The following is a 144179-nucleotide window of genomic DNA, read 5'->3' on the forward strand; positions in this document are numbered from 1 at the left end:
TTTTTGACTGGTAGTGTATGGGAGTTTTTGCGAAATTGACACGTTTCCATTGGGCATATTTTCAATTCGCAATTTGAAGTATAATGGAAAGTGTGGCTTGTGTGGAAAGTGTGGCTTGTGTTACGTGACTTTTAAACACGTTTTTTTTTTTATTCAACTTCACTGGGCTGACCCCAAACTTTTGAAAATTAAAATACACATGCATACATACATACATAGATAAAAACAATCATACATAACACACAACATTTCTGCCAATCTAATGTTAATCTTGAGTACCTAGAGTGGTGCAGACATCACTTTGTAGGCCAAAACGCAGGAGCGAGTTAGCATTTTAGCACTTCCGGTTCCCACGTCCCAAAGTCAATGGGGATACCTGACAATTACATAACACTGAGTGTCTAGAAGGCACTCAGCACTACAAGCTGACCTGAGTAAAGGATCGCGCCCTTACCCTTCTGCAACATCCCTTAAATACTAAGACAGAAACCTCTTTCTAATGTAATGAGTTCACAATGGGAATTTGCATTAATCAAGTCCTGTAGACTTGTAATTTACACCTGACAGACAATGGAAAATTACTGCTGCACAACACTGTCCTTGATAACACTGAAATGAGGACATTTCCTTATCACACAGCATAATATTCAACATTAATATAAAATGATCGGCAATAAGTAAATGAACATTCCATTTGAAGGAACGAGTAAATATACAGCGAGCGAGAGATCAAGTAAAGAGATAAAGTAGAACCACAGTTTTTTTGCTCACAGACACACATGTTTTTATTCATTCAAATGAGATCCAGTGTCATGTCATTACAGCAACACAAACCGACTCTTTAAAATAGAAACTGGAAACCGTTTTAAAAATTTGCCCTGTCGATGTGATCCAGGTGCACCTGTGATGTGCTCTTTTTCTTCATCATCAGAACGTACTCGGCAAACTCCCGAATGGCTCCGTGGCCGGCGTGTTTCTGACTGGTGTATTTAGCCGCAATGAGACCTGCCACAGGTGTGTCACACGGGACGCCATTCAGCCCCACCTGGGATAGGATCTCTACGTCTTCAGCTTCTGAACCTGTGAGGGAAAACATCACAGACTGCTCAATAAAAATTTGGTTCATTTACACCCTTTGTTTGGACATTCAAGTGTAAAACATTGCGAAATGCTCTAGATTGAAGCTCTACCTGACAGCCTATGATGCATAGATTAATCAAATCTAAATTATTAATTAATAAAGTGCTCCACTTTATTTTAGTAATTTTACATGTAAAAAGCATAGTTAACCCATACAATACAAGGCAGGGTAAAACCTTTATGCATTTGGCAGACGCTTTTATCCAAAGCGACTTACAGTGCCCTTATTACAGGGACAATCCCACTGGAGCAACGTGGAGTAAAGTGCCTTGGTCAAGGACACACTGGTGGTAACCGCTGGGATCGAAACCAGCAACCTTCTGCATATCAGTTCCATGGTTTAACCCACTGGACCACCAACTCCACGGATTATAAAATGGATTTAATAAATAAATATTGTTTGTTTTGCCCCCATTTTTCATGAGCTGAACTCAAAGATCCAAGACTTTTTCTATGTACACAAAAGGCCTATTTCTCTCAAATATTGTTCACAAATCTGTCTGAATCTGTGTTAGTGAGCACTTCTCCTTTGCCGAGATAATTCATCCGCCTCACAAGTGTGGCATATCAAGATGCTGATTAGACAGCTTGATTATTGTACAGGTGTGCCTTAGGCTGGCCACAATAAAAGGACACTCTAAAATGAGCAGTTTTACTGTATTTGCGGGGTTGAAAACAAGCCAGTATCTGGTGTGACCACTTACCTCACACCTTATATCCACAATGTTGATATCAGCAAACCGCTCACCCACACAACACTATACACACCGTCTGCCATCTACCCTCTGCCCTGTACAGTGAAAACTGGGATTCATCCGTGAGAAACACCTCTCCAAAGAGCCAGATGCCATCGAATGTGAGCATTTGCCCACTCAAGTTGGTTACGGCAACGAACTGTGCAGCATTCCACAGGCCACAATCAACAACCTGATCAACTCTATGCGAAGGAAATGTGTTGCACTGCGTGAGGCAAATGGTGGTCGTACCAGATATTTACTTTTTTTTGGACCCCCGGCCACATTTTAGAGTGGACTTTTATTGTGGCCAGCCTAAAGGCCCGGGTATACTTCGGCCGTCCACGTTCGTGCACCGCCCGCATGACGTCATTTTCGTCACTCGGAGGGCTCGTGGCCGGCCGCACACCCCGTCCGCGCCAGCCCAAATTTTCCCGGTCCGCGTGCAACAGCGCATGCGCCAGCAGTACAGAAGAGTCCACTAGGTGGCAATACGCACAGTATTGAGCACAGTGTTCAGCCATCGAAGAAGAGTGTGCAAAGACCGGTTTAAAAACAACACACTTGAAAAAAAGAGAGAATTTTTGATTCTTCAGTGTTTCTTCCAAACTATGTTGCAATGGTGGATGCACTACAATTCTTCTCCGATCATGCCCAGCGAATGTCCCGTTGATGACAGGACTCAGTGCTGCCTTCCGATGTCTGGTAGAGCATAGACATTTTTTTACTGCGCATGTGTCGAACGCGATCATCTGCGCGCATCCGTTGTCGTGTGTAGTATACTTTGAAAGACGCGCGGACAGGACTGCGCGCTTGACGCGTCCGGGCGCGGTAAGTGAAGTATACCCGGGCCTTAAGGCACACCTGTGCAATAATCATGCTTCTTGATATGCCGGATTATCTCGACAAAGGAGAAGTGCTCACTAACACAGATTTGTGAACAATATTTGAGAGAAATAGGCCTTTTGTGTACATCTTAGATCTTTTTCTTCATCATGAAAATGGGGGCAAAAACAAAAGTGTTGTGTTTATAATTTTTGTATATATTGTGTATATATACGTATATATATACGTATATATATACGTATATATATATACGTATATATATACGTATATATATACATATATATATATGTATATATATATATATATATATATATATATATATATATATATATATATATATATATATATATATATATATATATATATATATATATATATATATATATATATATATATATATATATATATATATATATACATACTACCAGTCAAAAGTTTGGAAACTGTACTACTTTGAAAGAAGTCTCTTCTGCTCACCAAGGCTGCATTTATGTTATTAAAAATACAAAAAAAGCTGTAATATTGTGAAATATTATTAAAATGTAATATAAGGCAAGGCAAGTTTATTTGTATAGCACATTTCAAACACAATGGCAATTCAAAGTGCTTTACATAAGAAATAAGAATACCATGTGTAAGAATAAAAAATAAAAACAAGGATAATTAAAACAGTTGTAAAGATAATTTAAAAGATAAAAATAAAATGGTGACAGATGCAGAAGAAATAGAAATATACAGTTGTAAAGAGAACTAAAAAGAATCAAATGAAAACAACAATGAAAAAAGGAAACTAAAACAGTAAATAAAAGAATAAAAAGATGATGCATAGATAAGATAAGGTGCAATCAGTCGGACGTACAGTGGCACAGCTCATTCAGTAAATGCACAGCTAAACAGATGTGTTTTGAGTCTATATTTAAAAGTGGCTACTGTTGGAGCACATCTGATCTGTTCTGGAAGCTACGGCTGGCATAATAGCTAAAAGCAGACTCTCCTTGCTTTGAGTGAACCCTTGGTATTTCTAACTGACTTGATCCTGATGATCTGAGTGATCTGTTGGGTTTGTATTTAATCAGCATATCTATAGTGTATTTAGGTCCTAGGTCACTGAGTGATTCATAAACAAGTAATAGTACTTTAAAATCGATCCTAAATGTAACTGGAAGCCAGTGTAAAGACCTGAGGTCTGGCGTGATATGGTCATATTTTCTGGTTTTGCTCATTCTGTATGAGCTGCAGCAGTCTAATGGTCTTTTTGGGAAGGCCGGTGAGAAGACCATTACAATAGTCCACCCTACTAGTGATAAAAGCATGAACGAGTTTCTCTAAGTCTTGCCTGGAAACAAAGCATCTAATTCTTGCAATAGTTTTCAGATGATTGTATGCTGATTTGGTTATTGCTTTGACAGGACTACTGAAACTCAGGTCTGACTCTGATTAGATCTTTAGCCTCAAGATATGTGTTCACCATGAGAATTTCACCTTTGCTTACAAATGTAGTGATTCCAGTTTTGTTTAACTGAAGGAAGTTTTGGGCAATCCAACATTTGCATAGAGAGAGGACCATTCCAGAAAGCCCAACCCAATTTTCTTGCCTGTCAAGAAATATGTTGTCGAATGTAGTGTTGAATGCAGCACTGAGGTCGAGTAGTACCAGAATTGATGTTTTGCCTGTATCTGTATTGAGGCGAATATCATCTATTATCTTTATGAGCGCTGTCTCTGTGTTTTGTGGTCAGAAACCGGATTGAAAATTGGCAAAAGTATCCGTTTGAGCTCAAGAATTTGTTCAGCTGACTGAAAACAACTTTTTCACTGATCTTGCCTATGAAGGAGAGATTTGAGATTGGTCTGTAGTTGCTCAATATGGAGTTATCCAGATTTCTCTTTTTCAGGAGAGGCTTAACTACTGCGATTTTAAGGGAGTTTGGAAAAGTCCCAGAATGAAGTGAGGAGTTTTATATATAACTATAAGAGTTTTACATATAACTGATTTTATATATATATATTAGGGCTGTCAAAAGATTAATCGCGATTAATCGCATCCAAAATAAAAGTTTGTGTTTACATAATATATGTGTGTGTACTCTGTTAATTATTATTTATATATAAATACACACACAAGCATGTATATATTTAAGAAAAAAATATTATTTTATATATAAAACATTTATATTTATATTTATTATAGATTATATAAATATATATACAGTATATACATGCAAATATTTCTTAAATATATACATGAATGTGTGTGTATTTATATATAAATAATAATTAACAGAGTACACACACATATATTATGTAAACACAAACTTTTATTTTGGATGCTATTAATCGCGATTTTAATGATAACTTCAATTCATGAATTTTGCAACATCATCACCATTATTTAACTGAATCAACACTGAACTGAGCTGAATATGACACTATTAGCGGAATTTGAATTTGTCTCATATTTGATGATAATATGCATGATTGATTCTGTTACTTTCCTGTTTATTACTTTGAAAACAATCTGTATTATACAAAGTGATATTTAAATAAGGGTGACTTGACTGGTTTAGCTGGATTTTTTAACATGACTCGCTCACCCATGAATGCCACCTCATCCCACCGCAGTTTCTTCTCTCTCATCAGCTGCTCCACCTCAAGCCCCTGCTGCTCTCCAATCCTGAGGCCACATCCGGCCTGCTGGGCGACTTTCTCCAGGAGACCCCTGGACAGGGGCTCATTCACGCTGGATATGAGGATCACCTGTTGAAAGTTATGAAACAGATGATGCTACATTGAAAAAAAAATAATAATAAATTCCACAAGCTGAGATACAGTGCCCTCCACTAACATTGGCACCCTTGGTAAATATGAGCAAAGGCAGCTATGAAAATAAATCTGCTTCGTTTATCCTTTTGAGCTTTCATTCAAAAAATTCACAAAATTCTAACCTTTCATTGAAGTAAAACTGTTGAAGCCCCTGACCTGAACCCTATGAGTGAATGAGTGGGCTGAACTGAAGAGAAGAAGCACCAACATGGATCTGGGAGACTGAAGGATCTGGAGAGATTCTGTACGGAGGAATGCTCTCTTATCTCCAAACTCATCAGGCATTATAGGAGAAGACTCAGAGCTGTTATCTTGGGGAAAGGAGGTTGCAATAATTGGGTGCCAATAATTGTGGCCAACGTGAACTAGAGAAAAACATTTCTTTCATAATGTGAGTTTCCTCCCACTTTCAATTGTTTTACTTCAATGAAAGGTAAAAGTTTTGTGCAATTTTTTTGTGAATGAATGAACGATTTATTTTCACAGCCGCCTTTGCTCATATTTACCAAGGGCTGCAAATATTAGTGGAGGGCACTGTAGATCAACCTCAATAGAGCACATACGTTTTTTATGCAATTTTTTTTATGTATTTACATCTTGGTGTTTCCATTCAGTGTTTTTTATGCCAAATCCCATAATTAGCATAAAAAAATCACAGGTACAAATAGGTGGATGGAAACATAGCTACTGTACATTATAAGAGGACTGCTTGTTTCCGCATCCAAAATCTGTACATTTAACAGTATTTTAATGTAAACTTACACTTAAAATATCCTGTTATATCCTTTACAGTTTTTTACTGTAGTAAAGGAACTTGCCATTTATAAATGATCAGGTGTTTACTGTAGTTTCTTTACAGTATTTTACTGTTACTTTTTTTTTTACACTGTACAGGTACTATGCCCCATTATTTGTACTACACAACTTTACCTCTATATCTTCTCTCTGCAGCATCTGTATGCCTGCCACATCTCGAGCATTGATGGCCACAAGGTCCTCCCCCGAAACCGACGTGTATATCCGACCGTTCGTCAAACAGCCAGACACTTTACACAGAAACAGCCTGACCGCCGCTTTCTCCTCTCGGCCGAAGTAGCCAAACCTGCACAAAAAGGCTGCGTTTATATTTTCATTATTGTGTTTTGTCCGACCTCAGTGTTTGTTGAAATACCACACCTCAGAACTCTCTGCTCAGCGATGGGCCAGTCAATGTCCACGTCGATATCAACGCTGTGCTCAGCCAGCATTTCATAGTAGGCGATCTTGTCCAACTAAAAAATAAATCAAATAATAATAATAAATCAATGGACAAGCATTTTTTTGCAAACTGTTAATATTATGCACTGTTTATTTTTCAGTTTTTTTTTTCTTCATTTGGATTCTTTTGTATTTCAGCTTAACGTTAACCTCTGAAAAAAGATTTAAAAATAAATAAATAACTGTAAATGTCATAAGTGGTGTACCAGATGAAACTGGACTTAAAGGTGTCATGAACTGGCTTTTTAAAAAAATTTATACTGTTGTCTGAGGTCAACTTATGAGGTTTGCTTGGTTTTTACATTCAAAAACATCATAATGAATAAGCTATTTTCTACCCTGGTTTTGAGCCTCTCTCCTGGAACACTATAGGTTTTGATGGGCGTGCCACACTGAAGACTTGGAAGTAAACGCCCACCGCTATGATTGGATAAGATTTGCATATTTAATGAGCTTCTGCTCCCTTGTCAGTACATGTGGGAATTGTTTTGCAAGCGTGTGGGGAAACGGCCACCGGAATCCGCCCACAGGGCTCGCAAAATGTCTTTATCAAACAAACACAAAGATGTATCTCACATCCACCCGCGATTCATTGGAATGTTATTTTTTTATTACTTGGCCCGCCCGATCGGTGGATATAACCGCGAAGCGTACACACATACACGCACGCGCATGTCAAGTCAAGAGAGTGAACAACACACATCAAGAACGTAATGTTATTTCACTATTTATGATAGCCCGTCGGCAGGCCGGGCTTACATTTTGGTAGCCCGTCTGAAAAACACTTAGCCCCGGGACATTGGGCTTTGCGAGCCCTGGCCCATACATGTCCGAGTCTGATCCCGAATCAAAAAGTTATGTTCAGTTAGACACTTAATCAATACGATCTGTAACAATGCAATACGATCACATATAAAAAACATGTTTTACTCACATTAGTGTTGCTTCATTCATTTATGTAATCTCATCCTGTCTGCAAATCCAGTCTCGTTTACAAACGAATCCGTGGTGAAATGAAGGAACAGACACGCAAGCTGTCTTCCCCACGTGAGCTGGATATTCATTAAAAATAAAGTTCATCCATGCATTCATAGTATTAGAATCTGAATGAAGATTTTGCGGTATGTTTATTGCTTCGAAATTTGATCTGGTTTTGCTCTATGTAGGCCTATATCATCTCAGGCACGAGTCAGTGGACGGGGCTACAGAATTAGGCGTTGTTCTTTTTCTGTTGAGGCGGCGTTTCACCACACAATGACGTCAAGGTGGGACATATTCTGAGATCGATCGTTTGCTGGGCCTGGTGTCAATAAAAGCTTTTCTTTGACTAACAAGGAAGTTTTCAGCTCTGAAACTTACAGGATATTCTTATATTACCATGACCTTTTATATATCAAAAGGTCAGGGGAAAGTTGATTTCTCAATTCATGACCCTTTAAAAAAAACTAAATGTGTAACACAATATAGAGTCAATTTTATATTATAATATTTTTATAACATAATAACTGTTTTTCCATGACTGAGAAGTTCAGGTTTGTCCATATTTTGATAATGACCCACCTGTTTAAGGCCGTTTTCCAGGGCTTTTCTCTTACTAAAATAGAAAGAGCCATTTTCATAGAGTTCCCCAGGCCAGTCTTGGCGTCGAGGTCTGTGCGCCACATCGATGTTCAGAGGAGTCGGATTCTTACCCGCTAATTAGGCAGAGGTGAAAGATTTGTGAACTTCATGAATTTCAGATTTAGCTCCTGGCCTGGCATCTAAACTATTTAGACTGTCACTAAACATCAAAAAAAAATTACAGTTGTTTCCTTGTGAGATGTTTTCGAGATACCTTTCCCATGAACCTCGTTCCACCGGAACTGGTGTCTGCGCACCACTGAAAACACGTAGTCACAACCGTCTTCGGTGATCATCTGCAGGGCTTCTCTGATATGATGAGGGTGCAGGCATGGAGACGTCGCCTGAATATGACAGACGATGTCCACCTCTAAAACACAGACAGCGAATACAATAAAGCTGGAGGATCATAAATGGTTTTTGATAAAGGCAAACCCTTAAATATGTTACATCTTTTAATTGTTTGTAATTATATATATATATATATATATATATATATATATATATATATATATATATATATATATATATATATATATATATAATACATGCTTACAGTCAAACCAAAATTTATTGAGACACCATCAACATTTTCTCACATTATCACAGTTTATAGTTTAGAAAATGTTAATAAAATGACAAGAACTCAGAGCAAATTCATCTTGATAATGATTACAATCAACCAATCAGCTGTTCAATTACAGTACACAATTAAATAATACCAAATTAGGTCAACCAATGACCAACCAATGCTTCATTTTGTTCAGTTCAAAGTCCAATTTTTTAAATCAATTTTAGTCACTGTATGAAGACTTGTTGGGTATAATGTCACAGTTGACTTTATTTTGCTATCCTCACTTACATAAATGAACTATAGTGTCCTGCACTAGTAAACAATTATATCATGTGTCCGAATAATTTTTGGATAAATCTATATTTAACTTGAGTAATTTATACATTCTGTAAAAGTTTAAAGGCTTCATACACCTCTTTTACTATTTTACATGTTGTGTTATAGGAACTAAATTAGCAAAGGTTACTATTTATTTATTTCCAATAACAACACAGTGGCTGAGTCATCTTCCTCCAGCACATGCTTATATCTAAATATGTTACTTTAAAAGTAAATCCTCGTTGTTCTTGGGGCATCTTTACCCGTCATCAGGCATGTCAGTAAGTTAGTAAGATCATTAATAAAATGAAAGTCGCGTGATGATGAAGGTCTGTCTCACCGGGTCTCAGTCGGATGAACTCCTGGATGGTCTCCAGAGAGCTGGAAAAGTCGTTGGAAACTTCAGGACTGCGGCGATGAACTTTCGCGCCCCAGGCTTTAGCGACCCGTTCAATTTCATCGTGATCTGTGGAAACCCACACGCTGCCACACACAGTAACATCAGTCACAGTTAGTAAAAATAACTCATTTTACTAACAAAACACAAAGCAAGACTAAAACGCTATTTTCATCTTTGTTAAAAGACAGGCTATATTTAATGCGCGTAGGGGAGCGCGGGGAACAACCCCGATTTAAAATGAGACAAATCTGATATTAGCTATTATAATCTTCTATCTGTTCTTTAAGAGTTGAGATAGTTCTTTAATGCTGATCTAACCAGCAAAAGACACAAGCCGGGTTTAAATCCCAGTTGTGCAGGTGGGGCATTGTCACAATGAGCCCCTATTAGAATTACGCTATTATATTCTATAGTTTTATGAATTATTTTGAGAAACCATGAGAAAAAGGTGAATAATGACTGAGAGTCAATGTTCAGAAATTATTATTTATTATTATGTTTTTTAACTATGCTGTAGTCTATAGCTGTAGCGATGTGTTAGTTGTCAAACTCAAAAATGTGTGCCATTATTTTATTTTAAAAAGTTAATAATTGTATTTTATTGACAAAATATTTCCGTTTGTCTTGGATATGTTTTTATTATATCGGATACAAGCTGTCATTTGGTCATGTTACAATGTACCCTTCACGTGTTACCCCACCTATGGGGCATGTGTCACATTTCACTACCATTCTTTCGGGGTAAATCAAGAAAAAAGTATACATTGTATTAATAAAACAAAACCACATAATTGTACTAGACTGTAGACAGTGAAATGAATGTGAAAAAATAAATACTCTGAACCCCAAGTGGATTTACACAAACAAGTCAAAAAGCGTTAGGTTGTGCCCCGCTCTCCCCTATAGGCTATAAATGTCACTTTTTCTTTAGGCAAATTTAAGAATGCCTTCATACAAATAATGAAAAGTCTAATGAACACTTAAAAAAGCATATTAAAACAATAATAAAAAAAAAGATCAAATGTAGTTGCCTGTCAACGACTCCTGAATCCAAGGCAGCTCTCAGAACCCATCCGATGAGAGGAACACCGGCCAGATTCTTGATGTTCTTCAGAGGGATTCCCTTACTGCCACCCCGAGCCAGAACCAGAGCCGCCCGGTGAGGGAGTCCAGCGCACCTGTTGCTCTCCATCGCCGCAGAAACGTCAAGGTGCGGTTTGGACAAACTTTTATGATAATAATTGTATTTATTCGTTATATTATTCTTAGTTTGCTAGACTTAACTGCATATGTTTACGGACCAGAGTCGTTTCACTGGGTTTCCTCTGTGACAAATGGATCATCATCATCAGTATCTGACAGATGATCATCACAATCACTCACAACCGGTGCTACTTTTACACCTCTCGTATCACTCCGCGTTCTCTGGCTTCAGGCTGCAGACCTGAAGCAGGCAAATATACCAAATACTCCTCGCTGTTGTTCCTGACGCGGCCAGTAAGGGGATATACGGCGAAATAACATCATTAAATCGAGGTTATACCGTTATATTGTTCATAGACGTTGACTAATTGCGTGGTTTTTGTGAATTTAAATATAGACGTTGCATTAATATATCAGAGACAGTGTAATCAGGCGCTAAAGAGAATACCTAAAGTAAGTTGCTTGGGCTCCTTTAAAACCCTAAGTGACTAAAATAAGTCTAAATTTGGTTGGTTCCAATTGCTTTTAATAGGTAAAATACTCTCATTAGCCCCTGATTACAATTCCTACAAAATCATGTTATGAAAAACGCTGTTTCAACTACGTGACCATTTGTCTGTATTAGTTACTAGCATAGCATACAGATAAGCGATTAGCCTGATGGCTTAGTTTATACACACATTTGCTCTTACCCTACATATTCTCAATCCTCTTTTATGTAATTATGTGGTAAAGTGTCTGTCAAATGTCCAATTTTATTATGCACTAATGTGTTTCGTACGCATTATATAGTAAGCTATGTGTATTTTAAATTAACATTGTATATAGTACTTCATTAACTGACAGTTTAGGGAGACCCAATTTCAAGGCAGGACCAGATTTGTCATGACACCATTAGCTACAACTGCTGGTTTTATTTTATTTGAAAGAAAATAAAGACATTGTTGAACTGATTATTTTACTTATTTTAGTGCCAATACACTGACACGATTTAAATTAAACATACATTAAATCCGGTATGTCTAACTGCCTACATTTCTATAACTATATTTCATAGCCAAGTTTATTAAGCCTTCATACAAAAATGTGTGGTATTGGGGGGAATAACACACTGGGAAATTCGCTCCTTTTGAACAGGACACCACAAACAGATGCTGCGTCCCAATTCGCATACTATCCGTACTAAATAGTATTCGAAAAAATAATTCGTATGTCCCAAATCGTAGTATGTTGAAAAGAGTATTCCAAAGATTCCCAAATGGTCTACTATTTCCGGTCAGAATTCGAAGTGCAGATCGATGCGCACTCTAACGGCTGAGCCCACAACCCATTGCGAGAACTACAAACGCGGATAAAAAGTGTTAAAAAAAACTACAAACATGACGGTTATGCGAGTCTGACGGCTAAGTAGAGAGGATGAGATAAAGGGGCTTGAGTGAGCAATTATCAGTATTTAACCTGACGAAAAGATAGTTATTCAATGTTAGCCACATTTCACCTGCAGCAGCATTGTGAACTTTTGTAATGATACGTTTGGCCATTTACTTTGCAAACTCATGAGAGGAGTCTCTGCATTAAAGACCCACGAGTGGCAGATCAACGTGCTACTACATTTCTCTCCGATACGGTAGGAAATAAATTTGAATGTGGAGGATTTTAACTGTTACGATGATTGACAGGGCAGTTTACGGTGACGGGACTAAGCAACTGAGTCCGTTAAAGATGACGAAGAAGTATGTCCCAAAGCTTGCATACTTTTCTGCTACACACTCAAAAGTATGTACTTTTTCTTCACAAAAAGAGTACATACTTTTAGGACGTAGTATTAGTAGGCGAAGTGAAGATGCTGAAGCAGTCACGTGGTTTCAGCGAAGCATCGGACGTTATAGGTCACATGATTTTTGCAAAATAAGTAAAGTTCTAACTGAATTATTTTTCAGCTCTTTAAGCTACTGCTGTGCGTTTCATATTTAATTATTCTTAAGTACTCAAAAAAACTCAAAACGTTCCCTTTCAATTAATTCTTATTGATCTATTTTTCACCATTTAATCAGTCTCCGTGAAGACCGTCAAAAATTGCCAGAGCCGACTATATTTCAAGTCGTCTCGGCGGGGTATTGGGTAAAGTTTTCAATTAGCAATAATCGCGCCTCGGATAAACCTCATAGGCTACGATACTGCCACTGCGCAAAGCTAAAGATTAAATGAAATACGGTGAGTAGTACGTCAAACATGCCACACTTTACACAGACGGTAACCAAATGACATCTCACAACAAGCTAACCAAACGAAAGGCGACGATGACACCAATCCAGATATCAATCGAGTGGTGCGTCTAAAATGTGTCAATAAACAAAAAATAGCATTTTACACAATATTTTTGCTTACTTTCGCGTTGCATCATGGGAATGCAGTGACGTAGGAGAGACGTAAAATGGCCACATTTAGTTTCAGAGCAATAATAAGCAACCGCACGTCCGATGGTATCAGTGGGCCTGCTTATCCACACAAGTAATACCAGAACACAATCCAAAATATGACATAAGAGAACTATAAATCCTAATTTAAGAGCAAAAATGCATGGTGACATCACCGCCACGTAAGCGTCACACTGTTGTAGTGCATTTAACCACCGCTAGATGTCAGCAACAGCTCAATTATCAGATCTGAGTGACAACCATAGAGCTGTATACTTAGATGCCTCATTCAACCGCTCCAGACACGTCGACGCGCCGCCATTTTGGAACGGGCAACACTTCAGATGCTGTCATCATTCACATTTAAAAAAAAAAACACGAAAACAAAAACAAAACTACACTGCGCAGCCTCTGTAAAACCTATATCCTAATAACCTTTCACAGACGAGAATGTGTTTTTAAAGCCTATGTATTAACTCAATATTACAGGTTTTTAACTACAGTTACTTTTTAATGTCGTGTTAGCTAACGCGTTCTTCATGTATTTCTTTTTATTTTTTTATTTTTTTTATTAATGCAAAAAGATACAGAGATGACATGTTTATAATACACAAGTTTGTGATACAATAAACAAAATACAAAATGTATCAATAATATGTTCAATATCATCAGAATATAAAACAAATTATTTAAAGATTAAGGTAAAAGAAGAAGAAGAAAAGGAAAGATAGAAAAAAAAGAACATAAGAACATGAGGGTAAGATAATTATACATCTCTTGGGTTATACAGATTAAAGTCATTACAAATTGACATCGTTTTACTTGCTTTCTTATTTACAGAGGATGAAATAGTGTTAAGATATATTTTACATTCTTTCAAAAAGACAAAAAATTGGTTTGTTGTTGGTGAATTTACATTTGTGGATATAAAATTTACAAAGAAAATATATTACATTTATAACAAAGTAAGCATTGCTTTTAGTAGAGTCACAATAGTGACCGAAAATAATGTCTTTAAGAGTTATGGATATGCCTTGCTGGATATTATCATTAATAAAAGCCTCAATATTTCTCCAAAGTTGTTTAGTATAATAACATGACCAAAATAAATGATGAACAGTTTCTGTGTGGACTTGACAAAATGAACAACTAGTATCAATATTAGTTTTAAATTTCTTCATGAAATGTTTAACAGGGTAAAATGTATTTATTATTTTGAAAGACACTTCTTTTACTTTATTAGTGAGAAAGTATTTTTGTTGCAAGGACCAAATCTTTTTCCAATTTAAATTTATAAATAAATTATTCCAATACGAAATTGCAGGAGATGCAGAGATGATATTCTCAAGAAAAAGGGATCTAACTTTATAATTTCTATCTTTTTTTCCCCAGAAAAACACATTTTACCTATAGGAGTTTCTGTTGGTTGAGGAACAGTAATAGTCGTAGGAGGAGAGCGATTGCTATTTTTTAAGAGCATACTAATTCCTGATGGTATCGCTCCCATAACTATGGCAAATTCTTTAGGGGTAACTGGCAAGTTATATTCGGAAAGAAATTCAGTATAGGACATTAATAAACCTTGATTATTAAACAACTGATTTACTAAAAGCAAACCATTTTTGAACCACTTATCAAAAAATAACATTCTATTTTTGTATAAAATATTTAGATTGTTCCAAATAAAACATTTATGGGGGGTAAAATTATGCGTTCTTCATGTATAGACCCTTTTCACCGACGGTGATGATGACGCATTTTAACGGTCATCAATATCGTAAATCCTGCAACGTTTTTTGTTTTTTCATAAAAAAAAAAAAAAAAATATATATATATATATATATATATATATATATATATATATATATATATATATATATATATATATATATATATATGTGTGTGTGTGTGTGTGTGTGTGTGTGTGTGTGTGTGTGTGTGTGTGTGTGTGTGTGTGTGTGTGTGTGTGTGTGTGTGTGTGTGTGAGTGTGTGTGTGTGTGTGTGTGTGTGTGTGTGTGTGTGTGTACATTTATAACACTAATACTTTGTATTTTATTACTTTTGCATCAAATTACAATAAAAAAGTTACCGCTGCTGTGAGGGTGTTTAGTAATAGCGTCAATGGGTCTTTTCACTGCCGTTATCAATCTCACTCGATTTTTCCCTCTTTTTGAAAGTTTTGAAATCACTACTGTGGCGTTTTTCTTTTGCTATGTGAGCAATTTGCACACAAAAAAAATATTTAATGTATTCTCTCATTCACAGCTATATATAACCCAACTATGACGACTTCCGCTCCGAGAAACCCGGAAATGTGAAAAGGGTATATGGCAATAATGTTTGGATTACACAAAAACACGTAACATTTGTTTGTTAATTACAGGGCTTCGTGGTTCACACACACACACACACACACACACACGCACACGCACGCACACACACACACACACACACACACACACACACACACACACACACACACACACACACACACATATGCTGACAACCATCAACACACAGCAAAGTACAAACACTCCACAGTAAATGCATAATCAGGAAGTTACAATACAGAATTATTGTATAGTTTACTACTTTTATATTACTGTGTATAAAATGGATAGGTTGTTCATTGTGGCTTGATGTTTTTGCTGACAGGGTTCAGTGAGTGTGTGACTGATGGTGTGAGGAAGTCAGCACTTTGACTGACAGGATGAAGTCTTCATGATCAGCAGAACGGTCAGTCATGAGGAGGATCTGCAGCTCACGCTGACCTACATCTAAAGCATTCGTGTTTGCATTCTTTAAACTCATTAATCATTCGGATATGAACATTCTCAAACCTATTTTACGAAATGCATTCTATAGTTTTTAGGGCTGATGAATGTAGGACACATCTGTCTTTGATTTATTGTTGTGCAGTTTCTCTATCCACAATGTTTCTCATGGATGTCATCGCACACGTACTGTTCTAGAAATCTCTTTTTTGAGTTTCTGTTATATAGCTTTATCTATATATTTATTTATTTTTTACCAATATCTCCTCTGTATGGGTCCAGGATGGAGCGTCTCATATGAGAGCAGCCTGAGGGCCCTGTCATCCCTCCTTTGAGTTGGATCCGGATCTCAGGGCTGGAAATAGATGAGACAGATGGCAGAGTGATGGCACTGGATCAGGCTGAGCGGCCGGGCCGGGCCGCACCCACGCCGTACCCGCTGCACCGTGAAATCGCTGGGGGTTTTGCACCAAGCCCACACGAGAGCTCTTGCTTTCAATGAGAGAAATATCTGCTGGTCTGAAGGATAAAAATGTCATGTAACATCTCCACCGTCTCACAGCTCCACAGCAAGTTACTTACTTTTAAAAGATACAGATTAATGTTAAAAATAATTCAAATAAAAAAATATAACAGTATAAATATTATAGAGCAATAGCGAAAGTGACGTGTGGCGAACCATACTTGGAATTTGTGCTCTGCATTTAACCCATCCAGGTGCACACACACAGTAGTGAACACACACCCAGAGCTGTGGGCAGCCATGCTCACCCCCCACCAACAATTCCTGCCGGACCTGAGACTCCAACCCACTACCTTCGGTAACTTAGAAATATTATAAAAAGTAAAATAATATTTTAGAGCATTATACTGAATTATAGAGCAAATGTTATTGATATTTTACAATAAATATAACAATTCCTGCCGGACCTGAGACTCCAACCCACAACCTTCGGTAACTAAGAAATATTATAAAAAGTAAAATAATATTTTAGAGCATTATACTTAATTATAGAGCAAATGTTATTGATATTTTACAATAAATATAACAATTCCTGCCGGACCTGAGACTCCAACCCACAACCTTCGGTAACTAAGAAATATTATAAAAAGTAAAATAATATTTTAGAGCATTATACTGAATTATAGAGCAAATGTTATTGATATTTTACAATAAATATAATTCCTGCCGGACCTTAGACTCCAACCCACAACCTTCGGTAACTTAGAAATATTATAAAAAGTAAAATAATATTTTCGAGCATTATACTGAATTATAGAGCAAATGTTATTAATATTTTACAATAAATATAACAATTATATTATTTAAAAAAAATAGTATTAATATATATATAAATGTTTGTGTGCTTGTGTGTGTGTGTGTGCGCGCAACTTAATACTATACTATAATTTTTTATAGAGCCATTATATTGGACTATAGAGGAAGAATAATTAAATTAAGAATAATAAAGATTATTATTATTATTATTTATATTCTAAAATACATATTAAATAAAAAAAATTAAAGAAATAAAGATACTTATAATTAAGTTTATTATTATTATTATTATTTTATTAATATATTACATTGATATTATAAAATAAATGGAAATATGATAATACCACAAAATATAAGTAACTAATATGAATTATTATTAATGTTACATATTGGCATTATAAAATAAATAGAAATATAACCATACCACAAAATATAAGTAACTAATATGAATTTATTATTAATATGTTACACATTGATATTGTAAAATAAATGGAAATATGATAATACCACAACATATCAGTAACTAATATGAATTATTATTAATGTTACATATTGATACTATAAAATAAATAGAAATCTAACCATACCACAAAATATTAACTAATATGATAAAATAAAGGTATTCGAGAAAAAAGTTACTTTTAATTAAGTTTTATTATTATGATTATAATTATTATTGGTATTACCAATAAGTTATTATTATTTATATTATTAAAAATAAAAATAAAATATAATTGTATTATAAATAATTATTATTAAGTTACTTTTTTAATAGAATAAAACAAAAACTTTTTTTATTGCATAATAGAGCAAAAGTCAATTATCATCATCATTATTATTAATAAATATGATAAAATAAATATAAAATAAGAAATAGAGAAATAAAGGTAGTATTTTTTATTATTACATTACTTATGGGTATTATAAAAACAAATTCTAATTATTTTATAAAATATTATTATTATTATTTTGTTACTTTAAGCAGCTGAAATGCAGCAAAAATGCATGAGAACTGAAAGAAACGGCAATCACAGAGATCAAAGCCCATAAGGTATTAGACTGTGGATGGTGAAAATGAAGATGCATTTGTGCTCTTTGATCAACGTGATGACAACAACCTACTTGTCTATGAGTCTGTGTGTCTGCCAACTCAGTGAAGTTGGTATCATCAAGAAAAAACACTGACATTTCCGTTTCGGCTTCCCAAACACAGGTTATATATGTACGAGTCGGCGTGAAGTCTTGCATTAGATCTGGGTGAATAAGGAACCAGAATTGAATCGGGTTGAGTGGAGGACTGACTATCATGTCACATCATCTCTCACTTCACTGAGTCATAAAACTACACAACTCTCAAACACAACGCAGGACAAACAAATCCAACAGATGCAAAGTGTGACGCATGAATGGAGCTGATCTCAAAGCACACAGGTGGGCATACCTGAGCAACACAATTAGCACATGCAGCTGGTCAAAAGCAGGATCACACACACACACATATGTTGTGTTTTTTGGGGACTTTCCAGACATAATGATTTTTATACTGTACAATATTCTATCCCCTTACACTAACCCACCCCTAAACCTACCCATAACAGAAAAACACCACTTTGATTTAGAAGCTGTTTTCCTCATGGGGACCAAAAAATGTCCGTCTGGATATTGCCGTCTTAGTGGGGACATTTTGTCCCCATAACTTAGGGTTTACCTGAGCCACACACACACAGACTATGTGGAACTTGTCTGTCACATAAACTGCTATGGGATACAGCAAAAACCACTGTGTAAACTGCAGGAATAGACCGTAGTCAGGTAAATAGGCGCCATATTGAATTTACCGTGGATGAAAACTAGGCTGCGAGGGATAGATGTACAGTCATTACAATCACTCGCACTGTATAAAGGTCCTAGTGTTTTTTTACATTGTATATAGTATAGCTAGTTATTTTCAGGATGGTACTTTGACAATACAATGTGTTTGGATATGTACCAATCTCTGTTGAAAACCCTCTTAGGACTCGTTCACACAGAATTGTTTTTGCTTTGAAAAATGTGAGACGTGGGGAGTGGAATGGGGAAAAAAAACGCAAGATTCAAAGTCCCTTTAATACAAGTCATTTCACGTGGCGGCCATCTTAGAAACACCTCTCGGGCATGCAAGTGCAACTCCTATCTCCTTGAATGGGCAAACATCAAATTCTCCAAAACTGTTTGCCAAGCGTACGATTAAATTTCATATTTGAAGTCACCAATAAATTTAATCGCAAGCTTGGCGAACAGTTTTGGAGAATTTGATGTTTCCCCATTCAAAGAGATTGCATGCCCGAGAGGCCTTTTTTAAGATGGCCGCCGAATGAAATGACTTTTTCATAGCCCCCGATCAGACAGAATGCATTTTTCAGTTTGATTTAAAAACGCGAGGTGCACCACACTGCCTTTTTTTGGTTGAATTTTTCTTAATTTAGGAAAGAGCAGTGCGCTGTGGTATTTTTATGTTGCTAGGCAACCACCCAATCAGCTGTCCTGTCAGTCTAATCAAGGTAACAGTCCCCACAACGAAAGACCCGCCTCTCCATTCATTCGATTGGACAATGGAAAAGAAAAACCGTGAATGATGTCAATGAGTTGATTTTTTTTCAACTTCGGGCGCTCAAAGCTCTCCTGCTAAAACGCGAGGTGTGCGAGGTGAAGTGCAAAACGGCCACTGCCAATAGAAAACCATTTAAAAAAGGCGTCTCTCACAGCAAAAAAAACATGTTCTGTCTAATCTGGGCCTTAAAGGGACTTTGTTTTAACTTGAGCGCCGCGTTTTTAGAATGTCGTGTCATTCGCGAGACGCTGCAAAAGACACGATCGCAATAGTTATACACGTCTGTCTAGCGCATGTTTACATAGAAAAACAATGGAAAAGTACCGCATTGGAATGGAAAAATGCATTCTGTGTTAACGGCCCCTTAAACTAGCCAGTTCTGGTCCGACTGGTCTGGTTGTAGAGGACTTTTGGGCACTTTTCAGCCTGTCAGGTTGGGGGACCATCTTGGGAAACCATGACTTTAGACTGGATTAAAGGATTTTTGTTCAATTCAAAATGAAAATTTCCTGATAATTTACTTACCCCCATCTAATCCAAGATGTTCATGTCTTCCTTTCTTCAGTCGAAAAGAAATAAAGTTTTTTGAGGAAAACATTCCAGATTTTTTCTCCACATCATTGACTTCAATGGCAACCAACGGGTTGAAGGGCTTCAAAGGGCTCTGCGCGATCCGAGACGAGGAACGGGGTCTTTTTTAGCGAAACCATCGGTTATAAAAAATAAAAAAAAAGATATACTTTCAACCATGGGCGTCGGAAGCAAAAAAAATGTGGGTGGGTCCTCTCAGAAAATATTTACTGGAGTAGATGCCATTTACATTAAGTAAATATACCACCTTGTTTACTAAACGTCTGGTTAGGCAAGACGGAAAACACTGAATCATTTAGAGTGGCAATAGTGTAGGGGAAAGTTTTGACGCAAATCAACCCGCGGTTAGAATCTGCCTTTTGCCGAACTCGCTGTACTGCCTTGTCCCATCACATATCAGATCGGAAAGGCATTTATTTTCAATAAAAATAAAGAAAATATTAGAAAAGTGGAAATAAAGCGTCTAACGTGTTTGTTTAATAATAAGTGTTTATCGGTTAGGGGTAGGTGAACAGACATGCGCTGAATTAGAGATGATACAAGTGAGTGGGTCCAATATCATTGGTCGTAAAAAGTGGGTGGGTCTTGCCCCACCCACATACAATGGATCCGACGCCCATGCTTTCAACCTAAATTGCTCATCTTGCGCTGCTCTGTGGCGCGCCATGGATTGCGTAATCACGTCGGAAAGGTCGTGCTAGACGTAGGCGGTCGCACAGAGCACTTTGAAGCCCTTCGAAGCCCTTTGAAACTGCATTGATTTGGACCTTCAACCCGGTTGGTTGCCATAGTAGCATAGTTGCCAAGTCCGCGTGACGCGCAAACTTTGGGCTTCTTTTTTGGGCAAGTCGCGTTAAAAAATCACATGTCGTGGGTTGCGTTTTTTAGCCTTTATTTAAAAAAGTGTGGTTGCTTGTTAGGAAAATATGACAAGAAACTTTGTTTCTTTACATTTATGGTCGCTGTTTTGTCCAATACATGACACTGTCTTCTCACAGCCAATAGCCAATCAGTGCAATAATACAAGTGCTGTAGTAATTTGTCCTCATACGCCTCCTTCTCCCCCTCATTGAAGATAAATCGTGTTCAACGTGCAGGCATGTGACGTAATGCACGTAATGATAGTTAGTAGACGTAAATAGACGTATACATTTTCACAAACAATGCCACCAGCAGAGATGTACAGAGATGGAGAGGAAACAAGGAGGAGAGGAACCTAATTTCATTTTCTAAATATTTTTATAATGTATTTATCGTTACAGGCTATAATAAATAAAAAGTATACTAATAATAACAGTAGAACTACTGGTATGGTTTGAATTTATTTTATTATAAATATGTGACTATATCCCTTAGTGCTTACCTGCTTCCCATTGTGCATACTGTCCATCCTAAATTGTATGTGACATTAGTAATTTTCAATACTATTTAGGGCAGATTGTATATGCACATTGAGATGCAGGGCTTGTCTTTTTCACGGTTTGTAGTGTGTGTGTGTGTGTGTGTGTGTGTGTGTTCACTACTCACTGCTCCTAATATGTGTGCACTAACTCCGACTATGGGTTACCATAATAGGCCTTCACGCCACACAACATGTAAATAGGATGTAAAAATATTGGTGATATTTTGTCACTTATTCAGCAGTAGGCTAGCTGGAGCCGTTTACCTCCAGTCTTTGTGCTAAGCTAAGCTAGTGGTGGGTACGTCAGACAGTTATGGCAGACACGGAGATGAAAATGGTATGTATGGACTTATCTAACTCGATAATACTATGAATACGTTACGGTGAATAAGCTAAAGTCCCAAAAAGTCGGCATAAGTGTTTCTTTTTAGCAGTATATATACTTTTAGCTTCCATTGTAATACCGTGGTATTCTCTAAAGTCTCTCGAAGTACAGTTCTTTGACGTATTTTTTATTATTATTATTATTTTTTTAGAAGATAACATTTTAGCTCGACATAAATCTGTGGAGCTTGTTGTGGCGGGAAATAGTTAATTAGGCAACAGTCAAAAAGTCTGTCCAGCGCATTGAGAGAGAAAAATGTAAAAGCACAGATGTCTGTTTAACGACCTATTCAGAATTTCGTTTTGTACACAACTCGACTCTCTGAACAGCAGAGGTGTGCGATGAATCAGATGGGGCGCTTTAGTGAAATGTGTGTCTAAAATAAGCCGCCTTAGAATGTGTGATGAGTTTTTCTCAACTCCGCGATCTCACGCTATGCCACCTATCCGCGTGCAAGAGCCTCCATCTGCCACACAATCTTTTTCCACCGGCCCGGGAAGCCACCTTACTGGGACGATTTACAGGCGCCAAGATCCTTCACTTGAACACATGAGTCTGAAGCTTCGTAGAGGGGAACATTTTAGACGCTGGAAAACTCAGCTGTCAGGGAAGTAGCCTAAATCATTATGAATCAGGCTATGAAAACGGGATCGGCAGTAAGGCCGTATTGACTTTCTGTCTCAAGGTCTGAAAGAGGATGGATGAGGAATTCACATCTTTTATGGGTAGTTAAATTTAACCAAGGCCTTTTTTCTGCTTTAGGACACACGGAGAGTGTTGCCAGTAGAGGGCTCTCTAGCGGCGTCGAGCGCGCGCACGTAAACAGACCCTGAAACAGACAGATGGAAGCGATACTTTATTGATCCCTGAAGGGAAATTCGGTGCAAAACGGCAGCAACATCAAATAAAGTGTGCATAAATACACAACTTTCAACAAACAGCACTAAACATTACATAGAGTGCAGCCAATCGTGTCATATTGAAGTCTCACGCTATCCAGCGCTGTCATTAATGGCTCAAAATCAACTTAATTTCAAATAGAAACTGAGCTGAGGGCTATGCCTTAATATAAATTATTATAAAATATTCTATATGCAATTTTCCCAAATGAAATGCTTTGTCCTCCAATGTAAACACTTACAAAACAGTACCATGATACTAGGCTAAATGCGTTGGTTATTTAAATAGGCCTTATTATGTTCACACACAGAGAAAAGGGCTGTCAAAATTGTACCTTTAGGGGTATACAACAACTTGTCGCTGGGGCAGTACCCTTAAAAGGACATCTTTGTACCCTTTTTACCACAAAAAGGTTCATATTAGGTACGTATTTGTACTCTAAGGTACTAATATGCACCTTTTAGGAGTAAAAAAGGTACAAAGAGTAAGGGTACTCCCCCAGCGACAAGCTGTTGTACCCCTAAAGGTAAAATTTTGACACCCCTTTTCTCTGCGTGTACCATGGTATTTACATGGTGCTGCAAAAATACTTTGGTATTAGCATGATCTTCTTCTTTTCCTTTCAGCTATTCCCTTCAGCTATGCCCTATCCCCTGCATCCTCTTCTCTCAGACCGACTACCTTCATGTCCTCCTTCACTACATCCATAAACCTCCTCTTTGGTCTTCCTCTCGACCTCCTACCTGGCAGCTCTAACCTCAGCATTATTTTACCAATATACAGGTAAAAATAAATAAAAATGTGGTAATTTTTGTGTGAGCTACAGCTTTATTTCGAAGAGAGATTGATGTAGTTTAGAAATGTATTGTTGGGTTTAACCTCTGACTTAAATATTTTAGTCACAGCGTCATGATCTGCTGTTCTGCAAAACTGTGTTGTTTAACAATCCAGTCACACTTTAAAAATAATCCAGTCGCACATGTGTCTGTCTGCTCTGGCCTGTTACTCATCACTCACATGGTTTCCAGTGAAGGCCGTTTCTCTGCACGGATCTCATTATCCAATCTCTCTCTTTTTCATTTCCTTATCTTGCTATCCGTGACTCTTCTCCCTGTCTCTCGCTCTCTCTCTCTCTCTCTCGCTCTCTCACACACACACACACACACACACACACACACACACACACACACACACACACACACACACACACACACACACACACACACACACACACACACACACACACACACACACACACACACACACACACACACACACACACACACACACACACACACACACACACACACACACACACACACACACACACTTCCATCTTGTGTACAGCTGCCTCAGCTGTAAGTCTGACTCAGGGCCGCCACTCTTGATTCATCCCATGAGTCTTTGGGGCAGTGCCCGCTCTCTTCTCAGACATGCACATTTGCATAACCATAAATCACTCACGAAAAGTGACACTCGGTAAACAATGAGGCTCTGGATCTCGGCCTCTCTCTTTCTTTCAGGATAGCTACAGGTTTCAATTAAAATAAAGAGATGAATCTTACAACACATGACTTAGACAGGACATGTCTAAATCATATTTAACCCTCAAAATCAAAAGAAAGACATATAAAATGATATTTGCGCAAAGAAAATAAAACCTATTTTAGGGCCATTAAAGGGATAATTCACCCACCCCCCCCCCAAAAAAAAATTTATGTCATGTGCTGTATGAATGTATTTCTTCTGCTGAACACAAAAGAAGATATTTTGAAGAATATGGGTAACCAAAGCAGTTGACTTCCATAATATGAAAAAAAAAAAAAATACTGTGGAGGTCAATGGGGCCCATCAACAAACATTCTTCAAAATAAAAATAAAACATTTGTACAGGTTTGGAACAACTTGAGGGTGAGTAAATGATGACAGAATTAAAATTTTAGGGTGAACTATCCCTTTAAGATATTCTCCATTATTTTCATGACAATTAAGCATATCTCTCCAACCTTTTTTATAATGCAAAGCAATTTCTACATTCACTGTAATAGTAATTATATTATTTGTTTAATGAATATAATATTAATGTAAAATATGGTCATATTTTATATTTATTTTTTGCATTATTATGCACATTCTTCCTCCCATTCTCATTACCGTTATGCAAATACATATTATCTGTGATATTAATTATATTATTTGTTTAAATAACATTATAATATTAATGTAAAATATAATGTCATATTTTATATAATTTCTTTTGCATTGTGATATTATTTTCATGACAATTAAGCATATCCTACCTCCTATTGTCATTACTGTAATGCAAAGAAGTCTCATTCACTGTAATAGTAATTATATTATTTGTTTAAATAATATTATGATATTAATATAAAATATAAAGTCATATTTTATATAAATTGTTTTTGCATTGTGATATTATTTTCATGACAATTAAGCACATCCTACCTCCCATTGTCATTACTGTAATGCAAATAAATCTCATTCTCTTCAATAGGAATTATATTATATTATTTAAATAATATTAAAATATGAATGTACTATAAATTAATATTTTATTTTTTTGCATTGACATTATTTTCATGACAATTAAGCACATCCTTCCTCCCATTGTCATTACCGTAATGCAAAGAAGTCTCATTCACTGTACTAGTAATTCTATTATTTGTTTAAATAATATTATAATATTAATGTAAAATATAGTCATATTTTATATTTATTTTTTGCATTATTATGCACATCCTTCCTACCATTCTCATTACCGCAATGCAAATAAATATCATTATCTGTGATATTGATTATATTATTTGTTTAAATAACATTATAATATTAATGTAAAATATAAAGTCATATTTTATATAATATTTTTTTGCATTGTGATATTATTTTCATGACAATTAACTAAGCACATCCTACCTCCCATTGTCATTACCGTAATGCAAATAAATATAATTCTCTGTAATTGGAATTATATTATTTAAATAATAATAATATATGAATGTACTATAAATGTAAAATAAATTGAGAAACCTTCCTCCCATTCTCATTACCGTAATGCAAAGAAATCTCATTCTCTGAAATATGAATTAGTAGTTATATAAATTAAATGATTATATTATATTATATTATATTATATTATATTATATTATATTATATTATATTATATTATATTATATTATATTATATTATATTATATTATACATGTAAATATTTCAAATGTTATGCTTAAATAGTTAAAAAAAAATAATAATAAAAACTTAAAATAAAACATTCAGACAGATTATGGTAGTGAGCATTGGGGCTTAATTTTTAGGAAAAGAAACCAAAGTTTTTAATGCTCCTAAACTAGGCTTCATTTTCTGTTATGCAAGATGTCAATTATATGTGGAAGATGATTTTGTGCATGTGCACATGGAAAATGACGTCCGGGTGGATATCCAGTGCATGTAACAACCTGTTCGGAGTCTCTTGGGCCCTGCTCAAGAATGCATTTAGAAACAGCTTTCAAATTTACAGCCCCATACAATAGAATCCCATATAGAGATCCGGGTTTGACACCGCGTGTTTGATTGAACACTTCATATTTTGCTTCCCCACACAGAGCAACAGAAATAGGATAATTTATTGTACGACCCCTGACAGGAATAAACTACACCGCGTCCCACTGCAGGAGATGGATGTGACTGTGCTTCACTTTCACAGGTGACTTGAACTGTTGACAGATGATACACACAATAGAGTTTGATCTGTCATGAGAGTGGAAGTTGCTTGAGTTCAGCTGAATGCTGACGGTGATGCATAAATGTTAAAACCATATATAAAAACACAAATAGAGCTAATTAAGGTATCAGGAGGTATTATCATGCCATGGTACTTAAAACATGGTATTGAACGATTACCATAGTTATATCCATATTAAAGTGGATGTCTAATGCCATTTCATGCATTCTGACTTACTGTTAAAGAGTTGATTCTCATGCTAAACATGGCCAAAATTTCACAAAACGAGTTGGATGTATGACAGAATATTTCTGTGCCAAATACACAGATTTCGAATACGTTTCGTAAAGTTTTAGAGTATGGCCCTGTATGATGTCACAAAGGGCGTAATTCCTTGTATGGGCACATCAACCAGAGCGAGAGCAGGAGCGCGTCAACGAGCTTCGTTCGGGTTACAGAAGCCGCCGACAGGGCTGCCATTTTGTTTTTAGACCACGAAATCAACAATGTCACTAAAGAAGTGTGTTTTTCTAGACGCGCCCTAGCGGCAGCAAATCTAATCTAGTCTAGCAACTCTCCGTTGGCTTGCGAGCTGGAAAAACCAAACTCTAATCAGGCCAATCACATCGTGTATAGAGTCGGTGGGCGGGCTTAACATAATGACGGCAGAGTTGCAGCAGTTCCATGTGCAAAAAAGAACCTGGCGAACAGCGGTCTTTCGAATCGGCTTTGGCCGCGACTCTGGAAGACTTGTTGTTAAGCTTTTCTTTGAGGAAAGAACAAAGAACAGCACTGAAGTCATTCTTAAGAAAGGAAGATGCGTTCAGAGTTTTGCCGACTGGATACGGCGAAAGTTTAATCTATCAACTAGCTCCGCTTCACCTTCTTCTTTGCTCTGGTTGGTTGTAGCGCTATCCTATTGCGAGCAGAGGGAATTTGAAAGACAACCGTTTATCCCGCCCCTCGGATTGAGCCCTGCCAATGGTGAGTTCCCAGACCCAACATCTTGATGTGGGTCTGGCTTGTCAGGCTAGTGTTTTTGTTTGTGTGGGAAAGATAGTCTTGTTCAGCTTTCCAAATAACAGTGTTAAGGAAACAGTGGATGTAGTTTGTTTTTCCAGAGCAGCAATTGAGTTCTGCAAGTGTGTTTGTTGTTCCCGGTCATGAGTGGAGACCACAGGCGGTGAGTGAAAGTGCATCAAATGTGTGTGTTTTGTTGGCAATCGGCACTTAAGTGCATATAATGTCAACAACATGAATGCATAGTGAGTCGAAAGTTATCCAGGGATAATGCCATGATGTATTTTGTGTGTGTGTGTGTGTGTGCTCTTTAGCCCCGCCCCCACTGCACGCCTCCACGAGCTCGGCTGTTTTCGGAAAGAATCTGTACAGCGTATCTGTCGTTTATAAATATGATCAAACTAAAGACTCTTCAGAGATATGAAGGATGCAATACTACTCTATAGGAACTCGAGACTAACATGAGACTGGCAGAAAGTGTGTGTGTTATGTACCCTTTAATCACCTACCATAGTATTTTGACCATGTAAAGTACTATCATAAACCTCTCCGCATATATGTAGCCCTATATACTTCAAATATGGTGGTACACATTAAGAAAATGCATGTATTATGTCCAAAACATCATATTACAATGCTGAGTTGAAACCAAATTTGGGTTGAAAATTGACAAATTTGGCCATTTTAACCCAGCAGTTGGGTTAAATATTTGCCCAACGTGCTGGGCAGTTTTATTTAACCCAACTATTGTTTAAAAATTACAATATGGCTGGCTTAAAATTTCCAACATACTTTGGGTTCGTTTTAAGCAAAGTAATACAGTAAATCTAAACAATAGTTGAGTTAAATAAAACAACCCAGCAGGTTGGGCAAACATTTAACCCAACTGCTGGTTGTTTTTTTAACCCAGCATTTTTACCATGTGTACCATGCCCCGAAACACTTTTTTATAAGTGCCAGACCAGAGCATTAAAAGTAATCATTGGTTTGGAAAATCTGCCATTTTCACTAATCTACACTAGATTAAAAAGAAAGCATTTAAGATCGAGCTCTCTCTTCCATCAGGTCTCCGCTTGTTCTGTGGTTTAAAGCTCTCAGCGCGGGGAAGGGGAGGAGACACACACACACACACACACACACACACACATCAGCTCCGTCCTCCGTTCGCGAGTAACCGGGCAGGAGGAGGCGAGCGCGATCAGACCTCCAGGTGTGTGTAGATGTATGTGTGTGCTCCAGTCACACCTGGATGCATCATGTGATCAGATACCTGGGCGTGGAGCTAGCGTTCAGTGTGTTATTCAGTAACGGGGATCACGGAACCGAAGATCTGTGTCTCTCCGCGCATGAGTGACATGTGAACTTTCCGTGCACCGGGAATCTATTCCTCTCAATCTTAAGGGAATCCGTGTGTCTGGACGCTGCAACTACTGTACTACCAAGGTAAATAAGTCTGTATTTGTGTGTCTGACGCGGGATATTTTGCGTTGCACATTCCAAAAGATCGTAGTTTACGGTTGTGTTTGGTCTCAGACGGGACGCACACCCCGGACTGACTGCCCGAGACGCATGTTGCATGTGAGATGATGTACCGATGTGTTGTCATAGGCGTTTTAATATTCATTCCTTGAAACTAGAGTGCATTTTTTGTTCTTATTACTTTTCCTTTAATTATTAATAGGTCAATTTCTACCCCACTAGTAAGCTTTCAATACACAGTAGTAATATGTAGTTCTGTAGTAATATGTAGACAGTAGTTTCAATAGTAATATGCAGTGTAGCTACCTTTCCTGTCTGTCATTTTCGCGCGCAATCAAGATCGGTTATGCCACCTTCACGTGCTATTGGAAATATTTCCGACTTCTGAAGTCGTGATTACGGGCTTGTCACATTCAAAATTTGACTTGAGAGGGCGTTCATGTCCAATTTTTGAAGTAGGAAACTGGTATTTACGATAATTCCAATCGCACGTGAAGGCAACATTAGTTTCGCGCGATGTCTTGTTGTGGCGCTCAGGCGATAACTGTCAAACTATCTTGAACACATTTTTGTTTTTATATCTATATTAAAGTGATTAGTAATATGACACATAGTAGCCTAGTTTAGTTGGTTTGTCGATAAAATGACAACGGAAACTGCTCGTTTGTCATACTGTTGCTATAGAAACATCAAGTGAAAGTGACAACACTTAAACGGTTGAAAATGTTGTTAAAACGTATTCGTACTTATATCACAATGAAAACATACTTTAAAGAGCCTCAACCTTTTGTTTAGACTTATTTTGAGGGGTTCAGACAAACCAAACGCCCATAATTCGCACCCTACTAGTATGTTATGTATTAATTTAATAGTTTATTGACTAGCATCATTATTAGTCTCTTTGCTACTACTCACTAACTTCCATTGTTGCTAGTAGTTTTTGACATTTTTTCTGAACTAGTAATGTTAGCTTTAAAATCTGTCTTTATTTCTCAGTAGTTGCCATGTCCATTTCTTAAATGATTGTGTTTAGTGTCCTGAATAAGTCTTGTTTGGTTGCTGTTTTTGAGAGAACCATCCATTTGGCAAAAATTAGTTAGCACTTGTGTCACTTCCAAAACAACCCATTATTGTAGCCTATGGGTTGACTTATCCCCCCCAAAAAATATTTTTTAGTGAAATTGAATAAAATATTACGCCAAATGGCAATTTTATGTCTCATTTGCCATTTAATTATTTATGCTATAAACCCATATGGGTCGACTACTAGTTATGACCTTGATTTGTCTTAATGGATGGATTAATATTTAATGGGTCCGATCTGGCTAATAGTTTCTTAGTCTTTGCTCCGCTCTTCTAAGTTCGCAGTGTTGTGATTTAAAACCACTAGTCATGTATCAGGTTTCTGTGGTAAAAGGTTAGATTGTGCTTTGTTTAACAGCAGAGGACTGTGTTCGCGCGTGTGCTCGTGTACAGTGCGCGAGTACAACAGGTCCGGAGACAAGCTCTCTGTGTGTCTTTAACTGTGTAAATCCTGCTGTTTGTCTCGGCACACTGGCTCCTTTCAGCCGGAGCTCTGAAGTTGTGCGTCTCACACATTGTACTGCCTTGTTGTGCCTCTAAATTGCGTCTCTATTGGGCGCTCCTGTATTTCTATGCCGAGCTCTACAGTGAAAGGGCGGAGACATCTCGGGGGGATTATCCTCATTAAATGGCTTTAAACAAACGAGCCAGATTAGCCGGGATCGTTCTCCATGTGGGGGCAACAGAGCTGAGGGTGGGTGTGGTGTGGTGAAAAGAACAACCCCAGCAGCAAGAGGCAGCGTCTTCATAAATACACACCATCTGCGCTCACACACACATACACACACCACGTAGTCGGCGTGAAATCAGGTCCTGCTCCTGCCTACAGCGCTCGGGCTTATCTGCCGTCCTGCGAGCGTTTAGAATAGAGCGACTGTCCCTTATCTGAGCCGCGAAACGCATGATGAATGTCCTCTCTGCACGGAGCTGAATGATTTCATTCACCTTCCGAATGTCCCTGTGTTTTACACTCAGAAATCATCTATTACCCACAATCACCTGCAGGGCTGTCAGCGAAAGCACTTGGCTGGAGCACTTGGGTTTATCAAAAGCTAAATAAAGAAGTAGCATTTGTCTGACGTTAGCCCGCAGGATAGCAGAATGGTGATGTTCAATGTTGTGCATTCACCTTTTCTCTGTGGCAGCACCCATGACTTCCTCTATTCAGACAAAGGGGCCTGTTTTTCCACCAACAACGACTTATTCAGAATATCTTGCCAAAGAAGAAATGTCACAACCCCCCCCCCCCCATGTTGCCAGCTTGTGTCTGAGCGTATTTGATTGGTCATTTTTGTCGCCTTTAACATGTCAGACTGCTCTGCACTTAAAGTAATACATGTTGATATTGGAGATTCTTGGATGATTTTCCTGGTACCAGCAGTGTGTTGAGTCTGGCTGCTCGAAAATGGCTTTTCACACTGATATTCTGAAATAGTTTGGCAAGTGTTTCTAAACCCAGTCCCGATGATTCAGTCCAGAGACTGACGTTGAAGCCTCCACTTTAGATTCTTCTCATAGTTTTCAATTTAACAGTGCATGCTCTAATAATTAGGTAAAGTAGATGTGATGGAATTAACTGCATCTCTTCCAGGTTCCAGGCTGAGTTTTTGTTCTTTCCGACTGCCGCAAGTGACGGGCATGTTTTGGAATGCTTTGTTTCTGTTTTGGTCGTGCATTTTGGTAGCCCCGCCCACAGTGAAATGTCTATTAGACCACTCCCACTCCATATTTAAATGTGAATACACCAATCAGGCATAACATTATGAACTAATATTGTGTTGGTTCCCTTTTGCTGTGAAAACAGCCCTGTCCCGTCAAGGCATGGACTCCACTAGACCCCTGAAGGTGTGCTGTGGTTAGGGGTGTGCAATATCGTCTGCGATAATATCGTAATTGTTGTTTTAACGATGTGCGATCTGACATTATCGAGTATATCCCTCACACACACCCAGAGATGCACGATATTATCGGCACGACATCGGAATCGCCGATAAACGCTTAAAATATAAAAATCGGCATCGGCCGATATGAAAAAATTATGCCGATATGCCTTGCCGATATGATAATGAGTTGATATGAGCCTGCAATACCTCTCATGTGCAAGGAGTGCTATAGCGATAAGATCATGTCAGCCGTGTGGCCATTCTTGAAGTGAAAACAAGCAAATACATTGCCTGTATTGCGATTTATATTGACATCATTAATCAACATCATTATATTGAATTTGTGAATCAACAGGATTGCCAGGTTTTCACAACAAAACTAGCCCAAAATAAGCACAAACGCGTCTCCCCACTCTCTAGCGCGCGCAGCAGCCTCCACAGCAGCAGAAGCTCCTCCAGGTCCTAGTGCCCGCCCGGTTGAATTTTATATAGCCTATTTAGTGGGAGCGCTGTTGTTGCAGTAATAAAATGAAGTAGAATACGCAAATAAATTGTAAAAAACTTGTAAATTAAATACTTTTATATACAGTTTATTAATCTGTAATAAAATTGTATGAAATGGATGATAAAAAAATAATCCAAGGAGCACTAAAATAATTCTATTTTTTTATTTATTTGAAGCTAAAGACAGCATCAACTGATGCCACGCCACCCCCACTTCATGTGCACAAACATTACATCCAAAAATAAAATATTTAGGTTACAACTGCATCTGTCTGGGGTGAAAAATCACTGACTTTATTATTGTTATTTTTAGAGAAAATATACTCTTATTATAAAAATAACTTTATTAACATTTATTTATCTTTAACAAGTATACTTTAAGTAAGGAGACCTCAGAAATCTGAAACCAGAATGAAAAAGGTGGTTTCCAAACAAAATAAACATATATCGGTATCAATATCGGCATCGGCCAAAATTAGTTGAAAAATATTGGCATATCGGATATCGGCAAAAATCCAATATCGTGCATCCCTACACACTACGTGATGTAGTTTTGTTGATTAGACTGGTGCGGGTGCACATTAGAGTACACGCTTTCACTGCGTGCTATATTTATATCATATAATATAGTTAATAAGATATCACACAAAGATTGCAGTTTTTCAAATGTGATATTGATTTTATTAAGAGTTAATATTAAGTGACTTACAGTTTAGACCTCCATATTGCCTGTTTTTGCTCTATTTAGCCACCGCCACTGCATCACACAGCACTGTATCTGCGTAAACACAGCAGTGTTTTCATACTGAATGAATCTGCTTTTTGAACGAATCAATTGAATCAGGGATTCAATGACTAATATAGATTAAGATATTCAAATGCTTTGTTCCTTGAATGAATTAGCTGTTTGAATAATCTCAATGACTCACTTGTTAAATGTGACTTGCTGCCACCTACTGGCGGTTTTAATTTCACAGTTAAAGTATCTTTTCATGTTTTAAATAATTTAAAATATCAATATTATTCAACATTTTATGTTTTAAACATCTAAACATTATTTATGCATAACTGCAGGTTATTAATTTGTCACTAGGCCTGTCGCGAATCTCGCGATAGTCAATAAATCAATTAATCGCACGATAAAAAAAAATTAGCTTGATAATTTTTCCGGCCGTGATAATTTCCACTTGCATGCTTGTTTGTTTTCCACGTCTCTCTCTCTCTCTATCACTCTCGCTGACTGTGCGTGCGCCTCGTCCGTTTGGGGAGGTGTTTATACTCTGACAGATTCGCCTGGAACTCGTGCTTCTTCGGTTGCGGAGCCGCGCGCAAAGTTACAAAATTTGACGTGTACACCGCCAAGCAAAATGGGGTCTCGCGCACTCAATGTGCACTACCGCCCGCTCCGCGTTGACGCCATTTTTGCCGCGCGCACCCTCGCGCTCGTGCGGACGCGTCAAGTTTAAACAAGGCTAAAAGCTACACTGAAGTTGGCAGTTTGATAAATGCAAGTTAATTCTTCAGCTTAATCTGTGTGTGCTAAAAAGGCACATATGTTCCTGTAGAGATAGCAATACATATTCTCCTTTTTTTGCCAACAAAATGAAAAGCATGTCATCAATGTCTTCTCTCTTGCTGTATCAAAATCTCACCTAGCTTTCCTCAGAGATGGTCCCAATAATGTGCTTAAAGTTCAGTCAAATTCAGTTAGTGCATGATTACAAGATATAACAATTTTTTTAATACTGTATCCTAAATTGTAGATAATTAAGCTATATATTATATGCTGAAGTAAATTTCTTGAGTGTTAACGATTAAAAGAAAAAACAACAACAAGAACCGTACAGAACCGAAAACCGAGACCCTAAAACCGTGATATGAACCGTGCCAGCCCTAATTAATATGCACCTAAAACACAATCATCCGTTGCAGTTTTTATCCATTTTATTTATTGTTTTTGGTATTTATTCAAGTACTTTATTCATTTTTTGTTAACAGACTGAGAGTCCATTGCTTTTATTCTTTTTGGTTGTTTTGTTCATTTATTGTGGATATTTAAAATGTTATCCGTTTTCAGCGTTAAATAGTCTTTAGAAATAAAAGTTTATTGATCTTTGAAAATGTGTACCTGCATTATTATGCCATTATCATTATTTTAGATGAAAATGCTCTCAGAACGACAATATTATCGTTTATCGCAATAATTTCTTGGCCAATTTATCGTACAGCAAAGTTTGTTATCGTGACAGGCCTATTTGTCACTTCTGAGCTGTGTAAATGATCAAACCGTAAACAGTCTGTGTAAATGATCTAAATGCCACTTCAGATGCAGCTTCTGTGTTTCCTACACTGCAAAAATTGATTTTGTTGATACTTATTTAATTTGATTGGTAACAGCCCTATTGTGTCTTATTATAATATTTTTTTATTAAATTTATGAAATTGACACAAAAGATGTAAAAAAATAAATGTATCAAGGTAAAGATGATTTCTGTCACTTCTGTGAACTGACCACCACACAGAATATGAAGAATATCATAAACTTTAGGAGTCAGCTGACCATGGCAATCCTAAACCTGCCAAAGTACTAGCACAATAACAAACTCAGCAAAATCTATCGTTATCGAGAAAATCCCAGAAAATATCGAGATTTCTTTTTTTGTCAATATCGCTCACCCCTAGCTGTGGTATCTGGCACCAAGATGTTAGCAGCAGATCGTTTAAGTCCTGTAAGTTGCGAGGTGGGGCCTCCATGGATCGGACTTGTTTGTTCAGCACATCCCACAGATGCTCGATTGGATTGAGATCTGGGGAATTTGGAGGCCAAGTCAACACCTCAAACTCATTGTTGTGCTCCTCAAACCATTCCTGAAGCATTTGTGCTTTGTGTCAGGAGCATTATCTGCTGAAAGAGCCACAGCCACCAGGGAATACCGTTTCCATGAAAGGGTGAACATGGTCTCATCAATGCTTAGGTAGGTGGTACATGTCAAAGTAACATCCACATGGATGGAGGACCCAAGGTTTCCCAGCAGAACATTGCCCAAAGCATCACTGCCTCCGCCGGCTTGCCTTCTTCCCATAGTGCACCTGGTGCCATGTGTTCTGCAGGTAAGCCACGCACACACACCCGGCCATCCACGTGATGTAAAAGAAAACATGATCAATCAGACCAGGCCACCTTCTTCCATTGCTCTGTGGTCCAGTTCTGATGCTCACGTGCCACTGTTGGCTCTTTCGGCGGTGGACAGGGGTCAGCATGGGCACCCTGACTGGTCTTCGGCTATGCCGCCCCATAGACAACAAACTGTGATGCTCTGTGTATTCTCACACCTTTGTATCAGAACCAGCATTAACTTCTTGAGCAATTTGAGTTCCAGTAGCTCGTCTGTTTGATCAGACCACACGGGCCAGCCTTCGCTCCCCACGTGCATCAATGAGCCTCGGCCGCCCATGACCCTGTCGCCGGTTCTCCACTGTTCCTTCCTTGGAGCACTTTTGATAGAGACTGACCACTGCAGACCGGGAACACCCCACAAGAGCTGCAGTTTTGGAGATGCTCTGACCCAGTCGTCTAGCCATCACAATCTGGCCCTTGTCAAACTCACTCAAATAATTTATTATTTATTTGCTTTAATATATCGGCCAAGTTTTCTTATCGAGTTGGTAACAATAACATTAAAAATGAACATATATCGACCGATATGTCATGCATCCCTTATATACCACCAATATATATATTTTGTGTATATACACGCACACACAAAAACTAATTTCTTAGGACCTTATTTATATTATACAAGCAATCTGTTTGATTAGGAATGCACAATATATCGGTATCATATCTGTTATTTGGTGATATTTCAGTATTGTTAGATATTATATATTTAATTGTGCATGATTATGATCTCAATTTTTATGTTTATTTAATTTGCCATTTTCTAACGCTTACTTAAATTTACTGTTTAAATTTAACAACTGTTAATATAGCAAATCTCAGAATGAATATCCAACTTTCATATAACGGTGTGATGCTTAAATTTACTTTAAGGCATTTAAAATGATTGACCTTAGTTATAGTGCTTTGCTATTTAGACAAAACAATATCAAATTTGAAAGAAAACCTGTTTATTTCTAATTTAATGTACTTTTTTCAGCCAATATTTTTATAGCGAATTTCTTAAGGAGAATTTTTCAAATGCCTGAATTCACGTGGCTTTTTAAAAACTTTTTAAATTATTATTTGGCCCAAAAAAGTATATATATATATAATATAATATATACACTCACCTAAAGGATTATTAGGAACACCATATTAATACTGTTTGACCCCCTTTCGCCTTAATTCTACGTGGCATTGATTCAACAAGGTGCTGAAAGCATTCTTTAGAAATGTTGGCCCATATTGATAGAATAGCATCTTGCAGTTGATGGAGATTTGTGGGATGCACATCCAGGGCACGAAGCTCCCGTTCCACCACATCTCAAAGATGCTCTATTGGGTTGAGATCTGGTGACTGTGGGGGCCATTTTAGTTCAGTGAACTCATTGTCATGTTCAAGAAACCAATTTGAAATGATTGGAGCTTTGTGACATGGTGCATTATCCTGCTGGAAGTAGCCATCAGAGGATGGGTACATGGTGGTCATAAAGGGATGGACATGGTCAGAAACAATGCTCAGGTAGGCCGTGGTATTTAAACGATGCCCAATTGGCACTAAGGGGCCTAAAGTGTGCCAAGAAAACATCCCCCACACCATTACACCACCACCACCAGCCTGCACAGTGGTAACAAGGCATGATGGATCCATGTTCTCATTCTGTTTACGCCAAATTCTGACTCTACCATCTGAAAGTCTCACAGAAATCGAGACTCATCAGACCAGGCAACCTTTTTCCAGTCTTCAACTGTCCAATTTTAGTGAGCTTGTGCAAATTGTAGCCTCTTTTTCCTATTTGTAGTGGAGATGAGTGGTACCCGGTGGGGTCTTCTGCTGTTGTAGCCCATCCGCCTCAAGGTTGTGCGTGTTGTGGCTTCACAAATGCTTTGCTGCATACCTCGGTTGTAACGAGTGGTTATTTCAGTCAAAGTTGCTCTTCTATCAGCTTGAATCAGTCGGCCCATTCTCCTCTGACCTCTAGCATCAACAAGGCATTTTCGCCCACAGGACTGCCGCATACTGGATGTTTTTCCCTTTTCACTCCATTCTTTGTAAACCCTAGAAATGGTTGTGCGTGAAAATCCCAGTAACTGAGCAGATTGTGAAATACTCAGACCGGCCCGTCTGGCACCAACAACCATGAGCTCAAAATTGCTTAAATCACCTTTCTTTCCCCTTCTGACATTCAGTTTGGAGTTCAGGAGATTGTCTTGACCAGGACCACACCCCTAAATTGAAGCAACTGAAGCAACTGCCATGTGAATGGTTGATTAGATAATTGCATTAATGAGAAATTGAACAGGTGTTCCTAATAAGGCTGTCAAAATATTAATCGCATCCAAAATAAAAGTTTGTGTTTACATAATATATGTGTGTGTACTCTGTTAATTATAATTTATATATATATAAATACACACACATTCATGTACATATTTAAGAAATATTTGCATGTATATACTGTATATACATTTATATAATCTATAATATATATATATATAAATATAAATGTTTTATATATAAAAATAAAAAAATGTCTTAAATATATCTATGCTTATGTGTGTATTTATATATAAATAATAATTAACAGAGTACACACACATATATTATGTAAACACAAACTTTTATTTTGGATGCGATTAATCGCGATTAATCTTTTGACAGCCCTAATATATATATTTATATAATATAATATAATATAATATAATATATATTTATAATATAATATATATATATATATATATATATATATATATATATATATATATATATATATATATATATATATATATATATATATATATATATATATATATATATATATATATATATTAATATAATATAATATATATAAATTGATATTTGGCATCAGCCATTATTTCTAAAGCAGATTTCAAAAATATTTTTTTATGTGTAAAACGTGTTCTTTTTTTGAATAGTAGAATAGATTTATAACATTAAAATAGTTATTGGCTTATCGCTATCGGCCATAATTGTATAATTAACTTTTCATTTTGTCTTCAGGCTTTTGTGTCAGTCCTATAAGGTCTCATCTATGGTTTAATCTGGTTATTATGGCATCCTGGCGATGTGCGAAGTCAAGAGAGTAGTTTTAAGGCCGCTGAGCCCCCTAAGGGCCGAGTTACATCAGATTACAACAGCATCATGGGAAATGACGGGCATAAGGTGAGATCGCATTCATTCTCACGCTTGCTAATCAACAGCTGGCCGCAGATCTGTGCCGCCCAGGGGTCTTTATGCAGCATCGCTTGAGTGTCACATATATATAAACCGCTGTACACTGACGAAACCAAGAGTTTTCCCCAGTCTTGTTCTTTCACTTCCTCCATCGTTTCCCCTCTCTCTTCATACCATCTTTTCCCCTCTCTCTTCATACCATCTGCTGATGGGCACAAAACCATTTCCTCAGTTTCGTTCTGGTCACGCAGATGGATTCGGAGTAAAAAAAATAGTCAGTGTTCTAGGGAAAATAAGACACTGGAATGTGTGGGAGGGACTTTTGCACATGCACAAAAAACCTTCGCCCGCAGGAGAACAAGATCTCCGGCTTTGGCTTCAAAGAGTCTCGTTACAAGCATAACACGCTATCAGCGCAGGCCGAGACTATGGCGTAACGTTACAGCCGCGTGTGTGAGAGAGCCAGCGCTCTCCCCCTCAAGACAGAGCGATGGCATTCGTGTGAAAGCCACAGAAACGCTCTACTGTACGGATAGAGAGTTGGACTGAGCCCAGGCGGGCGCTCCCTTTGGAGCAAATGGGGCAAGCGGGGATTAAACCCAGTTTGAGAATAAAAGGAGAGCCTCCATTGACAGCCTTAATTAGTCTAAGACTTTCCTCATTCTGGGAAACTGCCAGGTCCTTGACTATAATAGTGGAAAATCCAGTCAGCTTCCACTTGAGCGCTACCGATTCCAAACATGCCCTTTTGTTAGATTAGACAGAAAGTTTTCAGGCACGGGCTGTTTCTTTCTGTGTCGGAAACTTGGGTTGAGTGGCGTAATTCAAGAATATAAAACATAAATGAGCTTTTTTTTGCCTATTAACGGCCCCCGCAGAAGTGTGCAGAAAGCCCTGCAGATTTACACAGACTCTGACACCCGTCATCCGCAAAGATCGAGATATATTTCGCACCGTGGGTGGTCATGTATTAGATATTTTTGGCTAATTTGATAATGCTTTCAGCTGTCAGTAAGAGTGCAGAGCTCAGTTTTGTTGGCAACACTTTAGTATGGGGAACACATATGCACTATTAACTACGACTTTTGACTCCATAAACTCAATTTACTGCTTAGTTAGTAAGGTCGTTTGTGTAGCGTTTAGGTATTGGTGGGATTAAGGGATGTAGAATATGGTCATGCAGCGTTAATATGTACTTTATAAGTACGAATAAACAGCCAATATCCTATTAATATGCATGCTAATAAGCAACTAAAAGTGATAATTGAACCCTAAAATAAATTTTACCATGTTTAAATTCATAGATACAACGCATCGATTATCGACTGATTATAATGTGTTTTATTGTTGATGTTATTATTGTTTTAAATAATATCGGTTATCGATTTCTTATGGCTTTTTTAAATTGAAAATGTATTTTTAAAACATTTTAATTATTATTATTTTAACTTTTTTTATTTATTATTATTATTAATTGTATGTTTTTTTAAATATTAAAAATGTCTTCCTTTTTTAATACATGTTTAACTTCATGTATTTTTTACATTATTAATATTATAATTTATTTTAATAATTAATGTATTATTAATTTTACAGTTTTTATTTATCAGTTATAAATTAAATGAAATAAAATGCATGTTTAACCATGTGTTTTTACATTATTAATTATTACAATTTTAATGGTGAATGTTATTAGTAAAATTATTAACAATGCATTTTAATAACATTAATGATAAAAATTTGAATAATTAATAATGTAAAAATAAATATATGGTTAAACATGTAATTAAAAAAAAAACCTGCTATGGAAATATTGTTTGAGACCTGATAAAGTAAAAAAAAAAAAAAAGTAAAATTATTAATAATGCATTTTAATAACATTAATGATTAAAATTTGAATAATTAATAATGTAAAAAGAAATATATGGTTAAACATGTATTTAAAAAAAAACAGTAAAATTATTAATAATGCTTTTTTAAACTTTTTACTAGGTCTCAAACAATATTTCCATAGCAGGTTTTTTTTTAAATGCTTGTTTAACTTGTATTTCTTTTACATGATTAATTATCCAAATTTTAAATATGAATGCTATTCAAATGTATCATACATTTTATATATTTTTTATTTATCAGTTATCAATTCAAACAATGTCTATAGCAGATAAAAAAAAATCATGTTTAACTTCATGTATTTTTGACATCATTAATTATTCTTATTTTAATTATTAATGTTATTAAGATGTATTAATAATTTAACTTTTTTTTTTACTTGATCAGGCATCAAAAATATTCTATAGCAGATTTCAAAAGTAACATTTATTATGATGCCTAAAGTCACATGTAGCATACAAAAGATTTATTTATTTACTAAAGTAGTTCGATTTATAATACGGGACATTTATCAATTATAACATGAAGATTATTACCAGCCAAATTGTTCATATCAGTGCACTCCTAATCCATAATTTGGCCTCAAAATGTGTCTAAAGATTGTGTCTGGGCCTGCCTATTATCAGATGAAAACTCATACTTGTCTGACTTTTTGATGGTTTATTAAGGCTGCCAAAATGTTTCCAGCACAGTTTAAGTAACGGCGGGTTGGGCTATTATTTCAGAAGCTCAGGTGAACTGATGCATGCTTTATTTATCTTTTGCACACAGAGAGATTTTACGGTTGAACCCGTCTCAGTCAAACGGATAAGTGCAAAATGATAGATCCCCCTGATGTGCGTGACATCCCCGTTCACTTCACCTTTGTTTAATTTTTTTTTTTCATTGCCATTCCTGCGAGGAGTTGACTTGGGCACTGAAGGGTGTAATTCATTTCTACAGATCCGAGTAATGTCTTGTTCAATCTCCAAACAGAGCCGTTGCTTCACATGGAGATTGGTTTTAATTACTGACACTACAGTTCTCATAATGTGGGCTTCCACGTGGCTAATGTTTGTGGGGTTTCTCTGCACGTTGAGGAGCGGGGAACTCTCCGCGCTGTTAATTAAGGAATAGACGAGTCCCGACGGAGCCAAAACGCATGAGTGAGGGGTCAGACATTTGCCAAACAGCTGGAAACCAAGGTCACACCAACCTGAGCTAAAAAGACGGAGAGAAGGAGGGGCGACCTGGCAGGAAGTCTGTGAGGAGTTGAGGCAGTTGCCAAAGGAGGAGGTGGTTGCAATATTTTATTTTCGACATTAATCCGAGGCTTTACGGTGGCTTTCCTTGGACTCAAGTGTGAAAGACACTCAAAGAAAAGCAGAACTGGTTCACACAGTATTTTCAGCATGTCTTCAACGCGTGGTGGGGTATCATGGGAACGCTGTTGTTTTCCCTTCCCCGCTGATGAGACCAGCATGAATGTCCCTAAATGCCCTTTTATAATATGTGTTAGTTGTGTTATTATGAACTGCATAGGCCCACTGCTAAATTATTAACAAGACATAGGCTGAATAAGAAAATTGCATTTTTTGTAAACGCATAAGCAGCAGCAGAAGTGCGACTTCCCAAACTCACCACAAGCTCTGGGTGAATGTTGAATTATTAAAAAATATTAGAAATGTTGTAGCTGTTGTCAAAGCGATTTAAAATGCATCTCATACGATACAATATTTATGGATAAAGCACATTTAAAAACAACCAAGGCTGACCAAAGGGCTGTACAGAAAATAATCAAACTAAAAAAAATAAAAGCTAACAAAATTAAGGAGAACATAATAGTAGTAACATCCATCCGTCCGTCTGTCCTTCTAGCCATCCATCCATCCTTCTAGCCATCCATCCATCCTTCTGTCCTTCTAGCCATCCATCCATCCATCCATCCGTCCTTCTAGCCATCCATCCATCCTTCTGTCCTTCTAGCCATCCATCCATCCATCCATCCATCCGTCCTTCTGTCCTTCTAGCCATCAATCCATCCATCCGTCCTTCTAGCCATCCATCCATCCATCCGTCCTTCTAGCCATCCATCCATACTTCTGTCCTTCTAGCCATCCATCCATCCTTCTGTCCTTCTAGCCATCCATCCTTTTGTCCTTCTAGTCATCCATCCTTTTGTCCTTCTAGTCATCCATCCATCCATCCTTCTGTCCTTCTAGTCATCCATCCTTTTGTCCTTCTTGCCATCAATCCATCCATCCGTCCTTCTAGCCATCCATCCGCCCTTCTGTCCTTCTAGCCATCAATCCATCCATCCGTCCTTCTAGCCATCCATCCATACTTCTGTCCTTCTAGCCATCCATCCATCCATCCGTCCTTCTAGCCATCCATCCATCCTTCTGTCCTTCTAGCCATCCATCCTTTTGTCCTTCTAGTCATCCATCCTTTTGTCCTTCTAGTCATCCATCCATCCATCCATCCATCCATCCATCCATCCATCCATCCTTCTGTCCTTCTAGTCATCCATCCTTTTGTCCTTCTAGTCATCCATCCATTCATCCTTCTGTCCTTCTAGCCATCCATCTGTCCTTCTGTCCATCCATCCATCCATCCATCTGTCCTTCTGTCCTTCTAGCCATCCATCCATCCATCCGTCCTTCTAGCCATCCATCCATCATCCGTCCTTCTGTCCTTCTAGCCATCCATCCATCATCCGTCCTTCTGTCCTTCTAGCCATCCATCCATCATCCGTCCTTCTGTCCTTCTGTCCATCCATCCATCCGTCCTTCTAACCATCTATCTGTCCGTCCGTCCGTATATACAGTATATATATTTCAAGTTACATCATAGAGCTGCGATCCATCTGTAATTGAAACCATTGTTCTGTAATGAGACCCCTAATCTCGCTGTTTTATGAGGTCATGACCTTTATAACCGATACCACTCATATCAGTAATGCGTTAGGTGGGGAGATGCATCTATACTATAGAGCACGGACCCAGGCGTGTGTTTGGAGGTGACCCTGAGGCCCGTGGAGGTGGAGGGGAAGACTTGTGCTGCTCTGGGACTCTCTGCGGAAACATTCCAGAGCTCATTCAGAGCCAGGAATTCCAGCTATGTGCATGAAAGCAGACTGACAGAGCGGTGGCCGCTCCGAGATGACGAGGTCTTTGATTATCGTGTTTTTTGTTTTGCTTCCTGACCTTTGTAACTGCCCATCTGAATGACTCCTTTCCTTTTTAGTACACACACTCAAAATATTTGGGCCTAAATTTAAGATTTGTGTTGAATTACATATTTGTCAGTCATGCATAAATAAAATGCGTCACCAAAGTATGGTTTTGGAAATGGGTTTGAGAAATGAACACCTGAACATGCGCCTGTCTGTCATTGGTCAGCCAATTAGATAGCCCCACCTCCAACTCACACCATTGGTCGAGCCAAAGTTGCTGTTTTGGTCTGTTCGGGATGCTCAAACCAATAAACTTTTTGTCTTGCTTATAGTCTCTTGGCACATTAAACTGGGTCAGAAGAAAGCCTTTTAACATCCAAATAAATTACACACTTCAGCTTTAAATGAAAGAGAAGCATGTTAATGAGTCAAAAACAGCTCCTTCTGGCCCTTTTGTGCTTTATTCATATTCTTTGTGTAATTTTCTTGTTCCTCACATCCCCACGGTTTTGTTTCCCTTCTCTTTTTCAGTCTTTTGTCATGCTCTCTGTTTGTATTTTTCTCCCCCTCCCTTATCCGGCTGCCGCGGAGCCTCGGGCTCAGGATCCGTCCTCAGATCCATGGCTGGCTGATGGTGTCGTTACAGCTGTGTGTCTTCAGTGTGTCTCCAGCCCATCCGGGTGTGTGTAGCCTGATCCGATCGGACACGCACCCAACTACATCTGACTCATCTGGGTCGAGACTCCACCACACTGACCCGCAGCTCTTTATATAAACGCACATTTCTCATGTCTTTCCAGTTTACACCTGTTTACCGAAAGGTGATGTAGCAATAGTGATGGTATCAAATGGTAATACTTTAAGATTTACCATGGTACTGATTCATGTAGCATAGTATTTACATGGTACTCTAAGTACTGGTACTTTAAATAAGGGGTGGACACAAAAAAGTACCATAGGTTTTGGACATAGTTTGGATATGTACCATGTTTTTGGATATGTACCGTGGTACTACCATAGTATTTTGAACAAGTACCCATGAAATTCTTAGAAGGACCCTGGTACATGTCCATAAACCCACTGTAGTACCTTTAGGTGAATGCCATTGAATATGAATTTCAGTACCATGATATAATTTAAAGTACCACAGGATTACCATCTGATACTGCCACAGTATATTGGGATGGTTGGTACAACATTACCTTGGTATATGTCCAAAAACATGGTTGTACCATGGTACATATTGGTAAATACCTTTGTATATGAATTTTGGTACCATAGTATATTTTTAAGTATCACAGTATTACCATCTGATACCACCAAAGTACTTTTTTGTGAGGGTTGGTACAACATTAAATTAATATGTGTCCAAAAACCTTGGTATATGTCTTAAAAACATGGTATTACCATGGTACTTTTTGGTAAATGCTATTGTATATGAATTTCTGTACCGTAGTATATTTCAAAGTACCACAGTATTACCATCTGATACCACCAAAGTACTTTTTGTGAGTGTTAGTACAACCTTACCTTGGTATACATGTAAAAACATGGTTTAACCATGGTACAATGGATTTACCAAAAGGTATATGAATTTCCGTACCGTAGGAAATTTCAAAGTACTATAGTATTACCATCTGATACAACCACGTTACTTTTTTTGTGAAGGTTGGTTCAACATTACCTTGATAAATATCCAAAAACTTGGTTTTACCATGGTATATGTCTAAAAAACATGGTAGTACCATGGTACCTTTTGGTAAATCCATTGTATATGACTTTCCGTACCGTAGGACTTTTCAAAGTACTATAGTATTACCATCTGATACAACCACAGTGCTTTTTTTGTGAGGGTTGGTACAACATTACCTTGATAAATATCCAAAAACTTGTTTTTACCATGGAAAACCTAGTAGTACCATGGTACTTTTTGCTAAATGCTATTGTATATGAATTTCCGTACCGTAGGAAATTTCAAAGTACTGTAGTATTACAACTACAGTACTTTTTTGTGAGGGTTGGTGGTACAACATTACCTTGATAAATATCCAAAAACTTGTTTTTACCATGGTACATGTCTAAAAAACATGGTAGTACCATGGTACATTTTGGTAAATGCTAATGTATATGAATTTCCGTACCGTAGTATATATCAAAGTACCACAGAATTACCATCTGATACCACCAAAGTACTTTTTGTGAGTGTTAGTACAACCTTACCTTGGTATACATGTCTAAAAACTTGGTTTTACCATGGTATATGTCTAAAAAACATGGTAGTACCATGGTACCTTTTGGTAAATCCATTGTATATGAATTTCCGTACCGTAGGACATTTCAAAGTAATATAGTATTACCATCTGATACAACCACAGTACTTTTTTTGTTTGGGTACTTGGTACAACATTACCTTGATAAATATCCAAAAACTTGTTTTTTACCATGGTACATGTCTAAAAAACATAGTAGTACCATGGTACATTTTGGTAAATGCTATTGTATATGAATTTCCGTACCGTAGAATATTTCAAAGTACCACAGTATTACCATCTGATATCACCAAAGTACTTTTTGTGAGTGTTAGTACAACCTTATCTTGGTATACATGTCTAAAAACATGGTTTTACCATGTTACATGTCCAAAAAACATGGTACCTTTTGGCAAATGCCATTGTATAGGAATTTCAGTACCGTAGTGTATTTCAAAGTACCACAGAATTACCATCTGATACCAATGTTTTGTGAGAAGTACTTTTTGTGAGGGTTAGTACTACCTTAGCTTGGTTTTACCATGGTATATGTAAGAAGAATATGGTGTTGCGGTAATGGCAAGTCACCAAGCCCCAAAAAACATGGTAAAACTATGGTACTTTTTTTTTTTTTACAAAAGTGTATTGAATTATACATACTAAGTATAATTGATAGTAAAAATGCTACAGTATTACCTTGCTACATGTCCAAAATACTGTGGTAGTACAATGTAAACTCCAAAAAACAACTGTAGTACCATTAGGTCAATGCCATTGTACATGAATTTCAGTACTATGGTATAATTTAAAGTACCACAGTATTACCATCTGATACTGCCACAGTATTTTGTGATGGATGGTACAACATTACCTTGGTACATGTCCAAAAAAACGATGGTACCCATTGGTAAAAACCATTGTACATGAATTTCAGTACTGTGGTATATTTAAATGCACCATAGTATTGCCATCTCACAATCCACCATGATTTTACCATTGTACATGTCCCAAAAAACATGGTAAGATTATAGTACTTTTAAAAAGGGAAATAGTCTATTGAATTATACATGCGGAGTAAGTCAAAATGCTTTTAGCTTTGCACATGCCCAAAAAACATGGGAATACCATGGTTACGGTTCTGTTTTGTTAAATGCACAACTATAGCTCATTTCATTTTGATGTTATGAGATTTATTCTTTGCTCCTGTGTATTTCACATTCTAGGTCTTTGCTAATGCTATAGAATTCTTTGCCTTTAGGCTATATCTCAGAATTCAGATTAAGCGTTCCGCAAAGCTCCAGTCTCTGTGGACTAGTTTCCTGACTTGAAACTCAAACAAATGGTTGCCTTTAAGCAAATGACATCACAGTCTGTGCCGCAGACCCCATAAACATGTCTAAACACACGATAGCAACAGCTAACAGACGCAAAAAACACACCACCCTGCATTTGATGTGACACCAAATGGTTTTACACGCCAACCAAGGAATAAACCCACTTCTCAAACCTGCGCACAAACAATTTCCTACTTTGTAGTTAAGGTGTTAGCATGTGTTTGAGGTTAGCATCGTTTTAATCTGTTGCTGTTCAGACCTTTAATTATCGGGATTAGCTTTAGAAGGGCTGTGGTGGGTTCGGGGAGAATTACAACTGAGCTCTTGTCTCCCAAAATCCTCTATCAGACGCTGTTGGCGCTAAGCTAACGCAATGGCTAAATGAGAAATAAGCATTTTGCTTTTCCAGATGCTCTCTCAGGAAATGTGGACAGGCTCGTCTGCACAAGATTAGCTTGTTTGTCTGCTAATCGGCTAAATCAGACTTGTCATGTTAAGGCCTACCAGGATTTTGAAACTAGTTTATTTGTAGACTCTGATGCTGGTCATATTGTGTTGTTGAATGATTGCATCTGTTTGGATATTTAGGGAGCAGCTAACTTCCCCTTCTCCTTTTTGTAGAGGCGGTTTTTGGGCGGATTGGTTATTCTTCCAACCGTCGTAAAGCCAGTCCTTCTGCTGTGTTTAGTGACGGATGTTGTTTATTTGTAGCAGTGATAAAAATGCGCTGCTCTTCAGCATGTAACACTAAAATGACATTCAGAATGTGACCCTTTACAGAAGTGTGCAGAACTAGGTCAGCTTTTCGTTAGCGAATCTGTGACCTTCCTATGTAAAGTATCGGAAGTAATATAGGAAGTAAAAAGTAAAATCTGAAAACTTAAGTCAGAAGCTTCACCGTAAGTTCTTCGGTTTTCCTGCGGAGATGCTTTTATTGGTCTGGGGGTGGATGATACTTCACCCTAATCCACAATATATTGTGTTTCACAGTCTCCTCTCAGGCCTGCTCAGGGCTTTAGTGTGAGAAATTTGAATCTGAGGTGATTATGGGTTTTTCAGAGTTGAGAAGTTCTTCACCGCTGCTCTTGGAAACAAGGTTATTTAACAAGACAAAAAAACACCTTTTTATGGTTTGAAATGTGTGTGAAGTGCTTCTGTGGATTTTATATATACGTGTTATGAGTATTCATCCTACCCTGAGGAGTTCTTATGGGGTTCTCGGTCATGTCTCATTAAGATATCAGCTCTGTCTTGGATGTTTCTCCTCAAAAACACACACAGTGAGATTATTAATGGCACGCAGTAAGAGTTTAGAGCTATAAAATGAATGTGAATAGCAGCTCGGATTATTTGGTAATTGACTTGATGATTAATTTGATACACTGTTTGCCTCTTGGAAAAGTGAGAAGTTGGATTGATGAGAATTATTTGAGGTCATTTGGAATCGATTTGATGAGAAGAATTTGAGTTCATATTGAGATCTGACATTTGCTTCTTGAAAAGTTTGAGTTCATTTGGTATTGGATTGATGAGAGTTATTTGAGTTCATATTGTGATTGCTGATGTTTGCTTCTTGAAAAGTTTAAGGTCATTTTGGTTTTGGATCCTTTGAGAAGTATTTGAGTTAATATTGAGATATCTGACATTTGCTTTTTGGAAAAGTTGAAAGGTCCCATGGCATGAAATTTTCATTTTATGAGGTTTTTTAACATTAATATGAGTTCCCCTAGCCTGTCTATGGTCCCTAAGTGGCTAGAAATTTTGATAGAGTTCTGGGTGTTCTGCTCTTCCTTTGAAAAAATGAAAGCTCAGACGAGCCGATCTGGAATCTTCCCTGTATGTCGTCATACAGGGAAAAGTTACCACCCATTCCTCTGCTTTGCCCGCCCAGAGAATTAGGAGAGAATGGATTCAGTTTATCAGTCGCGATGTCAGCACAGGCTTTAACGATATGGATTCGACAGCACTGCCACAAACAGTAACAGTGTTCATTAATGCCTAATCTGTGTTCAGTGATTTCTGATGGGTAGCTAATCATTCAAGTTCACACAGATTTTCTTTCGAAATCATTTAATACCGTCAGTCCCGCCACTGGCCGTTTTGATGCCCTAAGTGTAGTGCATCAGTGAATCAAGCCAGTGACTAAAACGATCAACTTCACATCGTTTCTGTTAGTAGCATGAAACAAATCTGTTATTAAAATGATTAAACTACGGAAAGCGATCAAAGAACACTCTTTATAATGTATTTGTCCAAACTGCCATAATAACGAATGACGCTGTTATGCTGCGTTCACACCAAACGCGAATCGAGCGTCTGGCGAGAGTGATTTCAATGGAAAGGCACGTTGACGCGCGTCTGGAGGTCCCTCATTTGTGCGTCCAGTTTGCGCGAATGACGCGATACGCGCGTTACACGCGAGTGGTGCTTTTGTGCAGTCACGCGTTTGAAGCGAATTCGCGTCTGATGCCTGAGTTGAAAATTTTTTCGCATCTATTCTCACCACGTTTACCAATCAGGAGCCTTCTTGCTGCGGTCATGTGGTAAAGTGGCGTGATGAGAAACCCTGCATAATATAGAAATATTACTATTGTGTCACAAAGTGTAGTTTTAAGACTTTTTCAGGTGGGAATGTAGTTGTTTAAAGCTCAAATCTGTGGTTTATTTATAAAGAGAGTGCCTATTTAAAAAATTATCTTGTGTTTTTGGAGTTGTGAGATCCAGGCGATCAGCGGACGCTCAGCGCTCAGCGCTCATAAACCCCGGCGAGAGCAGCCTTTCCTCGGCCAGTCCTTCTGACGTTTGCCGCTGGCTCTGATGTCCTGTAGTGGTTCGTCTTGTGTGGATCTAACGGGCGATCTTTGGTCTCATGAATCTATAATTTGTTGTCTGCTAAATCGTTTTGCCTGAGGGCAAAGAGAAGTTTCATAACTTTATTTTTTAAGGATATTTAAATATACATGCAGTGAAGATAACGTAGGAGTTGCCTGGACCGGATTTGTGTGGCTATTAATGCTTAATATATATTTTTAATGAAAATGAAAAGAGGCAGAGTGGTGTTTTATGACATATTTCTCCTGGAGCGCCTTGAACGCCCGTCTATTTCGCCTCAAACGCTTGATTTCTACGCGCGTCCAATTCGCCGCAGACGCGCAAATGGATTCAAAATGTTCACGTGTCAAACTAGACAAGATTTTGACGCTCTATTCGTGTTTGGTGTGAACGCAGCATTATGCTGCACAGCGAAGCTCTTACTGTATTCCTGTCGATGTCATGTTTGCTGTTAGTTGTGGTGAAAGCATTTTGTGAGAGAAAACACATTGCAATGACGATATCACTGCATTCACGCAATCAACAGACTGCCTGTGTACTCAATGCTCGTCACTGCAGCTTTTCATGTGATGGGAAAAGATCTAAAAATAATGCGATAATCAACACTTTGGTGATTCGTTCATCTCGACGGCTGTGATGGTAAAAAAACGTAGTGTAGTGGGTTTAGAGGGGTTCCACATGTTACAAAGTTTGTAGACGTAGAATAAGGAGGAAGAAGACAGGGTCGCGTGACTGGGACTCGTGTTTATTCAGAACTCTCAGATATAAACAAAATAAACTTGCACTCAACAACTCGGTACAATAACACTTTCTCTGCTATTTTCCCCAGCTCTCCATCTCTCTCTGCCTCTGGCAGTGCTTGCATGCAGATCTCGCTAAACCACGCCCCTCTGCCACATAATCTAACACTCATTTCAAATGCAAAGATGTCAGCCAATCATAACACTGGGCGTTTTCACTGAAGTCTCACAGCAGACACGCCCCTTCAAACAGAGCATTCAAGCCAAAGGGCTGATATCAGTGTAGAAAAAATGCCTTTTATTTCTAAATTATGACATTTTTGATGTAAAAATCATACTAACAATATAAGTACACCTCAGGAAACATTATAATATAATACAAAAATCCATGCCGTGGGACCTTTTAAGATGATTTGAAATTCAATTTGAGGATTATTTGATTCATATTGAGATTACTGATGTTTGCTTCTTGAAAAGTTTAAATAATTTGGTATTGGATTGATGAGACTTATTTGAGTTCATATTGAGATCTGACGTTTACTTGAAAAGCTTAAGATCATTTGATATTCAATTAGATAATTATTTGAGTTCATATTGAGATTACTGATGTTTGCTTCTTGAAAAGTTTAAATAATTTGGTATTGGATTGATGAGAATTATTTGAGTTCATATTGAGATCTCTGATGTTTGCTTGAAAAGCTTAAGATCATTTGATATTCAATTAGATCATTATTTGAGTTCATATTGAGATCTGACGTTTGCTTGAAAAGCTTGAGTTCATTTGGTTTTGGATTGATGAGAATGATTTGAGTTCATATTGAGATCTCTGATGTTTGCTTGAAAAGCTTAAGATCTTTTGGTATTGGATTGAGAATGATTTGAGATCTGACATCTGCATCAGATCACTTCTGAAGAAATGACATGAGATTACTCGTATCTCTTTCTCAGTATAGAAGTCTCCATTGGCTCTCTATTGAACTTCAGAGAAACGTTTGAGATATCGCATTAGCATTTTTTTCTTTCCCGTAGGCACTTTTAACAAACTTCACCCCAATTTAAAGCATCCGAACAGGGAAGCAGCTGGATTTGTGGCGCAAATTCAAGCTCCAAATTGGGTCTGTGCCGGCCGCTTTCCTCAATGACACCAGATCTCATTAGAAATCTCCCTGTAAGCTCATTAAACAAAACGCTGGCGCTGTGTGACATGCAGTCAGTGACTGAGAGAGTGACCAGAGCTTAGCAAGAGGACTCGTTCAGGCATTCCTGTGTGAAACTGCAGACAAACAGATGCTCCATGAAGCCCTTTTGAGTTGTACAGCAAAGTCCCGTCTTTTTAGTACAAGGGTCAAAACTCCTGCTGGGTTAAATGGCTTCTATAAGCACACGCTTTAAGTGACTAACTAAAAATAACGTGGCGGCTCCAGATGTAATTGCGGTGGAGAGGCTAATGGTGTGGCTAGCCCCCCTGTCGAGCCCAGCAGCAAGACCTTTCTCTCTCTGATAGGTTTTAAGACCCGAGGATTCGATTTCGACCGACAAGAGCTCTGACTGAAAGCTCGAGCCAAACATCGGCCTGCTGTTTTCATTCACAACAACGCCGATCGATTTTGTTTACCTGAGTATTAGCTCACACGTTCACAATCCCTACATTTCTTTTTGCTTTTATAAATCCTGTCTTCTTTCTCCCCTTCCTCGTCCAGGGCTTTTTGTTCCCGAGCCAGAGGGGGGAGCGTGAAGCAGACGGATCCATGAATTCCTCATCGCTAAATCTGTTAGCTGATCAATAATTCAGTCTCGATCCAATCTCACCTGCGTCTCCGCGGCCCTCGCATCAACAAGGCAGACGTCCTTGAGCCGAGCACGTGCGCAAGCGCATTAGAGCGTGTTTTTGTGTCCGCCTCCCGTTCCCCGTAGGCGCGCTGGCGTATCAAAGGAAGCGATCTCGTTACCAGGTACGGGACGTGTGGAGGCGCCAATCTAACTGCTGTGATTAGTAGAGCTGGTCGAGGGGGGGGTCTGGACCCCTGCTGCCGGCGACCGTCTCATCTCTTTCCAGCACCGAGCGAGAGTTGTTTCCTCCAGTGATGTCCGCGTGGAGTCACGGTCACAGGACAAGGGCACGGATACCCCCGCTTCATATCAAACCGCCGCTCTCTTCTCATCTGCATCCACACCTGTCCAGCGGCTTTATCAGAAGCTGGGTGTTTTTTATTTACGTCAAGTACTCTAGTCCAGCTCTCTCTGAATGTCCTCTGTGTCATTCAGTCTCGAAAACAAGCGCCGTTCTCCACCTGAATGGTACACTTTATCTTATCTCTAGCAGAAGCCTCTTTCTCTGTCTCTCTCTTAGAGGCCAATAAAGGGAGGCTTGAGGCTGAACTGTAGACGCTCCAGCCAATACTAACTCTCTCACACACTCTGTACATCATCAGCCTGCTGACTCCATTAGAGACCTCGTACTGACTATGCCCAACTCTGCTTTACTTTACTCAAAAACGAGGAAACTTTTGGAAACCTTTCTCCATTTTTATTAGTTGTGCTGCTATAACAAAATCACAAACTTTAATATTTAATAGGCTGTTTGTGCTACAGACATGAATGAAACCTCAAATCAAGCTGCATTTAAGTCTTTGTATGCAATTATTAGTATTTATTGTTAGTGCTGTCAAATCGATGAATGGCCTTTTTTATTTCACAATTCCGAGTCTGACTTTTAACTAAATAATCAGACTTTTATAAATGAGTTATACAGTCAGAATTGCGTGATATAAAGTCAGAATTGTGAGATATATAAAGTCGGAATTGCGGGATATATAAATTTGGAATTGCGGGATATATAAAGTTGGAATTGCGGGATATATAAAGTCGGAATTGCGTGTTATAAAGTCGGAATTGTGAGATATATAAAGTCGGAAGTGCGTGTTTAAAGTCGGAATTGCGTGTTATAAAGTCAGAATTGTGATATATAAAAATTGCGGGATATATAAAGTCGGAATTGCGGGATATATAAAGTCGTAATTGCGTGTTATAAAGTCGTAATTGTGAGATATATAAAGTCAGAATTGCGTATTATAAAGTCGTAATTGTGAGATATATAAATTGCGGGATATATAAAGTCGGAATTGCAATATATATCTTGTAAAATATTGCAATTCCGACTTTATATATCCCGCAATTCCGACTTTAATCACGCAATTCCGACATTATATATCACGCAACTCCGACTTTATATATTCAGCAATTCTCACTTTATATATTCCGCAATTCCGATTTTATATATCCTGCAATTTCGACTTTATATATCCCGCAATTCCGACTTTATATATCTCACAGTTACGACTTTATAACACGCTATTACGACTTTATATATCTCACAATTACGACTTTATATCACTCAATTCTGACTTTATATGTCTCACAATTCCGACTTTATATATCAAGTCGGAATTGCGGGATATATAAATTTGGAATTGCGGGATATATAAAGTCGGAATTGCGTGTTATAAAGTCGGAATTGTGAGATTTATAAAGTCGGAAGTGCGTGTTTAAAGTCGGAATTGCGTGTTATAAAGTCAGAATTGTGATATATAAAAATTGCGGGATATATAAAGTCGGAATTGCGGGATATATAAAGTCGGAATTGCGGGATATATAAAGTCGTAATTGCGTGTTATAAAGTCGGAATTGTGAGATATATAAAGTCAGAATTGCGTATTATAAAGTCGTAATTGTGAGATATATAAATTGCGGGATATATAAAGTCGGAATTGCAATATATATCTTGTAAAATATCGCAATTCCGACTTTATATATCCCGCAATTCCGACTTTAATCACGCAATTCCGACATTATATATCACGCAACTCCGACTTTATATATTCAGCAATTCTGACTTTATATATCTTGCAATTCCGACTTTATATATTCCGCAATTCCGATTTTATATATCCTGCAATTTCGACTTTATATATCCCGCAATTCCGACTTTATATATCTCACAGTTACGACTTTATATCACTCAATTCTGACTTTATATGTCTCACAATTCTGACTTTATATGTCTCACAATTCCGACTTTATATATCAAGTCAGAATTGAGTGATATAAAGTCGTAACTGTGAGATATATAAAGTCGGAATTGCGGGATATATAAAGTCGGAGTTGCGGGATATATAAAGTCGGAATTGCGTGATATAAAGTCGAAATTGCAGGATATATAAAGTCACAATTGCGGAATATATAAAGTCAGAGTTGCGTGATATATAATGTTGGAATTGCGTGATATAAAGTCGGAATTGCATGATATAAAGTCAAAATTGCAGGCTATATAAAGTCAGAATTGCAGAATATGTAAAGTTGGAGTTGCATGATATATAATGTCGGAATTGCGGGATATATAAAGTCGGAATTGCAGATTATATAAGGCCGGAATTGCGGGATATTTAAAGTCGGAATTGCGGGATATATAAAGTTAGTTGCGTGATATATAAAGTCGGAATTGCGAGATATATAAATTCAGAAATATAAACTATAAACTTTTCTTGCATTTTATGTCTTGCAATTCTGAGAAAAAAAGAGATGTAAACTCGCAATTTCGAAGAAAAAGTCAAAATTGTGAGATAAAAAGTCGCAATTATCTTTTTATTTTTTATTCTGTGGCGGAAACAAGCTTCCATAGTTGTATCATTGGTAGAACATAAAATATTTCAATACAAGCTTTTCAGTCAAATATAATTTATGCAGTTTGTCAAACCTTTAACACGTGGAGAAAAAATCAACCCGCGGCAACAGTTTAAAAGTAGCCCAGTCACGCGGGAAAACCTTTGATTTCGGGACCCTGTAGTAAAGTGTCCGTCGAATACACATTTCAGAATATTCATCCCGGTATTTTCCACTTAGTTTGTTCTACTGTTCTAATGCCATTTGATGTGCTGCTTTTAGCATTCTTCACAGTGGGGAAGTTGGAATATCTGAACGTGGGGTCGGTTTATAGTACATAAGAGGTTTTAGGAGGTTTTGAGGGAATTCTTTGAGGTGGATCTTTTGTTGTGGTTTGAGAGCACAGTATTTCCTTTACTCGTCAAGTCACCTCCGATAAGGACTCTTGGGAACAGAGACAAATTGTTACAAATTTAACAATTGCTTTTAAAGGACAAGCCATCGCCTCCAGTTGTCATGACCCATTTGGCATGGTAATCAGCGCTTTAATTAACAAAGTCAGTTTAGAATATCAATTAGACCAGTTTTTGTCAGCGTACGTGTCCTACTCCTGCCTGAATTAGCGATTTGTGTTGCGTTCCTGGCTGGTGATAATTTGTAGCTGTGGGCCAATAAATCTGATTATTTCTTCTCATATTAATGCAGCGAACACGCCTCTCTCGTTTCCAACAATATTGCCTCTCTAATGAGAGGTGAGGGTGAAAGTCTGCCTGAATCCAGGTTTGTTTTCGCTCTTGTTGCTTTTGCAATGAATTTCAGCCGTGAGGAACGCTGGGATGCGAGCTGCTAGGAATGGCAAGCATCTGTATGAAAACACCTCAACCTGGTCTGGCATCTCTGTCTCTCCTGTCATCCTCGGTACATGTTAGGTCTGTTTCACATTACACCGCCCTGACACATGCACAGACAGTGCTCCTCAGGAAAACACGTTTGTTTTTGTCGCTTATATGTAGGCGCGCACAGAATCTGGACCTGGAAGAATTGGAACGGCTGTCATTCAAGAATTTCTGCAATTCCCATGTTTCCTTGGATAAAGCAGAGTTAAGGTGCATTGTCGCTAGTGGCTGGCAGAGAGGTCGCTAGTGGGCGTTCCCACTACTGGTTGCCTAGTAACGTTTGTGAATGACATTCACGGATGTTACTCCATGTTGTAGACAACAAATCCTCTTGTCGACCGGAAATCGCCCGCTCTCCATTGAAATGAATAGGATTGTGTTCCTGGTAATGTGAATACCTTTAAACACTTTTACTTGTTGAAACTTATTTTTCCATATTGAAATCCGGTGCATGGAATTCCACAGATTTTCCTACACAAATCAATGCAGGAAATGTGAAAAAATTGCAGATTTTGTCTGTGCTTGCATGTCGATAATGGATTCTGTGAACATTTTTACTCTGATTAAAAAAAAAGAAAAAAAAGGGCAAAATCCAGTGAAAGTCACGTTTTGTATTTTGGAACTGAGATTAGTATTTTTGGTTTTTAGAAAGAATATTGGCAAATAAAAAAATGTAATAAATGAATACGTCACTGCAAGGCAAGTCAGTTCACTCGATGGCCATCTTGGTTTGTCAAAATTACATTAAAAATATATAAATAATTAAAACGAAAAAAAAAATAATCTGTCAAGCCACATTTAAGGTTTTGTACTGAATTTTTACAATTGTTTTTTGTATTATTGATTTAAATGTTTGTCTTATTTTTTAAATATATTTATTTATTTTCCCCCTGATTTTTCAGGATTTTTTTTATGTATTTATTTTTAATTAATTTAATTGTGTGAATCTAATGCTGCGTCCCAATTCGCCTACTTATAATACGTCCTAAAAGTACTGTTTTTGTGAAGAAAAAGTACATATTTTTGAGTGTGTAGCAGAAAAGTAGGCAAGCTTTTGGACATAAGTTACTACTTCGTCATCTTTAATGGACTCTGTCGCTTAGTTACGTCCATCCCGTCACTGTTTAAACTGCCCTGTCAATCATCGTCACAGTTAAAATCCTCCACATTCAGTTTAATTTCCTACCGTATCGGAGAGAAATGTTGATCTGCCAGTCATGGGTTTTTAATGCGGAGACTCTCCTCATGGGTTTGCAGTTTAAATATAATGATGTGTTTAAAAGTTAATGACCAAACGTATCTTTACAAAAGTTCTCAATGCTGTTGCAGATGACATATAATGTGGATAACACTGAATAAATATCTTTTCGTCAGGTTAAATACTGATAATTGATCACTTAAGCCCCTTAATCTAAACCTTGCTACTCGCACATCCGTCATATTTGTAGTTTTTTTTTATCTGCGTTTGTAGTTCTTATCGTATCCTCGTCCAACTCGCAATGGGTTGTGGGCAATATCAGCCGTTAGAGTGAGCATCGATCCGCACTTCAAATTCTGACCGGAAATAGTAGACCATCCAGGAATCTTTGGAATACTCTTTTTCAACATACTACAACTTGGGACATACTAATTCTATTTTCGAAATACTATTTTAGTACGGATAGTATGCGAATTGGGACGCAGCATAATATTTGGTTCTGTTCATACTACTGTCACTTTTGGTATACTACTGTCATTTCAGTAGTATACCAAGTAGTATATAATTTCTTAATTTTTTTGACTCTTCTATTCACAATATACAATGTAACATGCATCTAGAGAGACATGGTTTGTTCTACATCCACTACTGTCACTAAAACGTATCGCAAATGTAAAAAGGGTTGTATATTTTTGGAAGTTTCTATCTTGGAGAAACCATAAAAAAGTAAATTGTCCATCTTAACTCTTTCTCCGCTAGCATTTAAAAAAAAAAAGTTGCCGGCCACTGCCAGCATTTTTGATCATTTTCACAAAATCTTCATTGCCCCCAGAATATTTTGTAACCCTAACCCTACCTAAAAGAAAGAACAGAGAAAAAACAACCTGTTTTATTCTAGCTTCATGCACATTTGAATGTGGGTACAAAAGGACAGTGTTATTTCCCCAAGCTCCAAGCTTTCTAATTTGAATCTGTGTTCTAGTGTAAACAAACACGCAATTGGTTCTTTTCACTGAAGGGCGGGGCTTCTATTCATACAGTCACTATTTTGAGCATTATGATGTTGCAATTAAAAATGTGATTGTTTTACATTAGGAGGTTTCTGTGGGAACATCTTGTCTCAGATTTGATATGCGGCGTTCCTCATTTGCTCCTTTGCGAGAAATTTCAGAGGTGCAGAGCATAAAACCTAAAGAAGTTCCTCCAGACAGCTTCCTTTTCTTGTCTGTCTTTGTGGAACTTGTGGTTTCTCAACGTCCTCATTTTCCAGTATTGAATGTCTACATAGTACATCCATCACTTTTACTTCAAAAGAGCAAAATAAAAATTCATTTTTTTCTTTAAATCTGCTCAGGTGGATTTTTTTTTTGGCAAGTATCAGGGCCAACTCACCCTAAACCACCCAAGCCGTGAGAGAGTGGAGAGGAAGTTCTTGTGTTTGCATTATAAATGTGATTACGGTAGAAAGCTGAGTCATTATTAAGCATCTGTGAATTGAATGTGTTCTGTAGGAGCATAATGATCAAATGCTGATTCATTCAGAGAATTAAGTAGTTGAAGTTAATTATGGCCGGCTGTTAGACGCCGCCGCAGAAATTACAAACGGATGGTATAATAGCCTTTGTGCTAAAATGAAGATCTCAGGAGGAAAAATGCATTTAAATATAAAGTCATTTAAAACAGGTGACAGGCCATAGTATAGCATTTAATGGTGAAGTGTGAATTTTTTTTTTTTCTAGCAGCATCAAATGAACTTGTAAAAAATTACTTGAATGACAAGTTTCAAACACTCCGAAATCACATACATCCAGAAAAACAGTGTGTGACAAAAGTAGTATGTCCGAATTCACAGTACTCATAAAAAGAGCCAAAAAGTACCCGGATGACCTACTACTTCCGGTGAGATTCTGAAGTGTGCATATGATGGACACTTTACTATCCCATGAGGCCACGGGAGAGGATTTATAAATGGCAGTGAAGCGGCACAACTGAAGCTGGTAGGTCATGTGATAATGACAACATGGCGGATGTAGTACATCCGGATTATATTCATACTATATACACTCACCTAAAGGATTATTAGCAACACCATACTAATACTGTGTTTGACCCCCCTTTCGCCTTCAGAACTGCCTTAATTCTACGTGGCATTGCTTCAACAAGGTGCTGAAAGCATTCTTTAGAAATGTTGGCCCATATTGATAGGATAGCATCTTGTAGTTGATGAAGATTTGTGGGATGCACATCCAGGGCACGAAGCTCCCGTTCCACCACATCCCAAAGATGCTCTATTCGGTTGAGATCTGGTGACTGTGGGGGTCATTTTAGTTCAGTGAACTCATTGTCATGTTCAAGAAACCAATTTGAAATGATTCGAGCTTTGTGACTTGGTGCATTATCCTGCTGGAAGTAGCCATCAGAGGATGAGCATGGTGGTCATAAAGGGATGGACATGGTCAGAAACAATGCTCAGGTAGGCCGTGGCATTTAAACGATGCCCAATTGGCACTAAGGGGCCTAAAGTGTGCCAAGAAAACATCCCCCACACCATTACATCACCACCACCAGCCTGCACAGTGGTAACAAGGCATGATGGATCCATGTTCTCATTCTGTTTACGCCAAATTCTGACTCTACCATCTGAATGTCTCAACAGAAATCGAGAGTCATCAGACCAGGCAACCTTTTTCCAGTCTTCAACTGTCTTGTGCTTGTGCAAATTGTAGACTCTTTTTCCTATTTGTAGTGGAAATGAGTGGTACCCGGTGGGGTCTTCTGCTGTTGTAGCCCATCCGCCTCAAGGTTGTGCGTGTTGTGGCTTCACAAATGCTTTGCTGCATACCTCGGTTGTAACGAGTGGTTATTTCAGTCAAAGTTGCTCTTCTATCAGCTTGAATCAGTCGGCCCATTCTCCTCTGACCTCTAGCATCAACAAGGCATTTTCGCCCACAGGACTGCCGCATACTGGATGTTTTTCCCTTTTCACACCATTCTTTGTAAACCCTAGAAATGGTTGTGCGTGAAAATCCCAGTAACTGAGCAGATTGTGAAATACTCAGACCGGCCCGTCTGGCACCAACAACCATGCCACGCTCAAAATTGCTTAAATCACCTTTCTTTCCCATTCTTACATTCAGTTCAGGAGATTGTCTTGACCAGGAACACACCCCTAAATGCATTGAAGCAACTGCCATGTGATTGGTTGAGTAGATAATAACATTAATGAGAAATTGAACAGGTGTTTCTAATAATCCTTTAGGTGAGTGTAGAATGTACTTTTTTAAGCTAACGTTATTCAAAATAAGTACCTACTTACTAGAGTATGCGATTTTGGACGCAGCCTCAGTCTTCAGCCCCGCCCCAAAACTCACACCAATGTTAAACATCCACCACAGTAAAACTGCCTTGAACGAACCGATTCCTGAATTACATCGAACTGAATGCTCAAGTTGTTCATGTTTATCATTGCTTTACAATTTCAACACCACCTCTTATAGCACCTGTACCATGTTGAAACAATGCTAAACGTTCCCTTTTGGATGTTAGAACAACATTTAGGAGTTTTCTACATTGTAAAAAAGTGTATAAAACCAATTATTGGAGTTCATTTAACAAGCTCCAAAATGTCATGTTTTATTAATTGTGTTACTTGCCATTTCTTTGTAATTTTTTTTTAAATTTACTATCAATTTTGAGTGATTTTAAAGGGGACCTATTATGCCCCTTTTTAGGCTTTAGGCTTTATGTATTAAGTCTCCGGTGTCCCCAGAATGTTTCTGTGAAGTTTCAGCTCAAAATACCCCACATATAATTTATTATATCATGTTGTAAATGCCCAGTTTTGAGTGGAAGGAAAAACATGCTGTTTTCGTGCATGTATCTTTAAATGCAAATGAGCTGCTGGTCCCCGCCCCCCTGTCTAGAAGAGGGCGGAGCCTGTACAGCTCCTGCCTCTGATACTCAAGCAAAACCAAACGGATGTTTTAGTTTTAAACAATCATTTCTATCGCGGTCACGCTCACGTGAAATTGCAGTTCTTCATCATCATGAAAGTTTACATTTACATTTTACATTTATGCATTTGGCAGACGCTTTTATCCAAAGCGACTTACATTGCATTCAAGGTACACATTTTTACATTTTTGTCAATTCTTGCTTTCCCTTGGAATCGAACCCATGACCTTGGCGTTGCTAGCGCCATGCTCTACTGTCTGAGCGATAGGAAAGCCTTTCTGGTTGAAAGTTTATTATCTGCATGCGTTTTTAAAGCTATATCAGTCTAAACTTCTGATATGGTTTTCTGAGTGCACACATCCGAAGCTCGCACACAGAAATCTCAATGTCAGACGGCGCGTCCCGTGAGTTTTAAGTTCTCTTTCACGTCTTATTGCGCTTAAACTGTCAAATACGCGCAATGTCGCGTCACACAAAGTTCACATAAACAGTCGGTCATGTCTGTGAATGTAAACAGCAGGAAAAGAAATCACATGTGTGTATTAGATCTGTATATTCGAGTAAAAGCAGTGTAATATACAGCACCTACTGCTGAATATGAGGTTAATATGAATCAAACAACAAAAGAACAACAGAAAATTCATTTTTACCATTATAAGGTGGTTGTGTACACACTTTGTTCAAACACCTTGTAAAAGTGAAATTTAAAAGGTCCCCTTTAAGATTAAGATTGCAATCCATCATTTTTATGATGCTGTGATATGAAATGACATTTTTCAACCATTTGATATATATTTGCTTACTAGGACGCAGCTTGAAGCTCATTTTAGCAGATCTTTGACATGAATTTCTCAATCTTTCAAGATGAAGTGTGTATTTCTGTGCCAATTGCAAAAAATAACGACCGTTTCCAAACGGGTTTCCTCAAACATCCCTCATTGGTTGGATAAACAGATAGCCCCGCCCTGGATTCACGTGATTGGGTATGTTGAAGCAATGTTTTTGAAGACGCCACAGTGCTTTTCAAAAATTGCTTGCTTGTAGTTGTTTCTACACGGTTAAACGGTGTTTTAGTTTTTTTTTTGCCATCCAAAAAATGGCACACTTCACTTTTGAACTCGCAGAATGATTTCGCTGCAAATCCTGAAGCAGCTCAGAGACGAGCAGATCTTTACCTGTTTGTCTCCAGACGCAGAAGAACGTGTTCGCTGTACTGGGATTACATGCCATCCGTCATGGCAACATTTCGACAGGCTGCCAGGGACGGCCGCTGCCACCTGCCACAAAGTTAACACTTCCAAATCCCTCTGAAGAAAAGCAAGAGTACAATGTGTTTAGCTTGTGCAGAAATCATTTCAGTCAGGACAAGAATCACTTTTCCAGACGCCTGGGCACTGAACCATGTCGACAGGCCCTGACATTTCTATATGTTTTATAATACCAGTCAACAGGATTAGAGTGCTGCGCTTTTTTCCCTGCCGTCTTGCATGTAGCACCACATCTATGACGCGAGCGCTTCTGTTTTAATTAACGATCGATGCCCCAGTTTAGACGGCTTTGTTGATTATACCGGTATTATCACTTCAGACGGGTCTCTGTTGAAATGTTACAATGGCATTCAACAGATGGTTTTGCGTATCTGTGACTTAAGATATTTATCAGATGTTTTTATATGGTGCTCGAGATTGAAGCTGATGCTTTCCAGATTTTGAGCACCTTAACAGATGTTTTTAATCAGTATTTTTGTCTTGTTTTTACAGTACAAATATGTGAAGATCTTAAAATAAGATCATTAACTTGAAAAGCGGACTTGTTTAAGATTAAATCTAAAAAATGGTTGGATGTTTCTGCTTTAAATGAGAGGTTTTTACTTGGAAAACACAACCAAAATACTGATTAAGTTTACTGGGAATTTATTGATGGTATGCGATGGATAAAAGTGCAATTTGATCATATTTTGACATGATTTTTCTCACAAATAACCCTTAGAGCTGGAATTTAAATGGAAATTCAAGGTTAAGTGTGGTTTGCACCCTTAGTTGCACCCAATGGAATTGAACGTTTGCTAAGCCCCGCCTTAAAAATTTTACTGACCAATCCTACCTTAGCAACCATTGCCATCCATCATGAGAAAAGCTTTTCAAGTCATACGTGTGTTTGGACTGTTTTAAACACAGTTTTATGATTTATATTGTTGCCAGTTCACAAGCTATTTTATTATTTTTTATATTTCCACTATTATATTAATTATATATTTTTTACCGGTCAAAAGTTTGGAAACATTACTATTTTTAATGTTTTTAAAAGAAGTCTCTTGTGCTCATCATCCCTGCATTTATTTGATAAAAAATACAGAATTATTTTTAGAATTGTGAAATATTATTAACATTTTAAATAATGGTTTTCTATTTTAATATACTTTAAAATGTTATTTATTTCTGTGATGCAAAGCTGAATTTTCAGCATCATTATTATAATATGATTTATTATCAATGTTGAAAACCTTTGTGCTGCATAAAAAAAAAAAAAAAAAAAAAAAAATATATATATATATATATATATATATATATATATATATATGTATATAATATTTTTTATTTTTTTTATGCAGCACAAAGGTTTTTGTCAATAACTCAATTTTTATCAATACCAAATTCAGGATTGCATCACAGAAATAAATGTTTTAAAGTCGATTAAAATAGAAAGCCATTATTTTGAATAGTAATAATATTTCACAATATTACTGTTTTATTGTATGTTTTTTTGATCAAATGAATGCAGCATGATAAGACTCTTCTTTCAAAAACATTAAAAATGGTATTGTTTCCAAACTTGTGACCAGTACTGTATGTATTTATTTATTTATTTAAATTTTATGTCATAATAGTTCATTACTCTCTTTCATTTCTACGGTTTGTTCTCTAAAGCTGCAATAAGCAAACTTAGCTAAGGGGGCGGAGCTCAGCAAAGGTTAATTTAAATAATTATAATAATAATTGTTTTCTAACAGGTTTCCCAGAACATTATCATTAATCAAGGTGGGGTGAAGTGTGTCAAATGCCTGCAGTTTCTCACTGATTATGATGTAATCAGGTTTTGCAGACGCATTGTAACCGTGACCTCCACTGATGATTTACACAGCAGGACGACTAACCCCCCTCCGTCTGTCTGTCTCTAGAGGTGCTGCCCCATTACCTGAGGGTATCAGTGAGCTTTCCAGACAAACGATTAGTCGCATTAGTCTCGTGGCACGGCGGATCTTACACGGACTCTGGGATATCAGAGTATTTCCGACACTGTTTAATGAGGTGTGCGTTTCTGCGTGTGAACGCGTGTGTGTGTTTGGACTCTTCATAATGCATTACATTTCTGACATTAAAAATGAATGCCGGCCCTTTATCTCTCGGGTAATATCATGCCGTGAGAGGATGTTGTGTAAACCAGACGCCACACAGAGTTGTTATTAGAAGACCTTTCCTCAACAATAACAAAATAACATAAAAAAAATTAGATGCTTGAAACCAACGTGACATGATTTTCATTTTCCTGTTGGTGTGTGTGTGTGCAGCTAAATTCCAGGTTGCAAACTATTCCTACTACATAGTATGCAAGTTTAGGATTAGTGAGTCCCCAATCATGGCCAGATTGCATACTAGAATTACTAGGGTTTAAATATAATCTCAATATTTTTTTTATTTTTTTGATGATCATCATCTCAATTTTGATTCATCTCAATATTTTTTGATTTGTTCGGAAAAAATGCTTAAAAGAGTGTTTTTTGTTACATGCAAGAAGTAAACCCGTAAAATGTAAAACAAATTCCCGCATTTTCCTCTAAATAAACAGAAATATCCTATTTATTGATTATGATATTTAATGTTTTATTTATGCCTGTGTACAGTACTAAATGGCAATATTTACCTAAGAATTTTAGGTAAATAGAATTGTAGTTATTTTTTATTTGTAATGTTTGGAGATAAATTAAGGCTGCATGATATTTACGAAAAAAATATATTTTGTTTTTCTGCGATTTATATATTGCAATATGAAAAAATACAGAAAGTACACCAGATTACTTCATATTTATCTCAATATTTTTGTATTTGTTCTGAAAAAATTCTAAAAAGAGGTTGTTTTAGGTTACATGAAAGATTTAAAAATGTAAAAAACAAATCATTTTTGCACAATTTCCTCTAAATGAACAGAAAGATCCTGTTTATTAATATTATGATATTTAAACGGCCACATATATATATATATACACATATATATATATATATATATATACATATACACATATACACATATATACATATATACATATACACATATACACATATACATACACATATACATACATATATATATATATATATATATATATATATATATACACATATACATATATATATATATATATATATATATATATATATATATATATATATATATATATATATATATATATATATATATATATATATATATATATATATATATATATATATATATATATATATACATACATACATACATACATACATACATACATACATACATACATACATACATACATACATACATACATACATACATACATACATACATACATACATACATACATACATACATACATACATACATACATACATACATACATACATACATACATACATACATACATACATACATACATACATACATACATACATATATATATATATATATATATATATATATATATATATATATATATATATATATATATATATATATATATATATATATATATATATATATATATATATATATACATATACATATATACATATACACATATATATATATATACATATACACATATATATATATATACATATACACATATATATATATATATACATAAAAATATGTTTAACACAACACTGGGAAGCTATATAGCATTATTTTATTTTATTTTTATTTATAATTTTTGGATATAAATTAGGGCTGCATGATATTTAGGAAAAAACTGACTTTGCGATATTTTGTTTTATTGCAATTATATATTGCAATATGAAAAAAATACAGAAAGAACACCAGATCACTTAAATAGCACTAGAATTGATCATTCTTGAATAATTGGGGTGATTTTGTTGGGGATTGCATTTGCATAGAATATTAAAATAATAATAAAAAAAGAGACAAAAAGTACTTTTCTCTAAAAAAAAGTTTGAAATCGATCTGACGGCGATTTGATTTTCGCCCTGCAGCTCAGGCTGGAAACCTGTACATGTTTTTATCCTGCTTCCGTTACAAATTTTCCAGGGACCAATCACACAAACCGGCTTATCCACCTGGCGCGCTTTTGGCGGGTTTAACACGATGACGGATAGAGAAGCGATGGATCGTTGGTCTGATTGGTTGAAATATTATCCAATTGCGTACAGAGTCATTTGAACTATGCGTTGATCACGCATCTTGTGTTCTGATTGGTTGAAGGACTATCCAATTGCGTACAGAGTCATTTGCGTTGATCACGCCTCTTGTGCAGTAGAAAATACAGAGCAGACTCCTCAGACTAATGTTCAATCTTAAAAGATTGGTCTGGTGATAGCCAGACAAGTTAAATCGTTTTAGGGTTGTGCAATTTGGGAAAGATTTGAAAAATTGGGGTGTTCATAAATCTGTTTCAGAGTGAAAGCCAATATGTTAATTTACACATTCAGCTCACAATGTTTCAGAACGGCTTAATTCACAGTAAATGAGACTCTGATACACTGTATCAGGGAATGGTCATGCAAAAATGACGAGTCACAGCCTAGGTAGACATATTTTTCCAACCAGCACATTACTTTTCATACTTGGTTGAAGTATGCGAAATGGTATTCAGCCAGTGTGTGTGTGTGTGTGTGTGTGTATGTCGAGCTGTAATTAGTTTTTAGTTGCTTCGAGATTGATGGAATCGCCGTCCGTAGACAACAGACATGTCCTCAAGTGCTGTGATTTTCACGTTATCATCTGTTTCTAATCTTCTCAATTAAAGATCTCAAAACAAAGTTCCCGCTCCGTGTCTCTGGCCTCCGCTCTCTCGGTTTTGATCAGTCTCTGGCGTCGCTGTGTGTCTTCAGAGCTCTGGCTGAACAGGCAGGTTAGTAATCAGGTCAAACTCTTCAGCTGTGATTCAATGCAAACGGACAGCCGCCTGGTTCTTTAGCGTCTACGTCCTCTTCTGGGAGATGCTGGCTTGCCGTTATCTGACCGCTTTTGTTTGTCAAACGCCCCCAGATCTCACCTGCCACCTGAGCCCCTGGACGCTTGAACAATACAGGTCAGCTGATGCTAGTGTGTGTGTGTGTGTGCGTTTGGGAGGCGTGTCGTCTCGTTTCTTGCACACGTAATTGAAAAAAGAGAGCAGCGTGCCTGCTACAGACTGTGCGATTTCGGCAATCCATTACAAATCACAATGCACAACATGGATCTAATACATTTGGGTACAATATGTTTGTAGCCTGTACGATGATGACACCTGGATCGTAGGCTACGACGCAAGTTACTAGAAGAATAAAATGTCACTATCAGTATGCGCTAGTGGTAAACAAATAGAGCAATAGGCAATTGTGATTGAAAAAAAGAGGAAGAGAAAGAGGAGAATATGAAGGTCAAGGCTAGGGAAAAGAGGCCAACTTGGCAAATGGAGCTTGAGAAGTAGTTTTGAGTTTTAGGGCGATATGGCCAAAACATTATCACGTCGATATTGATAATTATCACGATAAATGTCAAATCTTTTTTTCTTTCAAGTATAAAGGGATAGTTCACCCAAAAAGGAAGAATAGCCCATGATTTACTCACCCTCAAGTCATCCTAGGTGTATTCTTCTTTCAGACGAATACAATCAGAGTTAAAATGTCCTGGCTCTTCCAAGATTTATAATGGCAGTGAATGGTTGTTTCTGTTTTGAAGTCCATAAAAGTGCATCTATCCATCATATAACTCCACATTAAGCCTCTTAACGTGCTTGTCCTTCTGACAAGTAAATCTGTCATTCACTTGTCCGAGTAAAAATGCACTTGTCTGGAAATATTTCTTTTTTTTGTGTTGTAAATATGATTTATTCTGAAGCAATATTCTCATCAGTGTTCAATCAGCTTTGACATATGTTAAATCTGCACATTTGTTATTATGTCTTATTAACTATAGGCTTCAGCTTTAAATGTAATTTCTTAAATTTGATCAATAAATTAAACTAGAATAAGACGCGTAGGGCTGTTACCAATCAAATTGAATAATTTACACTGAAAAATTACAACTGCACTAAATAATGTGGAGAGATTGTTTTAAATATTTTTTGAATATACAAATAAGAAAAGTTGGAAAGAATGTTTAAACATGAAACTAAACTGCCAGTAGGTTGCGGCAGGTGACCGTCTGAATGAGCAAGTCGTTGAGTCGATTTGTTCTAACGGCTGATTCATTCAAGAATTAGGCGGTCGTTTATGAATAGGTCAGTGAATCTTTGATTCAACCGATTCGTTTAAAACACTGAATCATGGGGCGGCAGTGGCTCAGTGGTTAATGTAGGTTGTCTACAAACCGGAAGTTCAATCCCCGGTTCCACCTGACCAAGTCCATGAGCAACACACCTAACCCCAGCTGCTCCCGATGAGCTTGATGGCACCTTGCATGGCTGACACCGCCGTCGGTGTATGAATGGGTGAATGTGAGGAAATATGTAAAGCGCTTTGGATGGCCATGGGTCTGTCGAAAGCGATATATAAATGCAGTCCATAAATGCGAGACTAAACTGACAACGGCCATCTTTGAACCTTTCTGACTGTACAACCGTTTAGGAGCCACGACCACAGAAATCTCCACGATTGGTCATCTTTCATCTGGGACAGTGCAAAATCGTATTATGTTCGTATTATGTTAGTTCAAAAACTTGTGTTTCTCCAATTGAATACATCTATTTTAGTGTTTAAGTGCCCTTAAATGTCATTTTAGGATTCCGTAGGCGTCACACGTCGTCTTGACTTCCTGTCCTCTTCACACTTGTACCTGGAACCATTTGCAGGTTCACACAATCCCTTTTTTCCCATGTGATTCTTTCTACTGCGTGTTTTGTACTGTATAATCAAGGTCTCATTTTTACACTCTCTTTTGTCTGGGACCGTGTGTTGAATCGCACCGTTTTTCCATTTACCGTGTGAGATTTGGGTCAAAGTTTGACCAGATTGAAATCCAAAAAGGTCTGCGGAGGGGGAAAAAAAATAGCCATCATCAGCCATTGTCGCCTGAAAACCCACATTTCTCGTTTATTTCTCGCTTGCTCCTGCTATTGTGCGTTTTCCCATCTTTGGGTTTGTATCTGGCTGGAAATTGATAAGCCAGAATCCCTGACAATCCAAAAGGCTTTGTGTGTACGTGTGCGTGTGTGTGAGGAGGGGATACGAGCAGCGTTTTTGTTTATCTTGCTCGCCTTTTCCAGATGGCGCTCAGCAGAAAGCATCCACTTCTTGACATACTCTCTTTCTCTCCCTCATTATTGGCCGGCTGTGGGCTCTTGCGGAAAACCGGGCGAGTTTTCGGGGCCAGACTCCGATGCCGAGTGGGGTAGAAGGCGTTTCTCGCCAAGAGGAGTCAAAGCGCAGGATGTTTGGGTTTAAGTGTGTCTATAAACATTCAACCTCTTTATTTTCACTCAAGTGGCTTGAGAGATCCATTACTAGTAATGGATATTTACACGTTTTAATACATCAGTGATGCCGCAATCCTTTTACAACAATCATGAGCCAATAAATCAATAGCCTGATTTATTCAAAACAACCCAGAGTCATTTGTGCCACAAGTGTGGATGCATTTGTTGTGTGTTGCTTTCATGCGACAGGCCTGTACTGCTCGATTCCTCCTAGCGGATGTTTATTTCGAACAATCATAGCCTACAGCAAATCTGCTTCACCATTGGCGGTAATCATGGTGTGTTTTTGAACAGACATGCTCTTGGAGATCTACCTTCCTGCAGAGTTGAGATCTGCCTGTAATCAAACACACCTGAACTAGCTAATCAACGGCGCCGTCTCAATTTGCATACTTGCACACAAAGTTAGTACATACTTGTGAGTAGGCCGTGCACCAGTATTGGGACACAATGTCAGATGAATTTATCTTCCATTTGTATGTGAACGTAAGCATTAGCTAAATTACCTCATCAGATAAGCTGTGTTTTAATTCAGAGGCTGCATCCTTTGAAGGACGCATACTTTGTAGGCCACGCCCCCTTGAAGTCCACAAAGGTGCGAAACCAAGGCTGAATCTGAAATCACCCCCTATACCCTCCAATAAGGCATTAGTGGTGTTTGTAGTGGTGTCCGAAACCATTGTGGACTTCATAGAGTGCACTCATTCTATCCCACAATGCACCGCAATAACGAGTGTACAGACGATGTACACTCAACGGCTGTCTGAATTTGCTCACTCGTTTTCATTCCCTCCTTCAAGTGAACTGTATTAGTAGACTAACACAGGGAATAGTGATTTAGGGTTTAGAGGGGGCGATTTCGGATTCAGCCCAAGCGTTGTTAAATGGGACGTTCTAGCCTACGGAGCATTGCTTTTCGCATAGTAAAAAAGTGACAGCTGCCGTGAACAAGTGGCAGTAATGTTTGTACTGGACTCTGCAAACAAAACAGGGTTCACAACCTGTTTAATAGGGGTGTAACGGTACACAAAACTGACGGTTCGGTTCAGCAGTTTTACAAAATTGCTTTTTATTAATTTTTATTCAACAGTGGTTTAATGGAAAAAATTTTTTTGTCTGTCCTTAAATGAATTCAGTCGCCTAATAACTAAAAGTTTCTTAAAGATAATGCTGTAAACTATATAGGGAGCCCTTACTCACATATTGCTATTAAAGATTAACAACAGAGCCCAAACTATTAGCCTAAATTCATTTACTATTTATTTTTTAGATATAATAATCAACACTCATAAGCTTCACATAAGGCAGTTTCTGCATTAACTTCTAAATCTAATTATTATAATTTTTTCTCCAATTCGTTGTTGAAATATAATCATTTAGTGGCTGTAATTTTCATGACAGGTTTATTTAAACATACATTAAATAAAAAAGACATCACTAACAGGCTATTGAGGCTAATTAGTATATAATGAATATATATAGGCTAATATAACGAATATATAGGCTAATATAGTGCATGTATTCAGTGAAAGAGTTAATCTCTCTAGTGAACACACAGCTGTGGACACTGAATGACTTCTGAGGTAAACGTGATTCTACATGACATTTTACAAGCTGTTTTATTGTCTTTCCGCGGTTGAAACACAGATGGAGCGATTACACAACATATTATACGTTTCAGTAAGTCGTAATGTATCCTCAACATACCTTAGATATTAATTTATGTTTTTTCTTTAGAAGAGATGATCGCGTTCACTCGCGCGAAGTTGAACTGATACGCTTCTATCAGTCACGTCACATTATAGAGCGTTGAAACGGCATTAATTGTTTGAATTTCGTGATAAAATGGACTGAATCCTCAATATGTTCGTGTGGGAACTCGGATTGAAGGGTGTTCCGCGCTTTAAACAAGCCGACTGTTAACTGTTAAAGATAGCATTCATAACCGTTCGGTACACGCGCGCACCAAACCGAAAGCCCTGTACTGAAACGGTTCAATATGAATACGTGTACCGTTACACCCCTACTGTTTAAATATCTTCACCTTGGTCCATTTTATATACGTAATAAGGAGTTTAAACTGCCTATAAAGTTGCATCTTGGTAAGATATGTCAACATTTGAACAGCTTTAAAGGGTTTTCTGTTATAAACATCTGTATCGTTAGATATGATTCTCTCAAAAAAATCCAGTTATCTCCGTGTGTTAGAACATTGTGCCCTATCATACGCCCGGTGCAATGCGTTGGCAGGTGCGACACAAGTGTTTTTTTGTTAGTTTTAGCCCAACGCAGTTATCATCTGTTCACCCATGGGCGTGCTGGTCTGAAAACGAAGTGTGTTGTTGGTGTGTTGCTATTTTGAGGAACTGAAAACGACAGCGCCATTGACCAACGAAAACCAGGTTTAAAGTCAATAGCGCATTGTTATTTAAAGGGCGCATTAGTAATGTGCGCCTAACAATGCACGTACTGTACACTCTGCTTATTACACACACAGGGACACGCAGCTCTGGAAAAGGGTTTTTCCGCTCACAAATTCCCCCATGTAAATAGCGAATCCGCCATGGTGTGAGTGCAACTGGCTTTTAAAGGGAATGGGAGATGAGACTCTGATTGGTTTATTGGACGTTATGCCCAAAACACACCCATGACTCATTAAGAGACTAGGTACAAATACTAGGTACTTTTAGATCATGAGCCGGGAGCGCCGACTGTTTTTTTCCATCGTCAAACTAGCAAAAGTGGATCCGCACCTGCGCCATGAGCTTCAGACCATGTGCTCAGATGGTTAAAATAGGGCCCCTTATTGCACATTGTCTCCATTTGCATATAATTATTAGTATTAGATAAAGGGTTAGTTCACCCAAAAATTTTAATTCCGTCATTAATTACTTACACTCATGTCGTTCCAAACCCGTAAGACCTTCGTTCATCTTCAGAACACAAATGAAGACGTTTTTGATGAAATCCGAGAGCTCTCTGACCCCTCCATAGACAGACATTTAATTACTTTCAGGGCCCAGAAAGGTATTAAAAACTAGGGCTGTAATCAACCAAAGAAAATCTTGGTCGACTGAAGTCCCGAAATTTTCGACTAAAAATAACGTTAGAAAAAAAAAAACGTTAAATTAATTAGCTGAGCACTGTGCGCATTAGTACTTGGTAGCCTTGTTGTCTGCCTAAATGAATTATAAATAAACATAAAAAACTAGTAGGCTATTTGCAGTATATTAAATCGTTTTTGACCTGATTATTTTGCACTGAAATGAGTCTGACACACGAGTTTGTCGGCTCTGACAGCGTTGCATCACGTGCACCTGCGCAGTATCATAGCCATGATTTCCGAAAATATAGTACTATGTTGTCAACTTGTAATATCATCACAAGAACTTTTGAGGAATATGCAACATAATTTAGACAATTGTTTTTGTTATATGTATTATAATAACTGACAGACACTCGGTTCTACATTGAGTTGCACCCTGGGCAAGACCGCATTCGATTTTATAGGCTATATATATAATATGCCTTGCCTGTATTTCAAGTTGATAAAATGATTTCAAATCCATATCAGTTTATTTGTGGCCGCGCGTGCCCTCCCAGGAGAATCACAACCTCACCCGTGCGATCTGCCTGCACTCGTCGAGATGGATCCAGAGTTAAAGAAAAGTTTTTATATTGGATTTGATCCCGCAAATGTGGAACTTCATCGCTGATGAAGAACGCCGATAACTGTGGTAACAAACCAAGCACAAGCAGTTCTATTGAACAGTATTTTTCAAAAGAGGACAGAACTGAAGGTTCACCGTAGATGAAAAGGACACGTAACCATGTCCTTTGTGATGTAGCTGTTTGACAGCTTCGGCTGAAGTTATCCTTGTGTTAATGGTCGTGTAATAACTTCTTTATGCTGGCAATAAACATTTTGTAATTGTCTATAATGTGATATGCTAAACTAATTTTATTTCGGGTGCGGGTCAGGTGTCGGTTCTATTAAGCGGGACGGGTGAGGATTTTAAACACAAAAGGCACGTCCACTTTAATAAAAAAGGAATATTTATTAAATAAATTTGCAGTTTGCACAATAATAAAAGGGATGATGCAATTCAAAACAGACGGGGCAACCTAACGTAGACAAGTTAGCTTACCGTCTTTAGGTGATATGACATGTTTGTCGTCGAGCTGTGATATGCAAACTGTGGCTTACAAAATTTGCATTCGACTTTTTTCCCATTTTCTATTTTTAAAAAATGCTGCCACACTGCCGATGTCTTTGTTGACATGGTAGAAGAGGACTGACTAGGAAAACGCTCTCACAATTAAATAAATAATATACTGCAAAGTAGCCTACTTCAATCTGTCTCTCTTCTCCAGTGGGTTGGGCTAATCCAAAAGAATTAGCAATTAGTGCTTTCCACCTGATGAAATGAAAGCGGGAAAAATGACGAAATGAACGCGGCAAAAAATCGGAATCAGAATTTTGGCCGAGCCAGAACATATTGACTAATCGACTGGGAGATAACAGCCCTATTAAAAACATTGTTAAAATAGTTAATGTGACTTCAATGGTTCAACCTTAATTTTATGAAGTGACAGGAATACTTTCTGCGCAAAAAAACAAACAAAATAACGACTTTATTCATTTATATATATGTTTTCTTCTAGCCTGTGTCAGACTCTGTTACTCTGTTGACGTAGTGTAAACAGTGCAGCGTTTCCTAGTTCTCGGCCAATGGTAAGCCGGCATTCTGGAAGCGCCTCACTGTTTAAGTTATGTCAACAGAGTAAGAGTCTGACACAGGCTATAGAAATTGTTTAATACATTTATTTTGTTAGTTTTTTGTGCACAAAAAGTATTCTCGTTGCTTCATAAAATTAAGGTTGAACCACTGGAGTCACATGAACTATTTTAACGGTGTCTTTACTACCTTTCTGGGCCTTGAAAGTGTTCATTAAATGTCGGTCTATGGAGGGGTCAGAGAGCTCTTGTATTTCATCAGAAATATCTTCATATGTGTTCCAAAGATGAACAAAGGTCTTGCAGGTTTGGAACGACATGATGGTGAATAATTAATGAGAGTTTTCATTTTTGGGTGAACTATCCCTTTAAATGCATTGCATCCTGAAATTTAGTATATTATGCACAGTATATATAATATACTGGAGAAACAGTAAGAGTTGGGTATTGTTCTTAACATAGCATTTATAATATGATGCAAATTGGCCCGCAGCGCTTCATTCCTGCAGAGTTTCGTTTCAGCGCTAATCAAGCACCTGTCCTAATCAAGGTCTTGCGGTTCAAATGTGTGTTCGTACTGGGCTAGAGCTAAACTTGAGCATGCTAGAGGCAGCTCTAATGGAGCATTTGGTAAATAAAAATGTGTGTATTCACAGCGTTCTGTAAGGCAGCATGGACTCTGCTCTGCGTTTCTCAGCAGAAAGGTTGTGTCCTTCTGCTCCAGAGCGTGATGCCTCGGTCACAGGGCATCGAACTTCCTTCAGAGCTCTCTGTGTGTGCTCATCCATGTCTCTTCCTTTGCTTTGTGCATTTATTGGCTGTCTTAACTAGCCGTCCTGCAGGTCATCAGGTGCTGTTTGGCTGTTCTGATCGAACAGGTGTTGGTCTGGCTAATTTTTCCGGGTTCTGTATTGATAGACGATCGATGGGTCCGTCAGATAAGGAGAAGCGTGTCACAGGCCACCGATCCCAACGCTTATCTTCTGGTTCCACCAGTAGCGCATTCTAATGAGTGGTAGAAACCCTCAAAACCATTATTGAGCTCTTCGGCTGCCGATATGTTGACTCTGTTGGGAGGTGATTGTTTTTGTGGTTGCACTGACTAAGGGTATGTCATGTCATTCTTGAAGTTAGTTGGTGACCATCTTGGTAATTCCCCTGGTGAGATGTATATGTATATGTATATATATTTATATTTATATTTATATTTATATTTATATTTATATTTATATTTATATATATATATATATATATATATATATATATATATATATATATATATATATATATATATATATATATATATATATATATATATATATTTATATTTATATTTATATTTATATTTATATATATTATTATTTTTATTTTTATTTTTTTAGGGCCCTATGATTTCCGCTATGTGGAATCCAGTCATAAAAATGGAATTTACTGAATAATTGCGGAAGTTAGTGCTATATAGACGACTAGTGTCTGTGAATATTACACCACAAAGAGACTATTTTTATATGAATTCTGCATGTTCCCTCCATGTCTCTGTGTGAATGAATTGAATTGAAATGAATTGAATTTCTCCCATGCACTGAAGTACGAGTGACGTTCGCTGGGTTTTCAGACTCTGCCATCTCACTATATGAGAATGCATGAACTCTGAGAGTCACTTTATCAGCATTTTACATTTTCATTTGAGAAAAACTATCGCCATATCATAAAAACACAGAAACTCAAAGCTCTTCACGGCAACCCATCATAATAAAAGTTTGGTTTAACGTGAGGAAATTGTGACAGAAATATATTACTGATGTACAGTAGAATTTGGCTATGTCTCAGTGTAATAATAATACTAGCACTAATAATAATAATAATAAAAATTATTATTTTTACATATTTTTTTAAAGGAATAATCACAATTTGTATTCAATGTTTTAATTTTAACAGGAAAGCTCTGTTGTGCAGCACTTTGTTTGACAGAGAATTCAGAGAATTTCATATGATTAAAAGATAAATTAAATAAATGTTTTATGCCATCATTTGAAAAATGTAAATACACAACACATAATTTAAAAAAGAAAATTAAATTAAATAAAAAAAAATGAAAAAACGCTTTAGTTTCTATGAATTCTATTAATTAGACATGCTTTTTGATTATTAAAATGTAATTTAATTAAACCATTAAAATCGAATCCAGAAAACTTAAAACAGAAAACACAGAATTTGGTAAAAATAAAATGGAATTTGAGAAGGAAAAAAAACCCCATCTATTTCATAGATGTAATGTAACATAGATGTAACATATTTCATAAACTTAATTTTTGTTAAACTTTAAATAAATTGTTTTTAACTTTTAAAACTTTTACAATAAATTGTATAAGTTTCATGATTTCAAATAAATAGACATGCTTTTTCACAATTTAATTCAACCATTAAAATGGAGTCAAAAAAAATGTGGGGGAAAAAACTGAAAAATTATAATGGAAAATATGGAATTGTGAAAAAAATTAAACTGATTTCATAGGGCCCTAAACATGTAGTTTTTGTTAAACCTTGAATAAATTGTTGTTAAATTGTATGTTTCATTATTATTTTAATTAAACATGCTTTCCAAAAGTCAAAAAAAAAAAAAAAATGGAATTTGAAAAAATTATACATCAGATTTCATAGGGCCCTAAGTATATATCCATCTCAGGTTTGTGTGTAGTATGTACATTTGAGGGCAAGACCAGGAATAGCATACTATACATGATCATACAACATTTACATAGTGTGCACATCATGCACAATTTGCCAAAATATGCAATTCCGTCAAATATAATGAGGTCACGTGACAACATTGTAGCATATTACTGTTGCCACATGCCCACTGTTTACAAGCTACTCTGAAAAACAGCATTCCATTCCAAACAATGTGTGGGGCTAATAACCCAATCGGCTGCTCTTCTTTTTTACAGCCACCATGTTGAGTGTTTCTCTCATTAATTTTTCATTGAATGGTCTGTTTCCTCCTCATACTCTCTCCAGCTGTGAAGAAGACTTTGATTTTGGTTTGTTCATGTCACCATAGTGTTAGCAGGTGTCCCAGCAGCCCTTATGAATTATCCTTCATGGACCAATGAAGTGACTGTCGAGCTTGCGCGAGTCCACGTTTTCATGCGAAGTCTGCGATGATTTCTATTTCCGCAGGTCGTGGCTTGTTCAGAGTCCTTTAGGCAGGTAGAAGTTTTTATTGAACAAAAGACATCTACAGGTCGACCGCATCTTCACGGTGGAATGAGTTCTGAGAATGTAGCCAATCAAAACACCAGGTTCATATTCAGGATTGTTGGGTGGTAAACCACAGGAAACTTGCTGCTCTGGGATCTTGCATTTACATGAAGCTTCAGTGTATTATAGTGTCTGGGCGGAAAAGTCACTTGGCACAAGGCTTTCATATCCCTTCAAACACACTCTCTCTCTCTCGGATGCCCTTTACTACCCCTCACTATTCGGAGTCAGAAATCCTCTCAGATTTACTCTGAGGGCATCGGCTCACAGCTACATACACGCTGAAGAAATTTCCTTCAGAATCGAGAGGAGAGAAAGACGCATTTTCACTTAAGTAAGCGATGACTCTTTGGCTCATGTTCTCGTTTCAGCCTCGTCCGCTCACTGTCCTTTATAAATATTCACGCGCTCGCATTCACAGACCACAAACTGTGAATCCGCGAATTCACTCGACACTCCAGCGAGTAGTAAGGTTTGATCCTCCTTTCACTTGGCTCTCGCACCTTCTAATTTCTTTCTCTCACTTGACTTTTTTTTTTTTAGTATTGAATCTCCTGTGGATTTCCACTCTATCCCAATGTTTGCCTGCAGACTGCATTATGTTTTTTTTTCCCACTTCATAATTTTCTTCATCACACCATTACAGACTCCTTTGTCTTCCTCGCATCATTTATCGCATTTGTGTGAGAAACTCGAGGTTGAGATTACACATCGTTTTATTAATCAGTATTTTTGCCTTGTTTTTCAGTTAAAATATCTAATCATCCTTAGAAGATAAATCGACTCGTTTTTGGAGGAGTTCTATTGAATTTAATTTAACTTTTCTCTAGAATTAACAAATTTTATAAAGTGAGGTGGATGTTAAATACAAGAAAAACAAACTGACAATAGCATAAGAAAATCAGTTAATAATTCAATGTGTATTCTCTGAAAACAAGAGAAGACAAACTTTTTAAAAACAAGTACAGTACCATTCCGAAGTTTGGGGTCGTAAGATTTTTTAAATGTCATTGAAAGAAGTCGCTTATGCTATTTATTTGATCAGAAAATACATTAAAAACAAATAATGTGTGAAATTTTTAGTTTCATTTTTGTGCTTGGGGGGCACCTTGGGGTATCATTTATATTGTTATAAATAATAATAATAATAAAGGAATTGAATAATTAAAGGATTAAAAGGGATTTAAGGGAATAAATAAATAAGGCCCAGTCCACACGGAGATGCGTTTAGCTGTATACATAAAAATGTTGTACTGTATCAGCGTTTCGCACAGGTGTATCCGGCGTTTTGGGAGCATGAAACGGATATTTTTGGAAACCGGGTCCCAGAGTGGATAAATCTGAAAACGACACCCTTGCGTTTTTGTGTATCCGTATATTTTTTGAAACGGTGATATCATCACACCACGTCCCGCACGGTAAAGACTAGAAGGGATACAGATACGGCCACTTGGCATGTGCACATCAATATTGCGTCATTTACTGTATTTTTATTATTGTAAGGGTTAGGGCTGTAATCTCCCAGTCGATTAGTCGATTATTAGTCGATACGTTCTAGCTCGACCAAAATTCTGATTGGTCGATTTTTTGCCGCGTTCATTTAAATTAGTTTTGCCGAGTTCATTTCATCAGTTTTGCCGCGCCGCGTTCATTTCATCAGGTGGAAAGCACTAATTGCTAATGGGGGTGTTTTCAGAGCACCCGTTTCACAGGTAACAGTCTGCCTTCAGAACACCCCCATTGTTTTCACTTCTTTTGGATTAGCCCAACCCACTGGCGAAGAGAAGTCTCTCGCGGGTCCTTTGTTTTTCATTCCCGCTGGCTCAAACGCACGCCCAGAGCGGTAAACTCGAGGAACGCCCATCAACATACACATGAGGGGAAGCTTCACAACACCGCGCTAAGTGGATCTGTACTGTCAGTTTTGCCGCGTTCATTTCATCAGTTTTGCCGCGCCGCGTTCTTTTCATCAGGTGGAAAGCACTAATTGCTAATGGGGGTGTTTTCAGAGAACCCCTGTTTCACAGGTAACAGACTGTCTTCAGAACACCCCCATTGTTTCCACTTCTTTTGGATTAGCCCAACCCACTGAAGAAGAGAGACAGTTTGAAGAAGGCTAGTTTTCTTAAATATTATTTATTTAATTGTGAGAGCGTTTTTTCTGCTCTTGATCTGGCTTGTTTAATAAATATAATTTTTTATTAAAGTTGACGTGCCTTTTCTGTTTAAGAGTAAAGCGTGTCTCAGCCGCGAAGCTGAGCTCAGCTGCACAGAGCGGCTGAAATGATAGTGTCTGTCAGTTATTATAATACATATGACAAAAACAATTGTCTAAATTATGTTGCATATTCCTCAAAAGTTCTTGTGATGATATCTAGTTGACAACATATAGTACTATATTTTCGGAAATCATAGGCTATAATATTGTGCAGGTGGACGCGATGCAACACTTGTCAGAGCCGTCAGACTCGTGTGTCAGACTCATTTCAGTGCAAAATAATCAGCTCAAAAACTATTTAATATACTGCAAATAGCCTACTAGTTTTTTATGTTTATTTATAATTCATTTAGGCAGACAACAAGGCTACCAAGTACTGCGCACAGTGCGCAGCTAATTAATTTAACGTTTTTTTCCTAACGTCATTTTAGTCGATTTTTAGTCGAAAATTTCAGGACTTCAGTCGACCAAGATTTTCTTTGGTTGATTACAGCCCTAGTAAGGGTAGGGCTGCACGATTTGGGGAAAATATCTAATTGCGATTATTCTGGTTAAAATTGCGATAGCGATTTTAAAATGCGTTTTTTTCTTTTTTTTTTTTTTTTACTAATGAAAAGTGTATAAATAACATTTTGTGTTTATAAATTAATATGACTGATAATAATTATTATGATTATTATTATTATTATTGCTAAATAAAAAAAGAAATATTACTATTACAATAAAATTCATTATTAAAAAAATTAAATGGAGCATTTAAGAATAAATATAACAGTATAATAATAATATTTATATTTTACAGAAAAATAAAACAAATTGGGTTACCTGTTAGTATGCAGACAGCCTATGACTAAAAATCATTAGAAAGGTCTAAGGATTTATTGTAAAAATAAATAAAAAAATTAATAAAAATCTGTGCTTTTTATCTGTGATATCAGTTTCTTAAAGTCTATGACTTTAATATGAAATATGAGCCTCTTATGCATCCACTGTGGGGATTAAAACTCCTGTACACTGAAGAAAAACATATGGATTGTCATAAAAATGTATTTTTTAGAAGTATTATTTTTCTTATTTTCTACCAAAAAGTTGAACTCATACTGGAGGCCAGAGGGCGCCCTCGAGCAGAATCTCCACATACGCCTCAGAGAAGTAATCGTTTGTTTTCAGGAAATTCCTAATTTGAAGCTCGCACTGTAGGCTGAATAAAACGAAGATAGAAATGCTTTGACTGATTAAACATGAAGATAATACTTCTGCGACAAGATATGGTGTATTTGAGTTCTTCAAGCCTTCTCGGGAATTTTCATAATAGTAAAGTATGCAGTGCCGATTGACATTCTGTGATAAGAAGCCACATCAGCTCGAATGACTATATGAAGTGAAGTTATTAAACGTTGTATTTTGTTGAACAGGTTTATGAACACTTCGCATTACTAGTTTGTGAAGATGTTTGACACGTGTTGCTTTTTCAAGTGCTATATAATAAGCGACTCAAACTCACAATCTTTCAGACGGAGCAGCGTTTACTCCTGATCACAGATCAGCTCTTCACTAACACGCTGGGCATTTATTTATTTCATAAAATTCGTAGCCTTTGCGCTTTCATAATCGCACAAAAGCCAAATCGCGATTTGCGGTTATATTTCGATTAATTGTAATTGTAAGGGTAGGTTTAGGGTTGGGCGTTAATAAAACACATCTGGTAAGTAGCACATTTATTTATTGTTATTTTATTGTGAGATTTTGCCTCACTTCCTACCGTTGCTGTACCCCTTCAAGCCACAACTCTTCTTCTCCGTTTTTAGTGTATTTCTGTGGCAGAATTACAGCACCACATACTGGCCTGGCATGTATATTACATCGTTTTGAGTCGCTTTCAGTGCTCTCGTGTGTACGCAGATATTTCTTGAGACAAGGAAAAAAAAAGATCGAATGGGGAAAGCTTTGTGGTAAGAATGGTAAAAGTAAGCCCAAACTCCGCCTATGAATGCAATGTATTCCTGTAATACAAAGCTGAATTTTCAGCATCATTCCAGTTTTTAGTGTCACATGACCTTCAGAAAACATTCTAATATGCTGATTTGGTGCTCAAGAAACATTCATTATTAATTTGATTAGAATATTCAATATAATGTTGAATAGAATGTTCAAAAGAAGCTCATTTATTTTAAACATAAATCTTTTGCAATATTATAAATGTTTACTTTCACGTTTAATGCATCTTTACTGAAAAAAAGTATCAGTTTCTTTTTAAATATACTGACCCTGAACATTTCAATGGTAGTGATGCATATTGTTAACGTAGTATTGAATTACTTGTACACTAACATTATGTTCATACTGCCCACCCCCGTGTTGAGACGTTCTTTGGGCGGCTTGACGCTTGTAGATAAGGGACAGATTGAAACTGTATTTGTTTAGCATTTGCATTGGCAGCTTTTAATACCATGTGAGCCTTGAGTGATTTTAAACAGGCTGCTGTTAGCTGATTGATAACGTTTAGCGTGACATGGCTGCGGTTCCACTGGGGCTGCAAATGAAAGGATGAAGCAATACTGCACATCACTGAAATCCAGCACTGGGCCCAATACCGAGCCCTGGGGGACGCCGTAATGGCTGCACGTACCACAGATTTCTTTCTCTTGCACTGCTGAAGCTAATGGGGCGGCGTTTGGGAGAATGTCCGAATCTCACATTACTCACAATCTGCCTCTCTAATGGCTTTTCAACGTTTGAAATCGTTTTCAGTGCTAAAACAAGCTCTCAGCAGCTCGTCGATTAGGGCATCAGCGGACGTGTAATGAATGTCTGCGTTATTGTTGTTTTTTATGGAAACATTGATATCTGAATCCATGCCGTGCTCTTTGAGGCGAAGGGTCAGTTCACAAAGCAGTTTAGTTCAAGAAGTTTAGCCAAGAGCTGCTGTATCATGCATATTTAAATGAAGGTGGTGTCATAACTGGCCTGGAAAATTGCACCATGCAAGTTGCATTTGGCACATTAACTGATTTGCATAATTCCTTTTAGTGAATCAGGTGCAAAAACGACACGTGTTAATGTTATTAGCAGGTGCAATTCATTCTTAGCATTGCTTTTCCTCTCAAGATCTGTTGACAATCTGGGAGTGACTTGTGGACAGATGTGGTCCAGCTTTGCTCCTTGTTGACGGACTCCCGCCGGTTTTGGCTCAGGTGCCAGTCTGGGAATCGTCACATCCAACACCTGTTCCTCTGCTAAGCACCTCCTTGTCTTTTCTGAATGATTTGCTCTCTCAGGGAAATTTCAGCGAGGCTTTATCTGACTCTTTCTCTCTCCCTCAATCTCTCCTTCTTCGCTTAAGCTCATTAAATGTTTCCGAGAGAATAGGAAATCAATGGTGCATATGGTGTGAGAGAACTTTTTCCTTGATTTGTTTTACCCTGCATTTATCTGTTTTCTCATATCTCTCTTTCTTTTGGTTTCTGTCTGTTTGGAGAGATAAAATTACTTGAAGCAAAGTTGCATAAGATAATGACGTGCATAAATAATGTCAGAATATTAGTTTTTAGTTGAACTATCCCTTTTTGCAAATAAGTTTATGCTGAAAGCAAGAACAAACGAGACACAAATACTGATAAAGAAATGCATTTTTTTTCCAGCTTTTCCCCACTCATCCTCCTCTGGGGCGATCGACTTTAAGGTAGGAACATGGTTGATTTCAGATGCGCTCTTCATCTTGTTGGCAGACGAGCCACGGCTTGGCGCCCCGTCCGGTGTTTGTCGCCGAAATGGTTATGTAGCACTTGGTTAGGTTCCCGCACAACCTTTATTCATCCTGACACACATCAGACTTCTGGATCGCAGTGGAAAGAGCCGCTGGAAGGAAAACGAGAATGTGTCGGATAGCTTAAAATGTTCATTGTTTCCCCCCTCTCGTTTAATCATCCTTACCGGCTCTCTCAGCTCTGAGCTGGGGGTTTGATAAGTCAGGCTAGTGAAGGATGACAGTATGCTAAACTGCCTTTCTGAAGTAAATCAGGCTTCTTCCTTAAGATTACATTAAATGCAACATGACCCTATTTACTTTCTCTTTACTTCATGTCCTTGGTCTTTTTGTGCAATTTATCATGTTACTCTAAACAAAAACTAACTAGACAATATAGCTGCAAGCAGCATTTATCAGTGTTCAAGCGCTTAATGGACTTTAAGCTAGATCAGAAATGGAAAAGACCATTTACAGCCAATACAGGCAATTTACTAAGGAAGTACATGGTATGGTCCGATTTCTATAAAAGTTTGCATGCTTGTTTAGAATCATATGTTGCATGTGCTCACATATTTTGTGAACTTCTGGGGTTTCGAATGATAGTCTTTTGGGTAGACATGACCACGCCGGTTTTCTAAAGGACCCAGCTATAGCTATCCAAGGGCCAAAGTTCAACACTTTTTTTTGATAACTATTGACCTTGAGAATCCTGAGAATTGAGAATCGCAGTGGTTTTATTGAGGTTGAGTCAAAAAACTAGGACCCTTGTTTTTTTAAATAATCTCCAATATTAAACAAACAATTAGATAGCGGTGGTCCTAGAGGCAAAGTTGCTCAGAATGAGGAGTTCTACCATGTGGTATGAAGGTGGTGCGCATGTGCGAAAAAATTGTGTGGTACACAATCCTTTGACAATCCTGTGAGTCAAACAGGCCCAGCGAGTATTGTTCCAATTGGCCTCCGTTAACCTTGTCTGATAGTTGCTCAAAAGAAATTGGCTGCTGCCGGCTGTTTTTTTTTCGAGATAGCTGAGTATCCTCAAAGGCAGTTTTGGCACCTTGGACAAAGACACAGCATGCCAATTTTCAAGTCAATCAATCTTAGGGTTGCGTAGTTATAGACATTTTTATGTTTTTTTCCATGTTATAGCACCACCAAGTGGCCGGTCGCCACGTGCTTTTTCACGTGACCACAGAATGAGCTCTTACATATGTGTGCCAAGTTTGGCGAAAATTTCTCATTCCGTTCACAAGTTTTAGCCATTTTAGTAAAGGTGGCTCCGCCCACTTCAAACATTTTGGCAGCCTTTGGAGACTTGGTGAATTGAAACTTCAATTTTTTGGGATAATTATTGACAATCAGACTCCAGAGATTCTTGCTGCACTGGTTTAGCTCCGATCGGGCCAAAAGCCTAGGACTAGTTCGCAAAAGTAGGTTTTTCGAAAATTTTGTAGTTATTTGCGATTTTGTATTTTCCCCGCTGTAGCGCCCCCGTCAGGCCGATCGGGGCGAGCCTTGGTGACTTTGTAGATGGTGTAAGTACTACCAGCCCTCAAAGTTAAAGGTCTCTACGACTTACGGTTTGGTCTGCCCAGATCCTTGGAAATTTTAACAATTACAATAGGGTTTCAGTGCTACACGCTTGAACCCCTAATTACCATCACCGCCACTAAAATAACTTTTTTTCTCTGTTGATGTAGATCAAGGCTGCACAGGTAGGGAAAATAATGTGAACCAATAGTATTAAAGACTAAAATTCCAAGATCCAATCAAATCATGTGGGGTGGGGCTTTTTTAAATTCAAGTCCCTCCCACACGCAATATTAAATGTCTTGAAAATGCCTTTCATGTCTTTAAACCCATTTTACTTCTTTAACCCTTAAAGACCGAGGGTAAATAACTATCGTTCTAAAATGTTTAATAACTTTTAAACTGCTAATCCAATCTGTATAATGCGCCATAAAGAGGAGAATCTCAGCTTTTCAGAAGCATCACATTTCTCGCAATTGATTATTCAGAGGCTCCGTGGTGAGCGTGGATGTTTCATCAAAATCTGCAGCATTGATTCGTCAAGGAAACGCATGTGGGTTGTACCCCTGAGCCAAACAGAAACGATTGTTGATCATTAGTCGAACCCCCCTGTGCCCAGATTCATTGAAAATGTCAACAACTCAACCAATAAACATAGTGTTTGGTCTTTTGAACCACCAATCACATGTTTCTCTGACACAACGTGAAAGTGGGTGTGTATTTGCGTGCTCGAAAATAAACCGAAATAAATGCATGCAGAGGACTCTCTCACACAGCACAGCACACAAAAGTCAGTATATTTCTCTGTTTGTATGTCGTTTGTGTTTTACACCGTTTCAGTGTTCTGTTATTATATAACAATCTTTCTATTTACTTTACTCCCTGAACTTTTTTGGACGCATCTACATTGTCAGTAAAAAAAAATACACCTGTTTTCACTCAAAAACGCCTAGAATAATATTATAATAAATGGCTATATCTTGCTGAGGGATTGTTACATGTAGACAAAATTTCATCTGGAAGTCTAAAACAACCAAGTCTAACTTTCTAAAGGAAAAAATCCAAACTTCATGAAGTTCTGTTTGAGCTCACAGTAAAAACACCACATGTTTGCTGCCGTTGTTCTTAAAATTCTATTAATTTAATCCATTCTCAGACTAAATAAATCTAAAATTGGGACTTCAAATGAGCTAGATGGAAACTTCATGTTCTCCTGTTTTAGCACCATGACACTTGATGCTAACTGCTAGAATGGATGAGAAAAATAAAGAAAAGTAGAGGCAAGTCAGGCGCCCCAAACATGTTCTAGGTCTTTAAAGGGGCTATATGCAACTTTCCCCCCAAAATAAACGTAACAATAGCCTTTTTATTTTACCATTTATGACTCAAACATCTCCTGATGAGCATACTGACACCTTGTCCGCTCACAGTGGGTGCACCTATAAGCCTGTATCCTATTTTTCCTATTTTCTGGCGGGTAGGTTTTTCCCGCGCTGTCTGCGGATATGACGTCACCACCGCTGCGAGAGCGAGCAGAAAATAAGAGCAGTTCTATTTTTTGGCCACAGGTGTCAGTCGCGAGTTTAAATTTCAGTAAAACGCATATAGCCCCTTTAAGGGTTAATGTGGTAATATTCCAAGTGAAACAGAAAAAAAAAATGCATTTGAGACATTTGTGAATTATTTTGGGTCATGAAAAGTGACCAATACATCCTAGAATTAAGCCAAATTTAGGGCATGTTTGCTAAAATGTACTAGTTAACTTAGCATTCAAAACTCACCAATATGGGATGATTTTAGACTCAAAATGATTAATAAATGCTCACACAATTATCCATGAACTTGATAAATGTTGCAGACATGTTTTACTATCCACAAACAAATGCCTTTTAACTTGTGTGTGCAAAATACAGAATTACATGAATGTGCAGCGATTTGTACGAATAAGAGACATAGTTGTGAATACAAAACTTTGATTTTGTATTAATGTAGGTCAGAATTTGTGCGTACGAGTAAGATGTGCATTTGCGGATCCGGTGACGCGCATGCATTCATTGACTCGTTTGTGAGTCGATCCTATTTGATTCATTTGGATTTTGAGACTTTCATTTCGCCGGTTTGGCCTTGCACGATCCGCACACACAGCTGTCTAAGAAAACCTGCTGCCACTAGATGGCAGTATTCTGCCAAAACAGACACCGGCACCGTGAGCAATATTCTGCCTAATAAGACGCTTTGTTTTATATTTTATGTTTTATATTTATATTTCCTCGTTATAAAGACGAGGAAAACGCTTAACAGAAGGCTAACGTTAAAAAGGTATTAATAACGCATAGGCTACTGTGTATAGGAAAGCAGATTAAATCAGGTTATGAACACAACATTGTTCATCACAACATTTTTCTCCCATAGAAAACCATTATAAAATACTTAATATACAATAAGCTGAATTTTCAGCATCCTTACTCCAGTCTTCAGTGTCACATGATCCTTCAGAAATCATTCTAATATGATGATTCAGAGGCGGAGCAAGTTGTTAGGTTGTGATGAAAGATTACAAAGACAGTTTGTTTATTTGTAATAATGCGCACCAATGAATCGTTCACATTAAGACCAGGAAACATGTATTAAGAAAGTGCATTTTGACATGTTTCCTTAGTAACTTTAATCCTTCTTTGTCTCTGCTAGCTTGGCTTAATATGATGTACTATAACCTGAGCGTGTAAACAAACACACACACACACACACACACACACACACACACACACACACACACACACACACACACACACACACACACACACACACACACACACACACACACACACACACACACACACACACACACACACACACACACACACACACACACACACACACACACACACACACACACACACACACACACACACACACACACACACACACACACACACACACACACACACACAGCACTTTTCAGTGTTCTGGCTGTATTTCAGGCTTCTTCTTCACTATCAGCAGTGGAGCAGCTTCGCTCTCGCCATTCGGCCAAGCCTGGGAAACAATACGTGCTGTTATTTATTTATTATTTTCAGAAAGAGGCTGTTTGTCGTTGTGTCGGGGGGAGCGTGTGTGTGTGTGTGTGTGTGCGTGTGTGTGTATGTGTGTGTGTGTGTGTGTGTGTCAAGCTGTTGGGCAGGTCCAGGCACAGCCCATTGTGAGGAATAATGGATGCAATGGCCGCTATCGCAAGAGTTATCTCCCTCACACACACACACGGGGCTTGAGGAGCTGGTGATAAATGACTTTGAGACTCGCTGTCTGCGATCAATAAACCACTAGCACCAGATGAGTGAGACCGGTTCTACTTTACTTCTCTCCATCTGCTCCGCTTTGGCTCCTTCAGTCACTCTTGTCTCGTCTCATCTCTCATTCTCTTCCCATCTGCTCTCTCATTATCTGCTATACTGCTCTCATCTCATATCTCACTTATGTCTCTCATCATGATGTTGTCCTTAACTTGGCTTGTTGTCCAATCTCGACTCATTATCTTGTCTCTTCTTCCTCTTTTCGCATCTCGCCTCGTTGTTCTTTTTTTCTTCGTCTTCTCTCGTTTTTGTTTCTCCCCTTGTCTCTCAGTCTCTCATTATCAGTCTTTCATCTAATTTCTGCTCAGTCTTTCTCTGTTATATCTCTTGTCGTCTTTTTTCTTACACGGTCTCATCTTTTTTCTCATGTCTTTTCTTTTTACCTCTTCATCTCTCAAAGTTTCTCGTCTCGTGTCTGTTTTTTGTTTGTTTCATCTCTCGTTATTGTCTTTTTCATTGTTTTTACATCTCATCTCATCTCATCTCGTCTCATCTTTTTCTCATGTATTCTTTTCTCCTCTTGTCACTTCTTTTTGCATTTGTCATTATTTTCTCCTCTCTTCAGATCTTTTCACATCTTTTCTTCTTTTCTCGCTTGTCTCCTCTCACCTTGTCTCATTCTCTCTCGTCTCATCTTTTTCTCATGTATTCTTTTCTCCTCTTGTCACTTCTTTTCGCATTTGTCATTATTTTCTCTTTTCAAATCTTTTCTCGTCTTTTCTTCTTTTCTCACTTGTCTCCTCTCATCTCGTCTCATTCTTTCTCATCTCATCTTTTTCTCATGCACTCTTTTCACATTTTGTCATTATTTTCTCCTCTCTTCAGATCTTTTCTTGTCTTGTTTCTTCTTTTCTCACTTGTCTCCTCTCATCTCGTCTCATCTCGTCTCATCTTTTTCTCATGTATTCTTTTCTCCTCTTGTCAGATCTTTTCACATCTTTTCTTCTTTTCTCGCTTGTCTCCTCTCACCTCGTCTCATTCTCTCTCATCTCATCTTTTTCTCATGTATTCTTTTCTCCTCTTGTCAGTTCTTTTCACATTTGTCATTATTTTCTCTTTTCAAATCTTTTCTCGTCTTGTTTCTTCTTTTCTCACTTGTCTCCTCTCATCTCGTCTCATTCTTTCTCGTCTCATCTTTTTCTCATGCATTCTTTTCACATTTGTCAGTATTTGCTTCTCTTTTCAGATCTTTTCTCTTCTTTTTTCTTCTTTTCTCACTTTTCTCATCTCATCTCGTCTCATGCTCTCTCGCCTCATCTTTTTCTTATGTATTGTTTTCTCCTCTTGTCACATCTTTTCACATCTTGTTCTTCATTTGTCTCATTTCACTTCATTTTCCCCTTTTTTTCATGTCTCATCTTCTCATCTCCTCTTTTCTCACTTGTCTCCTCTCATCTCGTCTCATTCTTTCTCGTCTCATCTTTTTCTCATGCATTCTTTTCACATTTTGTCATTTTTTTCCTCTCTTCAGATCTTTTCTCGTCTTGTTTCTTCTTTTCTCACTTGTCTCATCTCATGTCGTCTCATTCTCTCTCGTCTCATCTTTTTCTCATGTATTCTTTTCTCCTCTTGTTTCTCATTTGTCTCGTTTCACATGATTTGTTCCCTAGTTTTCATGTCTCATCTAATCTCTTTTCTCATCTCTTCATCTTGTCTCTACTCGATTTGTCACAGCTCTTCTTTCTAGTCTCATCTCTTCTTTTCTAGTCTCATATAATTGAATCTATTTTGTACTTCTGGTCTCATCTTTTCTCATCTCATCTCTTCTTTTCTCATGTCTTGTTTCTCATTCCCCCTGTTTTCTCATCTTGTCTCTGCTCGTTTTGTCTTCTTTTCCAGTCTCATATACAGTAATCTCATCTTTGTAGTCTTCTGGTCTCATTTCATGACTTCTCTTTTGTCTTCTCATGTCTTTTGTGCTATTCTGATCTGATTTGATGTCTTTTCTAGTCTAAACTTTCACATCTTGCTTCTCACTTTCTCACTCTAACTCTTGTTATTTTCTCCTGTTTTCACTTTTCATCTCTTCTCTCATCTTGTTTCTTTTCTCACGTATTTAGCTCGTTTTGTCACAGCTCTTCTTTCTGGTCTCCTCTCTTCTCCTCCCTCCCTCCAGTTTCTCATCATCCCATCTTTTGTGGCTTCATGTCTCATTTCTTGTTTTCTCATCTTCTACTTTTCTCATATCATCTGCTCACTTTGTCACAGCTCTTCTTTTCCACCCTCTTCTTTCCTCGCCTCTCTTCTCCTCTCTAATCGTCCGTCTTCACATGAAGCTCAGTCGTGGTCATGAAGGTCATTTTTGAGGGGCGCAGGTGATCGCTGGTCAGTCTCACACACACACACACACACACACAATATTGTTCAATTACTAACTCTCAAATGCACAGCGAACGGCTCAGATGCGCTGCGAGTGTGTGCGTGTGCGTGTGTGTGTGTGTGTGTGTGTGTGTGTGTGTGTGTGTGTGAGAGAGAGAGTTTCCAGCTGTAGGGATTGATCGTGGAATGAAAGTGTAATGGGAGATGAGCTCTCATCTCAACCCTCACTGGAACAGAACAGAGATTTGGTTACAAACACCAGCCGTATGACGCGCACACACACGCAAGCACACGCACGCGCACACACACACACACACACACACGCAGCAGCAGCACGTGTGATCACAAATCTCCAGACAGCGTCACACATCCTCAGAAATCTTCAAAAGAAAATTGTGAATGCTAATCAGATGTTTTTGTCTATTTCTGGCATGTGAATACTCTAATGCTCGGACTAATTAAGCCTTCCATAATAAACCTCCTCTATTCTCTCTCTCCTCTCTCTCTCTCTCTCACTCACTCACTCACTCACACTCTCTGTCCAGCAGCCAGAGGACGTGTTGCATTTCATCTCTCATTCTCATTCTCTTCTCTTCTCAACGTTCATCTTCTTATCTCATCTCTCATCATCTCGCCTCTTGTCTTGATTTTACTCGTCTTATTTCTCATTTTTGTTTCCTCTGGCCTCTTGTTTTCTAATCGCATCTTATTTCTTCCCATCTCTCATCTCGCCTCTCGTTTTCTCATCTCTCGTCATCTCGCCTCTCATCGTATTTCGATTTTTATTCCCCTTGTTTATTATTTTTGTCTCTTTTGTCTCTGATCTCAGCTCTTGTTTTCTCATCACATCTACTCTCTTCTCATGTGTTGTTTTCTCACCTTTCGTTTTGTCAACCCTTCCCATTTCTCGTTTTCTCATCTCTTCTCACCTTGTTTTTCCATCTCTCATCTTATTTCGATTTTACATGTCTTGTTTCTCGTTTTTGTCTCATCTTGCATTCTTGCTTCTTTGGCTCATTGTTGTCTCTTCTGGCCTCTTCTTTTCTCATCTCTCATCATCTCGCCTCTCATCTTATCTCTTGTCATCTCACCTCTCATTTTATCTCACTTTTACTCATCTTGTTTCTAAATTTTTCTCATTATTGTCTCTTCTGGCGTCTTCTCATCTTGTCATCTCCCCTCTCATCTTATCTCGATTTTACTCGTCATTTCTCATTTTTGTCTCATCTTGCATTCCTGCTTCTTTGGCTCATTCTTGTCTCTTCTGGCTTCTTGTTTTCTCATCTCTTATCTTCTCACCTCTCATCTTATCTCGATTTTACTCATCTTGTTTCTCATTTTCGTCTCATCTTGCATTCTTGCTGCTTCGTCTCTCGTTCTTGTCTTTTCTGGCCTCTTCTTTTCTCATCTAATCTTCAACTCGCCTCATCTCGATTTTATTCGTCTTGTTTCTCATTTTTGTCTCATCATGCATTCTTGCTGCTTTGGCTCATTCTTGTCTCTTCTGGCTGCTTCTTTTCTCATCTCATCTCTTCATCTCGCCTCTGATCTTATCTCGATTTTACTCTGCCTTTCTCATTTTTGTCTCATCTTGCATTCCTCCTTCTTCATCTCTCATTCTTGTCTCTTCTGGCCTCTTGTTGTCTCATCCCATCTCATTATTTTCTCTTTCTCCTCCCCTCTCATTCCTTCTGTGTGTTGGTTGTATGGCCGTGGTCCACTGCACCTGTTGCTGTCAGTGTAGAGAGTGTGTGTGTAGAGTGAAGAGTGTGTTAGTGTCTCATCTCATCTCGTCATCTCGCCTCTCATCTTATTTCGATTTTACTCATCTTGTTTTTCATTTTTGTCTCTTCTTGCATTCTTGCTTAGTTGTCTCGTTCTTGTCTTTTCTGGTCTCTTCTTTTCTCATCTAATCTTCAACTCGCCTCATCTCGATTTTATTCGTCTTGTTTCTCATTTTTGTCTCATCATGCATTCTTGCTGTTTTGGCTCATTCTTGTCTTTTCTGGCCTCTTCTTTTCTCATCTCGCCTCTCATCTAATGCTTGATTTTATTCATCTTTTCTCATTTTTGTCTCATCATGCATTTCTGCTTCTTTGTCTCGTTCTTGTCTCTTCTGGCTTCTTTTCTCGTCATCTCGCCTCTCATCTTCTCTCACTTTTACCCGTCTTGTTTCTCATTTTTGTCTCATCATGCATTCTTGCTTCTTTGTCTCGTTCTTGTCTCTTCTGGCCTCTTGTTTTCTCATTTCATCTCTCATCTTCTCACCTCCATCTCACTTTTGCTTGTCTTGTTTCTCATTTTTTTTGTCTCATCTTGCATTCCTGTTTCTTCATCTCTCATTCTTGTCTCTTCTGGCCTCTTGTTGTCTCATCCCATCTCATTAGTTTCTCGTTCTCCTCCCCTCTCATTCCTTCTGTGTGTTGGTTGTATGGCCGTGGTCCACTGCACCTGTTGCTGTCAGTGTAGAGTGTGTGTGTGTGTGTGTGTGTGTGTGTGTGTGTGTGTGTGTGTGTGTGTGTGTGTGTGTGTGTGTGTGTGTGTGTGTGTGTGTGTGTGTGTGTGTGTGTGTGTGTGTGTGTGTGTGTGTGTGTGTGTGTGAGAGCTGCTCACCTCTGCCAGAACATCAGACCTGCTAGTGAAGAGTGTGTTTGTGTCTCATCTGCCCCCGGCTGTCACACACAATGACCCTCTGCTCTAATGAAGGCAGGGTCAGGAGTGTGTGTGTGTGTGTGTGTGTGTGTGTGTGTGTGTGTGTGTGAGGGTAGAGAGCAGCTAATTGGTTGAGCTGCCAGCGTCAGCTTCTCCTGTGTTTCACCTCAAAGGAGAAAACACACACAGACACAAGCGATTAAACAGCAAACACATTCAAAACGCTCAACCTGAACCCTTTCATAATAATCACCAGAATTTGATGATTCAAAAGGAGCCAACCAGAGTCATGATTCAGGACAAAACCGACATTATTTAAGGTGCTTTCATACTAGAGGTTTTGAAGCAAACTTGACTCCATTTGTCAAAGTTTGGTTCTCCTTGAAAAGATTGAACACAGTCCATCCTGAATAGCATAATTTAATTAATTTAATATGCATCTTTTAGTGCTCAGGCCAAAACGTTCAACATTTTGATCTGACATATATTTAGGGTGCTTTCATACTAGAGATTTTAACGTGGGCAATCTGAAAGCAATCCGTCCAAATGTCATAATTTAATTAATATGAAATGCATATCTTTTGTACTCCAGGTCATTTTATAGAAATGAGTAGTTCTCGTCTGAATACATTTGTGTTCAGAGAATAGCTCTTGCATTTCTCGCAATACATCTGCTAAAGGTGCCCTCTTTCTCTCCACGTGTATAAGGATTTGATGGTAAATCCGACACAACAAACGCATGAATAAAACAGTGAAACTGGCATGTTCTCAACCTAACTCATTACGTAGTTCTTCGTGTTGCAAACAGCTGCCGTTTGTACTTGGTGTTACTCAAGTTGATTTATGCACTTCTTCAGTTCGGCGCCAGAAATACGATTTTCAACAGGGACCAGGTAGATCTGCTTCGGACTGAGTCTGAAAGCCCCCTTACTCTTACAGACCACTGACTCTCCACAAAGTAAAGTACGTTCCCAGGCTGCTACAAAGAGCATTTCTGATGGAAAATAGATTGTGGATTCACAAGAGTTTGCAAGATTTTTGGGTAGGAATCTTTGAATGATTCAAAAGCTTCATTTGAGGCAGTAAACTGAGTAAATGTGATATTTTTAAGCACAAAGGTGTCTTATGCTTTGTTTTCATTTGTTTATTCTTTCAGTTATGTCCGTTTAGACGAGGCTGTGAGCTTCACAACCAATGGAAATGCAGACGTTGATTCCCTACATCATACAGTCAGAGTAGGAGCGTCTTACAAATCCAGCGATTTATCACGTCAGTGAACAGGACTTTAGACAGTGCTTAACCCTTAACCCTTTTTTATGTTGCCAGCATTTTTGATCATTTTTACGAAAATTTCATGGCCCCCAGAATATTTTATTGTATGAATAGGAGCAATATATCAAAAGTAAGAACGGCTTCTGATTTTAAACAAAAAAAACATGTTTTATTCTAGCTTCATGCATTCCTTTTTTTATCAACATTTTGCACAAAAAAAACTGAGAAAATCAAGTTTTTGTTGAAGACTACATTCAGAATGATGATCAAAACACAGATGGAGCACCGTATTTTCCAGACTATAAGTCACACTTTTTTTCATAGTTTGGCTGGTCCTGCGACTTGTAGTCAGGTGCGACTTATATATCAAAATGAATTCATACTGACTGACAAGAATAAACATTTAGCTACGTCTAAAGCCGCGAGAAGGCGCTCTATGCTGCTCCTGTAGCCTACCCCTGAAAAAATGAACTGAAAACAACTGGAAAAACTGTTAACTGAAATATTAACTTAAAGACAACTGAGAAAGACTGAACACAAACAAAATGCCCCCCTTAAAGAAAATCCTATTCTGCAAATTACAAACTGCAGGTTGTAAAATATGCAGCCGAAAATGGTAATCGAGCAGCAGAAAGAAAGTTTGGAGTGAGTGAGAAACTTGTGAAAAGTAAAGGTTACTTTAACTATAATGAAGAAAACAAAGAAAACTAATTGCGGACTTATCAAAAAGACTTAAAAGACTTATACTCCGGAGCGACTTATAGTCCCGAAAATACGGTAGATCAAATCCATCAACCCCCCCTAAAGCTTCACAGTCCTATAGCTTGCCCTGGGTCGACATTTCATTCAGTAACATTAGGCATTTTTGATTTATATGCGGTTTAATGTCGAAGATTGCATTATTTTACATATGCATCTGCTTACATATGATATTGCTTGTTTCTGCGTCGTCTTTTCCTGCGTTTTGATCAGGAGATTCTGTGCTCTTCCAGAAAATCTGTCATAGCGCCACCTAGCGTATAACAGTGAAAACACAGAAACCCGGAAAATTCCGTGTTTGGCGGTGAAAGAGTTATTAATAAGGTGTTTGCTAAATGTTTGTAACTTTTCTAAGGCAAGAAAGGTCCATTGTATATTGTCAATAGTTTAACGATGTTTGAAGCACAACAGCTCAATGCTGCGACTTCACGTGACCAATTTGATCCTGTGCCGTGAAATATTTTGCCCTGACACGAAATTCCAAATCACGTGGATTTCTATTTTTTAAATGGCCCGTGGAAATTCGCAGAACAGCGGTAAATGTCATCAGGTTTTTACTTTTGAAAGTACAAGGAATTTGATTGCTAAGTTCGTTTTCATCTAAAATGTAGCTTTTTGCTTGCAAATTTCGATGCTTCGACATTGTTTGAATAATCTACATGCTGCATGTTTATTATTACCGTATTGTCGATTTTAGATTTACCTACTCTAAATGTCACGTAAAAAAACGTGAGTAAATAGAAGTCAGTAATATCGTCTATTCTCATCTAATGGGATGTTCACAGTAATTAAATCCCCAATTCTTGTTGAAAATCCTTTATACAATAGGATTTAGATTATTTGCACAGTCACCGGACATTTGCATAAAGTCGAACGTTACTCAACTTTGTTAAATCGTAATCAGTAGCTGTCGTTCATACTTCCTCAAATTGCCAACACTCGTTGGAATTGAATGAATTCTAGTTGCTTTGTTGCTGTAATCATTGGCTAGTTCACCTAAAAAGGCAAATTCTGTCATTGTTTACTCACCCTCATGACGATCCAGATCTGTATGATTTTCTGTGGAACGCAAAAGAAGAGATTTTGCGGAGAGTCTCAGGCCCTGTTTACACTGGCATTAGATGCATTTTGGTCGATCGGATCCCAAGTGGATGATGCTAAATACAGGTGTAAACGGGGTCTAAAACATTTTGAGCTTTGACCACTTACAGAGGTAGTCGAAAATGACCAGATTGCTTTCGTAGTGGAAACGCAGTGTTCTCTCTCCATTCCTGATTTCTAACACACACTCACAGGCTGCGTCCAAAAACATAGGCAGCTGGCTCGTTGTCTCGCTGCCTTATCAGACAATGACTTGTAGGGCAGCGTTTGTGCTATCAAGGCACCTCACGAAACTGATTTCGGACAGACTTCTAACGGTGAAGATCCACTTGTCCGTGCAACACTTCTGTCGTGCCACACTCCACTTTATTCCTATGGGTGACGTCAAGCGACTTTAACGCGCCCGCAAAGCATTCCGGGAAGGCGGCGCTGCATTTCAACAAATGCCGCGTGTCAAAAAAGCTGACCGAAGCTCAACTTTATGCAAATGAACCCGTGGAACGCGACGTGACTATCCAATAGAGACAGAGCGTATTTAGGCCACGCCCACACCGGGGCGGAAAACAATCCAACGCTCTCCATTGACTTTGCATTGCGGGAGGCTGCATCCTTGTCATTTCGGACTTATAACAAAAAACAGAACAATGTCTAAAAGCTGATATGTGACAAGGTGTATAGCAAACAAGTTAAAAAACACAGAAATACGTTTTTATAAGCTGTCGACCCAAAAAAACGAGCGTTTAAGAAGATAAAAGTGGATACAGGCAATGCGAAGTGACGCTTCAGCAGGATGAATGGGTAAATTTTGGGATCCTGACACTCAGTATGCCTCAATATGTCTATGTGTGCAGTAAATATTTTGTCACTGTTAAGTCAAATATCCAAATGTCCGTTTTATATATTATATTTACTTCGCTGATTACGTTCCCCTCTAGTGTGCGTAGTTCTCAGTGTAATATGACCCGCGCGCTCTGTCTCAATGGCCTGAATCCACTTTTTTGTACTTAAACGCTCGTTTTTTGGGTCAACAGCTGATAAAAACGTCTGGGTTTTTGCTTCTAGGTTTTGTTTAGCTTGTTTGCTGTACACCCTGTAACATATCAGCTTTTATACATTGTTCAGTTCTTTGTTATAAGTCCGAAATGACAAGGAGGCAGCCTCCCGCAATGCAAAGTCAATGAAGACGGTTTGATTGTTTTCCCCCCCGGTGGGCGTGGTCTTCAGATTATGACGCGTGTCGCTCTGTCTCTATAGAAATAGAGCACATGGAGACGGAGGGAAGTCTCTCGCCGGTCCTTTGTTTTTCATTCCCCGCTGGCTCAAACGCACGCCCATAGCGGTAAACTTGAGGAACGCCCATCAACATACACATGAGGGGAAGCGTCACAACACCACACTTCAGTCGGGCCGCGAAAGTGGATCTGTATCGTCAGGCAGTGTAACCGTTTAATGATCTACAGCTAAATAGAGAGAGCTTTGGTGAGAACTAAACAAATATTTAATCACTACAGTAGTAATTTCTAATGACATCAGAAGTGGAAAATGTTGGTCAAAAAACTTACATTTACACACAAACTGACCAGCAAACGCAACTTTCGGACGGCATCTTTTTTCCCCAGCTCAACTGTCACAGAATGGAACGCACGGGATTGTGGGATACTCGATCAAAACTCGATCAGATGATGGTCTCTCAGGAGACAGGAAGTGAAGCTAACATTAGATTCGGACGTGCCTTGATGCCTTCCCACCTTGAAATGTGTCCTCCGAAGGCAGCATTTTCCAGGTTTCGGACGCAACCACAGCGTTCGGCAGGTCTTCTAAAGCTGATGCTCTTCGGATGTTTTTCCATAGTCTCCGGTTGTGTTCATATGTACATTTTTGTGAGCATTTTTCGTCCATTAGATTGAAAGATCTGAAAAAACACGTACATTTACCCGCCCATAGACCTTCCCCTTGAAGAAATCAGGACAGAAGTGGTTTAAAGTGGACAAAAGAGACACCAGGTGTAAACGGGAATGTGTCTCCCTCGTCTGCTTGTGATCCGATCGACCAAACGCATCTTAATACCAGAGTAAACAGGGCCTCAGTGTTTTTTGTCCTTTCAATGAAAGTCAATGGTGTCCTGTGTTGTTTGGACCTCAACGTTCTTCAAAAGAGAACGATATGAGGGTGAGTAAGTAAGTTTTCCTTTTGGGGTCAACTATCCCTTTAAATCTGAGTGGTCTGTTTATATTTAGTTGTTGATCTTCTGTCAAGAGATCAGTCTCATGTCGAAGCTTTCATTGGCATAAACTCATTGAAGCGATGCGCTTTCAGACATTCGTTTCCACAGTAGCTTCATTGTGATGACATTTTCCAGCCGATTTGTGTTTGATCGTCAGCTGAGATTGTTGCATGAGTCAGCAAAACTGCAGCACCCCTTCAACAAAGTGCCGCTTGTTCTCCTAAACATTTCCCTTCCAGCTCTTCTCTTCCAAACGCCCCCTCATTTCCACGCGCTTATCAAAGAGACAGAGCGCGGAAGAATGAAAGAGGGGGTTATAAAAATGAGAAGTGATAGTAGGTTTCAGCCTTTTGTAATGAATATCCCTTAGAGGTATTGAAATGCTAATTTTACGCTCACAGTTGGCAAACTCGCCGAATCGTGAGGAAAATTTGGGCGGCTAAAGCCAACCCCAACATTCTGCTTGGAGAATCTCTCTCTCTCTCTCTCTGGCTTCATTTATGTGTTTTGATGTTTAGCATGATTTCTCTCTCTTGTTTTCCACCTCGCTTTTCCATTTCTCTCCCAGACGCACGCATTCAGGGGTGTGTGGGATTTGGCAGTGCTGGGAAAGCTTGTTTGGAACTGAAGCTTGCCAAACTACAAGAATAGTACACCAAAAAATGTTGTATTTGTGTTGTTAAAAGCCCATGTGACTTTCTTTTTTTAGAGGAATACTGAAAGGAAACTTTGAAGACTTGTTGGTTGTTCTTTAAGCATTTCCATTTGGGGACTGAAGCTTTTAAGCTTCAAAAAGGAAGTAAAAGCACCCTAAAAGTATAGTAAATGTGGTTCATATGACTCCTCTGCTATATTCCAAGTAATCTATATCAATGTGATAGCTTTGTGTGAGAAGCAGATCGTAAATAAGCTTTTTTTTAAATAATATATCCTTGCACTGAGTTGTTCGTGAGTTCCGCTGCGACTGAATCGTTCAGTCATTGAGTCATTTACAAATCCGATTGATTGATTAGTTTGTTCACAAATCAGGCATCGCTACTTGTCTCATGAACCTGAATGAACACCAAGGAGAGCTAATACAGCAGATGTAAAGATTTTTCATGAATAGCCATTTAAATTTAATTGAATGAATGGGTGAATCATTTTATGAACAGGTTCTAAGACACCAGCCAAACAAACTGATTCTCTAAAATGAATCAGAAATGTCCAGTTTGTATTATTGTAATTTAAAAAATCATGAATGCTTTTATGAACTGGTTCTAGTGAACCGTCCCAAAAAAAAAAATTCTCTCAAATGAATCAAAAATGTCCAGTTCCATTATCATAACTGAACAAATCAATGAATCATTTTATGAACAGGTTCTACTGAACTACCCAAACCGATTGATTCTCAAAATTAATTCAATTTTCGTAACTGAATGAATCAGTGAATCATTTTATGAACAGGTTCTAGTGAACTGCCCAAACAGATTGATTCTCAAAAAGAATTCCATTATCGTAACTGAACGAATCAGTGAATCATTTTATGAACAGGTTCTAGTGAACTACCCGAACAGATTGGCTGAATCCGAAATCGCCCCCATACCCTAAATAGGGCACTATTTGAGGGGACAGCCATTTGTAGTGGTGTCCGAAACCATAGCGGACGTTATCGAGTGTACTCATTCAGTCCCACAATGCACTGCAATAACGAGTGTACAGCCGATGTACACTCAACGGCTGTCCAACTTCACTCACTCGTTTTCATTCACTCCTTCAAGAAAACTATATTAGTGGACTAACATAGGGAATACTGAATGAGGGTTTAGGGGGCGATTTTGGATTCAGCCATTGATTCTCAAAAACAATTCAATTTTCGTAACTGAATGAATCAGTGAATCATTTTATGAACAGGTTCTAGTGAACTGCCCAAATAGATTGATTCTCAAAAAGAATTCCATTATCTTAACTGAACGAATCAGTGAATCATTTTATGAACAGGTTCTAGTGAACTACCCGAACAGATTGGCTGAATCCGAAATCGCCACCTATACCCTAAATAGGGCATTAATTGAGAGGACAGCCATTTGTAGTGGTGTCCGAAACCATAGCGGACGTTATCGAGTGCACTCATTCAATCCCACAATGCACTGCAATAATGAGTGTACAGCCGATGTACACTCAACGACTGTCTGACTTCACTCACTCGTTTTCATTCACTCCTTCAAGAAAACTATATTAGTGGACTAACATAGGGAATACTGAATGAGGGTTTAGGGGGCGATTTCGGATTCAGCCATTGATTCTCAAAAAGAATTCCATTATCGTAACTGAACGAATCAGTGAATCATTTTATGAACAGGTTCTAGTGAACTGCCCAAACAGATTGATTCTCAAAAGCCATTTCTAGTGGTGTCCGAAACCATAGTGGACGTTATTGAGTGTACTCATTCAATCCCACAATGCACTGCAATAACGAGTGTACAGCCGATGTACACTCAACGACTGTCCGACTTCACTTCACTTGTTTTCATTCACTCCTTCAAGTGAACTATATTAGTGGACTAACATAGGGAATACTGAATGAGGGTTTAGGGGAGCGATTTCGGATTCAGCCATGAATTAAATTTTTGTAACTGAATGAATCAGTGAATCATTTTATGAATATCCAAACAGATTCTCTCAAATGAATAAAAAATGTCCAGTTTTCATTATTGTAATCATGTTAATTGTGAATGCTTTTACAGGGTTCCCGCGGGGTCTTAAAAAGCCTTAAAAGCATTGAATTTATTAATTTGGAAATAATTAATAGGTATAATTTTTTTTATAAATGATTTAACTTGAAGAAACCTGTAGGAACCCTGTTTTATGAACAGGTTCATCATCCACACAAACTGATTCTCTAATTCCATTATCGTAATTCTTTCAATGAAAAGGTTCTAATTGAACCATCCAAATGAAAACAATGATGCTTAAAATACATTTGAAAAGTGCATTGGATTACACCTGAATTATATATATAACATGTTACATGACATGTTCTTTCATGCTACTCAATGGAAAAAGTAACTTGTTTGAACAAGCGACTTGTCCTGTATTGTCAAAAGATCTGAGCAACTAGATTAGATAAGTATTGTTGCTAATTTTAGTTAGTTTCTTCCCGTCACTCTGCTTGAGTGATTTCCACATGCAGGCCTGTTGGAGTGCTGCCAGTGTAAAGTCCTCTGGCAGCATTTCTCCTACACCGAGAGAGGGAAAGAATTGAGAGGGGTCAGAGAAATGAGGTGCACCGTAATTAGCCGAGTCGCTCTCTCCGTCTCTCTCTTTCTCACCGTTTCTCTCTCTCTCTCCTCGTTAAGGCGTCTCTTGCTGCTATTGTTTGGCTGCCACATCCTGAGGGAAACAGTGCGGATGGGGGGTGGAAACTTGGAGCCGGATAAACAGTGACCTGTTTCATTCAGAGCACATCTTTCACTCCATCTCTTCTTTTATTTTTCCCAACGGCCTAGAAAAATCACTAGTCTGCTTGGATGCCATCCCTAAAAAACATTGGGTATGAATCTTCCGAAACCCCTGGCTGTGTGGTCCGCCTTGTAACCCATGACATGGTGGATGTGAAAAGGAAAAGATGCCCGGTATTTTTTCTCTCTGCCATCTCATGAGCAGATTCCACAGCTGGTTCTGTTCATAAGGTCAAAATTTATAACTTGCACTTATAATATTAGTATGATTTTTACATCAAAAAATTTGTAATTTAGAAATAAAAGGCATTTTCCTTCCCTGATTTGAACGCTCTGTTTGAAGGGGCGTGTCTGCTGTGAGACTTCAGTATAAACGCCCACTGCTGTGATTGGCTGCTGTGAGACTTCAGTATAAACGCCCACTGCTGTGATTGGCCGCTGTGAGACTTCAGTGTAAACGCCCACTGCTGTGATTGGCCGCTGTGAGACTTCAGTGTAAACGCCCTCTGCTGTGATTGGCCGCTGTGAGACTTCAGTGTAAATGCCCACTGCTGTGATTGGCCGCTGTGAGACTTCAGTGTAAACGCCCACTGCTGTGATTGGCCGCTGTGAGACTTCAGTGTAAACGCCCTCTGCTGTGATTGGCCGCTGTGAGACTTCAGTGTAAACGCCCTCTGCTGTGATTGGCCGCTGTGAGACTTCAGTGTAAACGCCCACTGCTGTGATTGGCCGCTGTGAGACTTCAGTGTAAACGCCCTCTGCTGTGATTGGCCGCTGTGAGACTTCAGTGTAAACGCCCTCTGCTGTAATTGGCCGCTGTGAAACTTCAGTGTAAACGCCCACTGCTGTGATTGGCCGCTGTGAGACTTCAGTGTAAACGCCCACTGCTGTGATTGGCCGCTGTGAGACTTCAGTGTAAACGCCCACTGCTGTGATTGGCCGCTGTGAGACTTCAGTGTAAACGCCCTCTGCTGTGATTGGCCGCTGTGAGACTTCAGTGTAAACGCCCACTGCTGTGATTGGCTGCTGTGAGACTTCAGTGTAAATGCCCACTGCTGTGATTGGCCGCTGTGAGACTTCAGTGTAAACGCCCACTGCTGTGATTGGCCGCTGTGAGACTTCAGTGTAAACGCCCTCTGCTGTGATTGGCCGCTGTGAGACTTCAGTGTAAACGCCCTCTGCTGTGATTGGCCGCTGTGAGACTTCAGTGTAAACGCCCACTGCTGTGATTGGCCGCTGTGAGACTTCAGTGTAAACGCCCTCTGCTGTGATTGGCCGCTGTGAGACTTCAGTGTAAACGCCCTCTGCTGTAATTGGCCGCTGTGAAACTTCAGTGTAAACGCCCACTGCTGTGATTGGCCGCTGTGAGACTTCAGTATAAACGCCCACTGCTGTGATTGGCCGCTGTGAAACTTCCGTGTAAACGCCCACTGCTGTGATTGGCCGCTGTGAGACTTCAGTGTAAACGCCCACTGCTGTGATTGGCCGCTGTGAGACTTCAGTGTAAACGCCCTCTGCTGTGATTGGCCGCTGTGAGACTTCAGTGTAAACGCCCTCTGCTGTAATTGGCCCCTGTGAGACTTCAGTGTAAACGCCCTCTGCTGTGATTGGCCGCTGTGAGACTTCAGTGTAAACGCCCACTGCTGTGATTGGCCGCTGTGAGACTTCAGTGTAAACGCCCTCTGCTGTGATTGGCCGCTGTGAGACTTCAGTGTAAACGCCCTCTGCTGTAATTGGCCGCTGTGAAACTTCAGTGTAAGCGCCCACTGCTGTGATTGGCCGCTGTGAAACTTCAGTATAAACGCCCACTGCTGTGATTGGCCGCTGTGAAACTTCAGTGTAAACGCCCACTGCTGTGATTGGCCGCTGTGAGACTTCAGTGTAAACGCCCTCTGCTGTGATTGGCCGCTGTGAGACTTCAGTGTAAATGCCCACTGCTGTGATTGGCCGCTGTGAGACTTCAGTGTAAACGCCCACTGCTGTGATTGGCCGCTGTGAGACTTCAGTGTAAACGCCTACTGCTGTGATTGGCTACTGTGAGACTTCAGTGTAAACGCCCACTGCTGTGATTGGCCGCTGTGAGACTTCAGTGTAAACGCCCACTGCTGTGATTGGCTGCTGTGAGACTTCAGTATAAACGCCCACTGCTGTGATTGGCCGCTGTGAGACTTCAGTGTAAACGCCCACTGCTGTGATTGGCTGCTGTGAGACTTCAGTGTAAACGCCCTCTGCTGTGATTGGCTGCTGTGAGACTCCAGTGTAAACGCCCACTGCTGTGATTGGCCGCTGTCAGACTTCAGCGTAAACGTCCACTGCTGTGATTGGCTGCCGTGAGACTTCAGTGTAAACGTGCACTGCTGTGATTGGCCGCTGTGAGACTTCAGTGTAAACACCCAATGCTGTGATTGGCTGCTGTGAGACTTCAGTGTAAACGGCCACTGCTGTGATTGGCCGCTGTGAGACTTCAGCGTAAACGCCCACTGCTGTGATTGGCCGCTGTGAGACTTCAGTGTAAACGCCCACTGCTGTGATTGGCTGCTGTGAGACTTCAGTATAAACGCCCACTGCTGTGATTGGCCGCTGTGAAACTTCAGTGTAAACGCCCACTGCTGTGATTGGCCGCTGTGAGACTTCAGTGTAAACGCCCTCTGCTGTGATTGGCCTCTGTGAGACTTCAGTGTAAATGCCCACTGCTGTGATTGGCCGCTGTGAGACTTCAGTGTAAACGCCCACTGCTGTGATTGGCCGCTGTGAGACTTCAGTGTAAACGCCTACTGCTGTGATTGGCTACTGTGAGACTTCAGTGTAAACGCCCACTGCTGTGATTGGCCGCTGTGAGACTTCAGTGTAAACGCCCACTGCTGTGATTGGCTGCTGTGAGACTTCAGTATAAACGCCCACTGCTGTGATTGGCCGCTGTGAGACTTCAGTGTAAACGCCCACTGCTGTAATTGGCCGCTGTGAGACTTCAGTGTAAACGCCCACTGCTGTGATTGGCTGCTGTGAGACATCAGTGTAAACGCCCTCTGCTGTGATTGGCTGCTGTGAGACTCCAGTGTAAACGCCCACTGCTGTGATTGGCCGCTGTCAGACTTCAGCGTAAACGTCCACTGCTGTGATTGGCTGCCGTGAGACTTCAGTGTAAACGTGCACTGCTGTGATTGGCCGCTGTGAGACTTCAGTGTAAACACCCAATGCTGTGATTGGCTGCTGTGAGACTTCAGTGTAAACGGCCACTGCTGTGATTGGCCGCTGTGAGACTTCAGCGTAAACGCCCACTGCTGTGATTGGCCGCTGTGAGACTTCAGTATAAACGCCCACTGCTGTGATTGGCCGCTGTGAGACTTCAGTGTAAACGTGCACTGCTGTGATTGGCCGCTGTGAGACTTCAGTGTAAACGGCCAATGCTGTGATTGGCTGCTGTGAGACTTCAGTGTAAAGGCCACTGCTGTGATTGGCCGCTGTGAGACTTCAGCGTAAACGCCCACTGCTGTGATTGGCCGCTGTGAGACTTCAGTGTAAACGCCCACTGCTGTGATTGGCTGCTGTGAGACTTCAGTGTAAACGCCCACTGCTGTGATTGGCTGCCCTGCGACTTCAGTGTAAACGCCCACTGCTGTGATTGGCTGCTGTGAGACTTCAGTGTAAACGCCCACTGCTGTGATTGGCTGCTGTGAGACTTCAGTGTAAACGCCCACTGCTGTGATTGGCTGCTGTGAGACTTCAGTGTAAACGCCCACTGCTGTGATTGGCTGCTGTGAGACTTCAGTGTAAACGCCCACTGCTGTGATTGGCTGCTGTGAGACTTCAGTGTAAACGCCCACTGCTGTGATTGGCTGCTGTGAGACTTCAGTGTAAACGCCCACTGCTGTGATTGGCTGCTGTGAGACTTCAGTGTAAACGCCCACTGCTGTGATTGGCTGCTGTGAGACTTCAGTGTAATCGCCCACTGCTGTGATTGGCTGCTGTGAGACTTCAGTGTAAACGTCCACTGCTGTGATTGTGGAGTATGTTTATGAGGGATGGATGCACTTTTTTGAGCTTCAAACTCGTGTGCCCTGTCAATCCCGTTATAAAGCTTGGAAACATCAGGATATTTTTTATATAACTCCGATTGTATTCGTCTGAAAGAAGAATGTCATATACACAAAGGATGACTTGAGCGTGAGAAAATCATGGGCTAATTTTCATTTTATAGGCAGAAAGTGATGAATTGGGGGATAAATGTTGAGTTTTTGTGCTAACTAGTGTAGCAGTTTTAGTATTTTTTATATACCATTATAGTATTTATTAATATTTTGTATTAGTTTTTACTTTTTATTCATTTTAATTTTAGTCAAAAAGTAATTTTGTGCTTTTGTCATTTTTATTATTATTTTTTAATAGCTAATAGCTTAAACTTATTTCAGTTAGTTGTTTTTTTTAACCTTTTTAATTCAGTTTTTCATCTAATATTTATATTTTATTTGACCTTGATTTCAATTACAGAAAACGATTTGAACAGTTTAAAGGGACAGTTCACCCAAAAATGAAAACTATCCCATGATTTACTCACCCTCAAGCCATCCTAGGTGTATATGACATTCAGAGTTATATTAAAAATGTCCTGGCTCTTCCAAACTTCATAATGGCAGTGAATTGTTGCTTTGTTTATGAAGTCCATAAAAGTTCATCTATCCATCATATAACTGCTCCACACGGCTCTGGGGGGTTAAAGGGATACCCAAAAATGAAAATTCAGTCATCATTTACTCACCTTCAACTTTTTTGTTCTGCTGAACACAAAAGAAGATATTTTGAAGAATGTTTGAAACAAAGCAGAAAAAGCAACCATTGACTACCATAGTATTTTTTCCCCCTACTATGGTAGTCAATGGTTGCTCTCTCTGCTTGGTTACACACATTCTTCAAAATAACTTATTTTGTGTTCAGCAGAACAAAGAAACTCATACAGGTTTGGAACAACTTGAGGGTGAGTAAATGATGACAGAATTTTCATTTTTGGGTGAGCTATCCCTTTAATAATAATGTTTAATAAAAAATGTAAGAAAAATATTAATATTTAAAACTTTATAAACTAAAATCGCTAACTTCCGGTGGATTGCCGTATGCATCGATTTACGGTGAAAGAGTAACCCTTGAGGCATGCGTATTGATGAACGCAGAAGCACAGAGGATAGAGCAAAACAAAACGTAGAGTCGGGGGTTACTGTTTTAGCGCAAGTCGACTGGCGCACTACTGACCGCTGGAAGTTAGGCTAGTTATTTTAGTCTATAAAGTTTTAAATATGGATATTTTTTTTTACACAAACGCATCGCTTCTCTTCAGAAGGCCTTTATTAACCTCCCGGAGCCGTGTGGAGCAGTTATATGATGGATAGATGCACTTTTATGGACTTAAAAGTCAATGCCATCATAGCTTGGAAGAGCCAGGACATTTTTAATATAACTCAGATTTTATTTGTCTGAAAGAAGAATGTCATATACACCAAATTAATTGGCTAATTTTCATTTTTGGGTGAACTGTCCCTTTAAGTCTTAGTTAGCAATAACAACACCTGTAGTGAAGTACAAGTAGAAAATGTATCGTTTGCAATTTTGTCCTGTTCTCCTTTTAATATTGTTTTGTCCTGTACATTAAACATCAAATATTGTCTACTAATCTGTGATTTTGTTGCTTCTCTCAGCATTTTCACTTCCAGTGCTGACAATTTTGTCACACTGCAACTGGTTAGGATGTGTAATGCCAACCATCTCTTTCCGCTTTTGTTGATTTGGATCGTTGCAAAAGTTTTCTGGCGCCTCTCTGGCTTTTCCTGAACAGGTCCAAACTTGTCTTCCTGACATAAGCTCTTTGAGAGGATCCCATTGTTTTTCCTGTTGTACCAGTCCAACGCTGTGACAAAGCGATTTAAAAGCCATCTCTTCCAGTTTAATCCGATTGTTTTGTCCCAAGCAGCAGCGGCGACAGATTATTTTATTGACCAGTTGGGTTCTATTTCTATAGGTCATCTCATTGCTTAGCCCCGCCCACAGCCGAATCTCATTGGTCCAGAGTTCCACTCCACATAACTGTATATTAAACACTGTATAAGTTCTGATTTCCATGTGAACAGACAACTTACTTGTCATTCGAAATGTTGTGTTGTGCCTGGTCAGGACACGTACGTCTGTTTATATGCATCTGTCTGATTGATCAAACAAAAGCAGGCTTAAAGAAGCTCTTGTTGTAATGCTCTTCTAGTATAAGAGGATGACGGTATAAGCTTCGCTTCAGATGCCGAAGCATTTCATTTTCACAAGCATGTGAAATCTGCATCATGGATTTTAAAAGCTTGTACTATTTGTCCCCCTTTCTTTGTTCTCTGGAAGCCTCCATCATTTTTGCCCGTTGATTGATGCTGTCATGGTTTCCCACCTGCTGTCAGGCGCGGGCACTCGAACCTGCAGGAATGAAAACCGTTCGCAGGTTTTCTCCTCTTCCATGACAGGTGACCCCCCCGGCGGTCCCTCTCGTCCCGCTGTTCGGCTAATTGGCGAATGAAGCTTTGCCCCCCGGCAGAACCAGAGTGAATATTACCATACCTCATTTATTCAGGGCCTAATAGAGCGTTTTTTTATCATTTCATTTGAGTGCGAGAAAGGGAACCAAATCATTGTCGGTGGTTATAAAATGACTCATTTCCCAGTGCCTGATATTCTCCAGGAAAAAACATGGTTCGTAGGTGCGAACTTTGAAGATTGCCCGAGTGAGAATGGCCTCGTTTATGGGTAATATATCCTTTTAAACGTAACCGTGAAGATCTGAGTAGTGTAATTGTGACACGAAACCTTTTGATTGCAATTAATTAAATTTTTGTCTTGTTTTATGAACCCCTTTCTATCATGCCACGACCCCTGCGCAGTGACTGTGGCGGCTGGCCTCACCTCATTTAACAGGTTTGGTTCTAGCTGTGTATAGATTTTAATTGCACTCACGATGGCAGTAGTTATTAAATTTTTTATAAAACATTTACCATGGTAACCATATTTTCCACTCAAATACTACAGTGATTGATAATTCTGTCAGATCAAACTTGAAATGTTGTCTTTTTTATGACCGTTTTGATGACTTACCTCCATTTTATTGTGATAAAAAAACTATCATTTATAGAATTATGGAACAATTATACTTTCTTTCTTTTTTTTCAATTCGTCTGTAATTTAGTCTAAGTTTTGTCAGTTTTCACTTGTCTGGCTATGAGCAGACCAAGCTAAATCTTTTAAGATTGAACATTAGTCTGGGGAGTCTGCTCTGTATTTTCTACTGCACAAGAGGCGTGATCAATGGGCATAGTTCAAATGACTCTGTACACAATTGGATAGTCCTTCAACCAATCAGACCACAAGATGCGTGATCAACGGGCATAGTTCAAATGACTCTGTACACAATTGGATAGTCCTTCAACCAATCAGACCACAAGATGCGTGATCAACGCATAGTTCAAATGACTCTACGCAATTGGATAGTCCTTCAACCAATCAGACCACAAGAGGCTTGATCAACGCCCATAGTTCAAATGACTCTACGCAATTGGATAGTCCTTCAACCAATCAGACCACAAGAGGCGTGATCAACGTGCATAGTTCAAATGACTCTGTATACAATTGGATAGTCCTTCAACCAATCAGACCACAAGATGCGTGATCAACGCCCATAGTTCAAATGACTCTGTACGCAATTGGATAGTCCTTCAACCAATCAGACCACAAGATGCGTGATCAACGCATAGTTCAAATGACTCTACGCAATTGGATAGTCCTTCAACCAATCAGACCACAAGAGGCGTGATCAACGTGCATAGTTCAAATGACTCTGTATACAATTGGATAGTCCTTCAACCAATCAGACCACAAGATGCGTGATCAACGCATAGTTCAAATGACTCTGTACACAATTGGATAGTCCTTCAACCAATCAGACCACAAGAGGCGTGATCAACGTGCATAATTCAAATGACTCTGTACACAATTGGATAGTCCTTCAACCAATCAGACCACAAGATGCGTGATCAACGCATAGTTCAAATGACTCTACGCAATTGGATAGTCCTTCAACCAATCAGAACACTAGAGGAGTGATCAATGGGCATAGTTCAGATGACTCTACACAATTGGATAGTCCTTCAACCAATCAGACCAACAATACCCAGTCTAGGTTTTCAGTTAAATATTAATTGAATTTTTTGATAATTTTATTCATATTTTTATCAATTTGTCCTTAATTTAGTCTATTTTCTATCGGTTTTCGGGTCTATCATTGATAGTTATTTAATTTGATTTATTTTAGTTATTTTATTTTAGTTTTTATTTTGGTTTTAACTTGTATTTAAAAGTTTAACAATGTTTAATTTCTCAACATAATTTAGAACTATTGATAAGTTATAGCTAACTGACATTTATGTTTAATCAAAGACTTCATATACGGTTTACTCCTATTACTAATGAATGGGAGAGTGCGACACGCAATATGGCGGAATAAGCCCCGCCTTCTAAATAAAAGAGCCAATCGATGATTGATAAAGTCATTGCCTCATTTTTTTCAATTAATTTCGCCCATTGGGATTTTTAAAAAAAAGGCTTTGTTGAAGCGTAACAAGCCATGAACCAAGTCAACCAGCTACGAGGTGAATCAAAACACTACAAACTTTGATTTGAAGTTAAATGTATTTGAAAATCAGACAAAAATACAAAGGTACAAGACTGAGTACTGAACGGCTTTAGTGAGGGAAAGAACTACAATCCCATGAAGCATTGCAAACAACATGATAAAATAAAAAATGTAGAAATATAATACTGCTACCATATCTATAGAAAGTTTATTGCGCAATTTGCATATATACATACTATAAATACTTATTACTTTAAGTATTTGTAGTATATACTACATATGTACTTAGTATTTAAATATTTTGAGTGTTGGGAGACCAACTCGATTACATCATTCGCAGTGTTTCACAGGAATGGGCGGAGCTAAATAGCTCTTGACACGGTTTGCTTTGTTTCGACTTCTGCACAGCATCATGGGTAATGTAGTTTTTTGCAACAAATTCCACTGATAAAATGGCGATTTAAAAAATTTGGTTGAAATGCGGCCTCACGGCTTCAACAGAAGCAAATACCATTGATTAACAACCTCGTAGCTCACATTAGGCCACAAAAGGTTTCTAAGTTATCAATAAAAATCAATGTCCCTATGGAGAAAATGATTGGAGTTTTTACTTCCGGAACCCGACTGTTGAACGCTGGGTCTAGCCTGAAAAATATGCTTTTTTTAACACTATTTGAGCCTAAGAAACAACATTTATTGGACAGTTCATGACACACTTTGTTGCTGATTTGAAATACGGGTAACACTTTATTTTAGGGTCCAATTCTCGCTATTAACTAGTTGCTTATTAGAATGCATATTTCAGGATATTGGCTGTTTATTTGTACTTATAAAGCACATATTAATACCTTATTCTGCATGACCATATTCTACATCCTTAACAATTACCTTACTAACTATTAATAAGCAGTAATTAGTCCAGGAGTCCAGGCCCTCCTCACCCATTTTACCGTCCGCCAGGGAAAAATCGCAAACTGTACTGACATTTTAGCTGAAACTAAGGTTACCATGATGCCGAGGATCGTCACAGGCGCTGTCGTAGTTTTCCGTCTGCAACTGTGTGCTCTGCAGGGCGGACGCTATAAAACACCTCTTTCCTTCCCCCCAGCCCCGACACGAAGTCCAGGCCCTCCAGTATCCCATCACCCCCTGCGACTATCCAAGCTGTTACGGCAGGCTGGGCCGCGAGCGCCTGTGCCAGGGCGCGGCAGGACCGGATCCGGCCGGTGGGCTCCTCTTCCTCCTCCTCCAAGCTGCCGCTTATGCTAAGCGCCTTGCCGTTAGCCGGAAGGACGGTTGAGTGAGGACAGGTTTGTCATTTTGAGAGTGAAGTGCTTAACTGTGTAATACCTAGTAAGCACGAGGAACAAGTCAAGCTGTCGCGTCTGAATTAAGAAAGTTTTGGCGCGGTGTTCTGAGATTCTGCAGAGGCACATTGCCAGCAGATGGTACGGCTCACATCCAGACCTGACCTGAGCTTTTAGCCCTTCACAAAATGATTTTGCGGCAACCGAAGGAAAATTTAATTGGGGGAGAGATTCAATATGCTGCAGAATTTGATTATAAGACTGACAGTTTTATGTCCACAGATTTTAACAAGCTTCACTCTTTAAACAAACAAAAACAACAGCGTTTTTGCATTCCCTTAAAAATATATGAGCTTGTGCAAATCCCAACCCCACACTGGTGGGGTGTTGTGGGGTCGTTGCTATGTGGTTGTCATATAAAAAAGGCGCATCTATGCAGAGGTGGACAAAGTACACAACTCCATTACTTGAGTAAAAGTAAAAATACTATTGGTTAAATATTACTCCATTGCAAGTTGTAAAGATACAGAAGTACTTGCTTTTAAAAGTACTTAAGTATCAAAAGTAAAAGTAAAAGCATTATTTTATTATTGTTGCATTGTTGTATGAATGCATGCTGTTCCATCATGGTGGTTTAAGCCAGTCATGCTCCATCTGACATGCTAGCATATCTTGAACTCATTTAAATACTTGCTTAAAAGTTACAAAGCTCTTATCAAAGTCAAAATTATACTAGAAAAGAAAGGTTTCTACATTGTGTTTATTTGACATATTTCTGAAAGGACTTCAGTTAACATTATTAGCCCAACTACGCTTTTGCATGCTAACTAACGTCATTGTTTGACGTTACCTATGCATTAGCGCTCCATCCACAAGGCTATGGTAACGTGGCGGGTAAATCTATAAAAATAATTTGACTAATCATACTTTATACCAGTGTTAATTTTGAAGGCAAATTTGGATTTAGTTTTAGTCAGTCTTTTGACTATAACATTTTAGGCATCTGAATTGTTTTAGTTTTAGTCTAGTTTTAATTGACTATAATAAGATTTTAGTTTTCAATAGACTAAAATTCAGTACTTGTGGTCTGGCGTCTGAGAGGCAGCTTTCTGTGTGCACTTTCTTGTCGTTGCACTTTTTCAGACTTATCCACGTCTGCTCTTCTGAATTTTAACTTTTAAGTATGACTATGGTTGAACGCACTGCGTCTGGGAAATGCCGCCTTCTATTTTGCCATCAATTGATTGGTGTTCAAAAAATACTTGGAAATCATTGAACTTCATGTGATCCTACAAGAGTGATTACTGATAGGCTGTCTGCAAAAAACAAAAAACAAAAAAAACAATCACGTTTTAAAGAAGAAAACAAATCATCCACTGACTTTCAAAGCAGCTACGACTTTCTACTACGTTGGAAATAAAATGTGAAATAAAAAGTTACAATTATTTTTATTGCTGTCAAATCGATTAATCCCTTCGAACATAAGTTTTTGTGTGTGTCTGTGTGTATATATATATAAATATAAATATAAAAAAAATGTTTTGAATACATGCATGTGTGTGTTTGTATACATAATAATTATACACAGTAAACACATATATATTATGTAAACAAACTTTTATTTTGTATTGGATGTGATTAATCACGATTAATCGTTTGACAGCATTAATATATAATGGGTATATGTGTGTGTGTGTGTGTATGTATGTGTATATATATATATATATATATCTGAGTGTAAATTATATGTCAAAAATAGTTTAGATATTTAAATAGTAATTATTCAGGAACTGTATCTAAGATCAGGAGCAATAAATATTACTAATATCATAAACTAGACATATAATTATTTTTGGTCAAAATTACGCAGGGAAGAGCGTATAGTTTAGACCATTTTAAACACTTATTTAAAATGTAAATATCGTTGTCTAATGGTCTACTGTTTTATTCCAGACGTTTCTCCTGGTTTCGTTTAGTACTTTGGTTATGTTTCAACCAAGTTAGATGGTGCAATGCTACATGCTAAAGTACTAATGCTAAAGTTTTGAAAAACCCTCTTGAACCTCCAGAAAACGCTGGTTATGAAAATTAGACGTGACCTGTAGGACCTATTGAACCGACTGTTCAGGCTTGTTTTCATTTCCGTCAAATGAACTATGCCGTCTACAGTACATTGACTGCGATCCATACCTGCTGTGCAATCTGTGTGACGGGTGCCGTTTACTTTGAAAAGCAGCGTAAAGAGTCACTGCTGGTCCTTTGACACTTGTCAGAATCAGAAGTTAGTACAGTATGAAAGCGGTTAAGACAAGGACAAGCTTTCCTGCTAAAGTACAGCTTTGGACTTTGAGTTTTGAGGCCAGAGCTTGAAAAAGGCTCGGTTAATCTCCTGCTCCATGTGTTTTTTGAGCTGAACTGAGAGTCTGCCAGTGGAAGCTGAGAGGATTTTTTTCACCGCTCTATATCCTTTACATAATCCAGATCCTGTAGCTGTAAACGACTTCCTCTCAGATCAGCAATATTCAGGGACATGAAAATGGAAAGGTTTGTGTTTTTATGCTCTGAAACAAAAGGACATTGCTGAGCTGTTCCAAAATCATCTGTAGACCGCCTGGAGCAGCGACACACGCGCACACACACATGCAAAAAAAAAACTACAAACATACACATATACACTGATACAAAAAAACACACACACACACACACACACACAAACGCATACATGCACACATACACAAACATGCATACACATAAATAGACACAAACACAAACACACACATATATATATATATATATATATATATATATATATATATACATACACACATACACACACACACACACACACACATACAAATGTACAAACGCATACATACACACACATGCATACAAACGCACACATGGACACACACACACACACAAATTAACACACACACAAACAAACACGTGCATGCACACATAAACACACAAACATACATACACATAAATAGACACAAACACATATACTGTATATATATATATAAACACACACACACACACACACACACACACACACACACATACATACAACGCACACATACAAATGCACAAACGCATACATACACACACATGCATACAAACGCACACATGGACACACACACATACAAATAAACACACACAAACATAAATATGCACACAAATAAGCAAACACACAAAGAAACACGCACACACAAACAAACACATGCACACATACACGCGCACACACATACATACACATACATACAAACGCACACATACAAATGCACAAACACACACAAATGCATACATGCACACACACACACACACACACACATACAAATAAACACAAACATGCACACAAATAAGCACACGCACACACACACACAAACAAACAAACACATGCACACACATACACACACAAACATACACACACGCACACATACAAATGCACAAACGCATACATACACACACACATGCACACACACACACACACACACACACACATACAAATAAACACACAAACACAAATAGCACACAAATAAGCACACACACAAACAAACACATACACATAAAAGCACACATACAAATGCACAAACGCATAGACACACACACACACACACACACACACATACAAATAAACACACAAACACAAATATGCACACAAATAAGCGCGCACACACACACACACACACACACACAAAGAAACACACAGACACACAAACAAACACATGCACACACACATACACACACACACACACACACACACACACACAAACAAACCCACACTTACACACCTACACACACAGACACAAAGACAAAAATACATTTCCTCTTTATATATCTGCACGTTTAAGGCCAAGTCCATTAGACAAGTGCACAATTAATGAAAGGTTCTTGTGTGTGTGTGTGCTTTACCTAGCTGATCACAAACCTGGTGTGCCTATTACTGCATGGGATGCACAATATATGGGTATTAAATCAGTTATTAGACAATATAACAGATTTATCAGATATTTAACTGCATTCTCATTTCCTGATTTTACTTTCACATGACCTTTCCTGTCATCTTGAGCTCAAGTGATCACAAATAATTCAATAACACTAGCATTTACTTGAATACTTGAGTTCAGCTTTTAATGTTTCTTTTTTTTATTTTGCCAAAATAGTATAGAATTTGAATATTCGTCACAGTTATCGATATTGGTCAGATTTTTCATATCGGTGCATTCCTATTAATTTTAAGTTAATACTCTTTTGACTGTAGCTACAATCCCAAAATTCCACTAAAAATGTACTTATATAATCTGATTAATCTGATCAATATCAAAGATTAATGTAGATTTTATCCATTAAGATAAAATTTGAATGTATATTTATTTGTTTATTCATTTAAATATTTTAGTTAATATTTTATTGATATATTTACATTCAGCATTAACTCTCACATTTCCAAATGAAACGGCATAATTCATCAAGTACAAAATGTCAGGTGAGACTTCTGCATAAATTTCATAATTTATTGGATTGTGAAAATTGAGAATTTGTTACCAGAATGAGGTTAGATGTTTGAAGGAGAGAGATGTTTGACTTGGCAACGTCTGATGGAAGATTTCAAACTTTTTTTAACACACTGTGTAATCAACAAATCATTGACAATAACACCAGGATCTGGAATTATGGAAGTATATAGGAATCATTTTGATTTCATGTCATGAAAGGGTCTTGTAGTGCGCACTAGTTTTTTTGTCCTGCTGTTTCTCTCTCTCTCTCTCGGCCAGAGTTTGTGATGGGAAACATCTGCAGCTGGAGTGAGTATAAAATCCCTCTGGATCAGGACCAGGTTCTGTTTTCACTGCGGATTCTGGTTCTCTGTGAATGACAGGTCTGTTCACTGCAGACGCTGTCTGGCCGCTTACATGACTGCATTTCTCCAGTCGCTGCATTCCAGTGTCTGATATGAGAGGCTGTTATTACCTCTATGCCTGAATGATTCAGAGCCTCTGAGGTTTATTCCTCAGAAATCATCCTTTCGGCAATGCACTTACGACATAAATATATACATAGCGTTTCCAGGGAGAATGCAAATACAGTCGTAGAGTTACTGGCACATGTAAACACGATCATTTCAGACAGGAAAAATGCTATACTATCACCACTTCCTGACAGGGGACCAATCGGAAGTCATCAGGCTGAACGGGAAGTTGAGGGGCATTCCTGAAGTCAGTGGAGATTTGCCCAAATATATCCATACAATAACTACTCCCATGACTTCAGTTTGTTGGCATTTTAACGTAAACGCCTGTATAATGCTAAAACGTAGACCAATTTCATTTCCAGAAAAGCAGCAATACAGTGACACCAATAATTGAACCTCTCAACTTCCTGTCGTGTTTGATGACTTCCAGTTTGTTGCTTCAGGAAGTGATCATTTAGCATTTTTTTCCCCATGTTAGCATTGCTAACATCTATTTGTCAACAAACAAGTCTTTTTGAGTCTTTACTAGAAGGATAATCTGTTCAACAACTTCCTGTTCAGTTTGAAGACTTAATTTAGCATATTTTCCACATGTTAGCATTGTGCTAATGTCGTTGCTGACATCTATTTGTCAACAAACAAGTCTTTTTGAATATTAACTAGCAGGATACGCTGTTCAACAACTTCCTGTTCAGTGGGAAGACTTAATTTAGCATATTTACCACATGTTAGCATTGCGCTAATGTCATTGGTAACATCTATTTGCCTACAAACAAGACTTTTTGAGTCTTAATTCGACGGATAAGCTGTTCAACAACTTCCTGTTCAGTTTAAAGATGTAATTTAGCATATTTTCCACATGTTAGCATTGCGCTAATGACTTTGGTAACATCCATTTGTCTACAAACAAGACTTTTTGAGTCTTTTATTCGACAGATAAGCTGTTCAACAACTTCCTGTTCAGTTTAAAGATGTAATTTAGCATATTTTCCACATGTTAGCATTGCGCTAATGTCGTTGGTAACATCTATTTGTCTACAAACAAGACTTTTTGAGTCTTTATTTGACGGATAAGCTGTTGAACAACTTCCTGTTCGGTTAAAAGATGTAATTTAGCATATTTTCCACATGTTAGCATTGCGCTAATGTCGTTGGTAACATCTATTTGTCTACAAACAAGACTTTTTGAGTCTTAATTCGACGGATAAGCTGTTCAACAACTTCCTGTTCAGTTTAAAGATGTAATTTAGCATATTTTCCACATGTTAGTATAGTCTTTTCGTCCTTTTTCTATCTATCTGTCTGTCTTTTCGTCTGTTTCTCCATCTGTCTGTCTGTCTTTTTTCCATCTGTCTGTCTGTCTTTTCGTCTGTTTCTCCATCTGTCTGTCTGTCTTTCCATCTCTCAGTCTTTCCCGTCTGTCTTTCCATCTCTCAGTCTTTCCCGTCTGTCTCTCTTTTCCTACCTATCTACCTACCTATCTACCTACCTACCTACCTATCTACCTACCTACCTACCTATCTATCTATCTATCTATCTATCTATCTATCTATCTATCTATCTATCTATCTATCTATCTATCTATCTATCTATCTATCTATCTATCTATCTATCTATCTATCTATCTATCTATCTATCTATCTATCTATCTATCTATCTATCTATCTATCTATCTATCTATCTATCTATCTATCTATCTATCTATCTATCTATCTATCTATCTATCTATCTATCTATCTATCTATCTATCTATCTATCTATCTATCATCTAATCGTTGTCAAAAACAACAGCAAAAACATCTTGGTAACATGGTAAGGATAAATATAGACCCACAATGACTTTGGTTTGTTGGCAAACTGATGTAAACGCACCCACACACATTTTGTCTTCTCTTCAGATGTTTCTTGGCTTCACTGTCTCGCATATGTTTTTGTTTTGCGTGTGTTCGAATATAGCATTAAATGAACGGTTTCTGTAACTGGCATTTTTCAGTAATTATGGTCTGACGATGGCTCATTCTCAGCACAAGAGTCCCACAGCCTGAGCACAAATTACTGTCAGCGATCGGGCCTGTTGACACCAGATTATTGGTATTTGTAAAGTTGGTATTTGTATGAAGCCGGCCTCATTTAGCATGTTTCCAGAGGAAATCAGCGCCTTAATAACGGCGGACTCTCGCGCTGGCGGGTTTGACCCCGCAGGTTTGAATTTTCTGCTCGGCGACTCTGAAAAGCTCTTCCATATTTTCATTAGCCAAACAGTTTGACTCCTCCCCCCGCCACGGGTGTGACACGCGGTGGTAAACAGCATTATCTGGGATCTCAGCGGGATTTCGAATGCTTGTGTAATCCTGTCATTTCATTCATGGATACCTCCGGGGTTATTCTGGGATGCCGCTGTTCTATCTGCCCGCCTGTCCGCTCGTGCCTGCGAGGGAGATTGAATTCCCTCAGCTCTCTCGCACACACACACCGTGATCACCTACTCATCTCCTCCGCTATCAGAGTGAAACAGAGACCCGTGCTGAACTGAACCTGCTTGTGCTGAGGATTACGTGGAGGCCGTGAACCCTTTTAACTGGTCAGGCCCACAGGATGAGCTTTAGACCTGTGGAGATACAGAGGTAGATCCTGACACTACTGTGGGAATTCAGCTGTGTCATAGTCATTTAGTGCAGGAGATGATCTTTCCAAATCAAAACCGACTTGATTTGGTTGTTAAATAAAAAATGGCTTATTAATCTTTTAACAAAATTTACTGTCTGTCAATTCTGTATGTCCTATCTATCCACCTGTCTCTGTCAGCCTGTCTTTCCATCTGTCTGTGTCTTTCTTTCTTTCTTTCTTTCTTTCTTTCTTTCTTTCTTTCTTTCTTTCTTTCTTTCTTTCTTTCTTTCTTTCTTTCTTTCTTTCTTTCTTTCTTTCTTTCTTTCTTTCTTTCTTTCTTTCTTTCTTTCTTTCTTTCTTTCTTTCTTTCTTTCTTTCTTTCTTTCTTTCTTTCTTTCTTTCTTTCTTTCTTTCTTTCTTTCTTTCTTTCTTTCTTTCTTTCTTTCTTTCTTTCTTTCTTTCTTTCTTTCTTTCTTTCTTTCTTTCTTTCTTTCGGCCTGTCTTTCTGTGTCTTTTTGTCTCTGTCTATATTTCTGCCTGTCTGTCTGCCTGTCTTTCTGTCTATATTTCCGTCCGTCTTTCTGTCTGTCTTTCTTTCTTTCTTTCTTTCTTTCTTTCTTTCTTTCTTTCTTTCTTTCTTTCTTTCGGCCTGTCTTTCTGTGTCTTTTTGTCTCTGTCTATATTTCTGCCTGTCTGTCTGCCTGTCTTTCTGTCTATATTTCCGTCCGTCTTTCTGTCTGTCTTTATGTCTGTCTGCCTTTCGGTCTGTCTTTCCGTCTGTCTGTCTTTCCGTCTGTCTGTCTGTCTCTTTCGGTCCGTCTGTGTGTCTTTCCATCTGTCTGTGTTTCTGTCTGTCTATCCGTCTGTCTGTTTGTCTTTCCATCTGTCTCTCTGTCTCTTTCGGTCCGTCTGTTAATCCTTCTATCTGTCTGTCTCTCTGTCTTTCTGTCTGTCTTTCCGTCTGTCTTTCTGTCTGTCTGTCTTTCTGTCCGTCTGTCTGTCTATCGTTCATTCTAGCCTTCTGTTAATCCTTCTATCTGTCTGCCTGTCTTTCTGTCTATATTTCCGTCTGCCTTTCCGTCCGTCTTTCTGTCTGTCTTTACGTCTGTCTGCCTTTCGGTCTGTCTTTCCGTCTGTCTGTCTTTCTGTCTGTCTATCCGTCTGTCTGTTTGTCTTTCCGTCTGTCTGTCTTTCCATCTGTCTGTCTGCCTTTCCGTCTATCCTTCATTCTAGCCTTCTGTTAATCCTTCTATCTGTCTGTCTCTCTGTCTGTCTTTCCGTCTGTCTTTCTGTCTGTCTTTCTGTCCGTCTGTCTGTCTATCGTTCATTCTAGCCTTCTGTTAATCTTTCTATCTGTCTGCCTTTCGGTCTGTCTGCCTTTCGGTCTGTCTTTCCATCTGTCTGTCCTTTGGTCTGTCTTTCTGTCTGTCTTTCTGTCCGTCTGTCTGTCTTTCTGTCTATCCTTCATTCTAGCCTTCTGTTAATCCTTCTATCTGTCTGCCTTTCGGTCTGTCTTTCCATCTGTCTGTCCTTCGGTCTGTCTTTCTGTCTGTCTTTCGGTCCGTCTGTCTGTCTTTCTGTCTGTCTTTCCATCTGTCTGTCTATATTTTTCTGTTTGTCTTTCTATCCGTCTGTCTGTCTATCGTTCATTCTAGCCTTCTGTTAATCCTTCTATCTGTCTGCCTTTCGGTCTGTCTGCCTTTCGGTCTGTCTTTCCATCTGTCTGTCCTTTGGTCTGTCTTTCTGTCTGTCTTTCTGTCCGTCTGTCTGTCTTTCTGTCTATCCTTCATTCTAGCCTTCTGTTAATCCTTCTATCTGTCTGCCTTTCGGTCTGTCTTTCCATCTGTCTGTCCTTCGGTCTGTCTTTCTGTCTTTCTTTCGGTCCGTCTGTCTGTCTTTCTGTCTGTCTTTCCATCTGTCTGTCTATATTTTTCTGTTTGTCTTTCTATCCGTCTGTCTGTCTGCCTTTCCGTCTATCCTTCATTCTAGCCTTCTGTCAATCCTTCTTTCTGTCTGCCTTTCTAGCCTTCTGTTAATCCTTCTATCTGTCTGTCTCTCTGTCTGTCTGCCTTTCGGTCTGTCTGCCTTTCAGTCTGTCTTTCCATCTGTCTGTCCTTCTGTCTGTCTTTCCGTCTGTCTATATTTTTGTCTGTTTGTCTTTCTGTCTTTCGGTCTGTCTTTCTGTCCATCTGTCTGTCTTTCCATCTGTCTGTTTGTTTACCTTTCAGTCCGTCTCTCTGTTTGTCTCTCCGTCTGTCTGTCTTTCCATCTGTCTGTCTGCCTTTCCATCTATCCTTCATTCTAGCCTTCTGTTAATCCTTCTATATGCCTGCCCGTCTGTCTTTCATTCTATCTGTTCTTATTTCGGCCATTTGATCCCTCTATTCTTTATCTATCCTTCTATCTGTCAATCTCCTAAACCTTCAAATTTCAAGGCTTTAAAAAAACTTTTTAAAAAGTCTTTAGGTTGTCTCGACTTCAAGTTTAATTCAAGTAGGACATTTGCATTCTGTTTGCAACCTCTGTTCAAATTCAGGAACAGAATTAGTATTTAAAAGCCCTTCTTAATTCAACTCTGAATGGAGCAGCTCATAAGGGTTATTATGTGTAGCATGTGGGATGTGGTCCAGATAATATGACATTGGTAATAGTAGCATGCTAACCCTCCCTCCTCTCAATATTCACCATGTAGGGGTCAAGCGCTGACCTTTTTAAAGCGAAGACAGCGGTAGTATATTTTCGAACCATTAGTGTACCGCTGTGTGCCTCGAATGCTAATCGTGAAGAATGATGTGGCTTTTGCGTCGCTGTCCTCTCGCTGTGAGTTCCTCTTATTTGTCAGCCGCTCAGATCGTCGACCTTGTGTTTGCGCTGCTCTCTCTAATCCCCCGGGCTCTTTCCTGACGGCGTAACCGTCCACACCGGGGGTTGGCCGCCTCCATGCCTGAAATCTTTGTAATAACTTTCTCTATCGCTGTGCCGATCTCCCGCCAGAGCTGAATCTGGACCTTGCTGTAATAGAGTGCTGGCGAGCATAGCGGTAATAAATGCTACACGATTCACTGGGATAAATATGGAGAAATGACTCTCGCGTACAGTAAATGAAACTCCAGGTCATAAGTGGGAGGTGTGTGTCCTCTGCTAGGCTTTTTTTTCCCTGTCTCGGTGTGAATCCTTGTTTAAAAAAATCTCTAGTGTGTGGGTTTGTGTGTGTGTGTGTATATCCCATTGGCAGAAGACTTTAAGATGCTTGTGTCCTCGCAAAGTGTGTGCGTGAGGGAACGAGATGCCTGCAAATTGCTTTGCATCTGAATTAAACATGTTGCTCGTTCACGCCTCACCGCGATGGACAGCGAAACACGTTGCAGCTGGAGAAAATGACTTTTTAAGTGGAGTATTTATGAGATGCTATTGTATTCATTTGATTATAATAAAGCTGCCAGTGTGCGGAGGTGAATGGCAACTAGAAGCCAAGATGGCCCTCGTGTCTTTCTCCTCAAGTACATGATGGCTTTTTACGATTAGTTCTCTGTAAGTGCCGCTGATACGTAAAGAGTGACTTAATAAAATGAGGTTTTGTGGTGCTATGTGCTTGAATGATGGTAAATGGACAGGGTTGGAAAAGATCTTATGGACCACCCGAGAGCCACACAGTGGAAAGCACCACTGAAAATGACTTTTTAAATGGACCGTGCCCTCCACTAATATCAGGGTTGCCAACTTTCGATCTTGATTCAGTATCAATTCATATGTATATAGCCTACTGTACATATAAGGAAAAATAAGTTTGCCTTAGCACTATTTTAAACGTTCCTTGGGTTAAGATATGTGCTCTCATTCATTAATATTCACTTGTGTGTGCTTATATAGGTATCATTAACAGGGGCGGAGCACAAAATCCTGGCCCCTATGCATAGGCTGTCCTGATGGGCCCCCATGTTCCATGTTAAAATATATTCCAGACTTTTCAAGGGCCCTCTCTGCCCTTGGGGACCTGGTAATCAGTACTGTTTTTACCCCCAGTCCGACGCCCCTGATCATTAAAAATATTAGGATGCAAGTTATTAACGTTTTAAAATGTCATATTTAAAGAAATCTAGTGTTTGATCATATCTAAATATTTATTAAAATGCAAAACTGCAATACTTTTTTGAGCAACTAGATTCTATACATGTATATTAAAGAGACATAAAGGCACCTATAGTGGGTAATGGCATTACAAATGAAAATTATTATTTTTCTAGCCACAAAATGACTCTTAATTTGCCTGTTTGAATTGGAATTCTCTATTTTAACCTTAATTACTACACTAATTGTAATATAAATAATACAAATATTAGAAGAGAAATATTTTAAGTGGTCATTAATTGACAATAATTATTTCACAAATAGTATTTAGTACCAAAAGATCTCCTCAAAATATTCAATAAATATTATTGAACTAAAATATATTTATTTAATTGAAAAATACTTAAGGTGTATGGTCACATTTGACCATCAATGAGTATGAGTGTGAGCAATTAGTAAGGAATATCAGAGGGCTAAATACAAGAAAAATGTTAACATTGATGTTGCATCTCCATCACTCTCCATAATAAGGTGATACTGTAAATGTAGTTGATGTTATAATCAATGCACACTATGCTGTACGGTTTGCCAAAAATTGCTGCAAACATCTGTATTGTAAAGCTGCTGTCTATCCACTTAAGCCATTCAAATGTATTGACACAGTGCTAGAAGTATTGAGCGCTCCATGAACCACGTGACTGCGTGCGCCGCCGGGAGATGAGAGCATGTTGCCTCTGGCTTTAACTGTTATACCCCATTAGCGCCAAAACGCTATTTATTGTTTGAATTTCGCATTAAAATAAAAAAAAATGTCAAAGCTTAGACTTTGTTTCATATCAAACTCAGGTCTGGCAATTTGGCGTGAGATTAAGTTGGCAGCGTGAGACCGTGAGACAGAGCCTGAAAGCGTGTGAGAGTTGGCAACCCTGCTAATATTGGCACCCTTGGTAAATATGAGCAAAGGCGACTGTAAAAATAAATGATCTTTCATTCAAACATTTACAAAACTAACCTTTCATTGAAGTAAAACCAGGTCTCATTGGAAAAACGTACCCGTGGCAAAGTTTTTGCAAACCCCAAAATACGTACAAATATGTTGTTGTTTTTTACGTTCACCTACACTAAACCCTAAACCTACCCGATAGTGTTAACAAAAGCAAATGTGACGAAAATACAATTGTAACCATGTCATTTTAGGGTGCTTTCACATCTCTAGTTCGGTTCATTTAGTCCGAAACCAAGGGCAAACAATTATACATTGTAGCATTTTTAAAGGGTTAGTTCACCCAAAAATGAAAATTCTGTCATTAATTACTTACCCTCATGTCGTTCGACACCCGTAAGACCTCCGTTCATCTTCGGAACACAAATTAAGATATTTTAGTTGAAATCTGATGGCTCTGAAAGGCCTTGCATTTTTGCATTTTTGCATTTTTGTGTGAACTAACCCTTTAAGCTTTTTTGGTTCCTTTTCACACCACACTGATTGCTTTGGTCCGAACCAGTTGAAACAAACCAAAACGCAGTCACATGACCACATCCACATCACTCATTGGCCATGGCGTATTTCCTAAACTGCTTTTCGATTGGTCAGAATTTACGTGTGGGAAAATTCCAACACAAGAGGAAAAGCCAGCAAACAACACGGAGTGTTGTCTTTCTCCTTACCCGAGCTGCCTGTTTTATTAAGTGCATCCCGCATTTGAATGTACTGCTGGCGGAGCTTCTTTGTGTTAACTCGGCATTGTTCCACAGATCTTTCAAACCGCCTTTCCCTGAGTCGTTTGCTAAACAATGAGAAGATTGCGCTGTTTTTGTGAGTTTTTGAAAGTTGGGACCTAATATGGTCATCAGACCAAATTTCTATGAAGCTCCGCACCTCCTCACTACTCCCAAGTTTGTCTGCGAGCTGCCATGCTAAAGTGCAAACTGTCAACAAACACTTCCTCATCCCATAATGCACTACGGCAGCTGGTTTAGTCCAAAAATGATCAGTACTTTTTGCAGTTGGGTCTGTTTGAGGTCGGATCACGTTCTCACCACAAACGAACCGCTCCAGAGTTAGAAAGCGTACCTGAGATCACCTCTTCAAGGAGGTGTCAGTCCGCTTGTTTGGTCCGCTTTTGGTGCACACCAGAGTGCGATTGCTGCTTTCACACCTGACCAAACGAACTGCACCAAAGGGGAAAACCAACTCTAGTACGATTCAACCAAACTAAATGAGGCAGGTGTGAAAGCACCCTTAGCTTGTGTTTTGAACTCGTCTTTGAGCTCTTTTATCATGACTCGTCTTTCACGGGATTCGTACCCAAGCTTTCACCATTGCAAGCACAAATCTGTACCAGCTGAGCTACTGAGCAAGCTTGGTATGTCAGAAAAGCCGAACATATGGAGCTGGTTAAGTGATGAAAACTCCAAAATGTATTTGTTTACAAATCATGGACTATGGTTAAAGTGCTTGCTGTTTTACTGCCTCTATTTCTGTTGGAAACTGCAGTGATATGTACGTATGCAAAAATGTTGCCACAGGTACATTTTGCCAATGAGACCAGGTTGAGTAAAACAATTGAAAGTGGGGGGAAACTCACATTATGAAATAAATGTTTTTCTCTAGTTCACGTTGGCCACAATTATTGGCACCCAATTATTGCAACCTCCTTTCCCCAAGATAACAGCTCTGAGTCTTCTCCTATAATGCCTGATGAGTTTGGAGATCAGAGAGCATTCCTCCGTACAGCATCTCTCCAGATCCTTCAGACTCCCAGATCCATGTTGGTGCTTCTTCTCTTCAGTTCAGCCCACTCATTCACTCATAGGGTTCAGGTCAGGGGCCTGGGACGGTCATGGCAGAAGCTTCATTTTGTGCTCAGCGACACAATTGTGTGTTGATTTTAATGTTTGTTTTGGATCGTTGTCCTGATGGAAGATCCAACCACGGCCCATTATAAGATTTCTAGCAGAAGCCATCAGGTTTTTATTTTCTATCTGTTGGTATTTACTGGAATCCATGATACCATGTATCTGAACAAGATGTCCAGGACCTCCAGCAAAAAAATAGACCAAAAATGTCACAGATCCAGCGGTGTATTTAACCGTGGGCATGAGGTACTTTTTATCCCTGTTTGCACCAAACACATCTGTTGGGTTTGTGCCCAAAAAGCTCTTTTTTAGTTTCATCTGAACATAGAAGCCGGTCCCATTTGAAGTTCCAGTCGTGTCTGACAACTGAATCAGCTGGAGTTTGTTTCTGGATGAGCGAGGAAGATTTTTCTTGAAACCCTCCCAAACAACATGTGGTGATGTAGGGGCTGTTTAATCATTTCTTTTAGGCTTTCTGGTTTATTTTAGCCTTTCTGACCCCAAGACTCAACTAATCTCTGCGATTCTCCATCTGTAATCCTTGGAGAGTCTTTGTCAACTCAAACTCTCCTCCTCGCCGTGCATTAGGACGATATAAACACACATCCTCTTCCAGGCAGATTCGTAACATCTTTAGCTGACCGGAACTTCTTAATTATTGCCCTGATGGTGGAAATGGGGATTTTCAATGCTTTAGCTATTTTCTCAAAGCCACTTTCTATTTTGTGAAGCTCAACAATCTTTGCTGCACATCAGAACTATATTATTTGGTTTACTCATTAATGAATGATTAAGGGAATTTGGCCTTTGTGTTTCCTCTCATTTATACTCCTGTCGAACAGGAAGTCATGACTGGACAATTTCGTCCTATAGTCACCCTAAAAAAACATAAATATGAATGGAAATATACTTTAGAGATATTTTACTCACTAGAATTTCCAGGGGTGCCAATAATTGTGGCCAACATGCATTTGAGAAAAACATTTATTTCATAATGTGAGTTTCCTCCCCCTTCAATTGTTTTACTTCAATAAAAAGGTTAGAATTTTTTGAATGAAAGATCAAAAGGATAAACGATGCAGATTTATTTTCAAAGCCGCCTTTGCTCATATTTACCAAGGGTCCCAATGTTAGTGGAGGGCACTGTATAACATGATGCTTAAATTGTGTGCATTTTGTGTGATTTGAAAGATTCCAGCATGTGGAGATGACAACTAGAAGCCAAATAGTCCTCCGTTTCCCTTTCCCTGAGCAGATGGAAGGTTTTCAATATTACTTTTTTTCTTTTAGTGTCACTGATAGCTGTCATGCTATGTAGGTAGAGTGATTTAAAAGAAAACTGTCTGTTTTTAAAGATGTTTTGGGGCGGATCTATGCATGAATAACCCGGTAAACAGATGCAGTACCAGGGTGAAGAACCATCAGACAGCCGCACCGTGGAAAACACTGCTGAAAATGACTTTTTAAGTGAGATGGCTTTGAGATGCTATTTAATTAGTTTTCTGTGAGTGGCACTGATAGCTATGATGTTAACTTTTATTTGTGACTTAATAATGAGGTCTTGTGGCAGAAACATGCTTGAAATGCAGTAAATGGATGCAGTGACAGGGCTAAAAAAGATTTTCACAGAGGAAAACAGATGAAATTGACTTTTTAAAGGGGTGTTTATTAGATACTATTCAATTCATTTGATTTTGCTAAAGATTTCAATATGCGGACATGAATGACAACTAGAAGCAAAGCAGCAGATGACCAGGTTTTTAGGACTAGTTTTGTTTTAGTGGTGCCGATGGATGTGATATGTAAACTTACTATTTCATATGATTTATATAGAGTGGCCCCAGCCCCAGGAAGATTGAACTATAAAAGGTGGGGTAAGTGGCATTTCAAAACTGCTTTAGAAAAGTGTCTTGGGCCGAGTACCAAAACAAACGTATAGCCAATCAGCAGTAAGGGGCGTGTCTACTAATGACGGGGGGAAGAGAGCGCTCAGTGCACGTCATTATTCAAAAGACACAACACTTTATTTCTTCTCGATAGGCGAGTAACACTGATTTTGTTTTGTTACACAGAACTAATACAAGCTGCCTTTTGCTTGAATATGCTCATGTGTCATGTTTGCTTGCTTGTCCATTTGCGATGGTATTGTTTTTCACGTCAGCGATGATAAAGACCCATTCATTTCCACACCGGATAAGCCTGGAGTGTCTAAACCTCCTCACTGTCTGTTTTAAGCGTCAGCTCCCAAAGTGTGTGTGAAAGTAAGATAATAAACTCCTGATATATGTTTGTTTCCTCTTTTCGTGATCGATATAACCCTCTAATCTTGTCATAATTGTAATATGTTGGTTAGTTGGAATGTCGTGCTTGTGCTATCGAGTTGTTCATGAGAACTGTGTTTGTGTTTTTGGGATGTAAGGGATGACTTTTTCACTGAACATTCGACCTGGATTACCATAGTAACACGCATTGCTTTCACTTATTGATGACATCATACCCTCGGCCAGCTGGGACAGCAGATTCCGTCATAGTCGTTGCCTGGGTTACGCATGTGTGGGGCGGAGCTATCAAAATCGGGGCGTGTTTGTTTTGATGAGTTGAAATCAACATCGGTTACCAGAAAGCACTTACCCCACCTTTTAATTGCGACTTTTGCCTCAATAAACTCCTAATTGACCGTTCGCTAAGACCCACCCCCTTTAGTTACTGTTGCTATGTCCGACAAGCCATGGCGCTCTCACACCACACACGCTCTCACGTAGAGAAAATTCATCGCGGAGCAAAGAGCAAGTTACTTTTGATATGAAACAAAGTCTCAGCTTTGAAATTGTAATTTTTAAAGAAATTTAAACAATAAATAGCGTTTTGTGGCTCTTTAATGTGTCGTGATCGCTGTAGCGCCTCAGTTAAAGCTGCTCGTGAACCGATCATCTCTTCCTTCTAGTTCATTGATAAGCACAAAATAAACATGAATGAACGCTAAAAGAAATGTTGTTTCAACCGCGGAAAGACGTCAGTACACACCGTTTTTCCAAGTTCAAGTCAACCGACGTTAATCTACTAACTCTCCTGACTGCCTTGTCGGACTAAACGGCAGATTCGGCGATGTGATTGGTCAGATCGCCTGTCAATCAAACTTGCGGCGAAGGGTGAATTACTGCTTATTAATAGTTAGTAAGGTAGTTGTTAAGTTTATGTATTGGGTAGGATTATGGGATGTACAATATGGTCATGCAGAATAAGGCATTAATATGTGCTTTATAAGTACTAATAAACAGCCAATATCCTAGTAATATGCATGCTAATAAGCAACTAGTTAACCTGAACTAGAGTGTAGGGCTGGGCGATATGGCCCAAAAAAAATATCACAATATAATTTTCCATATCAGTCGATATCGATAATTATCACGATAAATGTCAAATCTTTATTTCTTTAAAGTTTAAAGACTTATTTTTGCTCCTGAGTGAAAGATGTAGAAAACAGACAGTTAATAGTGGGTTAACTATCCTTTATCGTCAAAACATGACAAACACTTCCCAAACAGGTGAACCATTTTATAAACTGAGGTAGAGTAGAATATTATTAATATAAATAGAATATATAAAATAAATATCTATAGTAAAATCTAGAACTGTAGTGATATAACATTTGGCTCTGCTGACTGCAGATGAAAAGTTAAAGTGCTTTAAAGATAATGTTTGTCAATAAAAAAAAAAATAGAATAAAAAAAATAAAATCTTTCTGGTCAGCATGCCAAACCTTAAAAATAAATGACATTGACAATATAAATAAAATGAATAAATAAAAGAAAAATCTTAAATGTGGTCAGCATTTTTTTACTCTACACTCTATAAAATATCTATAATAAAATTATATACACTGAATTAAAATAATTGTTTAAGTAGTAAAACGGCGCAAAAAATGTGTTTAATTTTAGAAACATAGAAAGAGTCCCCCCCTTTTTTTCTTACAGTGGATTGGTCCACCGCGCAACTCACCGACACAAAGACATGAAAATTATTTCGCAATAATTATCGTTATCGTTTTATCGCCCAGCCCTACTAGAGTGTTAATATTATTATTATTTTTTTTTTTTTTAAAGAATATAATGCTTTTATTTAGCAGGGACACATTCCTATAACTTTTGGTCAATTTAAACCTTTTGAAAGGTTTGTTTTCCACTTTTATTATGTGACTTAATCAAGAAAACTCGGTCTGGTGGCAGAATTGAACTTGAAGTGCAGTGACGGGGTGGAAAGCGATCTTACAGACCAAAGGAGGGCCGCACAGCGGAAACCACCGCCGAAGGTCTTTTCGCCCCAGACCTCATCCATAAAATGCCTTCTGTGTATATGAACCCTGTAAAAACACTATCCGTCAGCTCTCAAAGGGAAATACATTCTCTCCCCCAGCGTCCTGCGTGTCTGTAATGGATATGGCAGTGTGAAATAATACCGCGGCTCGCGGAGGTCACTGGAAGAGAGCTGTTGATTGAAGTATTTTGTCTCCTCTGGCGTCAGTGCTGTGAAGGTGAACTCCTGCATCTGTTTGTTAAATTCAGCCTTTTATTAGTGAGCGTCTGTCCTTTCTTTTGTGAGCAGAGAACCGTGAGTGAATTTCGCTTTGAGGATTCCGGCTGCAGACTCCAAAAGAAAGGATTTGTTATCTCACAGTCCTGTTTAAGCACCCCAGAGACACGCGCTCCTGCCGGGCAGGCGGTTCACGGCCGTCCCTGGAGCTTCTCCCTGACCTGTCCATGGAGATGCAAGGCCTCCTGGTTTTTATGCATTTCAGCTTCTGAAGGAAGGCCAGATATGAGTGAGGTAGTCTTGTCTAGTCTACTGCTCAGTTTATTCTCAAATAGAAAGCTTTTGCCGCTTTTGTGTGCTAAATGCAGATGTTCATTATCGTTCTGTCTGAAGGAGCATTCAGACTGACAGCTATTACACTTGCTAGGGCTGGGTAAAAATATTGTTTATTTTCCCTGAACAATCTTGAAATCATGAATTGGACTACACTGGTTGTCTAGTATGTTTTTAGATTCACTAAGACTCATATTTTTGACCAGAGACAGATGACAGCGGTGAGAAAACAACAGTTAAGAAAACATTTGAGCACAATACAGAGCACAACCCAGTATAGTCTGATTTATGAACTAGTTATTTTTAGTAAATCGAAAAACATACCACACAGGGTAGTCCAATTCCAGAATGACTCTTTGAACAGATTCTTTTTAGTGAATCAAAAAACATACTAGACAACCAGTGCAGTCCAGTTCACGGACAAATGACTCTTTGAACAGAATCAAAAACATACTAGACAACCAGTGCAGTCCAGTTCACGGACAAATGACTCTTTGAACAGAATCAAAAACATACTAGACAACCAGTGTAGTCCAATTCACAAACAAATGACTCTTTGAACAGAATCTTTTTAGTTAATAAAAAAAAAACATAGGCTACTAGACAACCATTATAGTCCAATTCACGAACAAATGACTCTTTGAACAGATTCTTTTTAGTGAATCAAAAAACATGCTAGACAACCAGTGTAGTCCAATTCATGAACAAATGACTCTTTGAACAGATTCTTTTTAGTGAATCAAAAAACATGCTAGACAACCAGTGTAGCCCAATTCACGAACAATTGAGTCTTTGAACAGATTCTTTTTTAGTGACTCAAAAAACATACTAAACAATCAGTGTACTCCAATTCACGAACAAATGAGTCTTTGAACATAATCAAAAACAGACTAGACAACCAGTGTATTCCAATTCATGAACAAATGACTCTTTGAACAGATTCTTTTCAGTGAATCAAAAAACATGCTAGACAACCAGTGTAGCCCAATTCACGAACAAATTAGTCTTTGAACAGATTCTTTTTTAGTGAATCAAAAAACATACTAAACAGCCAGTGTAGTCAAATTCACGAACAAATGACTCTTTGAACAGATTCTTGTTTAGTGAATCAAAAAACATACTAAACAGCCAGTGTAGTCCAATTCATGAGCAATGACTCTTTGAACAGATTATTTTTAGTGAATCAAACAACATACAGGACAACGGCCCTGTCCCAAATGGCACACTTCATGTGCACTTTCGGTCTTGTGGACTTACAATGGCCATCGTGTGCACGTGTCCGTTAAGTCCACGAGACCGTAGGGTGTCCCATTTGTCATTTTAGGTCTCAGGGCCAACCAGTGTAGCCAATTCACGAACAAATGACTCTGAACAGAATCTTTTTTAGTGAAACAAAAAACATACTAGACAACCAGTCCAATTCACGAGCAATGACTTTTGAGCTTGTCCTTAATAAATAATTCCTATAGACCCATTGGAGTTCTTTCATGGGAGTTTATTTATATTTATAATATTCATATAATGCAATATTTAATCAATATATTAGTAATTTCCGAGGTTTCCTTTATAATGTACAGCATTTAACTGAGAGAGAATTTCTTTCATATGTAAGCAACTGAAATACATTCAAATGAATCGGAATGGAATCAAATTGAATGAGAATCGAATCAGGAAATCTGTGTTGATTCCCAGTCCTTCTGAGTAACAGCAGATTGATAGTGTCTGGTTGTTGGTCAGTTGTTGTGTTGTCGTGAGAGCGGATTAGTCCCTGAGGATGACTGCTGTGATGTTTGTGTTTCCATCAGTCAGTGGCTAAAAAAAAAAAATCTCCATAATCTGGCACTCTGACACATGTCCTGATAACAGCTCGTGACTCTCAGCCTCGCTGACCCCCGTGTCAGACGTGTTAGAACTTGCATTTTTAATGTGTTTTTCTTCGATAAGCTCCTTAGGATGGAAGAGGGCAGCAGTGGTCAGTCTTCTTTATGCGCTGTGCCGTCAGATTCACTCTTTAAAACCTATTAGAGTCAGTCAAGCGTCCTGATTAGATGAAGAAATGAAGCAGAGATGAGCCTATGTTGCTTTAAATGGATGCGTCATGGAAATTCGTTTTTTTGGCCTTGAAATGAGTTTATTTTTGACATCATCTCCTATTTGCATTTTACACATGTATTTAGTATTCATATATTTAAATCAAGGAACAGTGAGATTATATATTTATTATATTTTATTAGGTACACCTGTTCTACCTATTATACGCCCTAAAAGTATGTACTCGTTTTGTGAAGAAAAACGACATACTTTTGAGTGTGTAGCAGAAGATTAGGCAAACTTTGGAACATACTACTTCGTCATAACTGCGTCTTCTTGCACCATAAAAATGACCTTTTCACAGATAAAATCCTCCACATTCAATTTAATTTAATTTCCTATCGTATCGGAGAGAAATGTAGTAGCACATTGATCCGCCAGTCGTGGGTCTTTAATGCGGATACTCTCCTCGTGTGATTGAAATTTGCATAATGATGCATTTAAAAGTGAATGACCAAACGAATCTTTACAAAAGTTGACATAAATTACATATATTGTGGATAACATTGAATACATATCTTTTTGTCAGGTTAGATACTAGGGGTGTAACGGTACACGTATTCGTTCCGAACCGTTTTGGTACGGGGTTTCGGTTCGGTGCACGCCTGTATCGAACAGTTTCCGAATGCAATCTTTAACAGTTAAAGGGTTAGTTCACCCAAAAATGAAAATTCTGTCATTAATTACTCACCCTCATGTCGTTCGACACCCATAAGACCTCCGTTCATCTTCGGAACACAAATGAAGATATTTTTGTTGAAAGCTGATGGCTGAGAAAGGCTTCAGATTGGCCTCCATTGGCATTCAGTACATTTACACTCACAAGACCCATAAAAGGCACTTAAAGCGTTGTTACAAAGTCCATCTCACCACAGTGACTCTACAATAATTTTACGATGCGACGACAATAGATTTTGTGCGCAAAAAAAAATCTAAATAACGCCTTTATCCAACTTGTTCTTGTCTTCCGTGTGTGCCTCCACGACGCATGCGCGAGAATATGACGCAGATCCGGCGTTCGGACACATGACCCAGAAGCGATTTCTACAATCAGTAGAAATCATTTACAAGCAGAGGAAGACGCGCCGTATCTAAGCTGTTGAATTCTACATTGATCGTGCTTTAGGTCTCGGCGTAGTGCTCAAATGGGACTAAAGTGTGCATTTCATGGATTCCCGAACGCTGGCGCTACGTAATATTCTCGCGCATGCGTCGTGGAGGCACACACGGAAGACAAGAAGAGGTTGAATAAAGTCGTTATTTTGATTTTTTTTCAGCACAAAATCTATTGTCGTCCCTTCGTAAAATTATTGTAGAGTCACTGTGGTGAGATGGACTTTGTAACGACGTTTTAAGTGACTTTTATGGGTCTTGTGAGTGTAAATGTACTGAATGCCAATGGAGGCCTATCTGAAGCCTTTCTCAGCCATCAGCTTTCAAAAAAAATATCTTCATTTGTGTTCCGAAGATGAACAGAGGTCTAACGGGTGTCGAACGACATGAGGGTGAGTAATTAATGACAGAATTTTCATTTTTGGGTGAACTAACCCTTTAACAGTCGGCTTGTTTTAAGCGCGGAACACACTTCAATCAGAGTTCCCACACGAACATATTAAGTATTCAGTCCATATTATCACGAAATTCAAACGATAGATGCAGTTTTGCCGCTCTTTAATGTGACGTGACTGAATAGGCGCGTCAGTTCAAACGGAATAAATTTGAACGCAATCATCTGTGAACGCGACCGATCATCTCTTCCTAAAGAATAAACATGAATTAATATCTTAAGGTATGTTAAAGATACATTACAACTTACTGAAACGCATCATATGTGGTGTAATCGCTCAATCAGTGTTTCAACAGCAGAAAGACGTCAATATTAAAACAGCTTGAGAATGTCACGCAGCATCACATGAATTTACAACTGAATTTAGGCTAATAGTGATAGCTTAAAGTGATAGCTAATCTTAAAAAAACTTTTAGTTATAATTTAGGCCTAATTAATTTAAGGTCAGGCAATTTTATTTCAGTAAACCAATGTTTAACAAAATAAATAAGCAATTTGGTAAAAATGCTGTACCAATTTTCAGTACACTTCAATGCAATTTTCAGTACACGACAAGCTTTTCTTGTGATTTTGCCGACCATCATGTGTGCAGCATACACGAGAAGCACGTTCATACCTGGACACAAGTAGTTGCCGTAGTAATGAACAAGAATAACATTTCACCCCAGCATTACAAACGTCGACAACGCACCGGAAGCCGCCATTTAAGCACTGAATGAATGAATGATTGACTGGCGCGCCTCTCGCTCCTTTGTAACATTGCGCTAGGCAAATAAGAGGATGACATCTAGCGGAGAAGACTAGCAGTTAGATTTACGTTGATCTTATGTTCCATGTTTGCAGAAATAAATATGGGAAAAAAATCGTTTCGTGGCCTTTGAATCAACCACATTTTTAAAAAAAACGATTAATCGAAAAATTGGAAAAAAATTGCCCAGCCCTACCTAAACATGCTCGAATTAGGCGTGGCAAAATGGCTCGATAGCACCACCTACAACATTTAAACGAATTTCACCTCCCACTACATTTCACGTACAGGTATGAAATTCGGTAGACACATGTAAAAGCCCAATACCTACAAAAAAGTCTCCTGGTACAAAATCTGAAAACCAACAGGAAGTGAGATATTAAGAATTATCTTTGCAAAATTGTTGCAAATTTTGCCATTTCCAGACGTTGTACTTTAATCAACTCCGCCTAGAGATTTAATCAGATCAACGTCTTATTTGCAAAGTCTAATCTAAAGGCCTTTGCGACGTTACATTGCGAAGATCTTGAGCTTAACTTGGCAAACGCCACTAAATTAACTAAATTATGTCTGCTTTTGGTCCAAGAAAGTTTGAATGACATAAGTTGACTTGAGGGGAAGAAAGTAAAATTAAAATGAAGGATGTGGCCTTTTTGATGTGTATATGTGCTCTAAAAATCTAGGTTGCAGGACGTGTGTGTGTGTGTGTGTGTGTGTGTGGATGTTTAGCAATCAGCTGGAGAAATGGAGAGACTGTTGTCCATTGCTTTGAAGTTGCAGTAGAGCCGGGCTATTCCTCTCAGATGATGGAGAGAGCCTGAAAACAACTTAGCCATTAGCAGAGCAGAAACCGGGCTGCCATTGGCTCGCCCTTCCTCTCTCTCTCTCCCTTTCTCTCTCCTCTTCCTCGCACCATCGCAGGCGTGTAATTGCATTTTTTGGGGGCAGACGCTGGAATGTGGCGAGATGTAAAAATCGTGGCTCCCTTCTCCTGATGGCAGCGCTTTCATATCTGAATGTTGGAGAAGAGATGAAATTAATTGGCTCACAGTCTAATGGTGATGTTGTGGATCTCCAGGCAGCCTGGGTCTAAATGATAGAGGCGGCTGAATCCACTGAGGACACCAACATTATGTAAAACCCCCAGACAGAAGCTCTGAAAGAAATGACAGAAGCTGTGTGATCTCATCGCATGGCATCTTGGGATCTGGATGATTTCTGCGTCCCGTCATGTCCAGGCCAGAATGTCCTTTAGTGCACATGGCATGCGTGGACTCATTTGACTGAATTGTGTGTGTATGTATGCACAAAATCTTTCACATATCTGCATATTTTTGAACTTCTAATCAGTTTGCCATTTTTTAAGCTTTGTTAATGTTTTAGAGACCAATTTACGCTGCTCATTGAAGCTCTCGCTAGCTTATATTTTATGATAATTTTGCCCACAAACTGGTTAATTGTACATATTTTCATGTATTCATGCTTTTTCACAACTTTGATTTGACTCACTTTACAGTTGGAAGGGTTTAAAGATGTGGTTGATTATGATTTCACTTTTTTAAGTTTAAGTTTAATGTTGCTGTTGGAGCATAAACAACATCTGCAAAGTTGTGACGCTCAAAGTTCAAGGCAAAGGGAGATATTTTCTTTTACAGAAATCGCTTTTTAAGGACTAACCCAAACGGCTGGTAGGGACTACAACGAGCTTCTTCCCGGGTTAGTGACATCACTAACCCAAAAATTTACATAAACCCCGCCCCAGAGAACACACAACAAAGGCCATGTTGAGAAGAGGAAGAGTTGTTGTAGTAGCATGTCATAAAAGCAAGATTACAAAATAATCGTCATTAAACTAAACTAAACCTGTTCTCTCTCCATGCGGTAGATATTCTCTGGCTCTGAACGATCTTATGCCGCGTTCCAGGCAAGCCGTAACCCGTGTTTTTCCAACCTTCTACCCGTGAAAGTGCACTGGAACAGCAGTAGGGCTGCAATTAACGATTATTTTGATAATCGATTAGTTGGCCGATTATTTTCGATTAATCGGATAACAATTCTATTTTGTGCACTGGAACAGCAGTTAGGCTGCAATTAACGATTATTTTGCTAATCGATTAGTTTGCCGATTATTTTCGATTAATCGAATAGACAGCCAATTTGGTGCACTGAAACAGCAGTAGGACTGCAATTAACGATTATTTTGATAATCGATTAGTTTGCAGATTATTTTTCGATTAATCAGATGAACAGCCAATTTGGTGCTGCAATTAACGATTATTTTGATAATCGATTAGTTTGCCGATTATTTTTCGATTAATCGGATAAAAATTCTATTTGGTGCACTGAAACAGCAGTAGGGCTGCAATTAACGATTATTTTGATAATCGATTAGTTTGTCGATTATTTTTCGATTAATCGGATGAACAGCCAATTTTGTTCACTGAAACAGCAGTAGGGGCTGCAATTACCGATTATTTTGATAATCGATTAGTTTGCAGATTATTTTTCGATTAATCAGATAAACAGCCAATTTGGTGCACTGAAACAGCAGTAGGGCTGCAATTAACGATTATTTTGATAATCGATTAGTTTGCCGATTATTTTCGATTAATCAGATAAAAATTCTATTTGGTGCACTGGAACAGCAGTAGTAGGGGTGCAATTTACGATTATTTTGCTAACCGATTAGTTGTCCGATTATTTTTCCGATTAATTGGATAAAAAACAATTTTTACTTTTATTGGTAAAACACACTATTCCACATCCTGCCCAATGCTGTCCTTCAAATAAACGTGTCAGATGAGTGCCATGGACACATACATAGTGAATATATATACTTACATAAATTAACCATGGTTTTACAATGAACAAAACAAACAATAATAATAATAAATAAATAAAAAACAGGGTAATTTTAGTTATTCAATAGTAACCACAATTTAACCATTGTTTTGCTTCAGATCCATAGTTTAACTATATGGTATTTGTGTGGTTATACAAATGGTTATCAATAGCATAATTTTCGTAAGGGTATGTTATGTGCTATACATTATGTGCAAAAAAAGTTACTAAGCAAATCGCGACATTAAAATGATATTGAAGAACAAAAAACACAAACTCAGTGTTAGCAGATAAGAGGAATATTCTGCAGGAACACACACACACACACACACACACACACACACACACACACACACACACACACACACACACACACACACACACACACACACACACACACACACACACACACACACACACACACACACACACACACACACACACACACACACACACACACACACTCTCTCTCTCTCTATGGACACAGTACCTGTTACTGTCATTCCTTTATCCTGTAGAAACTTGAATATTAATTGTCTCCCTCTCTAAAGCGTTCTCTCTGTTTGCGCATGCTTTATAAACTTTATAAAGTAAACTTTCAGCCGACCGCCTTCTGTGGAAAAGTGTTGAATGTTGAAAGTGAAACTCAAGATGCGGACGTGACGTCATGACGAGCGGACCTGGTCGCGTTAGTCTTTCGATTGGCAGAGGCACTTTCAACACTTTTTCCATAAATTGAGCAGGGAAGGCGGTCGGCCGAAAGTTTACTTGATAAAGTTTTAAATATGGATATTTTTCTTACACAAACGCATCGATTCGCTTCAGAAGGCCTTATTAATACCCCGGAGCCACGTGGAGCAGTTATTTGACGGACAGATTTTTTTATGGACTTCAAAAACAGAGCAACTATAAATCCAATTCTAATGCTTGGATTAACCTGGACTTTTGTAATATACCTCCGATTTTATTTGCCTGAAAGAAGAATGTCATATACACCTAGGATGACTTGAGGGTGAGTAAATTAGGGGCTAATTTTAATTTTTGGGTGAACTGTCCCTTTAACAAACGATTAGGATATATAGAAAAATGTAGCATTGGCGCATGTTGATTCAGAGCTGCGTCATCTGAAGTCCTCGCAGGAGTTGGGTCGTCTCTTCACAGGTGTTGAGGCGTCTGAAGTCTTCTCCTTCAATGAGGCTGGATCCAAACCGGAGCTGACAGACTCTCTAGTTACCTCAGGATGGGCATCCCGAGATAAAAGAGAAATCAAATGGAAAATAATTAGCGTAGCTTCTGTTCATAACATTACGCATTTGATCTGATATAACTGGAGTACAAGGTTATGAGGTGCATTATGTGAATGCTTGGCTAAAGAGATGTGTCTTTAATCTAGATTTCAACTGGGAGCGCGAGTCTGAGCCCTGGACGTCATCAGGAAGGCTATTCCAGAGTTTAGGAGCCAAATGTGCAAACGCTCTCCCTCCTTTAGTGGATTTAGGTATCCTAGGTACAACCAAGCCCAGAGTTTAGTGATCTTAAAGAGTGATGGATTGAGGGGCGATAGAAGATCAGTTAAATACACAGGAGCTAAACCATTTAGGGCTTTATAGGTCAGTAGCAATACTTTATAATTGATACGCATCTTAATGGGTAACCAGTGCAGAGATGAGAAAATTGTTGTTATAGGATCATATTTTTTTGACCCAGAACTCTAGCAGCGGCACTTTTTGGACAAACTGTAGCTTGTTTATTGAGGATGCAGGACAAACAGCTAGTAATGCATTACAGTAATCTATTCTAGAGGTCATGAATGCATGAACGAACTCGCTGAGGTGGAAGAAGGCTGTTTTTGTAACATATGAAATATGATTTTCGAAAGACAAGTTGCTGTCTAATATAACACCCAGGTCTTTAACTGTAGAGGATGAAGTAACAGGGAGTCCTTTTAAATGCAAATTGTGTTCTGAGAGATTCTGCGTACAGGTTTTTGGTCCAATAAGTAATACCTCAATCTTATCTGAATTTAATAGAAGAAAATTACAGGTCATCCGATATTTTATATCTTTTTAACACTCTCTGTCAGCTTGGACCATTTAGAGATTTCATCTGGTTGTAATGGAAATGTATAACTGACTTGCCAGTTAGTTGCTAGGGTGTTCTGGGTGGTTGCTATCCTGTTGCCAGTTAGTTGCTAGGGTGTTCTGGTGGTTGCTATCCTGTTGCCAGTTAGTTGCTAGGGTGTTCTGGTGGTTGCTATCCTGTTGCCAGTTAGTTGCTAGGGTGTTCTGGTGGTTGCTATCCTGTTGCCAGTTGTTAGGGTGTTTTGGTTGGTTGTAATATTGTTTCTATGTAGTTGCTAGGGTGTTCTGAGTGGATGATATCCTATTACCAGTTGTTAGATTGTTTTGTTTGGTTGTAACATTGTTTATATGTATTTCCTTGGGAGTTCTGGGCGGTTGCTATCTTATTTGTAGGTATTTGTTAGGGAGCGCTGGGTGGTTGCTATCTTGTTGCCAGTTATTTGCTAGGGTATTTTGGTTGGTTGCAGTGTTGTTTGTAGGTAGTTGCTAGGGTGTTCTGGGTGGTTGCTATCTTAATTGTAGGTATTTGTTAGGGTGTGCTGGGTGGTTGCTATTCTGTTGTTAGTTAGTTGCTAGGGTGTTTTGTTTGGTTGCAACATTTGTTTTTAGGTAGTTGTTAGGGTGTTCTGGAAGGTAGATCCTGTGGTGTTCTGGGTGGATGTTTTCTTGTTTCTAGGTAATCGCTAGGGTGTTCTGAGTGGTTGCTATCCTGTTGCCAGTTAGTTGTTAGGGTGTTTTGGTTGGTTGTAATATTGTTTCTATGTAGTTGCTAGGATGTTCTGGGTGGTTGTTTTCTTGTTTCTAGGTAATTGCTTGGGTGCTCTGGGTGGTTGCTATCCTGTTTTTAGTTAGTTGCTAGGGTGTTTTGGTTGGTTGCAACATTGTTTCTAAGTAGTTGTTAGGGTGTTCTGGGTGGTTGCTATTCTATTGCCAGTTAGTTGCTAGGGTGTTTTGGTTGGTTGTAATATTGTTTCTATGTAGTTGCTTGGGTGTTCTGGGCGGTTGCTATCCTGTTTCTAGGTAGTTGTTATGGTCGGCATAACAGTGGAAACTAATTCCATGTTTTCTTATAATATTACAATTATTATAAGTGTATATATTGAAAATAGCAGAGGGCCTAACACGGAGCCTTTTGGCACAAAGAAAAAAATCAGTTTGATTTTATTTATGTATTTTAATATATTAAGACTTTTTTTTATAGAGTTGCATTGGTTTGTTAATATTTTATAAATGGAATCACACTTTAGCTAGCTCATATTACATACGTTTTCCAAAAAGACTATTGATATTTTTACGTTTTTATATATTTTTAAGAATTAATTGAGTCACTTCTAATAGTTGAGAGTGATTTTTAATATTTTAGAAATAACTAAACCTGGCCATTAAAGCTCTAGCTAGTAGCTCATATTACATGATAATTTTCCAAAAGTCGAGAATTTACATTTTCAAATCTTTTAAACTTCTTTCACTAAAAGTTGAAAGTGTTTTGTTAATATTTTAGGAATGACTAAACCTGCCTATTAAAGCTTCAGCTAGTTTGTTTTTCATATAATTTTGCCACAAGTCTTTTATATTTACATATTTTCATGTATTTACATATTTTCAAACTTTAGTTGAGTCAGATAGTTGTTGAAGCTCTATATTGCTCATATTTCATATAATTTGCCAGTAACCTCTATTATATTTACATATTTTCATGTGTTTACATATTTTGGAATTTTAGGGGAGTCATTTTTGATAGTTGGAAGGGCATGTTAATGTTTAATAAGCTCTTTCGCACTGTGTTTAAGCTGTAGCTAGCTCATATTTCACAATAAATTTGCCAAAACGATGATACTCATTAATCCAGCGTGCATGAGAGATAATTTTCTTTAAGTGATGAGGCAATTAGCGCAACCTGCAGTTCATTAATAATTAGCAGGGCGAATAAACGAAACGGGAAGACAAATATTTGACATGTCAACAACAAAAGTGCAACAATAAATGAGAGCGTGTGAGAAATAGAAATGGCCA

At 38.4% G+C, this 144179-nt stretch overlaps 1 protein-coding gene and 1 long non-coding RNA gene across 2 annotated transcripts; one reads left to right on the forward strand and one right to left on the reverse strand.

Moving 5' to 3' along the window:
- Nucleotides 1–766: 766 nt before the first annotated feature.
- LOC307121805 (N-acylneuraminate cytidylyltransferase B-like) lies at nucleotides 767–10904 on the reverse strand (the record flags this gene model as incomplete). The annotated part of the gene is made up of 8 exons (XM_079809563.1): nucleotides 767–1080; nucleotides 5315–5477; nucleotides 6474–6645; nucleotides 6720–6814; nucleotides 8361–8494; nucleotides 8635–8790; nucleotides 9653–9795; nucleotides 10744–10904. 8 exons carry the CDS (start codon nucleotides 10902–10904, stop codon nucleotides 866–868), a joined length of 1239 nt encoding a protein of 412 aa, XP_079665689.1. The 3' UTR covers nucleotides 767–865.
- Nucleotides 10905–29167: 18263 nt separating this feature from the next.
- LOC307121648 lies at nucleotides 29168–114789 on the forward strand. Its single transcript, XR_013815974.1, has 3 exons — nucleotides 29168–29455; nucleotides 84759–84799; nucleotides 113271–114789. It is a non-coding gene; the product is annotated as an uncharacterized lncRNA (long non-coding RNA).
- Nucleotides 114790–144179: the final 29390 nt, after the last annotated feature.

The sequence above is a fragment of the Gobio gobio genome (assembly GCF_949357685.1).
Source record: "Gobio gobio genome assembly, chromosome: 25".
Classification (NCBI taxonomy): Eukaryota; Metazoa; Chordata; class Actinopteri; order Cypriniformes; family Gobionidae; genus Gobio; species Gobio gobio.